This window comes from Plectropomus leopardus, chromosome 12 (assembly GCF_026936395.1).
Source record: "Plectropomus leopardus strain MGB_pleo_1.0 chromosome 12, ASM2693639v1, whole genome shotgun sequence".
In the NCBI taxonomy this organism is placed as follows: Eukaryota; Metazoa; Chordata; class Actinopteri; order Perciformes; family Serranidae; genus Plectropomus; species Plectropomus leopardus.
The window spans coordinates 33,548,449-33,692,194 of NC_142187.1; the positions used below are offsets into that span (position 1 = coordinate 33,548,449).

Genomic DNA, 143,746 nt, shown 5'->3' on the forward strand with positions numbered 1-143,746 from the left:
AATTGTCATTATATATTACTGTTGTAGTTAAAGTGGGTTTTTTTTCACGTATTCATTATGACATCTATTATAGAAATGTGCATAAAACGTTTGGATCGGGTTAATTAAATTCCTCTTATATTTTCTCTTAATTTTTAGGTAAGAGAAAATTTAAGAGAAGTAAACTCCAGATGCACCAAACGTTCTTAACCATACAATTTTGCTCCCACCAAAATAATGAAGGTATACTGTTAAATAAACTTAAACAAAGTAAATGTGATTTCAGAGAAATGTTTTTAAGTATTAAAAGTAAACTGCACATGCAAAAATGTTTTAATACATTTAATAAATCAAAAATATTTTTTTAAAAATTAAAAGGCAAAGCAGCAAGTCCTCATACACATAGTTTATATGAAAAGCTGGAATCATGAGATGTTTTTTTTTTTCATAAAAAATGACTATTTCCACCGGTTTAAAGATTACAAAAATAGTTGCCAATTAATTTTCTAAAAAAGTGACTAAAAGTTTCAGCTAGACTTAAATATTTCTGTACACAAAAATCTTAATTTGTAAAGGAGTTATATAATAATAGTACTGGAAGTAAAACATGCAATATTTCGGGAGCAGAAGTGGCATGAGATCAAAATACTTAAGTAAATGAATAAATGTACTAAGTTACATTCCAGCACTACTCAGCAAATGGACACACAGTAACTGAAATTACAGTAATTTGGATTAATGCACCAAGTATAGAAGTATTTCTGCCCTGAACTTTAATGATTCATTTATCATAATTACTCTGAAACATTATCTTAATTTGAATAAATGATATTCATGCATTCTTTAAATATTCCTCTAATGTGAAACTTATTTTTTCTTACGCAGAAAGATGTTTTTCTCTTATCTTGGTCTGAGCGCTCTTGACCACTCCTAAAATTTTTTTACCTAAGCAGAAATAATAAAACACTGGTGAATCCCAAAAATTAATAGGTACTAACAAAATAAAAACAAACTGGATACGAGCAAAATTAAGAGAAAATGTGTTCCTATATCATTTCTTGCATGATGCAGACACAACACGTTAAGAAAGCTTTTTTTATTTAATCATTTAAAAGAATAGATGTGTATTTTTTCTATATTTTCCACAATGTTGCTTCAGATTTTTTTAAAAATTGGGAATAAGTCTACAAAAAGTCCATAATCTGCGGTTTTGAAAAACCTTTACACTGATACGTTTGGAATGAAGTACAGGTGACACGAGCAGCTCCAGGAAACGCTCCTGCTATCCTAACACGGCGAGCAGCCGGCGAGCTGCTCACCAGCCGCGTGTCGGCGTCCACTTCCCCAGCAGGCGGCCCTCAGAGTGCACATGGTACACGGGATGCATCGCTGCAGCTGCACACGACTGTAAAAACGAACAGAAAAACGAGTAAGTAAGTAAGACGAGAAATAGAAGCAGCACAGAATTAATCTCTGCAGCACCAACAAATGTGATAACATAAACGTGACACAAATCTGCAGCTTTTAATCTAATAATCCCAGAAATATAACACATTTCTCAAATGCATTAAAGCAGTCGCCTACACGAAATAACCTGCAAATGTCCAGAGAAGACATCTATACGACATCCAGAAAAGACATCTATGCAACGTCCAGAAAAGACATCTATACAATGTCCAGAAAAGACACCTATACAACGTCCAGAAAAGACATCTTTACGCCCAGAAAAGACATCTATATGTTGTCCAGAAAAGACATATTTACATCGTCCAGAAAAGACATCTATATGATGTCTAGAAAAGACATCTATATTACGTCCAGAAAAGACATCTTAACGTCGTCCAGAAAATACATCTAAACTACGTCCAGAAAAGACATATTTACGTTGTCCAGAAAAGTCATTTATACGACGTCCAGAAGAGACATCTATATGACGTCCATAAGACACATCTATACGTTGTCCAGAAAAGACATCTATACTCTGGACATTTGCAGGAAATTTCATATTATGTTTGTAGAATCCAACTGCTATAACGTTTGTGGGATTATTACATTAAAAGCTGCAGATTTGTGGTACGTTTGTGGTTTATTACGTTTGTGGTTTATTACGTTTGCGGTTTATTACGTTTGCGGTTTATTACGTTTGCAGTTTATTGCGTTTGCAGGTGTCACAGTGCTCCACATTTATCTGGACTCACGTGGTAGGGGATGAGTGTGAGCAGAGAGCCCAGCGGGTATTTACTGTAGTCCAGCGGTCCTGAGAGGGGCTCCACTCTGCCGTGCTCCTGGGTCATCGACAACAACCTGAAGCGAAACGTATTTATCAGATCTTCAGTCACTCTGACGTTCAGCACTGAGAGTAGAGCAGAGAGCAGAGAGCTTTACTTGAGGTTTGGGTGTCCTTCAATCACAGCAGATCCAGAGGGAAGTTTTCCAGCTCCGTCCAGACTGAGAGCAGAAACGAGTTTAAAGACAATGTGAAAACAATAAAGAGCTGCAAAGATGATATAAAAACATCAACAGTGTAGTACTTAGTTTAAAAAAAGTGGCATTTGCTCTAGTTGGTGAGCAGCTCGAATGGGTTTCAATGGTTTTTTGGTTTTTTACACTTAACAGTACGAATGAAACAATTCAGTTTCCACCAAGTATTTTAGATTAACTGCAGGAGCTGAGCTGGTAATTCCAAGATTAAACAAAAATACATAATCTCGCCAAAATTATTAAAAGAATGAAGAATGAAAAGCGTGTAAAAATGCACCAAACAGCCAATAAGGATTAATAATCTTCTTTAAGTAGCTAAAGCTATTAAATAAATGTATTGGGGTAAATAACATTATTTTTGCCACTAAATGTAGCAGAGTATTAGCAAAAAGTTGCATAAAATGGAAACACTCAAGTAAATACCAACTACCTCAAAAGTCCACTTAAGCACAGTCCTTGAACAAAATGTGCAAATACCTTAAACATTTGTTTGGCACAGAGCTTATTTTCTGTGATAATCCAAAAATCCCGTAGGCTTTTTGACAAGGGAACAAGGGTGAAGCTGACTTCCAGGTTGGCTTAGGAAAACAGAAAACGTCATCCCCACAACCCTTAAATAAACACGAAGGTACCTGAGTCCAGCCCATCCACAGTCGATCAGGAGCTGGTTCCTGTGAGGACAGTGTCCGATGACTCTCGTCAAAACCCTCACAGCCACGTCCTCCAGACTGCATGAGCCAATCACAGACTGCTGCACGTCTACAAGACAGCAGACGAAACAGCAGCATCATCACCGCTGAATGTGAGACTCTTTCAATACACAAACTTCAATCAAAAAACACCATTAACAAACTAGTGCACTGATACAAATGCAGATTCACATACACACCGTAGAAGACGTAGTTTCCAGGATGCACCTCGCTGAGCCGCGCCATGTCTTTAACTGGGTGACTACAGGAAGGGGTGGAGCCGATGCTGGACTTACAGGTGATGCCAGCAGCCTTCAGTCTGAAAACAAACCCAGAGAAGTCTGTGGTGAGTCCATCTAGACAGCAGTTCACGAGAAATAAATGTAACGTTTTATTTACTTAAAGCTGCATTAACTCAATTTTAGGCCACCTGGGTGCAGTAAAACAAGCTGCAAACAGTGGACGTTTGTGTCAAATTTGAGAAGAATTCCCTCATGGTCTTCTTGGGATATCATCTTCACAAAAATGAGACGAATGTTAAGTCACAGTGACCACTGACCACGAAGAATAATCAGTTCAATCCTGAGTCCAAAAGAACGTTTTTTGCACATTTGAAGAAATGCCCTCAAGGTTTTCTTAGATTTAGTGTTCACAAGATTGAGACAGAAGAGGTCACAGTGACCTTGACTTTTGACTTTCAATCACCAAAATTACATCAATTCATCACTAAGTGCATATGGACATTTGTGCCAAATTTGGAGAAATTCCTTTACAGCTTTCCTGAGATATCACGTTTATAAGAATGAGATGGATGCAAGATCATAGCGACCTCTAACCACCACTTCATTATAAAGTCCAAGTGGATGTTTTTGCCAAATTTGAAGAAGGTTCTTTTGAGAAAACAAGTTAACAAGAATGAGAAGGATGCAACGTCACAATGACCTTTACCTCGGACGTTTTAACTAAATTTAAAGAAACTCTCTTAAGGTTCTCTTGAGATATTGTGTTCACAAGAATGACATGGATGCAAGGTCACATTGGCATTGACCTTCGACAACCAAATTATAATTATTTCATTCAAGGGTCCAGGTGAGCGTTTGTGCCAAATTAAAAAAATTCACTCAAGAGTCTATTGAGATTACAAAACGAGAATGAGAAGGATGCAAGGTGACATGGTGACTTTGATCTTTGACCACCAAAATCTTACCAGTTCATCTATGAGTCCAAGTGAACGTTTGTGCCAAATTTAAAGAAATTCTCTTATGGTTTTCTTAAGATATCATGTTTACGAGATTGAGACAGAAGAGGTCACAGTGACCTTGACTTTTGACAACCAAAACCAAATCAGTTCATTATTGAGTCCAAGTGGACATTTGCGCCAAAATTTAGAGAAATTCCCTCAGAGTTTTCTTGAGATATCACATTTATAAGAATGAAAAAGATGCAAGATCATAGCGACAATGACCTCTGACCACCAGAATATAATTAGTTCATCACTGAATCCAAAGGACGTTTGTGCAAAATTGAAAGACATTTTGTCATGGTTTACCAGAATGAGAAAGAAGAGGTCATGAAAATAAATTCTTATGAGTACTCATTGAGTCCAAGTAGAAATTTGTGCCAAATTTGAAGAAATTCCTTCACTGCGTTTTTGAGATATTGCAATCACGAGTACATATATACATATGTATGGATGGACAGACAAAAATAAATTAATTGTGCCTGAGAAAATGTTGCACGTATGTTGCATAATTGTCTTTAGCAGTTTGCATGTAACATCGTTGGCCCCTGGTGGTCTTATTTTTTTGGCGTACTTTTCCATGAACTGCAGGGTGAAGTCGGTGGTTTCCTTGGCGACGGCCTGTATCTGCTCCACTCCTCTGCAGTTGTAGCTGTTCCCACAGTGAGCGTACACTCCTGTCAGCTCCACGCCCTCCGTCCCGGCGACGGCCTGAGCCAATCGGAGCGCCCCAGGCTCTGAGTGCGGGACCCCGGCTAAAAGAGCAAAACAGAAGATCGGCAGTCACATGACGTCCACAGCTCAGCCGCCGCCGATGATGAGCTGCGTGTTTACCTCGCCCGTTGCCACAGTCGAGCTTGAGCCAGACGTGCCAAAGCCGACCGTCCCTGAGCGGTCTCTTTTTGAGCTGCTCCAGAGCGTCAGGATGATCTAATAAAACCTGGAAGAGATCCAGCCGCTCTGACAGAGCTGCACAGCGCTCAACCTACGAACACAAACACACAGGTTAGCGTCACTGGTATTTCGATAATATTTGAGAGAGGACACCAAAGAAATGCTTTTAGTTGTTTTATTGCTTCAATCATTATTTGTGTTTTACCTCGAAAACCATGTGTCTGAATTAATTTGTCCTAAATTCACCCCTGAGAAATTAAAATGTGAAATTTCTTTGTTTACAATTTTGAAAAGCTGAATTTGATTTTTTTCAGTGTTGACTAATAAAAATCTAATTTTTAAAATGAAAAAAAAAAATAGTTTGAGCTAAAATTTGAGTGGTAAAATTTAGATCTAAAAATTCAAGTTGGATCATGTGACTAACAGGTTATGCTCTGAGAGGCAGGAAGGTTTGTGCATTCAGGCTTTATTTTGTTGCACCGTTGTTGCCATTTGAAAATTCTCAATTTTGCGACACTTAAGAGGTTTTTTTTTTCAAAAGGCAAAAAAAGACTTACAGACTCACCGTCTGATGGAGAGCTGTGTTGCTCACATAGTCACTACGACTTTTGTGCAAGTTTTCTTTAAATTTTTTTAAATTCTATTTATGACAACACACAAGATCTACCATATTACCAACACATCACAAACCATCAATGTGCCACAAAATGAGTAAAAAATAAATTATTAAAAAAAAAGTTAAAAAAAAAACCAAAAACTGAACAAATAAAACCAACCAAACAAAAAAAGCTATTTTTTTTGCCTTTTGACTATTTACTCACCTTTGGTTCAGCACCTGCTCCATGTTTGAGCTGGATGTGCGTGCATTTTTTTGCTTTCGTTTTTTAATGTTGTCATCTTTTCAGTATAATAATATGATGCTACACAATCAAGACGGTCAAATATAGAACTGGTGTTTTTAGTGTGTGAGTTAAGAGGACCTTATCGAAGGGAAGAGAGTACGCGTAGAGGATGTCATCATATCCGTGGTCGGCATAGAAACAGGCCTCTGCCAGTGTGGAAACCACGATAGACCTCCGTGACCCGCCCGTCATTATGTCTCCACACTCACTGGACATCAACACGAAAACACACCACGCATCAGAGACACGGACATTAGACAGATTGTATGAATGTAATAGGTGTGTAGGTGTGTGTGTGTGTGTGTGTGTGTGTGTGTGTGTGTGTGTGCGTGCATGTGTTCATACAGGGTTTTGTGGGTCTTCATGTGCGGCCGAAGCTGGACCCCCAAATTCTGACAGCGTTCGATCATCTTCTGGGCATTTCTCTTCACTTTGTCCACATCCACCACCAGAGCAGGGGTACACAGGGCGGAGAGGGGCTCTCCCTCCATACTGGAAACACTGGGATACACACACACACACACACACACACACACACACACACACACACTTCTCATGCAATTAAATTCTCGTGTATGACTGGCTTCAGCTCAGTGACTCTTTTCTCATGATAACAAACATACAGTCAGTGGTGGAAGAAGCTCAGTACATTTACTGACAAATATAAACTATCCCTTTAAAATATAATCTTTAGGGAGCTTTCCCAAGCAGACAACAGATTTTTTAAGCCGTGAAATAAGATAAGATAAGATACAGGATAAATAAAGCAAAAAAACCTCAACATTAACAGTATAAACAAGACACAAAACAGTTAAAAAAATGCTTACACCAGTGGCACATGGATAATTGCACATTGTGATAAATTGCACGTTATAATAATAAAATGGCATGTTGTGATAACGAAATTGCACAGGTCATCAAATACTAATTTGTAACATTAAACTACTTTACTCAGAGTTCAGACAAGATAAATAAATCGATACAGCATGATACTATTATATTTTTGCATGCGTGCAGCGATGCACTTACACCTGTGTTGTTTTTATTTTTTTCATTCAATAAATTATTTATGTTAAAAATACAAATTCAATTTTTGGTAGCCTTATGGAAGAATTTTTTCTCAGTCATATAGATAAAATTTACTGCAATAAAAATGACTAAACCCTTTGAAACCTGAGTAAACTGACTGGATTTCTTTCAAAAATTTGGATATAAGTCAATGAGCGACTTAGAAAGAAATGACCCAAAATTAAGCAAGAAATTAGTCAAAAGTTGCAAGAAAATACCCTTTATACATATATACTGTACAACCAGCACTGCTCTCACTGGACTTGTAATTGAAGTGCAAATTTTCACTGGTGCACTTCCCTCCTTCTATATTTTTTAAACTGCACCTTGTGTTTTTTTTGTTATATTGCACCTTTTTAACACTTTTTTGCTATTTATATTGCTCTTTAGCTGCCTATCCTGAACACTCTCGGCTGCTGTAACAATCCAGATTTCCTCTCTGTGGGGTTAATAAAGGATTATCTTATTATGCATACATATGTACATACATATACATATATAGATACACACACACACATACATGTGTGTATATATATATAGTTTTTGTTTTCTTCTCTTGTTATTTCTCTTTTACCATCACTATTCACGCTAATCAAAAACTGTCTATTGTGATTGAATGCAAAGGCTGTTCACCTGCACAAGACTCTGTCCTGAAACACCTTGTTTTTGTTAATAATCTTCTAAAATAGAGAGAAAAACAAAAAAAAAACCCAAATCCTCGCCGCTAAATGCCTCTCAGTCTCCCTAAATAAACGAATGAAAAGCTGCGTATTTACCGTAAAGTCACGGAGGTTAGGTTAAAAAAGCAAAGTAAAAGTGGTTAAATTTGAGATTTGGTGGCGATTTACCTTAAAACTCCTGAGAAAAGTCCCGAAGTGAAATCCTGAGAGTTTGAGCCATGAACGGCCCAAACCTGCGTCCTTCCTTATTTACCTCCGTCACGTGATCGCAGCCTTCCCAAACACGTGATACACATGAATTAACCCTTTAAAACCTGAAGCTTCATCATTTAACTTTAAAAACCTTTAAAACACGATATTAATTTGAAAACAGACATTCAGCAACTTGGCATAAAACTGCCAATTGCAAAAACTTATTATCCAATAAGAGAAATGCCTACAAATTACCTAAAATATATATAGAGAGAAAATCATTAGAACATTTTATATATATTAAAAAAAGGAAAATGACCAGAAGTTATATTTAAAAATACGTTATGATATATTTGAAATTAGGTTAAAGAAAAATGATATTTATTATTATCATTTCTATTTGTTTATTTTTAAATGTGGCACTTTTTCCAGGTTATTTCCTATTCATGACACTTTACTTTTTTGTGCTAATTTTCACTTCTTTTTTTTTTTTTCCTTTTTTTACTTTTTACAAATATCTTGCTAATACTTGGGTCATTTCTCTTTGCTCATTGCAAGTACCAAAGTCTGTGCAGTTTGGCAGCACATCGTGTTTATGTGATGTGCAGACCTTTGAACTTTGAGCTGCTGACTACAGCAAAATGTTTGTGTAAAAAACACAAAAAAGTTAAAAATAAATAAATAAAAGAAAAAAAACAAGAAACTACCTGAAAAATTACTAAAACAAAAATAAAATTTAAAATGTTTAAAAAAAAAACAAAAAAAAACTCTGCTAAATCTAATGCTTACACCTATAAGTTATTTCACATTTTCTAATGGTTCTTTCTGGGTTTTTCATTTTAAGCTATTTTTTAGGTAATTTTCTTGACACTTTGTTTTTTGCAATTTGCAGATCAATTTGTGTCATATTGTCCTTTTTTCTCCATGTCGTGGATGTTTTCACAGCTAAGGTACAAATTTTGTTCGAACAATAAAGTTAAAAGGGGTTCCTTTGTATAAGCATCAGTAGAGGCAAACACAACAGGTGAACAAACATTTTTAAAAAAATCATCCAATGACATAAATATTAGCATCAAAATATACTTAAAATACCAAAAGTATTAGTACTCATTTTACAGAATGGCATATCCAAATAAATACATATTTTATTATTGGCTCATTATTATTAAAGCAGTAAATCACTTTAGATGATGCAGGTGAATGTGGAGCTAAATTTTACTGCTTTATATACTGTTGGGTAGTTTAAAATCTATAATAATAAATCATATTTTATGAGTTGATTTGGCATTCTGAATTATATTTAATGTCAATTATACAAATCTGCAAGACATTTAATAACTAAAGCTGTCATGTGCAGTGAAAAGTAAACAGAATTACATAATGTGATAGATTAGTCTGAATATACTGTTGAATTTGTTGCTGGGTGTTTGTACAGCAGAGGGAGACAAACACACTGATTTCACCTCCATGTTATTGATAAAAAAAATGGGATTTGAGATAATTTGGGAGAAAATTACAATACAGTACAATAACAATTATTGATAATACATAATAAAAGGATAAAATGTAATATATATGTTTGTTTGTTTTCTTTACATCTTTTCATCAGTAAAATCTTTGCTGAGAGCCACTTCCTTCCTGTTAGTTATTTTAGCCTTTGAAGCTTGAGCAAATTGGCGTGATCAGACCTTTGTAAAAAAGTATAGGAAAATAATCCGTTTTCTCTGGCTTTTTAAAAATAAATTGAATCAAGCAACTGTAATGCAACTAACCCTTTAGAAACCAGAGCCAATTGTCTTGATTTCTGTCAAAAACATTGGAAGAAGGCAATGGACAATGAAAGAAGAAATTACCCAAAAATGATCAAGAAATTAGTAAAAAGTACAAAAAGAAGAAAAAGTGAAATGAACAAATAACCAAAAAACATAAACAACCAGAAAGTAAAAACAAACAAAAAGGCTAAAGAAGACTCAGAAAAAGTGCTTAAAATTATAATTCTGTAACATAATTTTAGACGAGTAATTATTACATTTTTCCCTATCTTTAAAAAAAATAAATAAATAATTTTAATTAATTTTTCTTGCAGTTCGTGGAGTATTTCTTACCAAGTTGTTCACTGCATTTTTGTCCCATGTTTTTGAAAGAAATCACACCAACTTGCTGTGTTCAAAGGTTTAAATATTTGGGAAAGTTATCCAAAAGCAGCACAAGTAAAGTGATGTTTTAAAGGGTTAATTACAAAATGCATGTCACTAAAAAAACATACTAACACACATTTTATATTATGATATCTTGCAAACACAAAAGACAGCGCTGGGGTCACCACATTAGGCTTTATTTGGACTTCATGTTTACAGATTTTGTTTTTTTTGTGTTTGTCTGTGTATTTAACTACAGCAAATGTGCGATTCTCTGAGTGCCCGGGCATTAAAGTGGATTTTTTTACGCCCTGGAGAAGATATGTGTTGTTTTTTTTAATCCCCTGAACAAACTACAGTAATTACAGCATAACATGATGTAAAAATAAAAAGTTTTGGAACCACTCAGATGGCTTTGTCCTTTATTTCGACTTTAGCACCTTTATGTAACTTTGTGTAAACAGACTGTGAGCGAGACAAAAAGAGAGAGATTTCTTCTGCAAACTGAAAAACAATACAAAATAAAAACTAAATAAAGCGTACAATTATTTCCGTACACATTCAATAATCATACACCTCTCCTCTGCTGTGGGATGTTTCTGACTGTCTTTTGGTTGGAGGTTGCTGACCATAGATCTAGAATGAATAGAAGTTAGAAATGGTATTGCGTGTCTACGTGTTTGTGCGTCAGCTGATGGATTGTTTTTCTAAATTTACCTTCACCTGTGAGAACAGGATACGCCTCAGTGCCTTACACCCAGTAACGATAATGACCACAGAGGTTTGCTGACGGCTCTGTGTGTGTGTTTTTACGCTTCTTGTCACTCTATGGGTTCTAATGCTGTGGTGCAGAGCGGCACAGTTCCTCACTAGCATATCCAGCGGATGAAGCGCTCAAAGAACGCCGCGTTGTTCAGCATGGAGTAGTCGCTTCCTCTGAAGATGGCGGAGGAGTCTCCTAGCGACACCTTCCGCAGCACCTCTTCGTCTGTCTCCGTTCCCATGGCGATCACCGTGGGGACACCCTCGGCTCGCCTCATGGAGGTCACGCCCTCGTCCAGCTGGTCGAGGCTCGTGATGCCGTCAGTGATGAACACGAAGGCCAGCTCAGCGTTGCGACGAGACAAACGATCTCCCGTCTACAAAAAAAGAGGAAACGTTAAAGAGGGACTGTTCTTTATTTATCAGAGGAGAGGACATTTTTCCTCAACCCTCTCTTCACCATAAATTAGTTATTAGATTAAAAAAACAACCTTTAAAGTGTGAAAGTTAAAAATTAAACCAAATCTTGGAGTAGAAAAAAGTGCTGGTTGGTACGTGGAAACTTTTTATTTTTGGAAAAAATGATACATAAAATAAACTGATTTGGATGAAAAGTCATTTTATAAGCTGTTTTTTTGTCTTTTGGGAAGGAAGTGTTTGTTTTACATGTGTCCAAGTACCGTCAGAAATGTGAAAATCCAACCAATTTCGATTTTAAAGTTTCTTGCTATGATAAATGGTATATTATTTTTTTACTTTTAAAAGTACTTGTATGTCCCATCACTTGTTTGAATCCTGTTGTCATTTAAATAAACCGTTTCACTGGGTTCAGGGTTTTCCAGTTAGGCAGAGCTTATTCACATTGTTTACTAGAAAATATGTTTTATTATTGAGTATTCATAATTAAACTTTAAATGATGAAATTTTAAGTAATTTTATATTCACTAACTTCTAAAATCGAATCACAAACTTTTGAGATCCAACATAACTAACTTCTTGATTCAACATACATTTATTATAGGCAAAGTTTGCAATTTAAAACATATTATATTATCTTTTAAAACATTAAAAACTTCAAAAACTACTTCACGGGAAATGAAACACCAAGAAAATGGAGGTTTTATGGTGCATGTGCTAACGGAGATTTCACTGCAGCACAGGTGCATGGTTTTTTTTCACTGCAGCACAGGAAGTCACGCCCAGATCTTACTGAGCATGTGCTAACGGAGGTTCGTATGTCTGCAGCTTGGCAGTCCAAAACAAGCACAAGTGTTTTTAAATACCTGAGGTTTCACCATGTTGTTGACAGCATGGATGATGGCGCTGCCCAGAAAAGAGGAGGAGTCCAGGTAGGTGGTCGCCGCCAGCGCGTTAGAGATCAGCGTGAGGTTGTGTGTGAGCTGGAACTCCACCTGCTGCTCTGAAGGTGTGCCGTACTGCAGCAGAGCGAAACGCGCATTCCTCTCGTCCTTCGGGCCGCTGGCCAGGGTGAGGCGGCGAGCCACGTTCTCGATAAACTCTTTGGCTCTGCGGTGGTTCTCCAGGCCCATCCTCTCCGAACCGTCCAGCAGGAACACCACATCCACCGGCCGCTGAACGCAGCTAGCCACTGCAGGCTCTGGAGGAGACACACACACACACAAACACAAACACACACACACACACACTCACAAGTTTTAAATCAAACACGGTCTCAGAGAGCTGCAGCTGGAACACAGATGCTCCGAGGTAAAAGCCAGCAAAAATACACCGTAAAATAATATTCTTTCATAAATGCTATTTCAAGCTGATTTCGTCTAAAACAGTGATACTCAACTTACAGCCAGCGGGACAAATCTGGCCCCTGATAGGGTGTCGGGCGTTGGGTGCTCCCCCCCAACCATTTTCTAATTCACAATAAAAACAAGGTGATGCACACTGGGAATTGATTTTGTACTTTCAGTATACATAAGGCGGCAGAGTGCATGAAACAACATCAGAATAGAGCTCGCTGATCAAAAAAGTGCCAGTGGAGTCCTAGAAATGTCCTAAAATCCTCGACACTTTGTAATATCCTTAAAATGTGCCAAAATCCTAAAAAGATTCAAAAGTAAGAGAAAGATCCCCGAAACCTAGAAACTTCTGAAAATCTCCTTGAAATCTCTCAAAACCCCAGAAATGTCCTAAAATCCAAGACATGCCCTAAAATCCTAGAAATGTCCCAAAATCCTATATATGTCCTAAAATCCTCAAAACGTCCTAAAATCCTAGCAATGTACTGAATTCCTTCAAAACTCTTAAATCTCACAAATGTCATAAAATCCTCAAAAGATCCAAGCAAAGTCCTAAAATCCTTGAAAACTCTTAAAATCCTAAAAATGTCCCAGTAACATGTATTGGCCTGCTGCGACTGGCCCCTTGGCCTCCTGTCGTTTTGAAAAAGTGGCCTCCGGGCAAAGCGAGTTGAGTATCTCTGCTCTAAACCTCATATGAGCAGAAATCACTTTTTTTTCAGTTTGCTCTATGAGTTTATTCTCTTGAGATTTAAAAAACGTGAATACATTTCACAGCAAAGTTCACATCAGCAAGTTTCAGTCACAGAGCTGCACATTTGGTTAAAGCCGCTCTGTAGTCATTTTCCTCTAGTCATCATACAAGCCAAGCCACATGCAAAAAAAAACCATGCACCAATCAAGGGCATAACATACAATGTTTCCTTCATCGCCAATGCCAAGTCAATTAACCAAACATCCACATACACCAACGCCTGACTCATACAGTACACTGTGACATGTATAAACCCAGATATTTTCCACATGTCACGGCCTTTTCACCAGCATGACTCATTCACAGAAGAAAAAGTAAAGGCCGTAACCATGGATATGTGCAAAACAGCAAAAAAAAATGTCATCAGAGTGATTCAGCGAGCTCGTGATTCACAGTGGAAATGAGGCCTCATCAAAGAGCCTCTGTACGCCAAACAGGAGCAACATGAATGGCTCTACAGACCAATCTGCATCCAACAAATGGACGACATCCGCTTTCCATGAGAACGGAAAACGCCGCTCCACTGAGGTGGAAGAAATGATATGTATCATATTTATAACAGACATAGTTTTCTGAGAGGCAGCTCCATGTACGTTAGAGGAATACTTCATTCGCAAAATGACCATTTATACATAATTAACGCAATGAATTTGCGATGAAAACTTAGCTTTTCTCACATGTCCCCTTGAGGAACAAAGAATCCAAAAAAGGCAAATGTTCTTAATAATTTGAAGTCATAGAGTGCTGCAGGGATGACGTTTTTTGTAGGAACATAAGTTAATGTTGCCCTGGTTCGCTTACCAAAAAGTCTATGGGATTTTTCCATTGGATTTCAGATTTCTGCAGAGAATAAGCTCAGTTGTTGTTTATGACAGAAAAAGAGAGAGTTGACTAGTTGCTCTGTAGACTATAAACAAACGTTGGTCAAAAACTTGTGTTGGGTGCTCATTGAAAACGGGAACCAACAGGATAAACAGGAAGGAAATCCTGGCACTCCAAAAATGTTGTGCTCGCCATCAATGTTGCTGCTAGCGTTTGGTCGGATGGCTGTAAGCATTTGAACTTAAAACAAATGGAGATCGCTGCTGTGCGGATTTTGGCTCCAAATGAAGTCACCAGCGCAAGATGGCATCTGGAATATTTGGCTTCATTTTTGTCCGGATGATGTAAACGGATTTGTGTCGTCCATCTTTATATACAGTCTACGGTCCAATCACACACTCTTGCCCAGGGACGCCACTTGGCTGTGCATGAGGCTGTATATACTGAGGTGCTGTTAACGTTTTAATGAGATGCATGTTTTTTGGAAGTACTGAGTATACGACCGGATAATTCAGACTCGGGTTGTACTGGACAAGTTGTTTGAGAGTTTGCAAACAAACATTTTGATAAAGTTTTGTTACTGTTAAACATGGACCACGTCTACGTGAATTGATGAAAAATGTTTGCTTTCTTTAGATTCTTTGTTCACCGTGGAGGCATGCGATAAAAGCACATCATTTCCTGAAGAATTCAAAGTATCGTGCAGAGAGAGTGAAATATTCCATCATTTTAGAACTGTTCTATGAGGAGTGGGAGCATCACATTTTGAATTTTGACCACATAGTTGTACATAAGGCTGCTCTGAAATGCGGACAGGGGCAGCTTCATATCATGCAATCCTTTTGCATCAGCCCAAGGGTATATTGCACTCGTAGAGTTTTGAAAAAATGCCCACACTTTGAATAAAATCTACTCTACGTCCAGCGGTAAGCTTATGAGTTATTGGCGTCCATAATGGCGAGGTAGCATGGTTAGCATATTAGCATTAGCAGAGTCCTATGGCTTTCTCTGGGTCTCCCATAATGTCTCCATAGACATATTTGAAGGAGTCGATGAACAGCTGGGTCCACTGCTGCCTGTCCTCCCCCTGGGCGAGTTTGGCTCTCTGGGCTGTGTACGCCATGGTTGCAACGCCAACCCCGTACTGCTGCTCGCTCAGGCTGTTCAGCAGGCTGGTCACACCCTCCAAAGAGGTGGGGACCACTGAGGGGTTGCCTTCCTCTGACAGTGGCTTCCAGGGGAGGGGGGCTTGCCCCGCTGAGACGCCCCCTCCTGAAACAAGTGGGCGGAATAACAGTGTGGGCGGGGTCCCACAGATACGACGCATCAACACAGCCAGCAAAGAGCCGCAGCTACACCGAGCTGCACTAGACTGCAAGTTTGACCTTGTTTGTTGGTGTAAATTAAATGACTCACAGCAAAGGAAGTAAAAATGATACAACTGTTAAAAAAACAACAACACACACTGACCTTAATTTAAGCCACAACATGTCAGTCGCTCAACATAGCGCAAAGGCGTCAATATGCTCCAAACAAACTAGACATCAGTGTTGTCATAACACGTCGCCTGAAGGCTAAAATGTTTATACCTGTTTGGAATAAACGGTGGCTGAAACGTTTTGAACAAACTGCACATTCAAAACGCTGTGCAAATTCAAAAAATACATGTGCATTAATGTAAAACACAAATGCAAAATGCAATAGTCACAACAGAAATACAAAATGCAGAAGTCATAACACAAACGCAAAAGCTGCAACATAAATGCAAAATGCAAATGCTGCAAAACAAACACAAAAGCTACAACACTAATGCAAAAGCTACAAAACAAATGCACAAATCTACAAATGCAAAAACTATAACAAATGCAAAAGCTGCAACATAAATGCAAAATGCAAAAGCTACAACAGAAATGCAAAAACTGCAAAATAAATGCAAAATGCCAAGCTACACATGCAAAGCTACAACACAAGTACAGAGATGCAAGGCACGTTAAAGTGCACAAAAGTTTGGCGCAGTGCTCTACTCAATGGTATTCATAATGTTGGATTCGGCTGGACACAAAATAGTGATGAAAGAAGCTGTGTGAAGAAGGACAACAGACAAAACATTCTCCCGAAATCCAGCGCTTTTTCAGATGCTGTTTGCCTATTTGGCAAATACTTCATTTGAAGCATATTCACGCCTAAAAGGGGTAGTTCTGTTTTTTTTGCTTATATGCTTATAACGTGGGTTTAAATGCTGAAAATCTTAGAGGAGTAGACAATAAGTGATAAAAAATGTTTAAAATCTTACCTGATTTACAGGGGAGATCAGGGCATACGATGACAGGATCTACAGCAAAGATGAAGACAGAATGTCAGAGAAAAATACCTTTCTATATCAGCTTTATAATCCAGCTTTATAATCCACTAGATGAATTTAGGGGTGGGCGATATATCGAATATACTCGATGTATCAATTCTTGTTCCATGTGTGATATATAAAATGACTTTATTGTGAACAAGTATAAATTGTTGCGTTGTTTTTAGTAGCCATAGGTGTTTTGGTTCTCTTGCTCTCTTCTATGGCTCTCTGTCTCTTACAGACACACACACAAAACAGGGCGTTTGCAGAGCCTCAGACAGTGACCATTTAGTCACATTTTGTGACCATGGAGCACTACTGCGATTTGCAAATACTATAAATATATGAACTGGAGAGCTGTTTTGTTGCCCGCTCACAGTGAATAAAGGCACTGATATTGATATCTGTTCAACTGTCTGCTAACGCTAACATCCAACTGTTGAACAGACGCTTGGAGTCCGCAGCAAAACCATCGACACATCGGGTCTGAGACGAGCCAGGTCCTTCAAACTAAAAGCACCATAGGTCCCCCTTTGATTTATTTAATTATAACAATACTTAAAAAAAACATCATAATAAAAGTACTTTAACTTCCTTGTAACCCTATTTTATTAAATGTTATTATAACAGTTGTGTATTCAACTTCACTGTATAACAGTAGCTACTTTATTTAACTATATTATAACTGCAGATCATTCAATAATGTTGCATTTTAGTAGTTAACATTAGTTTAAAGGACATATCGAGATATATATCATGTGTTGCGATATAACCTTAAAATATTACAATATTATTTTAAAGCCATATCACAGAGCCCTAGTTGCACTGCACATCATGTGTGCTCCTGTAGTGAGTCTACCTGGGCAGAGCACCGTCTCAATCTTGTCGATGAACTCATCGGCCACCAGGTCTGCAAAGCGCTTCATGCCCAGCACCCGGCCGTCCTTCTGGCAGGCGATGCTCTTCAAACTCTCATTCTCCTCAGCCTGGTCGAACATGTCTCCGATACCGATGGCACTCACATCGACGGACTCTCTGCTCACACAAAAACAAGCAATGAGATGGAACGGTTTTCTTCCCCACAAGTGCTAAATCTCACGGTGCAGCCACAGCGTCAGCCACCTGCAGAGGTAGGTGAGCAAGGAGTCGTCATCTCTGGGGTCGAAGCGTCCGTCTGTGATGACGACGACGTTGACGGTGGCTTTGGCTCTGCGGCTTTCCTTGATCAGGTTGTCGTAAGCGTACTTGAGAGCAGATGGAGTCCAGGTTCCTCCAGCGATCCACTCCAGGCGCTTCACTGCATCCTGAGCAGCGGAGAGGTCAGCATGTGAGAGACGTGTGTGTGGCACATGGGTTCATACAGACAGGGGCGGGTCAAATTCCAACACTTTCAAGTACGTTTTTTCAAGCACTCACTATATTCAAGGATGAAATTGTTTTCTCCACAAAAATCTGTTGCAAGAAAATTGTGCAAATTTGTAAATGCATGCCTCCAGGGCTGAAAATCAATTAGTATCAACTAGTCAACTGCTGCTTCTTTACTGCCGAATCAAAGCGCAAAACTCGTGCTACGGGCTGACGCTGCTCTGGTGATTTTCAGGCTAGCGAAATATCCCGGCGTCAACTTTTTGCTGGTGTTTACCAACTGACTGGTGCTCATATAGCATTAGTAAATAATTGTGACTGTGCTTTGCTCTCTAGTTGAAAACATTTATATGTTTCATAAAATAATTTATCCTCAATTATATTCAAGTAGTTTTTCAAGGACCAATTAAAAAAAAAAAGTCAGGGTGATGAATTCATGTACCTTAAGCACCTCAAGCACCTTGTGCAAACCCTGATGATGTGAGGTCAGAACCGAGGAAGTTGCCTCAGTTTTTACAAAGGTGCTCCTACATGAGGTAAGCTTACTGTGGCTATTTTGAAGACTTCGGCTGATTTTGTGAAAAATAATCGCAGTCATGGTTGCGCACTATATGAGGGAATATCAGCCATTGTAGCCGTTTGACTAACTGGTGTGTTTTTTTTCTATAATAATGGAGGTCAATGCTACAGAGAAATAAGCAGTATGAAGCTTGACTGCACAAACAGGACTTTGTTGTTGAAGAAAAATATAAAATATAAAATATCTCCAGCCTTATTCTTTAAGATGCTGTGTATGATTGATAAAAGTTGGAAAAACAGTGAGACACATGACTCCCATCTGCTCTAAGTTTGCAGACAGCACATCAGCCCAAATTAATTAAGAAACATCTGGACTAATAAAGAAAAAGACAAAACAACAGTCTGTGCTACACCCTAAAAATACACTTCAAAGCAGTCTGCACACGTGTTTGTGTCTGAAACCTTGAATGCAGCCAGTGAGTCGATCTTGGGGTCGTTGAGCCGGATGGACTGGAAGGTTCCGTTGTGACTGTACTGAACAACGCCCACCCTCGTTCCTGGGAGCACACCAAAAAACATGTTTAAACCAGCTTCTCAGCCATCTTTTTAAGTGTATTTTGTTGTTATTGCACAGACTAATAGAGTGCTGTAGGGTGGACGTTATTTTTTGTGGAAGTTAGCGTCACCCTGGTTCCCTCATCAAAAAGCCTGTGGGATTTTTCCATTAGATTTCGGGTGATTGCAGAAAATAAGCTCAGTGACAAACAAATGTTTGTGATGATTATTTGTTCAGCAAGATTATCTTCACAAATTAACTCCACTTTCAGAATTTGGAAGCCTAAATGCCATCACCACAAGTAAGAAGCTAACGTTAAAAAACAACTGCCTTACATTTCGCATGATTTAACATCGCCACCAAAACCAGGCCGAAAAGCTTTGTTCAGCGTGATGTCCTGTAGTCTCATTTAACCACCTTTTTTGACTTTTTGAAACCTGTTTGCTCATCTGAATGCAGCAAAAGAAAACTAATAATGATCTAGATTTTGGAAGGTTGACTCTTGGATCACTTTTCTTCAGACGCTTTTCAAAGTATTAAAACATTTGAAGCCTGAATGAATGGGTTTGATTTCTCCTTCAAAAACATGCTCATTGCTCCAGAGTCTAATGAGCAACTTTGCTAGAAATGTCCATCAAATTGCAAGCTTTTGTAGATTTAATAAAATATTTTTTAAAAAGTTAGGGGGAAAATATCCTGGAAAACTTTCACAATCATTGTTATTTTTAAGCACCATCTTCTAGGTCATTTCAGTTTTTCTTTCATTCATAACTTCTGTGGTAATTTTAAAAAAACATTTTACTAATTTATTGCAATTTTTTTGTAATTTCCTCTTAAGAAGCTCATCGCCTTCTTCTCGTGTTATAAAAAGAATCTAATTTGCTCAGGTTTCAGAGTGTTATCAAAACTACCTCTGTGAATCGTTCCTGCAGCACTCTGTTCTGCAGTCATTTAAGAGGAGAGCAAACGTGTGCATGAACAGCTGAATGTCTACCTGTGTCTGACTGGGGGTCTTTGGCGAGGGATCCCAGTCTGTTGATGGTGTTGATGACAAAGTTCTTCTCCAGGGTGAAGTTAGTCAGACCCACAGACTCTGAGCTGTCGATCACAAACACGATGTCCACGGCTCCGCAGCGTTTCTCACAGTCTGCAGACAAAAACACAAACTGTGACGATCCGACGGCCTCTTAGAGCGTGCTCGGATCACGAATGCAAAGACGGCAGTGAGTAAACTCACCACAGCAGCCGCACGTTTCCCTGATGTAGTTCATAACATCACATTCCTGCAGGAAAAAAACAAATTACATGATTATATCCATCATGTTTGATGATAAAACAGAGGTTTGACGAAATGTTCTTCCCTCAGATTACAGCAAGATAAAATCACCAAGAAATGGTCAAGAAGTGGAACCACCAAAGGCCACCAACATCCACTTTGGTTAAACAAACTTGAGTGAAACTTTAAGTATTTAGTAGCACACTTACACCCTAGATGGACATATTAATGAAAACATGTTATGGACCGCAGACTATGACCTCGCCGGCTAGACTGATCTGATTCTGTACGGAAAGAAAACATATGTTTTGTGACTATAGCTGATCTATCGATGTACATTTATTTTATTTTTCTTTCATTTTATCTTATTTATTTACTCATTTATTATTTTAATAGTTTACTCATTTCTTTCATTTGTCTAATTATACCCTTTTTCTGTATTATCTTTTAAATGTTTGTCGATTGTAAAATGTTAATAATAAACATAACATGAAGACATAATTGAAAGAAAAAAAAAAGCAAAGTTCAAGACTTTACATGAGAAACCTGTGCATAATGTGAATATTAACACTCCTCCCACTTGCTCTGCGATGTATATAGTTTTGTTTGGTACCAACAATAAATGTCTGTAAAACACGGCAACTAGGGAAGGCAGTCGAATTTTCATTTTGAAATTTTTATGTCTTTCTGTGTAAAAAATTGGATTTTGATTGAAAATATCCTTCACATTATACACTGTCTTGATTCATTAATATACTTTTTAAAATGTATCTGTCCTTGTGTGCGTCTTCTTCTTTACCTGCTAACTTGTCTTTTGGCTTGTACTTTTATTTATTACCTTTAAATTCTTGCATTTTGCTGTGATTTATTATCCCCAAAACAGGCTTGAAGTAAAGTTTTATTTTATGGTAAATCTCCTCGCTGCCAATAACTATATATATATATATATATATATATATATATATATATATATATATATATATATATATATATTTAAAAAAATAAATTGAAGTCCTTACAGTGAGGCCGGGGTCTCCCTCGGGTCCAGGATCTCCCTGAAGAGAAAGACAATACATAAAATCACATCTTGCCTCTTAACTTTGTTCAGTTTGGGATTTCTAGCAGATAACACTAACAGAAAGCAAACATGTAAAAACAGCAGCTTCGGTTGGCATTTCTTCGCTGGATGCAGCTCCCTTTATCGTAGGAAAACACCTGTATTTGTTTGTTTTCCCAGTGTGGTCTTTGTACACTTACATCACGCCCAAGATCTCCTCTTGGTCCTCGTAGACCGGGTTCACCCTGAGATCCTGGATCACCCTGTTGGAAAAACAAAAATTAGCATCTTGAATCTTTTGCTCCTGTAACAGCACACACCAAACTACAATGAGGTACTCACTGCTTCTCCTGGAGTTCCTTTATCTCCTGGTTCGCCCTTCTGACCGCAGTCTCCTCTGCTGCCACGAGGTCCAGGGTTGCCTGGGTCTCCTCTCTCACCCTGAACGTCAGCGGGGGAAACTTTTGTCAGCCCGGTGTGTCACTACATCTGGCCAATGTAAAGAGAAAAGCTCGTATACGTTACCGATGGTCCTCTTGGTCCAGGATAACTAAAACCAGGTCTTCCAGGGTCTCCCTGAACAGAGACAAAAGAGACAGTTTAGACAAACTGCAGCTGGCACCTAACCACCGATGCCGTTACCGTGATGTCATCAAAAGCACATGGTGGGATGATGCACAACAGCACGGACTGTCACGATTAGACAAAAAAAGTCACGGATAGTTTGGTTTAGGCAAAAGAGGCACATGGTGAGGTGTAGAAAACAAACAAACCCACACACATCCACACGGGTGGGACTAATCTGCCTCCCCAACCAATAAGCACCTATAAGCGCCCTTAAAATACGTGGTTACCGGGGTGGTTATTTCCTGACCCTGTCCTACCCTGTTCCCTGCGCCCGCACTCTCAAGTGATGCCGCCTGTGGGCGTTGCATGTGGATGCATCCGTTGCCATCAGGCCGTCCGCCAGTGCATGATAAGAACGCAATCGGTTCTGTCGCCGCATGTTTTCATCTGACGCTGTCCAGCAGCGCTCCAGTTGCACATGGAAGGTTGCTTTTGGCGTCACTCTCGTACGTCGAAAGCACTGACCATTTTTTAGTGCCATGAAATTCTTATTATTAACAGGCATTCAGGGTATTTAAAAGAGTCTGATTTACCTCCAAGCAGGTATAAAGATGTCATATCTAATCTTGCTGGTGGATATTAAAGTCCGTGCCATCAGCAGAGAGCGCATCAGAAACCGATATGTTTAAATATGTTTAAAAAGAGTGACGAACGGCTTATCGGCTGATGCAGACTGCTTTTACACTCACAAACGCTCACTGACGGTCCAACACTGGTGTGTCAGGGCTTAAATATGTGTATAGACACGAATTCACCATATTCTCCATGACTTCTCTACACTTTTAGGTAATTGTATTTCCTTATGTAGAGAAATCTGGGTGTGGCTTTTTATATAATGTATAAAGTATCAAACAAATTTAAAAAAAATCAAGCAAAGGATCTGAAAGCTGAGTCCAAATCAAAAAGAGCTTTGATCCCAACATGCATCTGATAAATTACACCGTTCGCTCCTTATATAGTCTCAGAAGTATAAATTTGACTTTACACAGACACAGAGACACATACCTTTGGTCCAGGTGGTCCAGGTTCTCCTCTTGGTCCGGCATCACCGGGGTCACCTCTGGTGCCCTACAAAACAAACAGAGTTCATGTAAATGAAATCAGGTAACATAAGTTTTTCAATATGATTCCCAACTGAGACCCTTAACCTACATTTTTTCCAGCCTCTCCTGGGGCCCCCGGTGGTCCTCTGGGGCCCGGCAGCCCGTTGTCTCCCTGTTCAGAGGAGAAAAAGTTGACTGCAGGTGCAAAAGAAAGTCTTTATGGTGTTCAGATAAACATTTACACATTATAAAGATAATACGGCTCCTCTCACCTTCGCTCCTGGCTGTCCGATTTCACCTGCGAGTCCTCTTGTGCCCTCAGGTCCCATTTCACCCTGAAACATAAAATCAGCTCTGAGACCCCCTCGTGATGGAAAAATGCACCAATTAGCTCGGGGCAGCAAAAGAAAAGTATAAAGAGTTAAATGCATCTAACTGTGAAGAACAATGGCATGCATTTAATGTTATGTTCAGGGGCCACATAATTCTGGGGGCCGCTGCTGACCTGCGGGCCACACTTTGAGGCACTGGGTGCATTCACATGGACATGAATAACCTGTTTATGATCCGGTTTTTGAAGAAACCTGTTTGTGTTTTTGAGCATTTAACCCTCTGAAACATGGGAAAATTGGCTTCATTTATTTCAAAAACATGGGAAGAAACTCAAGAAACTCAAGAAAAAATGAGTGAAGAAATTAGTAAAAAAAAACACAAAACAAAATAATTCCCTGAAAAAAAAGCCAAAAAGGGGAAAGTTGAAAAAAAAAGAAAAAAGGAAATGACCTGGCTAAAAATGCTTTAAAAGTAAGTAATAATTCTATTTTAAGTAATTTTCTGAATTTAATAATGTCTTGCAATTTGTGAGAAATTTCCTGCCAAGTTGTCTATTGCCTTGTTTTTCCAAAAGAAACTGCATCAATTTGCTCGGGGTTCAAAGATTTAAATACTTGTGAAAGGCGTCTGAATGCAGCACAAGAAAAGTAAAGGCAATCAAACTTTCAAGGAGTTAAACAACATATTCCCTTTATGACAACCCGAATATGCAAGCTGGCATACTCTGACAGAAATTGGGATGAATACACAGAATATGAATAACTTAATTTCTCTGTGTTCATGTAAACTGTATCCCAAATATGATCATAACCAGGATAAGCCTCATAAACAGGCTGTTCACGCACATGTAACCATTTGATTTGAGCTCATGCAAAAAGTTCACAGTACAGAAATGTTTTCACACTTTGGCGACTTTGTGCATTCACTCATACCTTGTCTCCCTTAAGTCCATCCGGCCCTTGAGCACCTTTTGGCCCGTAATCTCCTCTTCTCCCCTAAAAAAAAGGGAACAATCAGAATAGACAAAATGCAGGCAAACCGTGATGGAGAACATCAAGTTTTGTGTGAATCAGATGTTCTTACATCCCCTCCCCTAGGTCCTGGCTTTCCAGGCACTCCCTGAAAAAAACAACACACAGGTGAGCTATATGATGCATACGACAAGTGTGCATGTATTTCTGCTCACAACGATGAGTCTTACTGGGTTTCCTTTCAGTCCAGGGTCACCAGGTGATCCAGGACTTCCCCTCTCTCCCTGTGGAGGAAACACCAGAGTTTAACCTTTCACCTTCGACATTCCTCAAACTATTTAACATGACGTCAGGTCTTATATCTGTCCCAGCCAGGGTCTTTACAGCTCACAGCAAGAGGAATTTTAAACTTTTTTCAATGCTGCTCAGTAAAAATTAAATAGCAATTTCACTATGGCAAAAAGTTGAGGTGAAAAATTGAAAGAAAAGAAAAAACTGACACTAATTACTCAGGTTTAGGGAGCTTTTTTTAATCACCTTTTAAAAAACTTTAATATCAAAAATGACTTTTGGGTGACAGCACTGTATTTTTTTGTGAAATCTTTTTTTTTTTTAAAGTCAGCTATTTTTTGAAGATTTAACAAGGCAGTTTCAGTAAGAAAAAATCACAAAATATTACCCTCTTATATCCTAGCTTTTTTTAAGACTTATGAATGCAACAATGCAATTTCAGTAAAAAAAAAAATCCTAAAATCTTACCTTCTATGTTTTAGTACTTTTAAGACTTATTGCAAATTAATTTATGACATTTCAAGAATAATTAAGGCCTAATTTTTAAGATTGGTTAATTCAACACCTTTTAAGACTTTAAGCCATCCCATCCAGCTTACCTTCGGTCCAGGCTCTCCAGGTGGGCCAGAGAGTCCAGGTCTTCCAGGGCGACCGGGATCACCCTGAAGGTAAGACACAAGCACACACACACAGGAAGTCAGCAGAGTTTAACCACAGGTCGGATGACTCATGGATTGTGATTTAAAGGTCCAATGTATAAGATTTAAGGGGATTTAATGGCAAAAATTGAATAAAAAATAACAAGTACGTTTTCTACAGTGTGTAATCACCTGAAAATAATCATTGTTGTGTTGAGCCAACAACATACCTTTTCTCCGTCAGTTCCAGGGGGACCACGTTCACCGACATCTCCGGGGTGACCGTCAGCACCCTAAAAAGCATCAAACGCACACCATAAATAGGTAAAAACACAACAAAATATGAATGCACTGATACTTTTGAATTGTGCTAAATGTCGTACTCTGTCGCCTGGGTCTCCTTTGCAGCCGGGGGCGCCGATCCGTCCGATTTTACCCTGATGGGAAAAATATTAAAATTAAATCTTCACTCAAAAATCAGACATCCATTGTTTCTTTTGGGGAATTCTCTTTTCATTGGTTTATGTAAAAAAAAAAAAAAAAAGCTAAAGAAAACCGAGAGCTAATAAATACACAAACAGATACATAAATGAAATTAAAAGATAAATAAATCAATGAAAAGAAATAAATAAATAAAAGAAAAGAAAAAGAAAAATAGGTGGGAAAACAGGAAAAAGGGGGGTATTAAATAAAAAATGAAAATAAAAAGATAAAAATGAATATATAAATGTTATTTATGTTGTTATATATATATATAAATGAAATAAAAAGATAAATACATCAATAAAGAAAAAAATTAAGAATAAATTGGTGGGAAAAAGAAAAAAGGGGGAATTAAATAAAAAAAACTATAAAATAAAGTAAGAGTAGAAAATAAGTAGAGAGACAAAAAAAAACCATTCTGTAGACAAGGGTTTTGGATCAAAACATATACACGTAGACAATGGGTGGCTACTAGTTGCACTACTATGTGTTTGTGATACTTCACACAAAGTCAGGTCTGATACTTGAAACATACCAACATCTACTATTGCAAATGTTCAAAATAAAATCTGTTACAGTAAATCAGTAATGATTTTTTGTTGAATTTTTGTTTCCCAAAACATACAAAAAAACCTGCTCCTCAATTTCAGCCTTAAACAGCACACACCTTCTGTCCGTCTGTCCCATTACGTCCAAAAAGACCCGCCACGCCCTAACGACAGAGAAAAGAGAAGATTAGAGGAGAAAGCATGATCACCTTACAAAATAAATGGTAATTAATAGATTTGGTTAGGTAATAAATAATATATGGAAAAATAAAAACCTACCTTTTTTCCCATGGTTCCGATCTCTCCCTGTGGGCAGACAGAAGATCATTTTATGTACATTCTCATTTGTATAGATTTCACTATCATTCATCTACAAACTCAGTCATTCACGCAAAATTTTAAGTAATTCATGAATGAACTTGATGTCTCACCTTATCGCCTCTCAAACCTGGTTCTCCCTACAGAGGAGAAAAAGGGAAAAGAAAAATCGTTTAAAACTTTGCTGTATGGTGAATAGTGAACGATGGGCAGGTGGATGTTCAGCGTCTTACTTTGGAACCGGGCTGACCGATGGGACCCTCGATACCGGGGTCTCCTGGGCGACCTCTTTGTCCTTTTGGACCTGGGTCTCCGTTGTCTCCTTTAGCGCCCTGCAGAGTTAAAAGGGGAAAATATGTGTGAGGATGAAAGTGTGCAAATTCTGTAAGTGTGTGTATGGCCTACATGCACATAGTGGGGACCGTAGAAAAGTATTTTTCCAGTGAGGACATCTTGGCCGGTCCTCACTTCTTCAAAGGACCATTTGAGGGTTGACACTTGGTTTTAGGGTTCAGCTTACAATTAGGGTTGGGTTGGGGTTAGGCATTTAGTTGTGATGGTTAAGGTTAGGGTAAGGGGCTAAAGAATGCATTAAGTCAATCAGAGTCCTCACAAAGATGTAAGTACAAGGATGTGTGTGTGTGGGTATATGTTCTTGTGCATGCTAGTGGGGACAAAAAATTTTTGCAGCAGATTGAGGACATTTTTTTTTTTGAGGACATGCCCTCACTTCTTCAAAGGACTGTTTGAGTGTTAACACAATTGAGGTAAGGGTTGGGGTTAGGCATTAAGTGGTGATGGTTAAGGTTAGGGTAAGGGGCTAGGGAATGCATTATATCAATCAGAGTCCTCACAAAGTCATAAGTAAAAGGATGTGTGTGTGTGTGTGTGTTTGTGTGTGTGTGTGTATGAAGCTTACCTTTTGTCCTCTGTGGCCTTTTGGACCAGAGGGCCCTGGTGTCTCCCGACAGGACACTTTGTAACACTGCAGGAAATCACGTCAAACATTGAGTGTTGATGCAGCGTGAAACATTAACGTTAATGAGCGTAGGTTGTGAGTGCGTTCTTACCTCTACGTACGCCAAATGTTTCTGTGAAGACAAAAGAAAGAAGGTGTGAGCACATAAGGCGTTGGTCGTGTTTTATGTTTCTGTGTGTGTGTGTGTGTGTGCGTTTGTGTGTTTTACCATCGTCTTGATGATGCGGTCGATGGTGGGCGTGTGTATCGTGGCTCTGCCCGAGCTCAGATCCACAGCCATGAAATCCCTCCTGTAGACCGTCGCCGGAGAGTTGGCGATCTCCCTCAGTGCTGTTTCTTCAATGTTCTTTGATGCTGCCGCCACGACAAACATCCGGATGCCCTCGTCGCGAGCCTTCTCTGCTGCCACTTTGATGCCCCCGCACGGGTTTCCAGTCACGTGGCCGTCAGTGATGATCACGGCGAATCGGCGAGCGTTGCGGCTTGAGGGTGAGCGCAGTATTTCCTGGGTCATGTTGGTGATGGCGCAATCGGTGTAGGTACCCTTACCCAGGTAACGGATTCTCCTGACGGCCTGGAATAGGGAGGGTAAAAATATGACATAAGTACCAATAAATTAATGATTACATGTATAAATGACTAATTAAATAAACACAGAATCAAATAACACAATAGTAACAAAATAACACAAAAGTAATTTTATTCTATTAAATGTGCTTATGTATCAATAGTAAAAGTACAAGTAATGCTGTTACTGAAATTTTAAAAAAGTATTGTTTTCTTTTTTCTTTATTTTCTGTCCTTTTTATTTTGTTCTTTATTTCTATTGTCTGTTGCCTGCCGAGGGACTGCGGATGTAAATTAGCAGCCCTGCTCACCCCTGAATATGTACTTTGTATTTTATACTGATGTTCATTAATAAGCATTGTCCCTTTTAAATAAATTAATTAAACATTAAAAGAAGCTGTCAGAAATATGAGAATTATGAAATTTATTTCTTTGCAACATGTAAATCCCCTTAAAAATGGAGCATACATTCCACATGAAAAAAACAAGGTCTTTTTTTTTTTTACAAATTAAGGGATTCAAAGAATAAAATTTGGAGTTTTTCCTCCCTTCCTCTCCTACGTTGTAGTAAGTAACAAAGATGTGTATGGGAAATATAGTGAAGTAAAAGGGAAAGTACAGAAATATTAAAAACTCAGAACAGATACTCAAAATATTATTGCTTTGTTATATCATACCACAGGTTTTACCCATATCTCTCACCCCTGTTTTAGATATGGTCAAGTTGAGGGCACTTTCTTTTATTGTATCTGGCAGCGTAGTAAACTACAAGACTTTTGGCATCTGTGATGCTTTATCCACAATCCATGGAGTTACTTTTCCACTGGATCTCGAGGTTTGCCTTCTGGGCAACCTCGTAAATCCTATATCAGACAGCTACTCAATCAAGCTTACAGAAATCCTACTGGCTGCTGCCAAAAAGTAGATTGTCAGATCTCCTTCTGCCTGTTGGATTTATTTTATCGTCTATTATTTTTGGGGCATTTGAATAACAAAAAAGGTATATTTCTAGTGTAAATTTGTGAAAGTGAGGTTTGTATAAAATAGAATGTGCACTGTGATATGTGAATTTATGGTGCTTTCCGTATCTATAGTGTATAGTGGTTTTATAATGTTGAAAATTAAATATTTCAATAACATTGTAGGTCTCTAAGTTAAAGCAAACTCGGAACAAGAGTCAAAAATTGGATATAGCTACACACGTGCAAAACATCAGTCTCATAAGCTGTATGAGAACTATGTTAAATTGCATAATCCCCATAAAATAAAATTCAGTTGAATAAGTGGAGAATGTCCCATTTTATATGACTGAATGATTGTTTGCATGATTTCTCTATTATTACCTCACTAGTCATATAATGGACTATACTATTATGCTTAATGCCTTCCTGTCTCTTATACCTTTTTTTCTTCTTTCTTTGTATTTTTTGTGATTAATTTTATTAGTTACACTCATATTTTAATTTCAAAGTGGCAATTTATTTCATTTCATGTTATTTTTTAGGCATTTATTATGTAAAATGGGTGTTTCTCTGCTGTCAGTTTGTGACTGTGGTTTTGGACATAATAAACCAAATGAAATACTCAAAAAAAAAAAACTTCAACTTGATGCATTTTGGCTGTGTAGGAATCTCTGTGTGTGTTGGAGCATGCGTGCGTCACTCACTGTGATAAAATCGTTTACGGGTCCAATGCGGCTGATCACTTCCTGTCTCTGGGAGAAGTGCAGTCCACCGATGTTCCAGTTGATCCGCACAACACCTCTGAATTCCTCATCCTTCAAACGCTGCGCGAACTGCTCGGTGAATGACTACAATGACACAACACAGTAAACAACAACATTACTGATACAGCCCACTGCCGGGTTGATGACTCTGTCAAACTGAACAAATTTTGGGATGACTGCGGATAAACGGCAAACCTTGATGCTGTCCACCAGCGCACCAGGGGGCGGCTCCTGCAGGGCGATGGTCTCAGATGTGTCGATGGTGAAATACACGTCTATGGGACAATCATTCTTCTCTAGAGACACTAAAAAAACAAAAATCATGCCAAGTCTTGTCAATATGTCAATGGAAAATCCAAAAACATTTAATTTATTATGCTGATCCCTAAAACTGAGCCTAAAACTGTTATTTGAAAGAGGGGAGGGGACTGGTAAAAAAGAAAGGGGGAGGTATGTCAAATATTTTTTTAAGCACTTATCTTTTTATTGTGACTCGAAGGGACGGACATACAACTTTTTATTTTTATGGAAAACATGGAGGTTTACTAATTATACCTTGTATTATAGCCTGAACTACAAAAACAGATATCATTGTTGATTTTCAAATTTATAATGATCCTTGAACACATGTGCAAAGCATGCTTCCATTAGAAAAAAACCCAAATTATCCAAATAAATAATAATAATAATAATAATAATAATAATAATAATAATAAAAAAATGGACAATATTTCCTTTTAAAGTTTTAACTTTTAAACTTCAAAGGTTAAGTTTTTAAAAATCTAATAACAAATTGATCACTTATGTAAGCTTAAAGAAAATACATGTAGCTTCAGGGAGAGTCAAAAAACAAACAAACAAAAACAAAACACAAAGTCACAGCCGTCCACCCCCCTCCTCTGATGACATATTAACATGACATGTTATTTCGGCTGTGAGGTAAAACGGCTTTATGGGACTCACTGGTGCACTCTGACGGCTGGCCGTGAGTCAGAGCTCCGAAAAGAAGACAGAGCGCGAAGACCTCTAACCCCAACATCTTCCTCTCCTCCTGTCTACACAAAAACACACAACTGGGTCAACAAAATGCTTAATTAATTTCTCATTTTATCTCTCAAAATCAGTTATCTAAAAAGAGAACTTGTGGAAAAGACAAAACATTCAGGAAAATTTGCAGAACAGAAAGACGTACATGACAAATTTTAAAGCCTAAATCAAGAAACAGCACAGTGAAATTTTTTAAAAAACCTGCATAATTAAAGCTTTTTTTAACCAGCTGTGGAATATCACCAAGTACTTTTACTCAAGGACTGAACTTAAGTACATATTTGAGGCACTTGTACTTTATTGGAGTGTTTTCTTTTCATGCCTGTTTATATTTTCACACCACTGCATTTCAGAGGGAAATATTCTACTTTTTACTTCACTACATTTATGTGAGACCAAGATTTTTGCATAAAAACACTTTATAAAATTTGCTTAGTTATATTCTGAATTACTAAACAGTTTAACAGGTACAGTTGAAATGAATATATAATTAATCAATTAAAAAATTGGAAAAGAACAATGAACTCTCAATAAACATTAAATCGATTCTATTTTTTAAAAAAAGTTGTTTATTGCCTTTTGATTTGTTTTAAGTGTTTCTGTATTGGGTACTTTTACTGATTATACTTCTTACTTTTACTTAAGTAGCACTCTCAAAGCAGAACCTTAACTTCTAACAGAGTATTTTTCACAGTATGGTATCAATACTTTTACTTAAGTAAAGGATCTGAATACTTCATCCATCACCACCTTTTTTTGGCCAACAATATATTTGTTTTATGTCTCATTTTATTTCTCAAAATCAAAATAGCAAAAATGAAACACATTAAAAAGACAATAATAAATAAATACAGAAAAAACTCTGAAATATAAAGAAATATGTGATACATTTATAACCTAAATCAAGACTCAACACTGTGTTTTATGAAATTATTTTAAATTAACCTGCCTAATAACAGCCTTTTACTTTGCTGTAGCCCAATACAGCAGAATTTTCTTATTATTCCACGTTTTATGATTTTTTTTGTCATGTAGTGAGCAGTAGTTAAATGCCAAAGTAATTAAGAAAATGATTTCTTTTCATCTAGATTCTGCATCAGGTATCAGTTTAAGCTTTATGACGAATAGTCTGCTGTTGCCAAGGGGAACGAAATGGCTGCCAAAGTTATGTAATAGATCTGAAAGAATCAGGGGTTGAACATGGATTTCCCCTCTATTTAAAAAAAAAGTTTCATTGTATTAAGTCAGTTAACAATACAATGAAACAAATGAACAGTTACATTTCAGTTTAAATAGATATGAACATATACACAGCAGCAAATGATGAGAGTAACATAAATTAAAATAAAATAAACACAAAGCATACCAGTGTTTAGTGTAAATAAAGAGAGTATCATTTAAATTGTCTTAATATACAGCTCCATTTCTTTCTTTCTCTCTTTTTCTCTCAAACTCAGATCAAACTTTAAACTTTTTAAAACTAGGCAGCACTGATAAAATATAAACTGATATTGTGATACTGTTTTGCCAATTTCTCACCTAAAATATTTTCTGATATTTTAAGGTACTGTTTGCTGAGACGTTGTGAACAGGAAGTGGGCGACATACTGTTTCCTGTGTTGTAAAAATGAAATTTGAAAAAACTGAGATCAAAATGTAAAGCTAAGCAGCGCTGATTAAGTAAAAACCAAAATCAGGTTACTGTGTTGCCCATTTCTTGCCTAAGATGTTTTTAGACACATTTTTTAGCTTATAGTTTAACTGTAATTTCAAATTGTTTGTTACCAGCCGGCTGAGTTTTTTCTTTTAACTGTTGACTTTTTTCTTTATTGACAAAATAAACATCTGCTAAACATCAGGTAAATAGTTACAGCGCATGTTAACAAAAATCAAATATTAAAAACATATGAATATTATAAATGACTGTTAAAAGATGATTACATAAAAATAAACAAAGAAACAGACAAAAATATAAATAAATAAAAAGATGAAAAGGGATACAAGCATATGTTAAAATAAAGTATATTCAGTCAGAGGGTTTGGGAAACAATTGCATAATTTTCCAAAAGTCTGACGCATTTTTTATTTGCTTGATGTTTTTTTAATAAAAAGGGAAATTAGTGATCTGTGAAGAGCCTTTAGCTCTATGAGAAAATATACAATTTTGAGGAAAAGACTTAGAGAATTTCTACTTGTGAATTGTCATAATAATAAATAGTATCCCTGAATTTAAAAGATGAAACTGAATTAGATTTTTTAAAGAAGTGAGATTCCAAAGTCCAAATCTGTCAAAAGTCTTTTCAATGCCACTTTTTTTTTGTAAACAGCCAAATGTGCATTATGCCACCCATGATGGTGGGTGACATAATGCATGTTTGCCACATGGAGCATTTATTAATCCATTGTGGTGCAGTGCATTCTGGTAGTTGTAGTGTCACAGCCCCTTGTTACGTATTTTCTCTGACCATGTCGCACCAATTTCAGTTTCCATCCACTGATTAGACATCCCAGTTTTATGATAAAATTATATTTCCAACAGTGACAAACGTATCTAACATGCTGCCAAACTTCACCTTATAATCAATAAAAGTTAAATCAGATCCACGAAATACCTACAGGTTTCACTGTTTCACCAAATGAAACCTTTGAGTCCAAGGCAAAAAAAAAGGAACTAATTATTTCGTCTAAACTTAGCACTTCCTCTCAAGTCGAGGAAAAATGTAACTTTGGGTGGTGACAGAAAACGAACAGATGCAGGACACATTTGCAGCAGAGAGCAAGCTGCTGACTGAATTTATGAGTCACATTTTAGTTTTAAACCTCAAGATTTCACAAAGCCTCAGTCTGCTGCCCTCCAGAGGCTTTCCCTTTAATCGCAGCTGTCGAGGCTGAATTAAAGCTGTGGTTGGTAGCTTTTATACAATAGCTTTCTGTCATGTTTGCTGAAGCTGTAATTATATCCACACAGTATCACATGAAACAGATAATATGTGAAAAAAAAACAAAACAATTCCTCTGACTCCTTTTGATTCTAATAATGGCATTTGCGAGAATTAGGGGTCGACAGATTGGCCAATTATTGAGGCCCATATTTGGCCTAATATATGTATCAGTGTTTTATTTTAGTGATCACCAATAAAATTAATGAATGAAAAAGTGTGCGGATTAAACTCAACCAACAGCAGGGAGTGCAGCCTGCAAGACATGCAGAGAAAGTTTCAGCATGGGAGGAACTTTTATTTTGTAAAACCTCTGGGAGCTATTTTTATTTATTAATTTTTTATTCAAATTTTCAGTTGCAGGAAACTGGCTTAAAGTTTGATTAAACATGTACTAAAAGAATTTAAACAAATTTTTGTGTTTGAGTTTGATATATCCTAAATTCGACAGAAATATTTTCATTTTTATTGTAATTGCATACCGTTTCCGAATATCGTTTTTTGGTCTCATTAAGTACTAATAATTGGTATCGGTATTGGCCCTGAAAAATCAATATCGGTCGACCCCCTTGTAAGAAGCACGTCAACGAAAACAACCAATGACAGAAGAGGAGTCTATAATGCAGACGTCAATCATGTCGATCTCTCCGTGATCTGCTGTCAAACTAATCAGCGCTGATCAAATATGAATAATGAAAGATTATGATGCTACATTACCTATTTCTTTCCTAAAATGTTTGCTGAAACATGTTTTAGTGTACTGTTTAGCAGGAAAATGAGAAAGATTTAGACCTTGCCGTCATGATGGAAACAGTCGACGAAAAGTACGAACAGCTGGAAATTTTCCCAATTTACAGCCTGAGATCTCGCACACTGCTGTTGCTCAGGTATATTATCCTTACGGTTCCTCTGGACCTTCATTAAAAGTAAGCTATTTGACACTTCTTTTTTTCAAAATTGATTATAAATAGATAGATTAAATCGTTTGTACCATCTCTTAAATTATACTTAAAATGTAAAAAAATAAAATATTTAATATTATTTTAAAGCAGTACAAAAATTTCTAAATAAAGTGGAGTAAAGTATGATTTATTATTATGGATTAAGGTACACAGCTGTACAGAAAAATGTTTAAATTAGCTGCGCCTTTACCAGCTGCAACATTAATGCAATAAAGAAATAAATGCATCAATAATTCCAAAATATATTATTCTGATACGGGCCATTCTGCATAATTAGTACATTTACTTTTTGTACTTCAAGTATTTTTTGATGCCAATACTTTCAGGGAAGAAGGCAATGAGCATAAAAAGAAAAAAAGACCCCAAAATTTGCAAGTAATTAGTAAAAAAGTACAAGAAAACTTATTTTTTTAAAAATTGTAAAAAAAAGAATTAAAAAAGGAAATAACCCACAAACAGAATTTAAAGAATTATAATAATTCTGTAACAAAAAAAATTGTAATCATGATAATTAGCTATAAATATAGTTTTACCAAGTTTTTTTCCTTTTTCCTCCTCAAGACATTTTCCCCTAGCTTTTTCTAAGTTTACTCATTTTTTTACAGTTCGTGGAACAAGTTGCTCGATGCCTTTTTTGTGTTTTTAGTTCAAAGGTTTAAATATTTGTGAAAGGCGTCTGAAAGCAGCACAAGAAAAGAGATATTGCTCCAGGTTTTAAAGAGTTAAGTAATAATGGAATGCACAGCTTTTATTTGTGACAGAGTATTTTTCTACTGTAGTACTGAGATATGAGTACTTCACCACTGGAAAAGCTTCACATGAATTCTGAGAAGACTGACAACAATGACGGAGCTGCTGGGCACGTTCCACAAAAACAAAAACAAAACTGATGAAGTTGCCATAAACCAACCAGCAGACACGCACTTGAGGCCTTCAGGGCCCCTGAGACTTGGGGCCAGAGACAGAGCCCACTTTGCCTGATTAAAACTCAAACCCTGCAGGCTGTGGGAGCAGAGGCCTCTGGAGGGCAGATGACTGGTAGCAACACGTCAGCCGAGCCTACGGCTGGTCTGGAGTCTGCCTTCAGCAGAGGTGGAATAAAAAAATCGATACAGCATCGTATCGTGGCAATATCGTATCGATATACGGATGCAAAATATTGATTTTTTTGTTATTTAAACTTTTACTATTGCAAATACAAATAAAACTTTTGATTGCCTCTTAGAATAAAAACATCAATTCATTTTTTACTAGATGCATTTTGCTGCGATAACAAATGACTGAAGTCAGCTGAAGAGGCTGAAAACTTTATCGTATTAGATAACATAGATGCTGACAAAGCTTTTTCTTCATGGGCATAATTTGCAGTTGAAAAGTGGTCCTAAATCGCCATATATCACAGTAAGTTATTGCAGAATTTAGCATATCGCAACACGTTTAAAATCACAATAATATTGTAGCGGCTGCAGGAAACAAAGCGAAATCGCTCAGAGGCTGAGGCCTGGTCTATTGTGTGACACAACAACAAAAAAAGATTTGCTAAGATCCAAAAATGTGTTAAATAAATGCATTAACATAAAGGATTCAACCTATTATCCTACTAACCTGATGTAGGTGATTAGCAAATATTCATATGGATTATGAATGTCACCGCTCATATCCATGTGACCCAACTCTGCCAATAACCTCATTCATGAAAATGATTAAAGATAAAATAAAAAAATACAAACAAAAAAAGATGTAACATGTAACTGCCTGTCTTGGCCAGGTCACTCTTAAAAGGGAGATTTTAATCTCCACAGGTTTTTCTGGTTAGATAAAGATTAAATAAATAAATAAATATAAACCATTCACAATATTATTAACCCTGAGAAAATTGGCTTGATTTATTCAAAAAAATAGGAAGAAGGGAAAGAGTAAGTTACATATAACAAGTTGTGTATCTTTGAAAACACAACTTTTTTTTTCAAGTTTCAGCAGTTAAAATACTTGTGAAAGGCGTCTGAATGCAGAACAAGAAAACGGATGTTGATCCAGGTGCTTAAGGGTTAATCACACTTTCTTAGTAATTCATGGCTCCTTTAAATGTTATATTGTGACTTTAGCATCGTGATAATATCGTATGGCAGGGCCTCTGGTGATTCCCACCCCTTTATGACAGTCTACAGTGATGGTCAACTGATGCGTTTTACACTTAAAAAAAATCTGCATCCAATTAAGTAACAAACAAGACAAACTTCTTCTTTTAAAACATTCATTATATCATTTTCAGTGCAAATAAATGCCACTACAAGCAGAGCAATTTGCCTTGAAATTAACTTTTTTAAAAGTTTTAAAAAATTGAATATAATATGAAGTTAAATAATGTCACACCTGATTGCATCTTTTAAAAAAGTCAATATACACTGAAGAAAACAACATTTTTAGAGACATGATTTAAGGCCTTTGCACAGCAAAGGACAGCCGCGCGCTTTGCTGTGGCTCCCTCTGGCGGACTGACAGCTGTGAGTCGCTCCTGCAGATGTTCCCACTCCTCTCCCCCACTGTACATGGGAGTGAGTGGGAGTCAGTATTGCTTTTCACCTGTGCACAGGTAAATACGACGCAAAAAACATGCAGAGATAACAGCACGACCGATGGAGCCAATGTTCTATTTACTTTGGCTGTTTTTTTTTCTTGGGCGATTCGGCGGAGTTGCGTATTCAAAGTTTGGTTTGGCTGAGAAAAATCCCTTATTCCTGATGATGCGATGAAGTTTGGAGACATGCAAAGACCCACGGACAGAGAGACTGACAGAAAGACAGGCAGAGACACACAGGAGTAAAGAAGGAGGCAGGCAGAGGGAGAGAGAGATTTGCACATTGTTGCGCGTAAAACTTACCCAAACTCTTTCCGACTACTTAAAAACTTTGTGCGCAGCTGTTCCTCTGTTGATTACCTCCTCATGTCAGCAGGAGGGAAAAACGAGAAAGTAAAGGGTGACACGGGAGGTAGAAAATGGGAAATAAAGCCCTGGATGCGCGTTTACTTCCCGCAGAAGAGCCGTCCGTTCGCTCTCCTGTCCCGGTCCAGCCTCAGCGACCAGCCCTGATCCCTCCTCCCCGTTGCGCGCACGGCGCGCCCCCAGTGCCCGCCGCTGTCCGCTTGGAGGCGCCATAGCTCCGCAGGAACCCGTGTGAGCGCGCGCGCGTGCACCCGCATGTATTAATGCCATGAGTCAGTAAAAGAAGATGCCAAAGCGCAGCTGGAGTTTGCAGCAGATTGCCTTTAACTCCACAAAGAGACTGTAATGCCAGTTTAGTATCAGAGCAGCGATGTCGATTTAATGGATGTGGCCCTCAGCGGAACACATGGCAACCCTGCGGACACCGAGCTCTCATGTCCCTGAGACAGGACATTCAGGAGCTTCTCACAGTTAATCTCACACATGTGGTGAGCCAGTTTGAAATAGAACAGGATAAAGAGCAGACTTAACCCCCCCCATTTACACACACACACACACACACACACACACACACACACACACACACACACACACACACACACACACACACACAAACGGACCTCTTTTGTGTCTGGTGATCTGGTTGCAATTAGTAGGCAGAGTGAGAGGAGTTTATACTCGATATAAACACTAACAGACTATCCGCGAGTCTGCTCACCATGTTTATACGCATGTCAGTGCCTCAGCTGCCTGTTTGCCTATTTGTGCATGTTGGCGTGTTGGTGGTCCGCCTGTTACAGGACTCACCATGTATGTGCACATCTGCAAACACACTTACATCCACTCTGCATGTAAAGCACATTTCTTGTCATTTTATTGTTTCAGATCGCATGTTGGCCCAGGGCCGGCCCCAGACTTTTGCGGGCCCTAATCAGGATTCAATTTGTGGTCCCCCCCTCAGTGTAACACCTTTCAAGGCACTAATCAAACTTGTTTATTGTTTATCTTAGTTTAAGCACAAATGATGTACAAATAATGATGTAAAGACTTAAGTGAGACCTATTAGCAGCAACATTATATTTAAGGGGATAGTTAAGAGTCTTTAAAGTAGGATTGTTTGAGGTATTTATCCATAATCACCAGGCGGGTTTCCATTAACCCTTAAATTGCACAAAACGAAATTGCAAATACAAAATACGCCTAATGGCAACATGTCAGTATCAAAAAAAAAACTCGCAAAAGAGTTTTTACGCTTGCATGAGGTGGTATTTCAGGCAATTTTAAAAAGACATATCTTGCAAAATTGCAACGGAAACTTTTTCTTTTTTTTTTGGTTTTCCAGGTCACATGATGATATGGCTATGTGCCGCAGGAACTACAAGAGCTGTTATTGTATCACATAACTCTGAGAAAGTTGAGTGGATCATCCGGAAGTTTTGAATCCACAAGTCCAAAATCTTGGACTATTACACCCCAGAAATCCCTCATATGCGGCCGCTCCTACGTATAAGGGGCTCGCCTTTCCATTAGCCCTCCATAAGACGCCTACGTCACCTTGGATTGGAAATAATGTAACCAGTGTGGTGGCTGCAGTATAAATAACGCTGCTAATGTTTTGAACATCCATCGCCATGTTTCTTGGAGTGTTATCACCAGAGAAGTCACAAAACGTCACTCAGTGGAAATGTCAATATCGCTTAAGTTTTGCAGAAGCCTGTAATGGAAACCCACCTACTGATGCCAAAAGCCACCTTTCGGGGCAGTACGATATGCCGCCGGGCAGAATCTCATGTGGCTGTATGATACGCCGACAGGCTATTTTTTTGGCCATGTGTTGTTAAGATGCTCATTAACTTCTCCCAGTATTTTTGAAAGAAATCAAACCAGTTTGCTCAAGTTTCAAAGGGTTAATCCTATGAAAGCATGTTTTGTCACCACAGAATTCTGGGAATGTTTGTTTTGTATGTGACTGTAAACTAACCAACCTAAATTGTGCTTTTTTTCTGTCTCTGATTTTATTTTGTCACTGTTTGTTGGCAAAAATGGCACAAAATGTTGACAGTTTATGTTTTGGAAGTTCAGTTTTTATTCGGTTAATGTCTCATGCTTATTAAAAAATCTTTTACAGACCTAACAAACTCGAACTGAGCTCGGCCGGCTCTGTTTTGGCTGCTGTGTGTATCAGAGTGTCCAGTTCGCTTGAATTCTGTGATGTGGCCTGCAGAGCTGCCAATGCGTTAAACAGCAACACCGCCGCTAATGTCTTATCCAGGCCGGGACACGGGAGGCGATGTCGGGAAGAGGGTTTTACATCCAAGTGCACATCCGCTACACGAGAGGCTATCGGTGCAGAGAGGGAGATGAAGGGGGTCGTTTGGGTCAGCTGAGTCTGGCAGGTGAAAGAGACTGAAGACGGATTAAAGTCTGATCAGACCTGGTCAGTCACTAGACGCTGCCTCTGCTGGACGTCCAAAAACATGTTTTTACAAGTTTTGACTTGTTGGTCCCTCATGCTGTTTAATCTTTTGAAACCTAGATTGTCATCAGTTTTCGTGCACTGTGTTCAAACGCCTTTCACAAGCTTTTTAACCCTTTGAAACCTGATAAAATTTGTTTGATTTCTTTGAAAAAAATTGGGAAAAAAGGCACTGGAACGCACATCCCACAAATTTCAAGAAATTACAATAAATTAGTTGCAAAAAAGGGGAAGGAAGTAAGAAAAATATTTTTTTTAAAAGGGAAAAATGTCGAAAAAAAATTATTACCAATAATTTTTTATTTAAAATCCTCTTACAGAAAAAAGAATAAAAACACATTTAAAAATAATAATTTTCAGCACTTTCGGGGTCTTTTTTTAACTCTTTGAAGCCTAAGAAAATTGATTTGATTTCTTTGAGAAAAAAAACCTGGGGAAAAAAAGGCAATGACCACCTTGGCAAGAAATGTCCCATAAATTTCAAGAAATTAGTAAAAGGTGACTTGAGACTGAAAAATATTAAAAAAACTGGGGAAAAATTTCCAAAAACTATTTTTTATAATTACTTCTGGTTTTTTTTTTAATTAATTTTGAATTTGGAATTATGTTACAGAAAAAAATAATTAATACATATTTTTAAAATAATTTTCAGCACATTTTCAGGTAATTTTTTTTTTTTTACTTTTTTTTCTAATTTTTAGGTAATTATCTTCTAACTTTTCAAATTTTTATTTTATTTTATTTAAAAAATCTAAATTTTGGGCCAATTAAACCAATTTTCCCATGTTTCACAGGGTTCATTTAACTTTATGCTGTGATCAGTCTCGAGGTGGTCGGAGGTGAAACAGCAGAGTGCAGAGAAAAAGAGGAGGAAGAGGAGGAAGAGGAGGGCAGCTGCTGGCCAGAGTTATTACCCTCTGAAGCTGTTCTCTCTCTGTCTTGGCCTGAGAAGAGTTTTTCCTTAAAAAGAGAAGGAGTGAAGCAGTGTGTGTGTGTGTGTGTGTGTGTGTGTGTGTGTGTGTGTGTGTGTGTGTGTGTGTGTGTGTGTGTGTGTGTGAGATGGAGAGGGGGGGTTCTGGTCTCTCTTAAAAAGTGTGACTCATAGAATCGGAATGACCTCCCTCCCAAATAAGAGTAAACCAGTCTCTCTCTCTCTGTTCCCTCTCTTCTTTTCTCTCTCTCCCTCTCTCTCTCTCTCTCTCTCTCACACACACACACACACACACACACACACACACACACTCTTTAATTTTTTCTTTCTTTATTTCTTTCACATGGACTGAAAGAGCGCTTCAGTCTGGGGGGATTTCTGTATAATCAGTTCCAAAATCAAAAACAGCTCTCCCAGCACTGCAGCAGCTTTTTCAGCTCTCGCTGTTCCACGGAAAACACACACGCACACACACACACACACACACACACACACACACACACACACACACACACACACACACACACACACACACACACACACACACACACACACACACACACACACACACACACACACACACACACACACACACACACACACACACACGTTGATTCACTTTGTATGCAGAAATGTACAAAGACAAGAACAGCATGAAAACAAAGCATGTGCACACAATTGCACAAATCCACATCTGCACACGTCCATGCTATCTGCAGCAGAGACGACTGTGTAAGGGAGCGATTCCTGCACGTTTTTCACTGCAGCTCCCGAATCTGAAAAGCTGCAGAATAAACAAAAAGGAAATTGCATTCAACTTATGATAAGCTAACATTCACTCCTCTTTCCCTTTCTCCTCTCTCTTTTCTGGAAGCTATCCCCCTCCTTTCCTCCAGATGTGCTTTCTGCTCAGACAAAGCAGCTGGGAGTCGTTACCTCAGTGCATCACACACACACACACACACACACATATACACACACACAAGGTCGTGCACACAACATGAACACATAGAGTACATGTGTTATGTCACTACCAGCGAAATTTGGTGGAGAAAAGGTTGTGTCCAGGTCTGAGAGTAAGAGTGAGCGGTCTAATCGACTTCAGAGGAGACGAGGGAGGAAGCTGGTCTCAGAAAAACTTCACAAGAGCCAAGACAAATTTCTGGGGAACAGTCCCACAGACACACACACACACACACACACACACACACACACACACACACACACACAGATGCATACATGCACACATGCTGTAAATCATGCACAGAAAAATGCATCACCATGCAAGTGGGCACACCCATGCACACAAACAGAAAAACAAACATAAACACAAACACACACACACACACACACACACACACACACACACACACACACACACACACCGAGGCTCTGTGGAATGCGCCGATAAACGCAGTTTTGGCTCTAAATCTCCGAAAATGACCTAGACAGGAAGAGATGTATCAAACAAGGCAAACATACAGTGCATGTACATGCACCCGCACACACACACACACACACACACACACACACACACACACACACACACACACACACAGAGACACACACACACACATACACACAGACACACACACACACATACACACAGAGCAGATCAAAACAGTGTTTCAAAATCAGCACCACAGAAGAAAAATGTTCGGAAAATAAGTCAAACTGAGGCAGTTCCACTGAAATTCTGCCGCAGTCTGAGTGTGAACGTTTCATTTAAAACATGTGCGACACGTTGAAGTTTTCCCGGTTCTGCAGAATTTCTGCAAAAGACTCGAATCGCATGAAATGGACTCGAGTCAGATTTGAGTCACAAATTTGATGACTTTAGACTTGATGACATCAGAAAAGACTTCCAACTTGACAACTTGACTTGGACTTTAACCCTTTGAAACCTTTGCAAAAATGTCTGAATTTAGATGGAGGCGAAAAATTAGGTTTTTGGGGTTTTTTTGAGAGAAAGACACACACACACACACACACACACACACACACACACACACACACACACACACACACACACACACTGGATAACCCTTTAAAACCCAGAGTGACATCACTTTCTTGTGCTGAAATTAATATTTCACAAATTGCAATAAATAAATAAATCATAACATAATGGAAAAATGTCTCTGTAATAAGAAAAAAAGAAGCCAGGACATAACTACATTTCTAATAATCAGAATTGCATATTTAAAACTATGTTGCAAAATTATTAAAATTTTTAAGGACATTTTCCAGGTCATTTCCTTGTTCTTTTATCTTTTTTTTTTTTTTACAAAAAATATATCTTTTAGTAATTTTCAGATTTTTTTTTGTACTTTCACTAATTTCTTTCTAATTAATTGCATATTGAGAATTAAGTTAAAGAATTATTAAAATTATTAAGCATTTTTCTCAGCCATTTCCTTGTTTTTATCACTTAAAAATAGTTTTACTAATTTTCAGATCATTTTCTTTTATTTTCACTAACTTCTTTCTAATTAATTGCAAACTGAAAATTATTTTATAAAATTATCAAAATTATTAAGCTTTTTTTCCAGGTCATTTCCTTGTTTTTTTTGTAGTTGTTTTTTTTAACTTTAAAAAATATTTTTACTTATTATCAAATAATTTTCTTGAACTTTAACTCATTTTTTTTCAAATTTTAGGGTCATTTCTTCTTTTGTTGTTCATTGCCTTCGTCTTTTTTCTCTGTTGGTTTTTTAAATATAGAAATCTAAAGTTTAGGACTTGACTTGGACTTTTCAGTCTCGACTTGGGACTTGACTCTGATTCGAGTGCTAAGACTTGAGGCTTACTTGTGATTTGGTCCGACGCCTGTTTTCTGCACATCCAGAGGTGAGGGGAAGACGTTTGTGGTGACACACCTGTGAGGAGGAAGTCTCTCTTCTCTCGACCGTCTTCATCAGGGGGATCGGAGGTCAGCGCTGCAGCCGCGAGAGATTTGTTGTTATTTAGCATCGTTCAGAACCCAATTATATCCCAAACAAACAAAAAGATAGAAAACATTTTTTGTATTTTTATAACTTAATTTGCAATTTCAATATGTGCAGTTTAGGGATGAATGGAAACCTGCATGAAGCTACACTGTATGATGTTTCAGACAAATTCTTTCAATCAATAGCCCACTATAACGGTATATAACGGGATCTCAAATCAATTATGTCATTATATCAGGAAAACTCAATTTTGTCATCCCGAGTTTAAGAAAATTATCCTGTTATTTGGGAAAATGCAAAAAAGAGAGAAAATGATGTAAAGCAGCTTAGAGCTTCCGTAGTTTTCTGCACACTCGGAGCTGACGAGAGGATTGTTGCAGTGATAAACCTCCGAGGAGGAATCTGTTTTTCTGCTGACCCTCTTCATCAGAGCCATCAGAGGTCGCAGGAGCCAAAGAGAGTTTCAGCTGGAGGGCGCCTCAGCAGGTAGATACTCGCTGAGGGTTCGACTTGTGACTTGTATTTAGGCGTCTCTGCCTATTAAACCGTCGCTGCTGCATCCAGTACTTAAATAATAAATCAGCTGCAGCCGCGGCCTTCACTCGGGGTCATTACAACACTTTACCCGCCGCTGGGATCAGAGGACGTGAGGTCAGCACTGAAGGTCGGCGCTGAAGGTCAGAAGGTGATGAGGTGACGGCGGTGTGAACACGTCCTCACGTTCGTGTGTTATTAACAGTTTAAATGCCAGCGTCAGCAGAGACTTTGCTCTCGAGCTGAAGATCAGGAGTTGAACTGACGGGTCGTTTGAGGTAACTGCGGCAACCAAAAATAGTCTGAGGGACTGTTCCTTATTTTTCAGAAGAGGGGTGGATGGGGTGTGACTTTTTTTCTAGTTATTTGTTTTTTAATCCTCCCAAAAGCTACAAACAATTTTCCTTAAGCCTCCTGAGAGCCCTGGGACAATGCATAATGCAGCTGTTAAATTTTAAAAACTTTTATGTTTGAAAGTTAAAATTTAAAGGAAAAATCAAATGAAGTTGAAAAAAAAGCCTTGGGTTTTCACTCTTGTTGTACTTGCTGGTTAGTTTGTGCAAACAGTTTATTTTTGCCAAAATTATAAATGAGACTCGTAGATTAAAGTGATCCTGATGAAATATCAGTACTTTAGTGAAAGCCTGGATTTAAAATCCCTTTTTTGTGTTGCATTTGGATGCCTTTTATTAAACACTTTTAACCCTAAGACAATTGGTTTATTTAAAAAATGTGGTACAAAAGGCAATAAGCAACTTGGCAAGTCATGTCCTAAAAATTGCAAGGAATTAGTAGATTTGGTAAATTATTATTTTTTTATTTAAGGCTTGAAAAAAATACTATATAAATAATAATCATAATAATTTATTAAAAATTGTGTTTCAAAATTATTTTGATTTTTAGGCTGTTTTCTTGTTTGTTTTATTTACTTTTATATTTTTAATTCATTAATTTAATTAATGCTAAATTTCATGTAATCTGCTTGTACTTTTCAAAAATTTCTTGTTAATTTTTGGATGATTTCCTCTTGACTTGCTCATTGTCATTTTCTAATGTTTGTGAAAGTTTGCCCACATTTCAAAGGGTTAAGCTCAGATTTGATTATGTTGTTGTTGTTTTTTTATTTCAATTTTTTCAGTCTCTGGTTGTGATAAATGAAGAAAACACATTTTATTTAAACATCGGCGGTAAAATAAATACAATATACAGCCATTTTTATTTTTAATCAGGATACTTTTTTGTGGACGCAGAAACGGAGAAATGGATTAAAAAATAACAACAACTTGTATTAAAAGACATTTTGAGTTTACATGAGATTTTTTTTGTTTTAATGAATCTTTAACCTTTTGAAACCTGGCATAACATTAGGTTTATTGTGCTACTTTCAGATGCTTTTACAAGTATTTAACCCTTTGAACCCTGAGCAAATTTGTGCAATTTATTTATTTTTTTAAAAAAAACATGGGGGGGGTAAAGGCAATGAGCAACTTGATAATAAATCTTCCACAAATAGCGAGAAATTATTTTAAAAAGCTAGGGTCAAATGTCAAAGGGAAAACAAAAAAATGCTAGGAAAAAAACTATATTATAATTATATATTTCAAAATTATGTTACAGAATTTGTAGAATTTGTATGCAGGGTTTTTCTTTCGGATATTTTTTTTCAATTATTTTACTTTCATTTCTCCTTAAAATGTTTTTCAGGTAATTTTGTTTGCACTTTTGATTAATTTCTTGCAATTTTTTTCATCATGACTCAAATTCTTCTTAATTTCTGAACTATCTCCGGAAAATACTATGTCAAAAACCTCTTAAAATAAATATTGTGTGAATCAATATAATGCATTATATTCTGCTTGTATCATTAGAAATACATTTCCCTTGTTCATTTCCTGTTGACGCTCAGATCCACTGTCCATTCCAATATATGCATATTTTTGAAATAAATCCTCAGTAAAAGCAGTTTTTTGACATGTATGAGTAATAAAACATCTCATGTTTACTTCAAACACAGTTTTAAGACTACAAATGTACTTAAACAACATGATTTAAAGGGTTAAACTCACCTTGCTCTTCTTCCTTTCCTCATGGCTGTCCCTGCTTGTTCAAATTAGTCCACTTTAGATGATGTGGAGCGCTCTGATTGGCTCACAGACGTCTCATCTAATATGATGGTGGATTTAGGTGAAGTCAGGTGACAGTGATCGTAGATCTGGACCTCATAGAAAAGATCTGAACCTGTCGGTGAAGTTAGAGGATTTTAGGAAGTTTTCTGTTTTAGCTGCAGGTAAACAGTCAGAGAGCAAAAAAGGGCAAAATGCAGCATTTCAGATTCAAATGTAAACAGTAAACAGTAAACAGTAAACAGTAAACAGTAAACAGTAAACAGTAAACAGCGAGCAGTGCATGAGAGAGAGTTTTGGCCCAGATATCAGCCGGCTACGTTGGATCTCCCGAAATATCGGCTGCTGCCCCGAGGCTGTGTCGCCGTCAGACGATAGCACAGAGATGACGATGATGAAGTTGAGCAAACAACAACAATCATTTCCGAGTAAACAGCTGGAAATTGATTTTAATTACGGAGATATGTGAAACTATTAAACTTGTTTATCTCTGTGGCGGTTTTTAGCTGTAATGCTTACAGACATGTAGTTAACCCTTTAGGGGCTGCTTTAATATCACACAAACTTGTATCGCTCTGCACGCAAAACGCACTTTTGAAAGTAAAGCTTCAAAAAAATTATTATAAACCAACATCAGTCCTAATTATAAATGTCAAATATTCATTAATTTCGGGAATTTTAACCCTTTAAATGCCAGGTTTTTGTCATCATGCCAATATGTTTTTAGATGAGTTTTTCTTTTTCTTTTTTATAAGTATTATAATTTTTAAGCGCTTTTTCCAGGTCCTCTCCTTTATTTAATCTTTTTCCCAGGTAATTTTCTTGTACTTTCTTTACTAAATTCTTGCTCATTTTTAGGTCATTTCTTTTGTTGCTCATTACCTTCTACAATAAAACTACACATTAATATGATCGTCTACTTTCATTGAGTTCAGTTTTTGACCAACGTCAGTTTTAATCTTAAATATCAAATATCCATTGCTGTTCAGAATTTTAACCCTTTCAATGGCAGGTTTTTGTCATGATGCAAATATGTTTTAGATGAAAAATCAATTTAATTTGAATTACAGTTTTTGAAGCACTTTTCCCAGGTCCTTTCATTTATTATTTTTTAAAATTATATATATTTGTTTTTTAAAATTTTTTTTAAGGTAATTTTCTTGTACTTTTTTTTACTTAATTCTTGCTCATTTTTAGGTCATTTCTTTTGTTGCTTATTGCGTTCCTGTCCTATCTATCAAAGAGATCAAGCAAATTTGCAGAGGTTTGAGACGTGGGAGGATTCGATCTATCCTGGATTTGGAAGCCAAAGATTTGTGTGTGTGTGTGTGTGTGTGTGTGTGTGTGTGTGGACAAAATTGAGCAGAGACACTTTGGTGTAGCAACCTTTATTGAAGGAGCTCTTACAACACGACTGAGGTTTTGCGTCCTCAGGTAAAAATATCTTCTTTAACGACATGGGTAGAGACGGATACGCTGAGACTAATAGCACCACAGATAATATCAACAGCACAGCGACGCGGAGCCGCTGACGACAGCCGAACTGAAGGTGTGGAAATGTAAAGGTACAAACCGTCTTCTGCGTGCGTGTGTGTGTGCGTGTGTGAGTCACATTAAGTTTCTTTTCCAGCCTTCAAACCTGACAGATGTTTTCCTACCTCACTGATGAAGCACGAAGGTGTGTGTGTGTGTGTGTGTGTGTGTGTGTGTGGCCAAAGATGAACAGCTTTGTGTCATTTGAACCAGTGACCTGAGCACAACTGTTTATAGAACAATCGCCTGAGGCTGCACATAAAAAAAAAACACCTCTACATACGTGTAATTGATGTGCTGTCACACACACACACACACACACACACACACAGACACACACACACACACAGACAGACAGACAGACACACACTCGGGCAGAGTCACACATGTTGAGTCCAGCTGTCACGTCCTCATTAGTACCAGGTGAAGTGCTGACGGGTTTGTTTGCCTGATGTCATTTCCTGTTTCGAACAGAACTTTCAAGTGATGTCGGGTGAGTTTTCACAGAGTTTGGGAGAAACTTTTGAACTGACCTTTTAATTTCGCTTTAAAGGGGCGCAGCCCAAAATAAAGCTGACTGGCCAATCATGAGCCAGCTGTCTTTATTAAAGGGAAAATTCCCAAACTTTTATATCGATCTCCACTCAGTGTTAACGGTGACGGTGCTGTATAGAGAACGCTGAGTTTGCAGCTGTAAAGTCTGTCGCTCTTCCTGCATCCAGTGACGACGTTTGACGTGATAGAGACTTCGTTTACACGCACGCTGAGGGGCTGTTTACACGGAAACGACTCCTGCATCAAACTTTTGATGCGGTTTGGGGCCTAAAAACACTTGAAACTGTCTTTTGAAAGCATCACTCCGTCTGCCGCCGTGTAAACAGGCGATGATCCTGCGGCCAAACTTCACGCTCACGTGTGCTCTTCTTCTGTGGTGTGTCATTACAATTTTATAGCGCCCCTACTGGCCTGGCTTGCATACTACAACGTTTTTGGCCGTTTTTGCGGAACACAGATTTTTTTAAAAGTGGAAAGAAAAAACGTTTCCATTTCTAGTAAAGCTGTTCTCGTCTTAATGTGGCCTAATATTCGACTATTACTCCAGTTACGACTGTGTCTGAATTTGAATTCGCTCATGTGCACAACATATTCCACTTTGATAATCTGAATTAGGCTTTTTTCCAAGTTTAGTGCTTTCTGATCACGAAATGTGGCATATCGTGGTATTATTGGGTGTTAAAAGCATTCTTTGGACACATTTGGAATATGTTGGGGTTTTTATTGCAGTTTGTACGTCGCACATCCATTTCTAAACATAGGGGAGCGACGAGAAGCAAAAAACGGAAATATTTTGTGCACGTGAAGGTTGTCAGTGACGTAGTTTCACCTTCAGGTAGCTAGGCGGCGTGCTGCAGATGACCCTCAAAAATAAAAAGTCTTCGTTCTATTTGCTCATTTTGCAAACTAGCTTTGTTTCCAACTGCAGAAAAGGCTGTGCAATGCATCATGGTACATGTAGGCACAGAATACTCAGCTTTTTTGCGCAGTACAGCAGGCGCTAAAGGATTTATTGCTTCAGCAGACTACAATTACCATAAACACTGACTGGATTTCTGCATAAAAAGCTGCAGATTTCTCCTCAAGTAAAACAAGCACGTGTCACAGAATTTGTATGTATTTTTTTGGTTTTCTTACGTCACAAAACACAAACCCGACACCACTTGAAAGAGTCGTAAGAGCTAAAAAGATGAGTCCACATTAAACCCTAAAAACAAATTCTTCAGAAGACGGGAGCTTCAGTCCTGGAGAGACAACAGATCAGCTCACATGATGAGAGTCGAGGGTCCAGAGCGGCCGAAAGTGATGCAGAATACCTGAGTGCAAATCAGCCCAATGTTTTTAAACGCTGTGGTGATCGCTGGCGGCTCTCCAGGACTGAAGCAACGCCTTCGAAAGAGGGACTTTTTTTACTCTGAACGTTGCTTGCCAGGCAGTAATTCCTCACAGTTGTGTGCTGTCACAAAGAGCTCTAAATCTCCAAAAAAGGTTTAGGTTAGCACCATGACTTAGTCGAATGGTCCCAGTAGAGGAGGTGGAAAACTGCACAGATGGAGATATTCTGCCTCGGCTGCTCAGCTCAGGGTAAAAAAAAAGTCCCTGTGGAATTGAAGACATTTCCGTTTGTCTGCCACACAATCATTTGTCGTTTTGTGACATTTCTCTCTTTTTTTTCTTTAAAGAATTCGAACACAGTGTTTGGTAAATGAGTGAATATTCATATTGGGACTAAAAATCTAAAGCGTGTTGCTGTTCAGGGCATGGACACCCTGCGGGAGACGGTTTGGTGGAAGACGCCGCGGAGCAGGGAGGCGTAGTCTGGGACGCGGAACAGGTGGCGCTGGGCGTAGGTGATATCCTCCGGCCGCCCCCGGCTCACCAGCGTGCGCAGGTTGGCCTCGTTGACTTGGCTGCCGACGGCGATGACGAACAGCTCCACTTTGGCGTCCGCCACCTCAGCGACGCGCTTCTCCAGCTGCGGCAGGGTGATGGCTTGAGACCGGCCGTCAGAGAACAGCACCAGCTTCTTCTTTGCTCCCGCGGCGTCCCCACGGCCGCCGCTGCGTAAACTCTTAACGGCGAATTCCATGGCCTCCAACACGTTGGTGCCCTCGTTCTGGAAGGCGGCCTGTCGGGTCTGATCCACCAGCAGGGTGAGGTTGGTCGTTAGGTCCTGCTCCATGCGGGCGTCTCGGCTGTACTGGCCCAGACCGACTCTGACGTTGGCTCGGCCCTCTTTTGGGGCGGTCAGGAAACGGTCGGCCAGACGCTCGACAAAGATTTTGCTCGTTTCGAAGTTCTTCTGGCCCACGCTGGCCGAGCTGTCCATCATCATCAAAATATTGGCGCTTTCAGTGAAAGAGACTGAAACACACACACAGAAAATATCGGATCAACAGCTGTTTCCAGCATCACTTTTCTTTTGCAAACGTATTTTAAACCTTTGAACTCTGAGAAAACGGGTTTCATTTCCTTTAAAAAGATTTTAAAAAAGGCAATGATAAACTTTGTAAGAAATGATACATACATACATACATTTAGAAATATATATTTTTTAAGAAAACTTGGAAAAGGTGTCCGTAAAACTACTTTTTTAAATCATCCATATTTTATATTAAAAATTATGTTACATGATGATTGTTGTTTTAAGTACTTTTCCAAGTCAATCTTGTTTGTTTTTTTCTGTTACATGTTTTTTTCTACTGTGTCATTGGCTATCATAAAAGGCACTATATAAAGCTAAGATATTATTATTAAAACTTTCCTTTTTAACCCATTTTTACAGATTTACAGATTTTGTGCTTTTTTAAAAAAACGAATTTCTTGCTAAATTTTGGGTCATTTCTTCTTAAGATGCCCACTTCCCACATTTTTGAAAGAAATGTAGCCAATTTGCTCAGGTTTCAAAGGGTTAATGAGTAATGAGAGCAACAAAGACACACAACTAATTATTTTTTTAATTCACTCGTACATTTTACATTATTATTAAAGACTGAATGTGAAAAAACAGATAAAATGTGACTATAGATATGAATTATGGTAAACAGCAGTAAGATAATAAACATTTGACACAATGAACCAAATGTAAACTATCATTACTGAAAAAGAAAAACAGACTTACTGGGACATTTGTAGTCTGGGCATCTCTTTTCTGAGTGAGAGAAGAACAAAGGGTTAATAAATCAGTTTATTTGGGGTTGGAAGCAGTGTTCATTTCAGCAGCTGTTTGGGATTTTAAAAAAAATGCTTAGAAATTTAAGTCAATTCAGGTGATTGTAAAATAAAAAAACATACTTATTATATAATGTAGTCTACACACTGGACTTTAAGAAACACAATAATAACTTAATTTCAGCCTGAATTCTTTCTAAATCTGCAACATGTTAGTCTGGAGCTTTAAACTGGGCTCACAGCTCGGGTTAATCGCTCACTTTGCTCCGGTGTGAGTGTTTTTGCAGGCTAGCGAAACATCCAGGCACCGACTATTTCCTGGTGTTTACCAACTGACCGATCTCGTGCTACTCATACGAACATTTTAGCTCCATCTTGTCTCATCGGTAAAAACCAAATATACATTTTGTCACAGTTTTTACTTTTAAAGATCATTTTTTTAGCTCATTAATGTCTCATCTCTGAAAGGAAAAATAGTCATTGATGAATATTTTTCGTCGTAGTTTTTGAAACCAAAATTAACACTAGTTGGTACAGAATATTTACTTGATTGAAACAGTGTGTGTGTGTGTGTGTGTGTGTGTGTGTGTGTGTGTGTGTGTGTGTGTGTGTGTGTGTGTGTGTACCTAGGCAGATTCTGGATGTGAGGTTCTGCAGGAAAGTGTCCTCGAGCAGCACGGCATAGTTGTCCAGCACGATGGAAAAACCTGGTTTGGGATCGCTCTTACAAACCAGCTCTCCCAGCTGCTCCTGGTTGGGCTCGCGGCCGGAGTAGTCCTTCACTCCCAAACCGCCCACCTGCGCCGCAGGAGAAGAGACTTTCAGATTAAAAAATACTTGTTTTTCAGTTTTGGTTTTTATAGTTTCCTTCAAACACGAGAAACAGCAATATTACAACTTTTACATAAACTTAATCACTTAATCCCAAGAATGACAAAAAAGACTATAATAATTAAAATAAATATAAATACAACTGAATAAGTTGAAACATTAAAACAGCAGACAGTACATTTTGAAAAAGCACCTACATAATTATGTACAAATTTAGAAAAAGACGGGTTACATTACTGAGAAGAAAAAATATACCAATATTACTACTACATATAATAAATAAATAAATAAATAAATAACAATTTTAAAAAATACCCCCCCCCCAAAAATGAAATAATAAAAATAAATAAATAAAAATATTTCAGTTTTATATGTGGCAGGAATGATTGCCTTTGCCACATTCAGGAGTTTTTTACTCACCCGGAGGTCTTTACCGCAGAGAACGTTGAGGGGAACTTTGTCCCTGATGATATCTGAACGTCCGTCTGTGAGAACGAGCACGACTTTGTTCTCATGCGTCATCAGTTTGATCGTGTTGGACAGAGCGAATTCAAGGGCCTCGCCTGTGTACGTGGCCTCGGCCAGCCAGTGCAACTCTCTCACTTTTCTGTAAACACACACAAATCAAATCGAAGACTTTTTAGGAAAATAAATGACATAAACAAAACACTCCAACATATGCAAATACTGCCGCTTTGCCACAAATGCCAGGATTGATATGCATTTCATTTTCCAGTGGAGTTAAATGAGTCTGCATTGTATTTTTTTTGTGACAAACTGTAGTATTAAAGTTGTGTTTGATGTTATATGTTTCTCTAGTTATATTCATGTTTGCTGAAAATGTATCTGAAAGTTAAATAAAATCCCAAATCTGAAAACTTTATCTACAGAACCAGAGTTTGTGAACAAAATATTATACAAATGTCACATGTTGAGTATAAAGTATCAAGTAAATACACAAATACGCAGCTAAAGGTGCCTCTGTTTGGGGATATTTGATGCTCAGATTCCTGACTAAAGTGCAGTATTTGGTGATTTGGGAGTGAGAACTGGCTGTCCTTCCTTGAATAAAATAAAATCAGATCAACTCACTGCTTGAATTCATTGAGGGTGGCAGCGTGGGTGCCCAGGCGAACAACTTCTTGGGCTTTGGATCCACTGTACTGGACCACGCTGAGCCCGGACTCATTACCTGCAAACTGGAAGAGAAGCATTTCATGGTGAGTGTGTGTTTTGGTTTGTGTGTGTTATGTCTGCAAGCATGTGTTTTCCTCTGTCAACATTTCTGCGTCCCACCCATCCTGACTAATTATATCCACACTGGGAGAGGAGAGTCATTGGAGAGACATAAAAGCAAGCTGCAAAACCCAAGACAATATTTTTTCATTCACACTCTCTATTTTGAGGTTTTGTTCTCAGTGCAGCTTTTCCCTAACATTTCCTAAGAGTTTTGGGGGGTAATTTTGAATTAACAACACAATCCACAAAGGTCAAATACTGGCCGTCTCACAGAGGCTGTGCAGACATGGATGAATATGAAACACAGTGGAGTCAGAGTGAATTCAGACGTTACCTTGAGCTGCTGGTCTTTGGTCAGTCTGTCTATGACTGTGATGATAAAGTCTTTAGCGAGAGCAAAGTTTGAGTCTCCGATACTCTCGGAGCTGTCCACGATGAACGCCAGGTCCATAGGCGCGCACTTACACTCTGGAGACAAACATTCACAAACCACAAAGAGTCAAAACCATCGAACTTTGTAACATCACGATGACGAGGAATGTGTTTGAGCACAAACTTACCACAACAAGCTGCGACCAAATTCAGAGAGGATGCAAAGAAGAGAAAGAATATTAATTAAAAGGATACTTTGCAGATTTTCAGTCAGCGTATTATCTTAACAGTGGGAGCAGAATGTGTAAATGAACTACGTAAAACTTTATTTCTCGGCTTGTTTTCGTACAGGCAACTCGCAGCAGCAGCGGATTAGGAGGTAATATTTCCCTGGGCGCAGACATGCAAAAGGGCCCACCACATATTTTTGTTGTTGTTTTGTGTCTTTTTGGGGTCATTTTGTGTCTGTAGTGTCGTTGCATCTCTCTGTAGTCATTTTATATCTCTTTGTATATTTCTGTGACTTTTTTTGGTCATTTTTTGTCTCTTTGTAATCCTTTTGTATCTCTTTTTTCTGTGTTTCTGTGTGTCTCTCTTGGTTATTTTTGTAGTTCCTTTGGGTGTCTTCGTCTTTGTTTTTTTGTCTCAGGGTCACTTTGTGTCTCTGAAGTATACACTTGTTTTGTGTCTTTGTAGCGGTTTTGTGTCTCTTTGAGGTATATTTGTCTCTTTTGTCTTTCTGGTAATTTTGTCTCTTTGTTGTCATTTTGTGTGTCTTTGCAGTTCCTTTGTATGTCTTTTTTGGTCATTTTGTGTCTCTTTGTAATTCACCGTTGTCGTTTTGTGCCTCTTTAAAGTCAATTTGTGTCTCCAAGAGGTGTATTTGTGTCTGTTTTAGTCGTGTTGCGTCTCTTTGTAGTCATTATGTGTCTTGTTGTTTTCTTGTGAGTCTTTCTTGTTGTTTTGTGTCTCTTTCGAGGTAGATTTGTGTTTCTTTGTATTCAATTTGTGTCCCTTTGGAGTGATTTTTTGTCTTTTTTTGGTCATGTTGTGTCACTTTGTAGTTGTTTTGTGTCTCTTTGTAGTTCCTTTGTATGTTTTTGTGGTCATTTTGAGTCTCATCCTGGTTGGTAAGTGTAAATTTGCACACAGACATTTTGCAGGTGAAGCCCTCGGGGCCCCTGACTCTTGCCCTATAGGCCCACTCCATGACCAGCGGCAGCATTTACTGGTCTGGTGCATCGCACTGCTTTCTTCTAGTTGTTTTCTACCTCTTGAGCAAAACTGAATGCCACAGCCTTTTTTTTGACTAATCCTGCACCAAATTCACAAGCACTAGTGACTTTTTGCTGCATAAACAGCCCAGTTTTCTAACTATCTTCCCAGCAATCAGATCCCTCTTTAATTGTTCAGGAAAAACAAAACATAACCTGTGTAACCTTCACATTCTTCAGGCTTCTTTTTGCTTATCGGCGATTAACATGGAGTACATGCATGTTCATTTCTGTGCGTGTGTCTTTCAGCGTGCACATATGTTGAGCGTTTAACTTACAGCAGAGCTTCATGATGATATCCAGAATTTCACATTCCTGAAGAGAGAGAGGTGGAGCGCACGTTACAGCACAGCAACGCACTGTTAAAATCACATTATGTAACTGCATGTAGACGAGACGGTTTCATGCTGCTCCGGCAGAAAAATAAAACATGACAATGGTGATATTTTACTCCCAGGACTGGTCGGTGGGAGGCTGAGGGTTTTTTTTTTGTTGAGGAAATTGAATGTGTGGCTTTGGACTGAACATACAGTATCGGTTTCAGAGTCAAAGCCAGTGCAGCCCCGAGGAGGAATTAAGTCTGTCATGCTTAGCCGAACGGTCCTGTGGCGAAAATGAGGGCGAGGGTTCAGATTTAATGGACTGATTGCAGTTTTTTTTAGATACTCACATCAGTTCCTGGTGGTCCAGGAGGCCCAGGAGGTCCCTGAAAAGGAAGAAAGAAGGAGTGAGAAAAGAAGATAGTGGGACTGAATGATTCATCTTCTTGATAGATGTTTATCTGTTCAAAAAAAAAAAAAAATCTGGCCAGACTAAAGTTTATCTGGTCTGACTTCAAGATGACAGAGCAAATCCTGGAAGATTTTCTATTTCAACCGGAATTTTTTAAAAAAAGAAAAAAAGGTGATTCTTTGGAAAAACCATTACTGCAAACCAGAATCCCTCAGTCACTGAAAAACCACATCCACACCCACACATTTGTGTGCGCTGCTATCTCTCTGCAACAACATGTGGATCTTCCAAAAAAGTTTGTTGCCACAGCATTTAGTTTTTTTCGCCTGGCTGCAGAAAAAAAACATCTGTTTTGTTTTAACAGACATTAAACTCAGTTTAACGGCATTCTTCTCTGTGACAAAGACGCCAGCGTAGCTTGCATGTGTGCACACAGGCAAACACACACACACACACACACACACAAGAGAACGAAAGAGAGACGGACGTTAATTGTAGTTGTGAGAAACTGTCCCGAGAACACATGACGCAAACTGTTTGTACAGAAAAATGAAGCGGAGACACAAGCCAGAGGTGAGGGCAGGAGGGAGGAGGAGGAGAGACTGAATGTAGGGAAAGTGTGAGAGTTTGAGGACTCTGAGAACATGTCTTCATGCTCAGCGTTATATTTAGATCCAAACTTTCTTCATCTTTTCAAACGATCCAATACCACAAGCGTTCCCTCGCCAGTTGGTGAGGGGGAATTACATTATCTTTCCAACGAACTGCGATGCAAACTGAGGGATGCCATTTTTTTATGTTTTTGAATGTGGTTTGATGTTGAGTGGTGAGAACAGCGAACCACAGCTCGGTTACTGGACGTCTGTGAGATCTGCAGAGACCTCTGCTTAAAGATAAAGAAACACACAACACTGAGGTTTAATTTGCTCTTGTAAGCCCACTTTACTAAAAGTCTGGTGATAATCTGTATTTCAATATTTAGTGTCAACAAATCCCCAAAGACCAGCTGTGAGAACTTATCAATTAAATTAATTAGAGTCCGTGTAAAGTGAATTCAGAGATTTGTTTCAAAACACAATATAAATGTTGGAAACTGATTGTTGAAAACATGTTACAGAGGCCTTTTACTGTATGGTACTGATGTGGAGTTAGACGGTTGGCTCATCATGTTCCTGTTTTAAATTTTTTTGGCGGGCCTAAGACCATAGCTCGATGACTCACTGGAGCTACACTCAGCATAACCCCACCCCTGATAATGTAGCAGTATAAAAATGAGAAGCATCATTAGCATAGCCCCGTGATTGGGCGTGGCCTCCGCTCCTCCAGCGGACATGCCCCCCAGCGTTTCAGATCAGAGAATACTGAGCATTTTTTCATTCAAATTTGGTCAGGTATTAGTAACGAATCTTTCTCTGATGTGACAAACGCAGAACACATTTTAATAATCACTTTATATGAACTTTAAAATCTAAACTTTAAAACATTTCATAATCGGTTAGTGATGTTTATGTTATGATGCACAGCATGCATCATACTTTATATCATACTTGTCATTGCATAACTTGCACTAGTTTTTATCTGTAGTGTTTACAGCTATTTATTTATTGCAGCTTACTGCATTTATTGCACTCATGTCTTCTCAGGTTACTAGTCTAATTTAATGGGTACAGTTACTTCCTTTTATCTTATTTTACTCATAGTTTTAAGTTATTTTGATTTTAGTACTCGACGTGCCTCACTACTTGCCCTTCAGGGAGGAATAAAGTGTTTTGAATTAAACTGAACTGAATTGAACTGAATTGAACTGAATTGAACTGAATGTGCTGTGGAAAAATCTCCTTCAGGAATTTGCAAATCCCAGGATAGCGAAGGAACGACTCGCCCTCCTCTCCCTACGATTCAATCATTGCCTTGATTGGTTGGATTGGATTATTTTGAAATCTCCTCTAAACTACAATAAACTACAAAAATATGAAATGATTAAATGAGCTACAGGTGCACATAGAGTAGCCTTACAATAAGGTTACAGAAACTACTCTTATAATAAAGTTTAATAAAGTACTGTTACAGTAAAGTTAAATAAAGTGTTGTAATTAATCTAAGCAGAACTCACGGTGCTTTTATTTTGAAGGACCCATCTCGTCTTGAGCCAAGTGTTGATGTTTTTGCCGTGGTTGCAAAACGTGTAAGTATCATAAATGTTTATTTGCCACAGAGCTTATTTTCTGCACTTTTCCAAAATCAAAACTGAAAATCTTAATGTTTTTTTTCTGGGGAGGCAGAGTCGCTAACTTCTGCATCGGCCTGCAGACAAAACGTCATCCCTGGAGCGCTCCATGACCCTAAAACTATGTCTGAAAGTGAGAGAATGTCAATGGCTTAAGAAAGAGGGGTCAGTGTCTTAACTTGCATACACATGCACACAAACCGACAACACACACCCTCACACACACACACACACACACAAACACACAAACACACACACACACACACACACACACAGCTCATGCCGCGGCTCCGTGGTATTCTTACCGGGTTGCCCTCGGGTCCTCTGTGACCTTTGGCCCCTGGAGGTCCATCAGGTCCTGGTTGGTCGTTCTGTGAAAAGAGAAAATTAAAGGAGATTAAGATAGAGGTTCATAAATGTATCTAGTTTCTTTCTTTTTTTTTTTTGTAAATGTATCTTTGGGAGTGAACGAGTCACCATCACTACAGTGATGTCTCCCTATAATATGCACACATTTGAATGCAAGCTGTCCTAAAAAGTACAATTTCTGCTTTTCCGTTTTTTCCATTATGTTTCCATTATGTGATGAGGATGTCTAACAGTTCGGAGGAAACCAGCTGCTCCAAAAGTCATGCAAACTTTAACTTTGCACAAAAGAACAATTTGCACGTCTATTTCAACACAGGTGCACAAAAAATGTTTCTTTTTAATGGAAATGTTTAATAATTTCCTTGTTACTGAAAAAATTCGCTCACGCTTCAACGATTGCATTCCCAGTGAGCGGAGTGTGAAATCAAATGAGCATATTCCAAAAAAATGTGAAGCAGTAGCACATCCCAAATTTCCAAGTAAAGGAGGACAAAATACTCATATTTCACATCACAATAAAACTACGCTTACACGTTTCGGCACAGAAGATTCAGGGATTTGGAGCATTTTTCTGTTTCTTTATAATATCATTGGTAACAACGTTATTTTATAACATGAGTTGCTGACTTGACGTCATAAATACATAAACATGGCGAGCAAAAGTCAATTTTTGGTCATGGTACCGAATTTTTAGTTAGTAATTCACGTATTAAATATCAAGTTTTGATCACAAGCAAACAGTGATATGGTAATGTTAACTGCTGTCCAGATAGAGTGACCTTAAATATAAAAAAGATTATATATAAAAATCTAAATAAACTGCAAACAACTATCAGCCTCTTGTTTAAACGCTCTTAGCATTAAAATGCAGCCCATCGTCTTTGTAGCTTCCATGTCGTTCCCACTTTACGACCTCAACACACATGATCAAAACGAAGTCTGAAAAACTATAAAAAACTTATATTTGTAATACAAGACATGTTTTGGGATTATTACAAACATTTTCTAAACAAAAGCTAAAACAACAGTTGTTCTTGTTTTATAACTTTTCCAGGAATTTCATGACGGTGGGAAACCCGCCTGTAAGTTAAATTTTAAAAAGCAGTAGACGTTCTCAAAAAGCTAAATGATGATGAGCCTAATCACATGTGCCTGTCTGGCATTTCTAAAAAGCTTCGGTATTTCTCACAGGACATGTCTCATATATTTTACAAATGGAATCGATACTTCAAAACAAAGGAAGAGTCAGTCTGCGAAAAGCCTCTGAATCCAGTTCAGATCTTAATTGAGGCCAGGTCTGGTCCTGTATGTCTCTCTATCAGCCACAGCAGCTGCAGGGAGAAAGCGAGCAGCCAGAGCGGCCAAAGCCCCGGCAGCTGCCGCTCTCTGACCCTCCGCTGATCGCTGTGAGATTAGGACCCAGACTCTAAAAGTGTGGAGAAAAAAGAGCTTAAACACTGTAAATCAATTTAGGGAAAATGACTCCATGTTCCCACAGACACCGTTACGCACTTTAAAGACATGTGGGCATCTTGGCATAACAAAGGCTGCAGACAGCTGCAGAGAATTACAAACTGACGCAAAATTGCAAATTAAAAGCGGATGCCACGCATCATGGAGTTATGTAACGTCTTTCAAAATGGCTTTCAAACACGTGCAGATTCGAGGCTAACCGCTGGTTAAAGAACCTGTTTACGAGGGGTGGATGCAGCATTGTATCGCCACGATTTGCACCGCAATATTGTAATGTTGTTCGAAATCAGTCTTGATCTCGAGACACTTTCAGATGATCTCCATCTCATCTCAGAATCGAAAATATTTTGGCTCGATGTTGTCTCGGCCGCGGACGGAGCGGACTCCAGATTGTAGAACGATGTGGATGATGCACGAAGATTAAGTTGGTTATTTACATATTAAACTTTTATATTAGCTTGTTATAAAAACAAAAACAAACTTTTTGTCGAGATAAACTGTAGATTTATAAAATTTATCAAAAATAAAATAAAAAACATTTTAGTGCAAGGATATTGTAACTTAATTTTCTTTATGTGTCTATTTTTTTGCTGATAACTGTGAAACTGTAAGATGACACATGCTTTGTATTGTGAAGGTGTCTTATTATGGGATGGGCCAGACTAGAAATAAAAGAAATAAAAACTAAGTAACTAACTGACTATGTTATCCAAATACTCAGCATAGTGAAAAATGTTTAAAATCACAATAATATTGTATCGTGACTTAAGTATTGTGATAATATTGAATCACGGGACCTCTGGTGATACATACTCCAACTTATGTACAATATTGAACCCTTTTATAAGCTTTATTCTTTTTAAAAACAGCGTGTATTTTTCCACCAAAAACTGATGCTGTAAATGTTTCGTCTTCACAGAGTCGATCTCCCCTTCAATTATGTTTTATTAGCAGTCACATGAAAACGTATTTATAGCTCAGCATGCCAGAAAAAATGAGATGAAATGAGGAAGAAGGTCACAAATCATCATAATAATAATCACAATAAATCATTTGTGATGTTTGATCTCAACTGGAAGCCAACTCAAAGCATCGAATCTGAACTGCTGTTACACAAAAACCCACCGAACGTGGACAGAGAGAAAGACATGGTAATAATGTCAACCACCTGGCCTCTAACACACACACACACACACACACACACACACACACACACAGTTGCTGTTAGCCGTGAATAAGAACACACACGCACGCACACACACGTCCAGATATACACACACGTGGTTCAAATTACTGCACATTCTTAACTTCAAACACTCTGATGTTGAGAACATGGGCCATATCCTCCACTCAAACACACACACACACACACACACACACACACACACACACACACACACACACACACACACACACACACACACACACACACACACCCCGACCTTGAGTGACGACACAGCCAGATGTGACCGTTTGTCGTACCTCGCTGAATGTGTCTATATTATCGTTCCACAGTGTGTTAGGTAACAAGGTAAAAAGGTGAAGGAGTCAGAAGGTCTGTTTCCACCTTCATCTCTCTGACACCCTCCCGTCCGCCCCCCCTGGGCCCTGGGCCCCCTGCCCTGCCCCCCTGCCCCGGTCGAGCCCTCTGGCCAGAGAAAGTCCAGGCATCGACGTACATGCCTGCACAGTGTCGAAAGTATTCAAACAATTTAAATTAGAAGACCCGTCGCTCAAAAATCACAGTGAGGCCGGTGGCTTCAAACGTTCTTCGCCAGTCTGACGTCTCAGGATTTCAATTCGAAATTGGTGACCGTTTCTTCCGACGTGTCGTCCAAAACAGTGAGCAGCCGAATGTAAAACTTGTGGAAACAAACAAGTCACTGTTCAGAGGAGAACAGATAAAATGGCCTGTTAAAAAGAGAAAAAGAGCTGGATGTGTGCCTCCGTGGAAGACTGGAATGTGATGGATTCGGTTTTTTTCCACTGAGACAAAATTTTCATTGTGTATTTTTAGCAGTTAGTCATAGTCGGACCAACCAACAGTAGCAGAGAAGGTTGGTGATATTTTGACATTTTTTGGATAGATTCTTATTTGCTTTCATGCTGAGAGTTAACCCTTTGAAACCTGGATTAATATCACTTTTTTGTGATGCATTTGGACGCCTTTTCTTTTAACCCTAAGAAAATTGATTTCTCTCAAAAATATGGGTTAAAAAAGGCAATGAGCAAATTGCAAGAAATTAGTAGATTTGGAACATTATTTTTAAAAAGCTTGAAAATTATGTGATGAGAGCTATATAAATAATTATTATATATTTTCCTTCAAAATTACTACATTTTTAAGCATTTTTAGAGTCTGTTTCCTTGATTTGTTTTTTTACTTTTACTGTTTTTTCTTTTATTTCTTTTTCTTTTTTTTGCTAATTTTCAGGTAATCTACTCGGACTTTTCACTAATTTCTTACTTATCTTTATCTTATCTTATGTTTAGGTCATTTCTACTTGAGTTGCCCATTGATTTTTTCTGATGTTTTTGAAAGAAATTAGTCAATTTTGCAAAGATTTCGAAGAGTCAAATGAAAATATTGGAACCACAGGGCTGGTTAGCTTAGCCTAGCACTAAAACTGGAACGATGGGAGACAGCTAGTCTGGCTCTGCCCGGCAGAACTCACCAGGCCTCATGCAAGAAACTCTACGAACACATTTTCTCTTATCTTTGCTTGTATCTATGATTTGTTTTTTTGTTAGGACACGCTGATTTTTGGGATTCACCAATGTTTTCTTATTTTTGTTCTTCCCTTAAGAGATAATCTTACAAGTGACCGAGAGTATTCTTACCGAGAAGAAAACAAAAAAACCAGGTTTACAGATTTAACGCAGGCAGAGAATCGCTCACTGAGGTTATGAGATGTTTCCTGTCGGCTGCCGTAACCACTTAACGACCAGCAGAAAACGGAAAAGCCAAACACAGAGGCGACACGGTGAATTATACTTGAAGGGCGAGCAGGCGTCTAATCCCGCTCCGTGCTACAAAACCACGAGTTCTTGATGAGTGGTAAACTGATCCGACACTGTAAATCCAGAGTTTACAACGTGTGACTGAAGGACCGAGGTCAGGGTGCGCCGACGCACGGACCAAAGTACAAACACGTGCAGAAATGTTTACGCCACGAAACATGAACCTTAGAAATGCAATAATTTTAATGTAAACACAACCAACTGAAACCGACAGAGGTTAACGTGTTAAAACGGGCACGCTATGTGGACACGGGTGATCACATATGTACAGTTGCTACGCATGCGCACGCACGCACACACACACACACACACACACACACACACACACACACACACACACACACACACAAAGAATGATGCAGCCTCTTCATCGTTTCTGCTCATTTCCTCGTATCCTTGACAACGACATATACACAGCTGCATCAGCTCAGAGCCCTCCTCCCCAAAGACAGACAGACACACACACACACACACACACACACACACACACACACACACACACACACACACACACACACACACACACACACACACACACACACACACACACACACACACACAGAAAGCATTTCCAGCTGCTGAACAGAAGGAGAGTGTGAGAGCGAAATGGATCGACTTTGGAAAATAAGAGTAAACAATGCGAGGGGCTTACGAAGAAAACCCAAAATGAAAGACAGAAATTAAAAGAAGAAACTTGTTATTATGTATTATTACAAGTGTTAAAAGAGACCAGAGAAATAAAGAAATATGTAAATGCAGACCAGGGAGCGAGACATGTGACTCACATCCTGTCAGCGCGCTCTGCCAAAGAAGGGATTTAAGAAGAAATAAAATGAGATCAAGAGCGAGCAGCAAAAAGGAGCAAAGTAAGACTTACATCAGGGCCTGAATCTCCGATGTCTCCGTCATCGCCTTTGGGTCCAGGAGTTCCCTTACCACCCTGAAGGTCACGTAACAAAAGCCAGAGAGGTCAAGAGGGCACATGAGCGTGAAATATGACTTCACACTGTTGGCAGTCGAGCATGATTCTCATGTAGAAACAGGCAGACCAATTTAATTTAACTTTATTTAAAGGAGAAATTCACCTGCAAAATGACAGTTTGCCTATCAGTTAGTCACCCTGTTACACTGAATTTGTTTGGAAAACTGTTGTTTCTTGCACGAACTGAAGTCACACGAGTCTGTGACTAAAAACAGCTAAACTGTATCAAAACGTCTGTTTACAAACTCTCAGACAACACATGCAATATAATAAAGTCATAAACTCCTATTTGTCACAATTTTTTTGACACTTTTTTATGAGTTGGTATTTTAAATTGCGCCGTTTGAGGGTTAATGGAAACCCGCCTACTGATACAGAAAGAGAAACTAAACACTGATCTCACATAATCAGGATGGTTTTACCAGGCTACCAGTATCAACAATAACCACACAAAATAGTCAAAAATGACTTTATTTAAGGAAAAATCTCCGGCCTCCTTCATGCTGCCAAACTTTGCCTGGGAAAATGTAAACAGAGGCTCTTCTGGTCTGCGTGTTGAAGTTGTGTCATCTGATTTGGCAGAGAATCTAACCGGAGGAGCGACACTAAAAATAACTATAATAGTCAAATCTTCTCCCTGAAGGTCTCATTTGCTCATGTGGTTCATACAGAGACATCAGTATAAAAATGAAACTGTTTCATAACTACTTAAAAACCTGTTCTAGTTGCTTTGTATATATTGTGTAAGTCCATAACATTCATCCATAATATCTCGGTGTCAAAGCCTCTGGAAACGTGCTGAAATAGTACGAATGCACATAGATTTTTGTAGATACTTAACGAGACACTCTACTTTAATATATGAGTGAAAATAAATCTTCCCAAACTATTAAACAGCTCATTTTGAGGTTAACAGCATTTCTCCAGACTGTGTGGGCAGGTGCCGTTTTATTGACGCCTCCTTGGAAACCACCTTTGTCAGCTGTCTCTGGTCTCCATGACGACAGCCATGGAGCAAAGCAGAGTCTGCGTGGTGCAGCTCTGCCTGTTCCAGCCCTCTGACTCTGGCTGCGCTCGTAAATCCACTGACGCTCTGCACTAAAACGAGAGAGCTGCTGTCTGAAGCCTCAGAGCGTTTTTTTTTTCTCCGTGAATTAACAAATGAAATTGTTTCTGATGTTTAGAGCCGATAACGTGACGGGACGCGTACGATAAACTTTATTTCTGATGGCTTGTGTTCTGCAGACCGACATGTTTGATTTCATGAATTTGAGTTTTTGGGAAGTTTGCTGCGAGAGATTATTGGTGATTTTATAAGATGACAAACCAAACAAACACAAAAAGACACATCCAGCATCCCGGGACATGGTCTCTTTGTGTGTGTGTGTGTTTGTTTTTGTTTTGTATGTTTTTTGACGTGTTGTTGTCTGTGGTTGTGATGGACTCCGACTGTTATTGTTGTTGCTGATGTTATGTTTTATGTGTTGTGTCCCCTATTGTTTCCAAAATAAAAAAACAACAAAAAACAAAACCCTGAATGGTTAAGTTAATAACGAATTCACTCTTATCAGCGCGTTGCTGCTCGTTCTCCTCAGACAGAGCGCCCAGAGGCGCTAGCACAAACACTGCATGCTGCACATACTGACATTACAATGTCTGGTAACGTTACATCTAAACTATTGAAAGTTAAATTATATCAACAGCTGACTCTGAATTTTTGAACGTCTTTATCCATATTACGTGATATGGATCGGGGATAACTGCGCCCACATCAGCCCAGCTTCAGGAAACTATAAAACTAAAGTACTTTTATTGACTATAATGTCTGATGATTTTCTATGCTTTTCATCATGCAAGTAAGACCCTAAATTACATGTTAAGAAAGTTTTGGGTGATTTTTAACGAGTAAGATCTAAAAAAAGGTGAAGCGGTATTTTGTTATCGTGCAGACCTGAAATAACAGACCAGCCCGACTCTGACAACTTTAAAATCAAAGCTAAAATGTTCCTTTTTTTATAATGTCTACTCCACACACTAACTTCTTTTAAAGATGGATTTTATATCATTATAAATAATGTTTTTATGTTTGCATCTCTTGTCTGCACTTTTGCTATTACTAATATTGATTTTTATTTTAAAAAATTATTTAGTGATTAATTTTACCTTTTATATCTTACTTTTTTTTATTTTTTTATTGTAAATTTTTATTCTTTATCTTTTTTTTTTATATATTTTATTGCTCTGTAAAACACTTTGAATTACCCTGCTGTATGAAATGTGCTATAAAATAAAACTGCCTTGCCTTAATTTGGGTTCCCAGAGGCTTTAAACACAAATCAGCCCAAAATCTGATTTCTCAGAGAAAACCAAGTTAAAAAAGAGATTTGAAAGATAACTTACAGGCTCCCCCGGGTCTCCACGTTGCCCAGGATAACCCTAAAAAAAGACAAATGTTCAGAATAAACACAGTTACACAGGGCTCAGTGTGTCAAACATGACGTGCATTAACACTCACCTGGAAACCATGACAGCCTGCAGTGCCATTTCCTGCAACACCATCTTCCCCCTGAAATTACGAGAGAAAAACACACTCACAGATCCATGTGACACACAGACCTCGTGACAGCCAATATGATGGATGGCACACATGTGTCTCCCCCCCGTCCCTCTCTCTGTCTCCCACGCTCACCCTCTCCCCCATCAGGCCTCTGTCTCCCGGAGCTCCTTTGATTCCTCTCGGTCCTTTTGGTCCCTGGCGGATGAAATGAAATAACGAGATTAAAAACACATGAAATGTCACATGTGTTTGCTGAAAACATTTGGAAGTTGCCAAGATATTGTTTGTGAACAAAAAAATCAAACGGTTTATGTAACGATCATTTATTACAATCTGCTGCAGGTTTTTGTTGGCCGACTGCCCTGATCGTGTGCTAATGTGTGTTATATACATGATTCATGATAACATCAGCTTTCTGATTGCAGTACAGTAAACTGCGCGTTTTATGGCTTTTGGAGTTGAATCGGTGTTGTTGCAGTTGGAGCTGTAAAGTTGAAGCCGGAGGCTTAAAAATCTTAAATGAATACTCTGATGTTTTTTATGTTCCTTTTTTAATGTAAAGCACATTGGGTTTCTTTGTAATGAAATGTGCTCTAAAAATACAGCTGCCCTGCCTCACTTAACCCCCTCAAATGACCATTTTTATGTCAGTTACGGACCCCGTGTTACAGTGAATTCATGAGGAAAACTTTGTTTTTCTCATTTGCCTCCAACGTGAACAGGAAATCCCAAAACAGAGAAAATTCTTGATGATTTGAAGTCAGCAAAACCATATTAAAACATCTGTTTACGAACTCTCACACAACATCATTACTGAAGCTCGCCGAAGACGCCGAAACACACTGAAGAATCAGTTGTTTTTTAATCAAGTTCTACTTCCAATTTTAAATAAAGGTGTTACTTTCTTCTTCAAGACATTTTCTTCTACTTTGTTTACGCCCTTCACCAAAGAGCACCATCTTTTTTGTACTATTAATAGTTTTAAGAAGCTCTCCTGTTCTGTGACTTTTTATTAATATAATAATATGTGTTATTCTGAAATGACAGTAACAAACCTAATTTATATAGCACCTTTTGTACAAGAAATGCAGCACAAAGTGCTTTATAATAAGGGCTTTATATGCACTGAGTGCCTCACTATGGGCCACTCCACATACTTTTAATTTTGTTACTCAAGTCTTTCTTCTTTAAAGTAAAAGATATGACTACTTCTTCCACTGTTGGATCTAATTAATAATGACCCAACAACCCACATTACAAACTCCTGATTGGTGCATGGAAGTATGTGACATCACTTTTTCCCAACTAAGCCCCACCCACATGAAACACGTGGTCAAATAAAAACACAAATACAAAAACTTTTCATGAGAAATAATCAGAGCATGTGTGTTCATGTATTGCTGATGGTGCAAATCTTATTGAATAAATATGTTTGGGTTTATATGTATGTTAACATATAATACATTTGTGTGTGTGTGTGTGTGTGTTGGACTCACTTCTGGTCCAGGTGGACCCTCGTCTCCTCTGTATCCAGGAGACCCGGCTCTGCCAGGCTCGCCCTGGAAAACAACACCATTAATGACACAATTAAAACACTTCTCTGGAAACAACCACACAAAGCACACCTAAAAACACCTGGCAACGGGCTTTGACAACATTTTGAACAAACACAACACAGAAACAAAGTCCTGATGCAGGTTTGGCCATTTTTAACAGTTTTTTAATTGCTTGCATTCTTATTCTTACTCTGAAATAAATTCACTGCTGCACTTTCTTATAACTTTTGCGCACCATTTTTTGAAAGTTAAAGAAGATATTTTCATTTTGACAAAATTTAAGACATTTACTCTCTAATATTGATGCAGTTAAAGGTGCAAATTGATGCATAAAAATTCACCAGAATACAGGAAATCAAGTGTATTTCTAGCAGAGAAACTCCAACCGATCATTTCATACTCTTTTACGACATCCCATTCTGAATCCATAGGCATTAATATGGAGTTGCTCCTCCCCTTGCAGCTAAAACAGCTTCCACTCTCCTGGGAAGGCTTTCTACAAGATTTTGGAGTAAGTCTGTGGAATTTTTTGCCCATTCATCCAGATTTGATACACCTGTGGCAAAAGGACTGAATGAAACACCTGAATTTAGTGATTAAGAGTTGTGTCCCAATACTTTTGTCCATATAGTGTATGTGCCCCCCATTAATGTTAAGCCTTGACAGCAGCGATCAGATAGACTTATGTATATCAGCGCAGTAGATCTTTAGTTTTTGCATGGTGATGCGTTTGTTTGCATGTCTGTCTAAGCACCATGTTTTTTTAAATAAAGATATGACAATAGTTATTGTCAGCAGTCAACAACTACAGCTCCCATGAGTCTTTAGCACAGACAAACTGTTTAAATCTGACAGTTGATGACTTGTGTCAAACTAAAGACTTACTATGGGGCTGAAAATGTGTTTTTTTTACTGCCCTCTCTGGTTGGCAGTTTTAACGACAGCTGGACCACACCAGCAGTCAAAGGTCCAAATGAACCGCACCCAACAGTGACGTCACCCGAGCGCCACTCAGGAATGTGACTTTCCAGATTTATCGGGAATTCCGGATATATGTGACCTTTGTGAATCATGGAAATCCATAAAGCCAGGGCGTGAGCTGCACGAGTGAGACAATCTGAGGACATTTATAGGCTGCACTGTGGGTAACCTGGCAGTAAGAGTGTGCAGCATTGTTTGGAGTAAATGTATTTAATGTTTAAATTGCACAGATAAGTGAAACTATATAGTTACCTGTGCCTAAAGCCCCAGCAGGTTGGTTAATGTCGGTTAACGGTCGGCACAAAGACCGGCCGTGCGAGGACACGGTTAAGTGCTGAAGTTTGCTTTGCACAAAGTGCAAACAGTACTCCTTCCAAACCTCCAAAGCTGTCAGATTTACACACCGTATCGTGTCCATTTTACACCAAATTTATAGAAATGGAAAACAAGGCGTTGTTGTAGTTAATAGAAGGAGTTAAGTTTTGGTTTGGCGCTAATTCCTCGCAAACAACAGCTGCGCCCAGCTGCTGCGTGCAGCACCTCAGTCCTGTCCTGAAGTCACACTGTTGAAATGGAACAAATCACTTTGGACGAAGATGTAAACAGAAAAGTTTTAGAGTTCCAGGAGGCCATTTATTGAAAACTTTCGCTCAAGGTTTACTGTTTGCCCCATTTCCAGAGTCTGCTGATCTGGACTAAAGCAGAACCAGATCCATCTATGGCCTGAAAGCACAGAGTCGAAATTTTATTTTTATATACAACCCAGATTCCAAAACATCTGGGACATCATGTAAAACGTAGGTGAAAACCGAATGCAAAGATTTGTAAATTCTTTTCAAAGCACAGTGGGGGAAATACGTAACCAACACGTACAATTTTTCATTGAAACATATTTCAAATGCAGCTTTTCATGTGAAATTCAGAGCAGACATTCATATTAACCTAATAAATCTGCACTGATAAAAGAAACTGGAACATTTCCATGTGTAAAAATGATATGCAATAAAGTGGAATGACAAAGGAAAAACTTATTGAACACTGGAAAATTATCAATAGTTTGAAAAGCATTTTTCTGCATTTTCCAGTTTCAAGATGCTTCTGGTATGAAGAAACTAATCTTCAGATGGGATTTTTGGCCCTTTTTCCACACGGATGGTCTTTAAATCATGAAGATTTTTGGGTGCACTCCTGTCAATCTTGGGAAAGAATTTCACTTTCAAGAGATCAACAATTATTGTCCTCAGTTCCCAAATGCTTGTTGTAAAAGAAAAGGTGATGTAAGAAAGTGGTAAACATGCTTCAGTCCAAACTTTTTAAAATGTGTTGCAAACATCAAATTCAGGCTCAGATACACTGCATATTGACCAGTGATGCACAATAATGATTCCACCGATATGATAAACCGATAATTTCCTCCTACATCTCCTCTGCCAAGGGCCGCCCTGGACAGTATATTTCCTGCTTGTTCACTGATGATCTAAATAAGTCGCTAAATGTATCTCCTGTTGCGTTTTTTAAAACAACGCCGCTGAGAGGGTCCGAAAAGCCGCTAAATAGCGATTAAGTTGGCACGTTAGTAGTCCTCTCCTCCGTCACCCTGATCACCCTGAAATCGTACTTAGTCACATTTCTTAAAGCTGGACTAACACACCTAGATAATGCGGTTGAGGGTCAATTTAGTTTTTCATGTTGACGCTGTAACCGGACCTGAACTGGCTCAGGCGTTCTGTGTTTGCTCACGGCACTGGGCTTTAACCCGGAAGTCAAACAGCATAAAAAAACACACAGAAAAAGCCAGATGACATAACCAGACAAAGGTAGGAGTACTTTAAAAATGTACAGCACCAAAAAGTTACCCATGTTTTCACCTTTCAACATGCAGTCCATTTGCAGCTTGCTAACATGTCTGGTGTGTGACACAAAAGGTCAACCAGAGGAAGGTCCGATAGCAACTAGCTGAAAGGGGGCATGTCTCCACCTTTGGCAGGAGTCGGACAAATTTCTGCCAATCTGTGCAAGTAAACGTACTGAGTGTTATGTGCTGTTCAGTTCTGTATAGTAACACACTATGGTTTGTTTAATAAATGCAAATGATGTGATGCACATTACTGCATGCACAGTTTTTCCCTGAGTGTGTGAGGTCGGCCCAGCATGTCAGTTATTCCACGTTTTCTGTACTATTCGGTTATTTACTGTTCATTCAGCTCTGATGAGGAGAGGAGGGGAAAAGCAGCAGAAAAGCACAAAAGAGCCATTGAAAGTTCTGACATCACGAAGGTTACCACAACTAACGCTTGTAACGTATTATTATTATTACACTGCCTGGTGCCTTATTAAGAAAACCATATTGAGGCTTTGGCTCAGCCGGACGGAGAGAAGAACTGAGTCAGAGGGGAAAGAGTGAGTGTCGATGTTCCCGGGAGGAGAACAGAAGACTGAGAGAGGGGAGACGGAGGAGTGGGCAGCAGCCAGGTTCGCCTCTGTTTAAGCTCCTGCCCAAATGCACGCCCCCGCAGCATGAAATATTGATGCACAAGTGCTCACATGTGCACGCGCTCCTCCCCGACTGGAAAGAAAAGGATGCTGCCAGAGAAAAGTGGGTGGTTCATACTCCTGAAAGTCTACACAACAGGCTAACGAACAGTGGTACAGTAGCTGTGTGTGTGTGTGTGTGTGTGTGTGTGTGTGTGTGTGTGTGTGTGTGTGTGTGATTGTGTTTGTCTCACAGGGTCTCCGTTGGGGCCAGTTGAGCCCTCCCTCCCCTGCTCTCCACGGGGTCCTGGCTCCCCCTGGCAAGGAAAAGAACAAAAGTATGAAGCTAAAGACGTTCAAGACAGTAACAATAGACAAGTGAAGCAGACAGAGCCAAGTTTTAAACAAAGTTAGAGCAGCAGGACAAACTTTATGAAAACAGTAATCCAGTGATGCTCAAGTTACGGCCCGCAGGCCAAATCCGGCCCCCTGATAGGGTGGTCCACAATTTTCTATTTATAATTTTTTAAAAAGCGATTTACACTGGGAATTGTTATTGTACTTTTAGTATACATAAGGTGCAGGGTAGAGAGAAATGTCCTAAACTCCTAGACATGTCCTAAAATCCTAGAAACGTCCTAAAATTTGAAAAGTTTGCTAAAATCCTACAAGCATCCTAAAATCTGAGAAATGTCCTAAAATCTTAGAAACCTCAAGTCCTAGACACGTTTAAAATCCTAGAAATGTCCTAAAATCTAACAAATGTCCTAAAATCCGAGCAACATCCTGAAATCTGAGAAACATCCTAAAATCCTACAATTGTCCCAACATCCTAGAAATGTCCTAAAATCCAAGAAACGTCCCAAAATCTTCAAAACATCCTGAAGTCCCAGAAATGTTCTAAAATCTTAGAAACCTACTTAAGTCCCAGCAGACATGTTTAGAAGTCAAGAAATGTCCAAAAATCTGAGAAATGTCCTAAAATCTAACAAATGTCCTAAAATCCGAGCAACATCCTGAATTCTGAGAAACATCCTAAAATCCTACAATTGTCCCAACATCCTAGAAATGTCCTAAAATACAAGAAACATCCCACAATCTTCAAAACATCCTAAAGTCTGAGAAATGTTTTAAAATCTGAAAATGTTCTAAAATCCTAGAAACGTACTTAAGTCCCAGCAGACATGTTTAAAAGCCAAGAAATGTCCTAAATTCAGAGAAACATCCTGAAATCCTCAAAGCATCCTAAAGTCCTAAAAACATCCTAAAGTCCTAAAAACATCCTAAAATCCTAGAAATGTTGTTAAATTTAAAAACATGTATGTGACTGCTGCCACCGGCCTCAGGTCATGTGGCAAAAGTGGCTTTTAGCCAAAGCGGGTCGAGTATCCCTGCAGTATTACATTACGGTCGGTGCGGTTGCAGCTGACTCAACAGCCAAACAGAATTTCCCATGAATTTCTGAGGAGGAGGTGCTGAAATGAGACAGACCCTGAGGGACTCCTCTTCATCATCCTTATCATCACTCACCGGCTCTCCTCTCGGTCCTCTGTTTCCGCGGGATCCTTGCTCGCCCTTCTCTCCGATCTTTCCCTGCAAAGGGTTTGAAAAAGGTCAACACAGACTCCCGCAGCTGCCGCACGCATTTATTAAAAGTCAGTATTGATCGTATTTACTCCTTCGCCGGGATTTCCATCCTGTCCTGGTGGGCCCTGAAACACACACACACACAAAGCAGGATGTTAGACAGGCTGTTAGAGATCGCAGAGTTTCTGGTGTAGTCAGAGGCTTCGTCGCTTACATCATCACCGCGCTCTCCTTTGTCCCCGTTGTTTCCGCGAGGGCCCCGCTCACCCTGTCACAACACAGATACAAAACATGAGTCATATTTCCTGCTTCGCGTGATACACATGATCTGTCATCGTTCTGTTTGCGCTGATTTACCTGAGGTCCCAGTGGGCCGTAGTTTCCAGGCCTTCCAGGAAGGCCGTCTGTCCCAGGATCTCCCTAAAACAAGCACGAGTTATTACAAAACACGGTTAAACGACTTGAAATCTTCAGGAGAATAAGTGTTTTTATCATATCTGTGTGCTGCACCAGGGGCAGCTGCCAAAAGCAGCCACGTGTGGACTGATAACAGGTGAGGTGTTACTATCAGTGTGTGTGCTTGAATGTTTATGTGTATATTTACTGAAAAACATATAAATAAAATGTTGTTGTTTTTTTAAAGTAGTCATGTATGTTGTTTGTCATTTATGTTCTGTCAGTGTCGGAGATGCCTTCATCAGGGCGAGGTTTAGTCTCCCCAAAGGTAGCCCTCATAGATACATATTGTTTTTGTTACTGGTTTGTTAAACATGCTATAACCCCGGATGTCATGTCAATGTGTCTTCTGTTTTCTTTTTCTGTGATTTATGGTGATAATGGAGGAGAAATTAATCTAATGTTGTCTTAATGTATCGTATGTATTTGTGTTGGACTACTGTCTGCAAGGCAAATAGCCCCTCCGGGACATTAAAGGTCCCATATCATGCTCATTTTTCAGGTTCATGCTAATATTTTGGGTTTCTACTAGAACATGCTTGCATACTTTAATGTTAAAAAATACATTATTTTCCTCATACTGTCTGCTTGAATTTGCCCTCTGGCTGAAACGCTCTGTTTCAGCGCCTGTCTCTTTAAGTCCCCCTCCACTGAAAAAGCCCAGTCTGCTCTGATCGGTCCCAGTCGCTCTCTGCGCTCTGCAGTCATTGCACCTGTGACTACATGACTGTAACTACACTGTAGCAGCACTTTCTACCTTTCTATTGTATATTTGTGACATCACAACTTCACAAAAGTCCCAATGGCTTGTTTTATGTCACATTTTCCGTATATGTTGTGAGCATTTTTCTGTAGACTGAACATTCAGATACTTTCACAGTATTTGTATAACTCATGTACCTGCTTTATAGTGAAAAGAATTACATCGAAATCTGACTTTTTTTTACAATATGGGAGCTTTAAAGTTCTTGAATCTTACTTTTCCTCCCTTCAGTCCATAAGAACCTGGGTCTCCCTTTGGTCCCGGCTTTCCCTGCAGACCCTGGAAGCAGAAAACACAGAGACAATCTCAGTACATGATCACAAGCAGCTGAAGCCACAACACTCAATCTCTGAGCCCGTCGTGCATGCGTGTGGATTTATACATGTGTGTTTTGTTTACAACGTGACTATATGGCTTCATTTAAACAATGTGACAGCAGAGAATGTAAACGCAGCGGTGATTGAGAGCCGAGGGCCTCAGTCTGCCTCAGACGCAGGCAACTGATGTTGGTCAGGGCCGCACCGGGGGTGGCATTCCTAAATATGCAACTGTGGCTAATGGCTAATGTGTAAACAATGTGGCTGAGCCTCAGGCAGATACGGAAATGGCCTGTTTGAGCATGTGTGTCTGTTCAAGAGTGAGATAAAGGGATAGTTCAGATTTTTTCAAGTGGGGTTGTTTGAGGGACTTTTCCATAATCAGTTGGCACGCCCCCATTTTGGAGAAGCACACAGGAGTACTGCTACAGACGCCAAGAAATGTACTGCTGTGGACGGGGGCGGCAGCAAATGTAGTTTAGCCACTAAAGCGGCCACTATTTTGAGAATATTTTTATTGCCTTACCTTGCAGCCGAAAAGCCTTTTCAAGATTTGTTTTATTGTCATTTCTCCGTGTTTGCATGCACAGAATGAAATGAAATACTGTTTCTCACCAGCTCCTTTTAGAGCATTTAAAGAGACAGTTTTGTACGTTAAGAAAGCAGTAATAAATATTCCAAAAACACACAAAATGCAAAATCCAAAAAGACACAAAATTGAACAGCAAGCCAACAAACATTTAAAACGACGGAAATAACCTTCCAAACCAGTAGATGGCGGTTGTCTGCAATCATTCAAATAGGAAAGACTGCAAGCCCCCAGGAAGTGCGCCAGACGTTGATGCAAAATTTACATAGTGGCCGAAAGTGGAATTACACCTTTCGAGTCGGTCATGTGATGCAGACTGGCCCAGAAAGACTTCAGGCATCAGGAAATGACAAATCAGTAAATAATTGTTTGTGAGTGTCAAAATCCCCTCGAAACTTCTTTTATCTGTTGTCTCTTCAACAAACGGCTGAAGTGAGACCCAAACAGCTGACCTGCAGCGTAAAACAGTGTGTGGCACAGTTGCACTTATGTATAGGAATACAGAGTTTCAACAGTTGAGAAAACGTAACCGTTAAAATATTCAAAATATAGCACACATTTAAACTGATATTAATTTTTTTTTAGGTGGCCAAGAAGACATTTTGCTGCTGCCTCATCCACAGCAGTATGCTGTTTAGCCTTCATGTCGGTACTCGTTTCTGTTTCTCCAAATCTACTGTAGGTAATGCACTGGCTTTGGATGAATACCCCATAAAACCCCACTTAAAAAAACTATCCCTTTAAGACACCAAAAAAGAAACTGTGTGTCCTAACATCTGTGTATTTGCAATCCTTGAACCTGATGTCATCGTCAGAGTGTGTTAACGTCTGGTGATTGGTTACCATCTGGTTGTGATTCAAACTGTTTGTAATATGTGACACAAGTGTGAGCGGAGTCAAGGCCAAAAAGTAAGACCCCAACAGTGGGATTATTCTGAGATTAAGATATATGACTCACATCTGATCCGGGAGATCCTTTACAGCCGGGAAGACCGGCGTAACCATCTTCACCCTGAAGAGGAAAACCAGAGACACAGTATCTTCAAACAACTTTATCAAAATCAACAACAGAAACGCAGCCAGATATCCACAGCTGTTATGTTTGGATGTTCGTGTCTGTAACTAACCTTGCGTCCATCAGTTCCATCATTTCCTCTATGACCTTTGTCTCCCTGGGAATCAGCGAGACAAAATAAAAAGAGAATAATTTAGCTTTCAGAGCGACTGCAGAGAGGACAGCATCCATCTGAAGATCAGCTGTCAGGTAGAGCTCACCTTGTAGCCTTTGTGTCCTCTTTCACCCTGCAGGAAACACGCACAGCATCAGTCCGATATGAATTATACAACACAGATATCCTGGAACATTTACTGAATCGTGTTTTTGTGTTTTGACAGTACCTTTTCTCCTCTGCCTCCACGGTCTCCCTGCAAACAGACATGAAAAATGATCAGAACAACTGCACAATTAAAATACCTCAGGTTCACAAATGATTCCTCCCATGAAATTCCTGTTTTTCAGTTTGTATCTCAGTCCTGAACATTTATATTTGATGTGATTTGATGTTAAAAAAAGAAAACAGATAAATTATTATACAAACAAGCAGACAGAAAAAAAATACTTACGATGAAAAACACAGAGAAAATATATAGTCAAACACATGACGACTTGGTTTACATATTAAACTAAAAGAAGTGAGAAGAAATACAAACTTATTAAATCCCACCCACAGTTTTAAAGATTTCTACCCAACGCTGGCATACAAGACATAGTGATGAGTGAGGCGCTTGCAATTGGTAATGAATCTCGCTGCACCACGATAAACGTTTCTTTTTGGGTCAAATGGAAATGGCAACAGGTATTTATTATTTCAGCCATCTGCTGTTAATCAGAACGATAATTTTTATGACCTGTCTTGCCCGATCCACGATGCCCACAGATGTAACTGTAATCTGTAGCTGCAGACAAACCCTCCAACAAAGCAGGACTGGACTGCAAATGACCTATCGCTAAGTCTCGCCCTCCAACGCCACGATCACTTCACATTTCGAGCAGCTACACAATGCACTCGGAAATTTTGATTTTCCTGAGGTTTTATTTAAATTTATGCAGTTATAGCTTAAAAAATGGTCAAACTAGGTGCATGGGGTAAATGCAACACTGATTGGAGGTATCCTGAGAGGCTAGAAAATGGAGTTTATTTTATCCCGTTCCCTAAACCTCACATAGACAGAGCACCATGTTTCCTTTGGATTAAGCTCTGATAAAGATAAACAAACAAGGATGTCTACATTTGTTCCAAGTTAAAGCAGCATAGTGTTCACAAAATCTGCTGCAAAGTACATATAACGTCATATATTTTGTCGGCAACATCACGTATAACATCACCTTGCAGCAAACTTTGCTAAGTAAAGTTAGCTTAAGTAAGCTAACACATAAGAAGCTAATGCTACCAAGCCATAATGTTAGCGGCTGTTAGCTTAAGTAAGCTAACAGCTGCTAACATTATGTTATTTGTTCAAGTTAGGATTTTTGTTATTTGACAATTGAGCATCAGTGTTCAGTGTAGCAAAAGGCTGTGGTTAAAGTCCATCCAAGTGAAAACCATTAACTTAGCTGTAAAGTTACAAGGAAAGCGAAGGCTGGTGAATGCTAACACATGGCAAAGTGACGACCCTTTTGATGGCTCGTGTGAAATAATGGACTATCTTATGAACAACAGGCAAAACACCAAATAATGAGCCACACAGCATGTGCCTATAAAATTAAGTGCACTCTACCTTCATTCCACTGTAACCAACGGGACCAGGATCTCCAACGCTGCCCTGTATCACAGAAAGAGAAATATTACATCAGAAAAACTCAAAAATCAGGCCTGCATGACAAATCCAAAGACATGTAATGGTGTCCTTTTGCACGTGTTCGTAGTTGGGGTGGACGATGGTAGATGTCACCTACTATGTCACCGACATCTCCTTTCTCTCCTGGCATTCCTGGTCTTCCTGTTTCTCCCTGTACAAAAGGTAAAAAATACGAGATAAAGTAAAGTTCTGTATATTTGTGCATTTTCCTTACAACCATCTTTGGTGCAACTGAATGCATTTGGTATTTTTATAATTTATCATCATACCTTGGCCCCAAAATCTCCATCTTTTCCTGGAGGTCCTCCTGGAGCCTGCAGACAAAATGACAATAAAAGTGAAAACACTGCTCAAAAAACAAAGTCGAAGGAGAATTTATGTTGGCAATCAGATAATAAATGGCGTACTTACGTGGCAGTCAAAAGAGCAACACTGGAAAAAAAAGAAAAGAAAGATTATGAACACGTTGAAGCAGGAAAAGTGTCTCTATATATGCAGACGATTAGTGACTGTTCTTGATCAATTTAAGAAGATATGACTCTGTGTTTTATGGTCTGATCAAAAGTACCTTAACCAAAACCTCCGTCCAGCACATTATAGATAAAGGAAATCCTTAATTTTGTCAAACTGAAAAAAATTTGCTGCACTCCCTGAGGACATTTTTCATGATGTGGATGTGAATGACTGACCGTGTATTTTAGTAACATTTAGCTATAATGTGACCAAGAACTGTTATGTTATGTTTTAGTATTTAATGTTATCTTTATCATCATACACATGTATTTACATGTTTTTTGTATTTTTATTATTATTTTTTTAAACTCTTGGTCTGTGCGCTGGTTTGGTTTGTAGTATTTGTCCTTGGTTTTGCACTATTTTATTCACTACTGTATATTAATATTACTGTGTTTCCTATTTGTCCTATTTAAAAAATCTCGATGAACAGATTGTGGGAGGAAAAAGTAACTTAGTTGTCGAACGACAGATGAGCTGGGTAATATGCAATATTGAATTATAGAATAAATGTAATTGTTATATGTAATACTTACTGAAAAAAAGATATTGAATAAAATTACAGCTGCTGATCCAAATGTTGCTGATTACAAAGAGGAATATTTTTATTTTGATAAAAAGTTTATATTTAAACAATGATATCTATTCTGTTGCTTTGCATCTTTTCGTATCGCAGGAATATCTTCTTTTGGCATATTTGTGGACAACATAGCTCAGCAAAGCTGGTCAATACAAATCTGAGTGCGACACCATCTAACTGCTGTGATTTTGTTGTACAAAAAAGAAGTTCAGTTTCCTGTAGCCGTCCTGCCTGACCGCTCCTTGTTTCCTGAGTTCCTGAGAGTTTACACAGCAGTGGAGAGCAACAGCAACAAGACGAAATACTGAGACATTCCTCGCTACATTTTTTAAAGATTAACTGCACTTAATAAACAACTCTAGTAGCCAAAAAGAAAGAAGCTCTTTTTCGTGGAAAAATCCTGGTTTGTAAACATTTTTAAACCATGCCTCCTCGCTAGAATAATTTGTCTGAATTCAAGCTGCATCAGCAAAAACTCGCCATAAACAGTTTTACTGATGTTGATGTTTCAGTTTATACAAACACTTTTTAGCCGCATTGTCCAGCAGCTCTAAAAATCCCTTCTTTCGGATCTGCAGTACACTTACTGGATGTGCGATCATTTACTACGTACCTACAGGTTTGGGCAGTAGTGGATAACATGCGATTGAAATTAGATAACACATGAGATCACATGAAAAACCATAATTAGGCCAGATTACATTTGAAAAAATGTCAAATTGGATTAGCTACTTTGACAGGGATTTCTTGATGATATTTTAGATGAAGTCTTTATGAAATCACAAAAAATAAATAAATAAAGTAGAATAAAATGACATTAGAATAATAATAATAACTATCATTCCTGACGCTGGTGTTATTTTGCTGAATATGCAAAGTAAGGCTCCATTATATGCAAAAAAAGTCACATTGTAATTATTTTGACAATTATTTGTTGCAGGTCAAATATGTGTTGCGGTTTTAGTAGGAATGGTAAATTTTTGCATTTAATTTTCTCAGCAGAAAAAAATATAAAAGTATGACAATGGTATTTTTGCTTGGGTCTGTACCAAATAAACATGTTTCATTACATCTGAAATATAACTCGTAGCATAATGCACAGTTTTTTATTCATAACCGTATGCTCTGATGCATCTACCTCATTCAAATTTTCGAAGCTCCTGCAATTCGGATATTGCTCTTGGCCATATTGCAGTTTTGATAATATTTCAAATAATTTAGTGCTGAAATGTTTGTAGCTGCAGCCACATTTTAGTATAAAGTGCAATATGTTTGTGTAAACATGTATGTGCAGAAAAAATCCTTTTAGAGATTTCTTACCGCATCCTTTGTCTCATTTGTCTGAAAGAAAATGAAAGAAAACAGACCGTTAGTTCAAAATCTAACTCCTGAGAGGAGAGGAGAGGAGAGGAGAGGAGAGGAGAGGAGGAGAGGAGAGGAGTAGAGGAGAGGAGAGGAGAGGAGAGGAGAGGAGAGGAGAGGAGAGGAGAGGAGAGGAGAGGAGAGGAGAGGAGAGGAGGAGAGGAGAGGAGGAGAGGAGAGGAGGTACATACGATCATGTCAATGATGGTTCGAATGGTTCCCATCTTGGTGGATCTGGAGTCGTCTGCAGCAGTGAAGTTCTGTCTGTAGCTCTGGTCCGTGGCGATGAGTGACAGTCTGGTGTCCTGGTGAAACAGAAAACACACAAACATCATCACCAAACACCTTAAAACATCACCTTCAGTATGTTTCCTGGTAAATACCTGCACGAGACGGAGTAAGAACAATGAATCTAAAAGATAATTTTGGTGATGTTTTGGGTTTATCGGACCCCAAATAGCTTCTGTCAGTGTTGTTGTTCATCCTCCTGATGTTGGACACAACAAATATCATCTACAGTTAGATTTACATTCAAAACAAAAGGTTTGATGAATTAAAAATGACTGGATTAAGAGAGAGAGAAAACACACAGCTGCAGAAATCTGCACGTGAAATAATCCGAAATGTGCGAACCATTACTCTCACTGAGAAACTGGTTGAGAAAAAATAAGTTTTCAAAATAACATTTATTCCTTTCATTCTGGGGTAAGGATTGGGTTCACGTGTCTAATTGTGGGGAATTTATTATGCTCATTAAGGTCTTTAAGAAAAAGTACTAGTGTGTGTGTGTGTGTGTGTGTGTGTGTGTGTGTGTGTGTGTGTGTGTGTGTGTGTGTGTGTGTGTGTGTTGTACCTCCTGATCAGGTGAGATGGCGACGGCGAACACTTTGACTCCATGTTGCCTGGCTTCGTTGGCGGCCTCCTGCACGCCTCCACACGGCTCTTTGTAACCAGTGATAGGATGACCGTCAGTCACGACCACGATGTACTTGTTCTCGTGGTAGTGGGAGCCCCTGCAGCAGGCGGACACACGAACACACGTGATGTCACTCTTCTTTTACCTGATCCACTAAAGTGTGTTTTTGTGTGTTATTATTACCCGACGAGCAGCTCGGCGAGGCCACTCTTGATGGCACAGTCAGTGTAGGTGCCCTTTCCGATGTAGTCGATGGCCCTGATTTTGGCCTTCAGGGCCGAGCGGCCGGTCCGCATGTCGGTCAGCTCTTGGACAAGTTTGACATCGTCACTGTAGTGCAGAGCGCCTGAGTTCCACGTCAGCGTGCGGTCACATCGGTGGCGCCTGGATGAATACAGGTGTTAGGCAGAGAAATCTAAAAGTAAAACTATCAAGCAAACGTGATGTTAACATGCGACATGGTACAGACAGGCAGTGGTGGAATGTAACTACGCACATTTACTCAAATGCTTTACTTAAATTAATAATAATGAAGATTTTCATTAATGTCTGTTTCGCTTTGAAACCTGAGTGAATTGGGTTTATTTTCTTTTTTTAAAACATGAGAAAAAAAAAGAAAATGATCAACTTGGCAAGAAATGTCCCACAAATTATGAGAAAATAGTAAAAGGTGACAAGAAAACGGCCTGAAAATGTGTTTTTGCCAAGGGGGGAGGATTATTAGACAATTACAGAAAATAACTGAATAAAAGGAGAAAATGTCCAGAAAATTATATTTATGGTTATTATAATATATTTAAAACTTTGCTATTATAGTTATTTTCTTGTTTGTTTTTGATTTTAACTTTTCAGTTTTTTATTCCTTTGTTTTCAGCTAATTTTCTTGTAACTTTTTACTCATTTCTTTTAAATTTTTGAGCCACGTCTTGTTAAATTGCCAATTGAGTAGCTCAGATTTCAAAGGGTTAAGTCACTATCAATCACTGAATGAGGCAATAAAACGGTGATTGACCCTCTGGCCCATCGATGAAAGTTCTTCATTTGAATTCTTATAAATGTTATAAGCTTACATCACACAGACACTGTTTGGATCTCTTTGGAGTGAAATTCAGAAAACACACCTGCAATACCATTTACTGCCACAGGTGTCGCCAAAGACAACAAAACGTACAAAACAGCTTTGAGATTGTAACTTTAAAGGAATACTTCATACGAAAAAAATTTACATTTTTGTATCAGTTACTTAATTCATAATAATAACTTTTTCCTCACATGCTTCAACAGTAAACGGAGAATCAAAAAACAAAACAAAAGAGAGAATAATCTTCTTGAATTGAAGTCACCGGGGTCCACGTTTAACAACAGCAAAAAAACGTCTATATGCAAACTCACATACAACTCCTATAATATAATTCAGGTCTCAGTTATCCAGTCGTATGATCAGTACTTCCCAAAAACAAACATTTTTGCAAAAAGTTACAATATAAAACCCTCGGCAAACTACCTGCAGGTGGAGGTTCAACTGCAGAGTTCAACTGCACGTGCGAGCCTGGTACGCTATTCAGCCGTGCTGTTCGTGCTGACGTGTTTCAAATCCTAACGTTTTAGTAAAAATGTTGTGTTTGGGGAGTACTGAGCACACGATTGCATAAATGATACTTAGATTAAACTGCAGAAGTTGTGTGGGAGTTTGTAAACAAACGTTTTGATACAGTTTTGCTGCTGTTGAAGTCAAACCCATCGTGAGTTCAACTTATAATGAACGTTTGTTTTGTTTTTGGTTTTTTTTTTGATTCTGCATTCACTGTGAAGGCATACTAGAACAACAAAATCTTTAAAAAAAATTCATGGTAACACTTCTTGACTAACTGATTTATAAATGGTCAATTTGTGGGTGAAGTACTCCTATAAATACAGCTTTGTGGTCACTCTACTTTGAGTATTTCTATTTTATGCTACTTAACACTTTGACTCAGAGACTCAGAGGCAAATATTTTAAATTTTATCAGACAGCTTCATTTAGAAATTATTATGCAGGATTGATTTTTCGCACAAAACCTGCGTTGGCCAAATAAAATATGATGCATTAGTTCACATCAAACTAACCAAAAGGAAATGAAGTAGTTGAATCAATATAATAATAAAGTATCGTCATATTAGGACACCTACAGGGACAATTCAGCTGCATCAAGAAAACCTTTTTTGCAGGTAAAAATCTGTACTTTTACTTAAAAAGTAATTTAACGCCGGCCTGAAAAACAGTGTTTCATTGCCGTCTGTGGTTAAAAGTTTGAATGAGTGATGGGCGTGGCTTGATGTTGTGATGTCACTGCGTCCCAGAGTACACCACTACATCCATGCTACAAGGTGAAAAGTTAAGAGACTCTTAATGTAGGACTTTTACTTGTTACGAAGTATCTTTCCGCTGTGCTATTACTCTTCCACCACTGCAGACACATGTACATGTGTTTGTTAAAGTGTGTGTGTGTGTGTTTCTTACAATTCCTTGAGTTCATCTATGAAGTTATTGGTGAATGTTTTGATCTGGTCGATATAAAAGTTGGGAGGTTTCTGTCTGAGGGCGACACTCTCAGATGTATCCAGTACAAAGAAAAGGTCAACTGGACAGTCTGCTCACAAAACAAAACAAAACAAAACAAAACAAAACAAACAAACAAAGATGGCTGTCAGCAAATATCATCCATTCAACAAACATAAAACTTACAAAATCCAGGGATTAGTTAGTGAAAAATGCATTGAGCATCCATCCATCAATTCAGGTGATGTCAGCACAGGTATCATCTCTGCAGCACTGGAGGCCTGCATGCAGCTGATGTACCTTCACACAGGTAGACAGGTGCAGGCCCATAACATGGTAAACTGCATATAGACAAGTACTTTAACTGCAGCACAGCACCTCAGCATGAAAGCAGGCCTGATGTAGCATCATCTGCTTTAATTATTGTCCCAGTGTATCACTTTGGCATCCACAGCACTGTTATTTATCAGCCTGCTGCTCACACAGCACTCACTGTTCAAGCCCAGTAAGACAACCATGGGACCACACAAGGCCCAGCTCACGGTGGGCTAGGCTACTGTCACACTCTGATCTTACTTTCAGTTGTTTTTGCATGCGCGCTGCTGATTTTAGGGCTCACACTTGGGAGAATTATGCAACCCAGAGACACTGAACAGCTGGTCTACTAGCTCTTGCAGCAAACATCACTTCAGTATAAGACATTGGACATTTAACTCCAGCAACAAAACGCCACAAACAACAAATAAAATCACAGTTTCTTGGAAAATATAAGAAATTTTCTGCAAACTTACCCGCAAACCTGCCTATCTGCTGGTCCTGCGCTCCGGCCAGAAGAACGCACAGCAGCGCGAGGAGACCTCTGAGAGTCTCCATGGCTAAACTGCAGAAAGACTAATAATTAAAAAAACACACACACATACAACACCCCCAAAATCAAAACTAACTCCGAACCACTCCGGCACCCCCAAGCCCGGCACCTCTAACTCGATTCGGCAAACTTTTGGTGATCCAGCCGCAGTTTGTCCGAGGCGAGACACAGAGCGCGCAGAGGAGGACCAGAGCGCACGGAGAGGGAGGAGGAGGAGGAGGAGGAGAAGGGAGGAGGAGTTCACGCGCTTTCTGTGAAGGCGATGATTTAGACTGGAGCGCGCACGGGCCTAAAAAGTTTACACAAAATCCCAGATATGCCTGCTTCCTTAAAAGGGTCCACAGGGACTTGGATACAAAAGAATAAACAAAAATCCTGCTGACTGAAGAAGACTACACAATTTTTTTTCTGTGCAGGAAAGAAAGTGCATGCACAAACTGATCTATGGGTGTATTTTAATGAAATTTATAGAAAGTTTTGCAGCTTTTCTTCTCACTTGTGCATGTACATGAGAGCTTACATGTGCACAAAGAAACCAAGAGCTGTGAATAGATGCACACTGGAGTAATTTCAACAAACTTAATGGAAAGCAGCTGACACATCTTGGAAGCATTTTCGTATTCTTTCTGTAGAAGTTTCCCATTTCCGTGGAAGATGGGGGTGGGTGGGGTTTGACTACATCTGGTTCACTTGGCCTGACCTGAACATAAAAAGCAGGAGGATGGAGAAGAAGAAGAAGAAGAGGGGGAGGAGGTGGTGGGGAGTTCATTTTTCCTAAGAAGTGGGAAGAGACACAGTGCCATCTAGTGCTCCATGTGGGCAGATCTTGGAGTTGACTTTGGAAAGAGTTTTGGGGTGCAGTGAGGCACTTCATGGAAGGAGGCAGAGAGGTGGGGGCGTGGAGTGAACATTTGGCAAGGTGTTGATGGGGGTGGATGTTGCATGGTTGCTGTGGACATGTGTGTGTGTGTGTGTGTGTGTGTGTGTGTGTGTGTGTGTGTGTGTGTGTGTGTGTGTGTGTGTGTGCAAAGTGTGGGAGTGCAGGGAAGGAAGGACTGGCCTGGACTCAGAGTTTCCACTGAGATCACTGTTTCAGGGAGAAAAAGCTGCGTGGAGAAAGGAGGGAGGGCAGGAGAGGAGAGAAGAGGAGAAGAGGAGGGGACATCTGGTAATGATCTGAGTTTATTAGCGAGCTCTCATAGTAAATCTGCTGGGTTTTTTGGCAGCTGTGTGTAAATTGTGATGAATGCATTTTGATGTCTCAATACCAGCCTTCATCAGGGGATACATGAAATCATTAGCCAAGCATGTAGGAGTGTTTTCGGCTTTAAGGCTTAAATTGGGCAATTTTATTTGAAAGAAAGCATCTCCTCTGAGACTCTTTACTCGAGGTGGGACCAGGTCATTGTTTTGCAAGTACGGTAAATACCAAGTCTTTGCACTCAAGTCCCAGTTTACAGTGCTGCAGACCCGGTTCTAGACTGCTGTTTTTGTACTGTAAGTATACATAAGTAGCAGAGGGCATAAAACTGCATCAAAATAGAGCTTGTTCATCAAAAAAGTGCCAATGGAGGATCTCCCAAAACCCTCCAGAGATCCTTGCTAGGCCCTAAAGTCCTAGGAATGTCCAAAAATCTTCAAAATGTCCTAAAATCCTAGAATTTTTTTCTAAATCCCAGAAATGTCCCGAAATCCTTGAAACATCCTAAAATTCCAGAAATGCCCTTAAATTCTTGAAACATCCTAAAATCTTAAAAATTTCATAAAATCCTGGAAACGTGGGGTTGCTACAACTGGCCCCTGGACTCCTGTCATTTTGCCAAAGTGGCCCCTGAGCAAAAAATAAATAAATAAAAAGTTGAGTAATCTTGTAAAAAAAAAAAAAAAAAAAAGTACAAAAAAATAACCTTAATATTTGCAGAAAAAAACCAACCCCCAAAGCCCCCCCAAAACACAAACAAAAAAAATGAGCAAGCATAAGAAAAAGAGGAAATGACTTGAAAAATTGCTTACATATTATAATAATTCTTTAAAAATAATTCAAAATCTATAGTTTTTCCCAGGAATTTAAACAATAATACATTTCTTTGCAATTTGTTTTGGTTTTTTTTCCAACTTGCTCACTGCCTTTTCTCATGTTTGTGAAAGAAATCAAAGTTTTCTCAGGTTTCAAATACTTAAATACTTGTGAAAGGCATCTTCGTGCAGCACAAGAAAAGTGATGTCAATCCAGGTTTCAAAAGGTTAAAGTCTTTCATGTCTTTGTTGAGTCTAAAGTCATCAAATTTATGACTGGACCTCTGCTTTTTACAGTCCTGAAACTGGCATTTGGGACTGCCTTCACCTAATTACCTCATTAGGGAGTCATTATGTTTCAGCCTGAGGAAACAACACAAACAAACAAACATGTCCTCAAAAAGGTCACGATAAACCTTCACAACATGTAGAGATAACACACATACTTCCTAAAGCCCAGCGGCTCTGCGTTATGTCTTGGGCACAGCCTGTTGGCAGACAGGATGCAGCACGAGTTTCCACAGGATCCCGACGCTCAGCGGAGAAGATTAGCAGCATTTCTGAGTCAGAGAGAAAGACAGAAGAGTTTCTGAGTGCAGCCCGTGTCTCCAGCCCAAGTTTTTTCTTTGAACAGCTTGAGGTTTTTAACATCTTGAAACATTTAACACACCACCACATTCATCTCTGGGGTTGATCTCTCTGCGAACGGCATTGATTTGAGTTTGTTTTAGACTCAGAAGCTACTATGCATAACTGACCACGGATGAGATGCAACAAGAACGAAACAAGGGCGCTCTTTTCCAGCGAAAACATGAAAGTCAGCACTGCACATGTGGAAGAGATTAATCACAATGTTCCTGTTAGATGTAACGCAAAAGTTCATCTGCCCGGGTTTAAGGCCTGGGAACACTGGTGGTCCAGATTAAGACTTAAAATCCCCTTTCAATAATGTGAAAAAAATAGGAATAGACTGTGTTCACAAAATTCCTTTTAAAATAATTTTGATAAATCATTGGACCAATTTAATTTTCACTAGTGAACTTAAATACATTAGTTCATATTCATAATTATGGTTATTAAGCAAGTAACACTCACTGTAAAATTACGTTGAAATAATGTGGAAAAAGTAAATTGCAATAACTTAATTTTAAGAGCAATTAATTGTGTTCATAATTATAGTAATTCAGTATATAAAACTTTAAAATTCCTTTGAAAAAAAACATGCAATAAAATGATTTTATGAGGCATCATCAGTGGTTATTATTACAGTAATTAAATATTTTATATGCTTAATTACAATAATTATAAAATTATTTTAATACAACTTTTTTTCACATTTCAAAAGGAATTTTTACATTTTATACATTTAATTACCATAATTATTAACATAATTGATTCCTCTTAAAATTATGTACTTGTGTCATTTTTTTCACATTATTTATAAAACATTTATAAAATGTAAAAATTCCTTTGAAATGTGGAAGAAAGTTGTAATAAAATAATTTTATAATTATTGTAATTAAGCATATAAAATATGTAATTACCATAATTATTAACATAATTGATTCCTCTTAAAATTATGTAATTGTGAGTCATTTTTTTCACATTATTTTAAAGGAATTTTAAAGTGTTAATTTTTACTGTTTCCTTAACTGGAGTGACACCATGCAAACATGACAAAAAGTGAAGAATTTCAGCCAAAACTCCTTCAGATACTGCAGGGCGCCACTCAAAACATCAGGAAATTACAATCTCCAATCAAGATCCGGAACCACGCCAAAGTTAATGACAGGAAATGGGCCAAACTTCCTCTGCATCGGTACCTTATCAATCTCCGCAGACATCTTCTGAATCGTCTCCAGTTGCTCCAAAAAGCTGAAAACACTCGATTAATTCTGGTGTTAGTTTCAATATCTGTGCTCAGCATAATGCAGGTAGAGGAAAATGGAAACATTGGTCACTTACCGCCCTCTACTGAAACCTCCCTGAAGTTTACTTTCTGAGAGCTCATCCAGATGTTTCCCTGTTAAATAAATTACAACATGCACAAACTATAACCAAGGGAATTTAATTTGAAATTCACAAATTTTGCAAACCAAAGCTGGGGAGGGGGTGGGGGGGAGGGGTATAAAAGGCCTTTGGGAATAAAGTGATGTCATGTTGAAACAAAACTTTGCACTCTCACAATATTTGTCTGTCGGCATATTTACAGATTTCAATCACTATCGAGGCCTTTCCAAAAATATATTCTCACCAATATTACAGCTTCTGGACAACATCTCATCGAAATAATGTCCAGAATAACATCCAAACGTATCCATGCTTCAGAAACGATGTACAAATAAAAAAAGCTCAAGGGAAAGCCTGGTGGGGAATGAGAACGAGCTTGTGCTGATGTTAAAGAATAGTTCCACATTTTGTAAAACAGACTTATTCATGTTCACGTTGAGTTAAGGCCTTTGCAGAAAAAGTCTGTTGGGATTTTTAGCCCAAAATTGTCGAATGTTTAAAAACAAACACGTCGCAATGACATTTCCACAATGGCTCCAAAACGTTCGCCTGTCGTTTATGTTTTTGGAGCAGGTTTGATTTTCTGTGTTTTTTTCTGCATCCGTCGAAAAGCCTTTGGGGAGTTTTTTTGACCACGAAGTAAAAATGTAGATAACATGTAAATAATATAATACTTTTAACAGGTGGGATAGTCCACTCTTTTGTCTCACACTGCAGATTTTTGCTTCACCGCAATAAAACGCAGCAGACTCAGCGTGCAAGATTTCTGTGTGTAACGATATTTAACAAATGAAGGACCGAAAAAATACATAAAAAATTTACAGCACTAAACCGGGAGTCAGTCGTTCGGCCAGTGGAAGTTACCCGCTCGGGCACACTCGTGTCTCTGGAGCGCAGGACTCAGGGAAATAGAAAAGAAACGGAAGTGAGGGAAGAAAACAAATGAGTTCGAGTCAAGAGCGAGTGAGATGAAAACAAACATTTTACATTAGGTAAGTTTCTTTTCTTTTAGCCATTGAGCTCTTTAGAGCTCTTTTGTAATTGCGTTTTGTTGCTGGTGCACGATGGATTTTTGTTCTTCTGACATCAGATTGTGTCTTTACGATGCTAACTGACTGACTAAAATCTGTCTTTTTGCTTTTCCGGATTCCGTTTTTGTACGACAAACAGAAACACCCTCTTTTCTATGGAGAGTTATTTCTATTATCGGCTGGTTGCTGTAGCTTTGCAATCTCTTCAGGAGCAACTTTTAGTCCGAGACACAAACTACGTGAAGCATTTCAGCACCTCTAGTCGTGGGATGTGTGCCTGGCTATAAAGCTAACCTTTGCGACACGCCTCTTTCTTCCAGCTTATTAACAGACAGAAACAAATCAAATAAGTCCATTTCCCAAAATGTTGAACTATTCCTTTAAATGTTTACATCCTTGAAAATTTGCTAGTGTGACTACATTTACTTTACAGCAAAGAGGAAACTGTGTCTTTCATTTCAAAGCAACTGTACAGCATCCTTCTCTCACTCTTCAGTCCTTCGTGTATTGCTTAGTTTAGTTGGTCCTTTGCAGTTGTAGCAGCCTGACTGCTGACTGCAGTGTGTCAGTGTGTGTGTGCGTGCGTGTGTGTGTAAAATCACTCAGTTCATGTTGTGGCTCTTCAGGTGCCTCCTCAGGTGGTTCAGACAGGTGTAGGTCTTGGGACAGAGCTGGCAGTGATATGGTCTCACCCCTGAGTGGTTCAGCATGTGCTGCTTCAGCACGCTTCCGTCTGAGAAGGCTTTCCCACACTGAGAGCACACGTACGGCCGCTCGCCCGTGTGCACGCGCATGTGAACCGTCACCTTGTGCGCCATCGTGAAACCTTTGCCGCACACGGTGCACTTGAAAGGCCTTTCTCCTGTGTGGGTGAGCCTGTGGGTGCGCATTGCGCCCATCTGGGAGAAAGCCTTTCCACAGTCTGGGCAAACGTGCGGCTTCTCTCCGGTGTGAACTCTGGTGTGGCTCCTCAGGCCTCCTGCTGTGGAGAAACACTGCGAGCAGTGAGTGCACTGGTAAGGCCGCTCTCCGGTGTGAGTGCGCATGTGCTGCTTCAGGTCGTAGCGGTTCCTGAAGCCGCGGCCGCAGACGAGACAGCTCTCCGGTCTGTCGTCGTTGTGGCGCAGCTCGTGGTTGGCCAGGCATTTTTCAGACAGGAAGCACTTGCCACATTCCTGACACTGATACGGTTTCTCATGGTCGACTCTCTGATGGTACTTGAGCTCGCTGATGCCGGGGAACGTCTCGTCGCAGTATCTGCACCTGAAGCGATGGTTGGGGCTGTAGGGAAGCTGGTGTTCGCTCATCTGGTGGTTCCTCAGCAGGTGGGCCATCTTGAAGGTCTTTCCGCAGTGAGAGCACTCGTATTTCGTCAGCAGCTGGACGCACTGATGTCTCATACGCTCGTGCAGAGACCTGAACTGACACCCACACTTGGTACAAATGTGGGAGGCGTTTTTACACTTTCTCTTCCTGTGTCTGGAGAGGTGAGCTTCTGTGCGGAAAGCTTTTCCACACTGGGAGCATTTGTAAGGCTTCACGGCAGTGTGGAACCTCTGGTGCTCCAGAAACTCAAAGCGATACTTAAAGCTCCTTCCACACAGTGGACAATTATGCGTGACTCGTCCTCTCGGGTAGACGGCTTTCACAGAGCTTTTTCTGGAGGACATGGATGCAGAGGAGGTACGATGAACGGAGCCACTCCTCCTATGTTTCCCTCCGCTCATTAACTTGGCGGTCTCCATTTCGCCGACCTCTTCGTGCCGCTGCTGATGTTTGCTCAGACACTTGGAGGAGATAAAGCTCTTCCCACACTGCTTACACTGATAAGGCTTTTCATGATCTACCTGCTGATGGTACTTCAAGTCGCCGATTCCTGAAAAACCCACCCCACAATGACTGCACTTGAACAGGCGGCTTTGGACATGAGTCAGCACGTGTTCTTTTAAGCTGCTCGACTTTTGAAAACTCTTCCCGCAGTGCCCGCAGTCGTAGTTACGGCCCCGTTTTGGGCAGTGGTGTCTGAATTTGTCCAGTGAGGTTGGAAAACTGTTCCCACATTTAATGCACAGATACGCAGCATTTTTGCATTTGCGCAGCCTGTGACCGGCCAGCAGCGTGGCGGTTCTGAACGCTCTCCCACACTCGGAGCAGTTGTAAGGCTGTAGCCCGCTGTGGACTCTCTGGTGCTCGATGAGGACGGAGTGATGCTTGAAGCATTTGTCACACTCGGGACATTTGTGCATCCCTGACTGCTGTCTCCTGCGTGGAGATGACGGGATATTATCGGTCCTTTTTGGGGATTCGGGGAAGTCTGTTGAAGTGGAAGGATTCGTAGACAGCTCTTCATCAAACATGACAATCTGAGGAACGTCGTTATTTTCATCGTCACAAGCGCTCGGGTGGGAAGCGATGGCGACTTCCAGCGACGGAGGAAGAGACAGAGACGGGATGAGAAGATCGTCTGACTGAAACGGAGCTGCAGGGAAAACGAGAAAAAGTGTTGATACAACAGTCAAGATGTTCCAGATGATTATTCAGTCAAGATGCAGGACCAGACACTTTCTTAGGAGTCGACAAATATTGTATTTTTAGGGCTGATACTAATTATTAGTTACTAGTAGACCGATAACTGATATTTGGAACTAACTGATATGCATTTACATTAAAAATGAAAATATTTCCGTCAATTTTGAGAATTTGGAGTATAGCAAACACTGTTAATAAAGTCAAGTGAAAATTTTAACAAAAAATAAATAAATAAAAATAGCACCCTGAGGTTTTACAAAGTAAAAGTTCCTCCTGCTGTCACTTTTTTTTATACTTTTTAATCAATTAATTGATCAGCGATCATTAAAATAAAATGCCAATACAAATAATCGGCAAAAGACAAATTATCAGTCCCGATGATTTGTTGACCCCTATCAGTTTGTGAACAGATTTCAATATAGTTCTGCAGTTGTAAAACAGTCTTTTTCACAATATTAACACAGAGTGAATAATTTATATACAAAAAAAAATCATTATATGGGCGAAGCATTTAAGATTATTTTTGTAAAGCCCTCACATTACAGGACCATTTGAGCAAATCTCCTCAGGTTTGCATCAGTAAAACCCCACAGCTGCTGGGAGTGGAGAATAAGACCCAAAATCTGCACAGTTATTCTCTAGTGTGTGGCCAGTGTAATACGCTGTAGGACTGATTTGTGGCAAATGTAAATCGTGCACATACCAACACTGCTTTTAGCCAACTTCCCGTGGCACTGTTTACTCTGGAGAAGAAATTTAAGGTCATCTCCGTTTGAGACACACTGCATGCACTCCTCCAGCACAGAGGGGGCGGCACTGATCCAGGATGCAGTCTGTACAAGAGACGCACAAAAAGAAAAGACATTTTGAATTTCAAGTTCAAAGGTCTCTAATTTGTGAACTTTATTATCTAATCTCTCAGAAATCCTCTTTGCACCTGTTTGAAATCTGGTATTGGCAGCAGCTCCTCCAGCCTGCTGAAGAATTCACAAACCAGAGTCTCCAGAGCGGTGTCGAAGTCTGGGCCGTACTCCACTGGAAACACGTTCTGCCAGACCAAAGATATAACGAAATAACACCTTCAGCACATGGCAGGAAATATCTACCTTTAGCTCAACCCTTTAACAGGCACTGTAACTGCACATTTGATTTTTTTTTTTTCCCATCTGAACCCAGTTTCATTCTATACACTTTTTTATCCAATGCATTTTAGTATTTTATTCTATTTAACTTTATTCTATTATATTTACTATATGTTTTTTCTTCCATACATTTTGTTTATTGTTTATTTTTATATTTATTTTGTTTGTTTATTCTATGAAGTTACTTTTTTCCTGATTTTTTAAAAAATAAAAATCATAAATATTATACAGATTTTTTTTTACTGTATTTATTTTTATTTGCACCTATTTATTTTTGTTTATTAACTTCTGTATGTTTATTATATTAATTTTACTAATTATACTTGGAAAATGTTTTGTTTTTTGTTAACATTTTCTCTGGTCTATGATGTTGTATAATTTTTAGCAAAAGCATTTCTCAGTATGTCTGTTAACAGGTTACAGTTTAACTTATGATTTTGTTTGGTAAAACCATGATAAAGAAATGGGTTCTTACCATTTAAGTTTTAGCAGACAGATATTTTGAGCACCATACAAACTAAACTGAATCTTACCTTGAGAAAGTGCTCTCTGCCATCCGTGTCTTCAATGAGGCCTTGAACCAGCTTCATGAAGTTCGCCTCTGGTGCCTCAATTACAGGATCACTGGTCTGAGTTACAAAACAAAACACCAGTCAGATGATTATTTAGAGGCAAATGAAACGTGACGGACGTACATAACAACAAATTAGACTGCACAATTTTTCCATTATTGTTTTATCTAGTTATTTGTTAAGTATTTTTGCATTTAATGTTTATTTTTTGTGCTGTGTTATTATGTTTTTATTTGTACTCTTGTATTTTATCACTATGAAAAGCATCTTTGAGTTCCCTAAAAAGCGCTCTATAAATAAAATGTATTGCTGTTATTATTGGTAAAATGTCCAAAAAAATAAAAAAAAATGCACATAATTTCCCAGAGCCTAAAAGAGGTCTTAGAATTGTTTGATTAACAATCAAAAAGTCACTGAAAAGTCGTTTGACGTGAGACCAGCACAATCAAATATCAAAATAGCTGCAGATTCATTTTCTGCTGATCAATTAGTGGATTAATTAAAATAATCATTTAGTTCTTCAACCGATCAATAAAAAAACTCACCTCCTCAATGCAGGAAGTTCGGATTCGGTTGAGATGACTCTCGACAGCCTTGAGATCTTCAGGGTGTTCAGATCGCAACAGCTCAAGAGTTGTCTGGAGGACAAAATAATTCATTCAGTTCATTTTAATTATGGCTGCAGCTGACGATTATTATTATTATTTTGTCAATAAAACGTCAGAAACTAGTGAAACATGCCCCGTGTAATTTCCCTGAGCTCGAGTTGACATCTTTACATGATGTGTTTTATAAGACCAATAATCCAAAACCCAAAACTGTTCAGTGTGTCATCACGCATGACAAAGAAAAACATCAATTTCTCACATTTAGGAAGCATGAAAACAGGAAATATTAAGCTTTTTTGCTTAAAAAATTACTAAAACAATTACTGGTTATCAAAATAATTTGCAAATAATGTTCAGCCTACTGACGTATCTATTAATTGACAAATCACTGCAGCCTTAGTTTCTATGATACCATTTTCCTGAGTCTCCAACTTTAAGGTTTCTGCACATTTTCATGAACAAAATCTGAAAACTTCTCCATGACTTTTCAAGGACTTTTTTTGTCCTTCTTGTCTGGTGATTTTTTAAACATATCAGACTCACACTCTATACAATAATAATTTCAGCGAGTGCGCACACATGAAGAGAGAAATCGAATGCAGAGAGAAAATGGAGAAATGTCGATGAAAACCGTGTCACGAGGTATTTCAGAGCCACGATACAAATTTAGCTCCAGAAATCTAATTTGCTGATCTATTACATTATGTTGGAGGTATCTCTGGAAGATTACTTTAATAATTTCATTACACACAACAATACTTCATGACATTTCCAAAACTCTCAGTATTTATTCATAAATAATGGATCTACACATTTCAAAGCACTTACCCTCGCTCTCAGGCCCAGTGAGAGCAGCCTCCCTTCTCTTTTACTCATCAGTTCAGGCACTGCATCTGTTACCATGGACACAAACTCCTCCAGCTTCCCATAGTGCTTTATGTTGCGCTGGCGAACCACTTCCCACATCACTGCCGACATCAGCCGGAGCGGTGGGACCAGGAGAGCCAACGAGGACAGAGGGACGCTGAATTCTTCAGAGAGAGATTAGACAGCGTCAATCAATGTTACATCCAAGAGGCCGCTTATAATCTGTTAGGATTTGATGAATGATTGGATTTAACGTCACATGCAAATAGTCATTCATACGTCTTATATGAGCACTTATAAGCAGAAGTGGAAACAAATCATGGTTTTGCAAGTAACAAGTAAGTCTCAAGTCGCCAGTCAAGTCCCGAGTCTCAACCTCTGAGTTTGTGGTCCTAAACATGTCATAATGTGATAAATTATTACATTAACAAAAAAAATCCTCAATGCTTTTTAAAGTTTTTCGTTTTTGTTAAAACAAGTTTGTTGGAAGTTTTTGCGTCTCTGTCGCAGATTTTTTTAAACCACACATTTTGCAGGCTGCAATTCATTTTTAAAGACCACCATGTAGTTTTCATATGCAAATGAAATTATCTTTGGTATCTTTTTTTAAAACACTTTTTTATTAAAATGCACAAAAAATATGTATAAAAATCAATGTCGCTGCTAATCACTGACATATCCTAGGCTGTGATAACTAAAAAAATCTTGTTAGCATGAAGTGTATTGAAAATAATTCAATTTTTAAATCTAAAACAGTAGCATCATAACAAAAACCTGGCATTTAAAGGACTAACATTCTGAAAATTAATAATTATTGATATTAAAAAGGATCAGGATGAAAAAAGAGCTCAATGAAGGTAGTAAATATAATTAATGTATAATATTTTTTTAAGCTTGACTTCATGTTCAATATTAAAGCAGGCCCTTAGGGTTAATGTATTAACATTTAGCATTTTAATGCAGCACACACACACATTTTGATCTTTGGGCTCAGGGGAGGGTATCAAGTATTTTTAAGTCAAAATGTTCAAGACAAAGTGACGTTATCGGTGTTTAAATCCAAGTTGAGTTGCAAGTTTTTTTTTATTTTGACAAGTTAAGTCTGAAGTCAGCAAATCATGCGACTCTAGTCCACGTCATGTATTTAGGGGAATAGATCACAGTGCTTATTGGAGACTGGAAATGCATTTTTTAATCAGTGCAGCATCTCACTGTAAAGCCACTTTATCCACACATGTATATTAAATGTCTCTTGCATCCATCCCTCTGATGCAGCACACAGCTGAAGCACCGGGGATGAGCACTTTCATCCAGCTCTAACCACTCAATGCATGTGTGTACTTACATCCTAAAATAATTAAACTCGCATATTAATTCAATGTGTTTAAAGTGACAAAGGAGGTAACGTTTAGTGCTGAGCAGCCAAAAAATGAACAGTTTACGCTCGCAAACAGCTAACTACTAGCTAGTCACTATTTCAAATTAAACCGGGTCTCACCATCAGTCAAAAGGAGCGTTTCTTGCATAAAAAACCCTTTAAACGTATAAAAACGTTTTAAACACGCTCCAGTTTGTGCCCGAGGCTAATTACCGGCTAGCGTTACCAGACTGGCCGCACGGCCGCTGGTGTTGCCTGGAAAAACCGGCTTATTGTTGGGAAAAACATTTCTTGTTCCAGGGATTAGTCGAGGCCTGTTGAGCCCCGGCTAATCCTTCGCGTTAGCTATCCGGCTAACCACACTGGCGATAAACACACAATTTTACCGAGCTTCACAAGCTAATACATACCCGTGTCGTTCATTTTTGGGATTCTTTAATAACGACGAAAAGAAAAATCGCTACAGTGGAGTATCTTTCATACTTTCGGTTAGCGTGCTAGCTAACCGCATACGGGGCTTCAGGCGCCAACTTCTTCCTGAAACACGTTGTTCATTCTGGGGAACGTTGGCCCGGCCACTGGCAGTGTGGTACGTTCGTTTTGCTTTACGGGGCCGCCCGGATGAGGCGATTCCTATTCAGCGTACTATCAGAATGACATGCACCGCCCCTCCGGGCACACAAATAACTAAATCTTTAAAAGTGATGATTCGACTTAATAAACTGTGTTTTTTCCCTGTTTTTTTCGTGTTTTTAAAAACAAAAAAAATCAGATAATTTCAAGGTAAAAAAAATAAAAATACATTTTGTAATTGAACAGACTTTATGTTTATATTTATTTATTATTTTGTTTATTTATTATATCATTATTTTTTTGTGTAACATTCTTGTGCAATTTCCTAATGCTCTATATTTTACCATTTAGGGACTGAACTGTATTTATCACAGGAGGGAGGTGGGGCTGCTAATGTTGGAATCGTCCCTGCTGTGGGATTAATAGTCTTATCTGATCATTTCTGCAAGTAAGAAAATCTAGAAACCCCGCAATCAGGATTAAAGGAGTTTGGAGGGATAGTTCGTGTTTTTCTGGAGTTTGGTTGTATGATTTACTTATCCATAGTCAGTGTATTACATACAGTACACATCAGTCTTTATTGCCCCAGGTTAGTTAAACAGTACTGCTGTGGACATACAGCCTGTTTCTATAGCAAAGATATCAACAGCTTCATTTCGCCATTTTTGCTCTCATCACAACCACCAGACTCCATGGACAAAAACAGTAATTTAACATCTCTAAACATGGGAGCTACTGGACTGAACGGTGCCATAATCAGTAAATTTATTTGTGTTATTGTGTAACTTTGGTGTTCTGAACCAACCCTTTTAAATGCCAAAGTCACACAAAATCACAATAAAACAAACTAATTTAGGCAGCGGTAGACCATTAGCTCCTGTGTTCAGCGATGTTAAATCACTGTTTTTCTCAGTTGAGTCTGGCTGTCTGGCTTCTCCAAACTGGGGGCCAGCTGACTGACATCTACTGTTTGTAGTATAGATAAGTACATCTGTACAAAACTCTCTGCCGAGGAGTCACCGTCATGCAGCTGCGAAACGCGGGACTCTTGGTGGATGTAGAAGGAGCTCTGCAGGTGTCTGAGGCTCCGTTATCAACTTTTTTCCCAACTCGAATACTGTCGCTGCATTTCCCTCCTGCTGTTTGTTCGGCCTTGCTGCTGTCCTGAATGTTTGTGTCCTCCTCAGATGGACATCCTCCATCCTGTGTCTCCATATCTCCTACATCCGGAGCGTAAATCCCCTCAGATTCTCTTTGGTTGTGATTTTTTTGCGTGTTAGTTTCTGCATCTTTGGCGTTGGTCTCTCGCAGTGAAGGAGGGAGAGATAATAATGAGAAAAGCTGCAGCTCTGAGGGAGAGGGCGCTGCTAGAAAAGAGAAAAGTGAGAGAATTACTCATCTGCATGACCAGCTTTGTCCAAAACACAAAGATATCAGTTTAGTTATGGCAGTTTAATAATTTGTTTTGGTCCTTGTTAACAATTTTCCAAGACGAATGTACACATCAAGACAGGAAGTTAAAAAGGAATAACAACACAACAACAAAAAAAGGAAAACAAACAACGACAAAAAAATTACATAGATGTAAAATCGAAGGATTAATGAGAATATTCCCAGGAGTAACTCATTTTAAGACAATGTAAATGTTATAAAAAAAATTATAAAACAACAAAAGATTCTGAAACAAAGTAATAACATAATATAATAATAATACTCTAGATTATCGGCCAAAAATTGTATTTACGGAATTATAGGTATAACGTCATAAGTCCCATTATTGGGCCGATTATTATCGTGCATCCCTAGTTTTAATTCATTATCACAGCCTCTATTACATGATAAAAAAATAAAGATAAAAAAAATAATTTTGAAAAAAATAAAAATCCTCACAATTTCCAAGCTAAAATCAGCAAATGTTGCTGTAGAAATCTCTCTTATGATTCGACTCATCAGTTAACTGACAGATTGTTTTAGCACTAATATGCTCATTAAAAACTGGTCGGTATCTGAGGCAGAATGACTTACCACTGCTGTCCGTCTTGGTCATGTGAACACGGAGGGCGTCGCTTCTGAGCAGCACTTTGAGGTCGTCTGCTGTGGATTCAGCCTGCATGAAGTCTTCCAGCACAGAGGGAGCATCGCTGATCCACACTGCAGTCTGACACACAAACTGAATATTATTCTAACCCTTTAAAACTTCAAAATGATGGTCTGGAGGCGATGACCAACTTCATAGCAAATTACACAAAATTTAGCAAGAAAGGAGTAAAAAGTGCAAAAAAAAATTTACCTGGAAATTTGCACAAAAAAGTAGGAAATAAAGAAAAAAAGGAACTGACCTGAAAAAAGTGCTTAGAAAATTATTTTTTGTAAAATATTTTTAAATATGTAATGATGTTAAATAGAAATATAGTTTTCTGGGCATTTTTTTTTTTTTAGCTTTTTTAAAAATCTATTTTTTTTCTAAATCTACAAATTTGTCGCAATGTGCTCATTACCTTTTTCCCTTGTTTTTGAAAGAAATCAATCCAATTTTCTCAAAGTTTATGGGTTTAAATACTTGTGAAAGGTGTCTGAACGCAGCACAAGAACGCTGATGTTGATTAAAAGGTTTCAAAGGGTTAATAGACGGGAACCCAACAGCCCATCTCTGGAAACGCTTTGTAAGCTGCACATTTTGTGACATCAGTGTTTGTCCTCACCTGCTTGAAGTCTGGTATAAGCAGCAACGCCTCCAGTCTGGTGAAGAACTCACAAACCACCGTCTCCAGAGCGGCATCGAAGTCGGGCCCGTACTCCACAGGAAACACGCTCTGTGAAGCAGAAAATATCAGCACAAAGCTTGATGGGAAACTGACAAAAAAAAAACAAACTGCAAAACTAACAGTGAGGTGAGAGCAGAGACGCACCTCGAGGAAGTGCTCTCTGTCTTTTGGGTCGTCCAGGAGTCTTTGAACGAGACGCACAAAGTTGATTTCAAGAGCTTCATTTTCTTTATCAGAATCAGAATCAGAATCAGAAAAAGATTTATTGCCAGGTATAGTTAACACAATACGAGGAATTTGTTCTGGTGGGTTGGTGCAACATAAATATAGAAAAAGAAAACAGATAAGATAGATGATAAAAATATAAAATATAAAATATAAAAAGTATGAGTCTTACAGTGCAAAACAAAACAAGTAACACAAGTAACAGTGTAACAGTGCAAGAAACAGAACCATGGAATTAAAGTATATACAAGTTTATATGAACCTGTGGAGTCAAATATGCACACCTGAAATAATCACAGCGCTTCTTTAAGGGACATTTAATGTCCACGATTGAAGAGGTGACACACCTGCTCAGAGCTGGACGACAGCAGGCTGTTCATGTATGTTTTAACACCGCTGAGATCCTCTGACTGCTCAGAGCTCAACATCTGTAACATCATCTGGAAAAGACAATACCACTTATTTTCTCCGTAAAGATAGATTTAAAACTTTATTAATGACAGAATGAAAGTACAAAACTGAATAAACAGAAAAAAAATAACCAGCAACAGTTACATAAAGGCTGGGACAAATTTTCTGAAAAATGTATTGGTGATGTTGATGTGAGAGGAATTTGGTAGATTCTGGGAATAAATAAAGATAAAAAAAATTATGTTGTTTTCAGCATTGGTTTTCAGTAGGGGCTGGCTCAATTTGCGGCAGCGGCACCTAACTGTGGCACCTCGTGTGGCACCCCCAGATGCCGCAGCTAGGTGCCGCTAGCAGTCGCAGCAGATGCCACTGGTTGCCGAGACGTGCCGGGAGGTGCCAGTGCGTGTGCCGCGGTTTGGCAGTTTTTAATATAGCCTACTCACAAAATTAATATATTACAAGGTGACAAAATTATCTGCAGCAGCGGAAAAATCCGCCGAAAAGGGGACACGAGGATGATATCAGCTTCCTCTCATGTCTCTCCGCTGCGCGCACACACACACACACACACACACACACACACACACACACACACACACACACACACACACACACACACACACACACACACACAGCGGAGAGACAGTGGGATGAGAGGAAGCTGATATCATCCTCGTGGCACCGCGGCACACGCACTGGCACCTCGCGGCACCTCCTGGCAACCAGTGGCATCTGCTGCGACTGCTAGCGGCACCGAGCTGCGGCATCTGGGGCTGCCACACCAGGTGCCACAGTTAGGTGCCGCTGCCACAAATTGAGCTTGCTGTCTCTCCCTGTTTTATGTCTTAGACTCTCATTTTGTTTTTTACTTGTGTCATTGTTTTGTAAAATTAATTAAAAATAATTAATAATTAATAATAATAATAATTAAATTAAATTATTCCTAATGAGAAACTTTTATGAAATGCAAACCAGACCGACCTGAGGCAACAGATGCAGAAAAACACTGTTCCTCAGGGAAGTGGAAAACTTCGTTATAAACTAAATAAATATAATATAAACCAAACTGTTATGGCTTCTGTCGTTCGTTTTATATCTAAATAATATAAAATACCTCCAGTTTTGACTTATTTTGTCATTTGTTTGATAAGTCAAAGCTACAGAGTTGCTGTTAGCAGGCAAGCTAGCAACATCAAAACAAACCGAAATAACCCAAATAAAATGACGACGTTGCTCATTTTGTTCCCTCGAAGAGCTAAAATATTTCAGGAATATTTCCTAATTCATAAACTCTTCCTCCTGGTGTCACTAGATGTGAAAATAAGCTTCAAAGGTGAGCTAACAGGTACCTTCGCTGGTCGGGCAGCGACAGTAGCCATGGTCCAGTACCGCGTCCATGTTTGAAGCAGACGGCGGGTGGCGGTAAAGAAACCGGATGTCGACCGGGAAAACACAAGGCGAAGAAGAAGAGCCAGGAAGTTGTGATTTGTAAACAATCAGCGGGGCGGTGGATTAACTACAAGCTCATTTTCACAGTCAGTCGCCAGAAATGAATGATTTTTCTCTATTTATTAATTAATAAACACGCTTCAGTGTCAGTTCACCTGTCGAAGCTCTCCCGGGGAACACAATGGGTAACGTTTTTCTTGTTTTTCCAGGTTTATATCGGTTTGTTTTGATGTTAGCTTGCCTGCTAACAGCAACTTTTGACTTCTTAAACTTATAAACTTCATAATCAAACGTGGAAGTACTTTAGATATATCTAACATAAAGGTGGGAACGGAATATTAGTTCCCCAGTGAAGAAAAAAAAGATTATGAGAATAAAGTCATTATAACACGAGATTAACCTCACACTTTCAAGACAGTAAACGTCTTATTACTACAAGGATAAAATCGTAATTTTACGACAAAGAGTAGTAATATTAAGTGATTAATACGAGACTATAAGGTCACCCGATATCATTAATCTGCGACTTGGACATGAATAGTTTAGCTTGTTTTCGTCTTTATTATCACAAACTAATGCTTCACTGAGGTGACAGGGAGGCCAACACTCAACACATTTATCGCTCATCTTTAAAAAGTCTAAAAAAAATCTGGAAACATAAAATTAGGATTGTTTTTCGTTTTCTGACAGTGCAGCATAAAATGTATTTATATCCGTTTATTCATTTAATTTACCAAATTCCTCTCACATCAACATCACCAATACATTTTTCAGAAAATTTGTCCCAGACTTTATGTAACTGTTGCTGGTTATTTTTTTCTGTTTATTCAGTTTTGTACTTTCATTCTGAATGTCATTAAAAAAGTTTTAAATCTATCTTTACTAATGATCTGTCTTTACTTAAGATGTAGGAACCCTGCAGTCAGGAGATTGTGGCGTAGAAACTTTTATATTTATAGCGTGTCGGCACATTTTAAGTCACCTGCTCCCCCTGCAGAGGGCCCCCTGCCCCTGTCCTCGCTGAGGCTCCTGGTTCCGCCTCTGCGGCTGATGACGGCTGTGATGTGGGAGGTGGTTCGTCTGAGGAACGTGATGCATTATGGGAAAGTGGAGGCGTTTGTGTCCTTGGTGTCTGAAGCCGTCCCTGACATCCTGACAGACAGACAGATGAGGCTGCTCACTCTGGGCTTAAGAGCAAAGGTCAGAGACACAGACGGGCCATAAGTCAACACACTGATGCACTGATTATATATTATATATTATATATTATATATTATATATTTGTGTCGTATTGTCTTTTCCAGATGATGTTACAGATGTTGAGCTCTGAGCAGTCAGAGGATCTCAGCGGTGTTAAAACATACATGAACAGCCTGCTGTCGTCCAGCTCTGAGCAGGTGTGTCACCTCTTCAATCGTGGACATTAAATGTCCCTTAAAGAAGCGCTGTGATTATTTCAGGTGTGCATATTTGACTCCACAGGTTCATAAAGAAAATGAAGCTCTTGAAATCAACTTTGTGCGTCTCGTTCAAAGACTCCTGGACGACCCAAAAGACAGAGAGCACTTCCTCGAGGTGCGTCTCTGCTCTCACCTCACTGTTAGTTTTGCAGTTTGTTTTTTTTTTGTCAGTTTCCCATCAAGCTTTGTGCTGATATTTTCTGCTTCACAGAGCGTGTTTCCTGTGGAGTACGGGCCCGACTTCGATGCCGCTCTGGAGACGGTGGTTTGTGAGTTCTTCACCAGACTGGAGGCGTTGCTGCTTATACCAGACTTCAAGCAGGTGAGGACAAACACTGATGTCACAAAATGTGCAGCTTACAAAGCGTTTCCAGAGATGGGCTGTTGGGTTCCAGTCTATTAACCCTTTGAAACCTTTTAATCAACATCAGCGTTCTTGTGCTGCGTTCAGACACCTTTCACAAGTATTTAAACCCATAAACTTTGAGAAAATTGGATTGATTTCTTTCAAAAACAAGGGAAAAAGGTAATGAGCATATTGCAACAAATTTGTAGATTTAGAAAAAAAATAGATTTTTAAAAAAGCTAAAAAAAAAAATGCCCAGAAAACTATATTTCTATTTAACATCATTACATATTTAAAAATATTTTACAAAAAATAATTTTCTAAGCACTTTTTTTTCTTTATTTCCCCCTTTTTTGTGCTAATTTCCAGGTAATTTTTTTTTTGCACTTTTTACTCCTTTCTTGCTAAATTTTGTGTAATTTGCTATGAAGTTGGTCATTGCCTCCAGACCATCATTTTGAAGTTTTAAAGGGTTAGAATAATATTCAGTTTGTGTGTCAGACTGCAGTGTGGATCAGCGATGCTCCCTCTGTGCTGGAAGACTTCATGCAGGCTGAATCCACAGCAGACGACCTCAAAGTGCTGCTCAGAAGCGACGCCCTCCGTGTTCACATGACCAAGACGGACAGCAGTGGTAAGTCATTCTGCCTCAGATACCGACCAGTTTTTAATGAGCATATTAGTGCTAAAACAATCTGTCAGTTAACTGATGAGTCGAATCATAAGAGAGATTTCTACAGCAACATTTGCTGATTTTAGCTTGTAAATTGTGACGATTTTCTGTTTTTTTCTAAATTTGTAGAGTAACAGGCTGTGATAATGAACTTAAACTATGTGGTTCAGTCTGAAAATTTAAAAAAATATATATAAAATGTGGTGGAAGACAAATTTCAAATTAGGGTATGATTATTATTTTGCATGAAATGTTTCAGAATTTTATTATTGTGTCCCTTTTTGTCTCTTTTTTTCTGTTTTTTTTTATTATAAAACATAGTAGCAAATTAGTTACTCGTGGGAATATTTTAAGTAAAAATGGCTGGTAGAATAAGCCTCCGTCTCAGTTTACATTGTTTCAGTATATGTATTTATTTATTTATTTATTTATTGCTTTTATTATAGTTTTATTTGAGGGTTTGTTTGTTTTGTTTTGTTTTTTAACTTTTTTTTACCTTCATGCGTTGATGTTATGTAGATTCATCTTGGAAAATTGTTAAGAGGGACCAAAGTAAAATACCATTATTAAATTGTTGGTCATGCAGATGAGTAATTCTCTCACTTTTCTCTTTTCTAGCAGCGCCCTCTCCCTCAGAGCTGCAGCTTTTCTCATCATTATCTCTCCCTCCTTCACTGCGAGAGACCAACGCCAAAGATGCAGAATCTAACACGCAAAATAACCACAACCAAAGAGAATCTGAGGGGATTTACGCTCCGGATGTAGGAGATATGGAGACACAGGATGGAGGATGTCCATCTGAGGAGGACACAAACATTCAGGACAGCAGCAAGGCCGAACAAAGAGCAGGAGGGAAATGCAGCGACAGTATTTCTGTTGGAGAAGAGGATGATGATGAGGCTTTGGACACCTGCAGAGCTCCTTCTACATCCACCAACAGTCCCGTGTTTCCCAGCTGCATGATGGTCTCTCCTCGGCAGAGAGTTGCACACAAATGCACTCAGTGTGGAAAGTGCTTCATTTACCGCTATGAGCTGCTGGAGCATCAGAGGCTGCACACCGGAGAAAACCCTTACAAGTGCTCTCAGTGCGGAAAGGCCTTCAGGACGACCTCTGAGATGTCGACTCACAGGCGGACTCAGTGCACAAAGGCAGCGTACGTCTGCATCAAATGTGGGAACAGCTTTCAGTCAATACAGGACAAATTCAGACACCAGTGTGGTCAAAGCGTCCAAAAGTTTGACTGTCCTCAGTGCGGAAAAAGCTTCAAGACAAAGTACTTGCTGGGTAAACACGAGCTGACACACGCTAAGAACCGCGTCTTCACGTGCAGACAGTGTGGCGAGGGTTACCCCACTATGAGCGAGCTGAGATCCCACCAGAAGACGCATCCTCCCGAGCTGTCCAACCAGTGCAGGCAGTGTGGGAAGTTTTACAGCTCCGCCGCCTGTTTGACAGCCCACGAGCTGCGCCACAAACAACAGAGGACGCACATTTGTAAACAGTGTGGCAAAGCTTTCATAAACAAGCACGACCTGACTCTTCACATGCGCAGTCACACCGGAGAGAGGCCGTTTCAGTGCACGTACTGCGGGAAACGTTTCTCCGTGTCAGGAAACCTGAACATACACGTCAGGATCCACACGGGGGAGAAACCGTATCTCTGCTCCGACTGCGGCAAGGCTTTTGTTTCAGCCGGCGAGCTGCAGATACACAGACGCAGCCACACGGGGGAGAAGCCGTACAAGTGCACCGTTTGCGGGAAGGGATTCACCATGGCGAGCAAAGTGACGGTTCACATGCGCGTTCACACCGGAGAGCGCCCTTACATCTGCTCTGAGTGTGGGAAAGGTTTTTCACGAGGCAGCGAGTTGAAGAAACACACCATGAACCACGCAGGTGTGCGACCGTACGCTTGTCACCTGTGTGCAAAGACCTACACCTGCCTCAACCACCTGAAGAGACACATAAAAACTCACAGCGTCGTGCAAAACCACACCGTCTAATTCATTTGATTATCCGCTGCTATTTAATCAAATCAATGCCATATTCATGCAACTACTGCAGAAACAGAGAGACAAAACTTCGCGAGGTGCACAGAGAAGGGAATCACATTAAAGGACATCGATGCAACAAGCCTGCACTGATTGTGTTGTTGACTATAAACTGTAATTAGTTTCATCCTCTGTTGCAAAATGTCTTAATTAATGGATCGACATCCGTTTACTCGTGCTGCATTCAGACGGTGTTCACAAACATTTTAACCTTTGAAACTTTAGGAATTAGTTTGATTTCTTTCAAAGACACGAAAAAAAACATAATGAGCAACCTGGCAAGAATTGTTGCAAAAATAAATGACTGAAGAGAGTCTTTGCACAGCTGAATGTGTGAGCGGTGCATCGGAGGAAGGTGCAGTTATAAACAAAGACACTCCCATTTACTGCTGACATATTTACTGAATGAATAAAACGTTGCTCTTTTTCATTCAGCAAATGTGTCAGCAGGAAGCAGGACAGTGTGCGGGAGTTTCTCTCTTTGTTTGCAAAAGAAATAAGTAAAAGGTGATGAGAAAATGATCAAAAAATAAGCTGGGATGGATTATTTGATATTATCAATACATAAATAAATAAATAAAGCAGAATAATATCCAGAAAAATATGTTAATAATTCTCTTAATTGTATATTAAGATTATTTTTCAGAATTAAAAAAGAAAAAATAGCGGTCTTTAGGGTCATTTTTCTTTGTTTATTACCTTTTTTTGCTTATTTTTCTGTAATTTTCCCCTAACTTTCACTGGTTTCTTGCTAATGTTTGGGCCATTTCTTGTTATGTTGCTCATCACCCTCCCGTGTTTTTTGAAAGAAATCAAGCCAAATTGCACATTTTAAAGTGTTAAGTTTTTTTTCTGAGGCCATTAAGACTCTAAGAAAAAACATACAAAATATTCCATGTAATTTCAGTGTGTTTGCTCATGATAATAAAAGCCTGAACTTGAATCCAACATTCTGCAGCGGTTTGAAAGTTTTCAGTTCAGTTGTAATAATTTTACAGTTTGTAGTTTTAATAAATATTTCTTGAAAACTACAGAGTGCTTTAGGGACGTTTGTCTGTAGGCCCAATCAGAAGTTCCCTCGTCAGAAAGCCTCTGGGATTTTTCCGTTGGATTTAGGGATTATTTACTTTGATGATTTGAGTCTAAACGCAGTTGTCAGCAGTAAAAAGCTGACGTTTGGCTGAAAACACCGCAGCTGCATGACTTAACGTTGCCAAGACAACGAGGCTGCAAACAAAACGCTGGAAAGTCTCATTCAGCCACTTGTTCGCAGTCGCCTTTTTCAAGACATTTAAAAGCTAAAAACAAAGTTCACGGTGGGAAGTAACTGACGCATTTGATGGCGTAGAAAAAAAAACGTTAACGTAAAATACCGTCTGACTTTTGCAGCGTTCATGTGACGTCAGAAGGTCGTAGTTTTTGTTCTTCACGTCGTAAAGTGGAAACGACGTGGAAACTACAAAGAAGACGGGCTGCATTTTAATGCTCGGATCGTTTCAACAAGATGATCGCAGTTTATTTATATTTTTAGATATTATTTTTGATACATTTTATATATTATATTTTCATATTTAATGTAGGACATATCCCAGGCTGCAATTATTACCCCCCTCCAAAAAAATTTACGTATTACGCTTAATTTTTTTTTTTTTTGGTGTTTTTATCTCATCTAAAAGCAGGGCATGGTTACAAAAATCTGGCGTTTAAAAGGTTAAAATTCTGGGTCATGATTTCTGGGACAGGACATTGCTGTTCACCTTTTTTTTTTGGCGCTTTGAGCACCGACTGCCATCTTTGCAGACATTTCTCCAAAACTCACACCGAAACAATCTGCGCTAAAAAACAGCAAAACACGTCAGGAAATATGTGACTTTGATGTGGAGGCGAACTGTCCCTTTAATGAGGACACTTCAGCTCCTGATTTCAGTGATAAATACAAGAAATTTAACCAACAGTTTTCGCACAGTCACGCTGTGAAGATGGAACTTAGTAAATCATAAAGTACCAAAGCTGCCACAAATGATCATAAATGCTCCATAAATGATCATAAATGCTCCATAAACGATCATAAATGATCATAAATGCTTCTGAATCAAAGGAAACTCACAGATCTGCAGCTCAAACCGTTGGAGGAATCCAGGTGAAGCTCTGTGTTCCCAAAGTCTCACAGGTGAGCTGATTACCTTCACTCTGAGGCCCCGCCCATCCAGGAAGCAGAAAGGGAGGGGAGGGGATTTTTTTTTTTTAGTCATTATTCATGTGTGGTATTTCCACTAAAGACAGAGCAAAGGGACTGTTCTTTATTTGTCAGAGAATGGCAGTGGCCGATTTTTTAAAATTTATTTTTTAATCTCCCCAGAGCTGCAAATATTTATTCTTAATTGCACAAAATCTTCGTCCCACGTAACCTGCTCAGGGATTATTGGATATTTGAGTCTAATGAAGATTTCTGTCTCTTCAGATTCTGGCTATAATAAATTGTGTAATTTTGGCAATTATTATTTTGGCAGGTTTGGAAGGCAGGTTGTTGTTGTTGTTGTTGTTGTTGTTGTCTTTTTTTATTTCCACACAAAAATTTAAAAGACAGAAAATTGGAAAAAATGCAAAAAAATTATAAAGAAAAACTGCCAAAAATGTTTTAAATCAGTAAATAGGATAAAATAAAGCTTTAAAATTTTTAATGAAAAAAACAAATCCTCAAGTATATAAAAAGCCATTTTTTTTCTTTAAAACTCAGTTGTAAATAATGTGCAACAATAAGATGCAATTCCATAATTTTATGAGGAATCAACTGTGTTCATAATTACGGTAATTCAGCAAATAATATACTTAATTACCATAATTACGAACACAGCTGATTCTTCATGTAATCATGTTATTGCAACTATTTTTTTTCACATTATTTAACAGGAATCTTAAATTGTGTTGAGTTGATCAGAGGATGTAAGATCCCTCCCTCATAAGTCCTTCAGCTTTAATCAGCATCACACTGAGAGGATGCAGCGTATTATCTTTACTGAAGACAAAATGTCCTGCAGTTTGACGCTGGAATAAAAAGTCCGGAGCTGCAGGTGAAGCTCGAGCTGTTTTTGAAGCTCGAGCTTCACCTGCAGCTGCACGAGCCTCCTGCTGGTGGCAGCGGACGCTTTCTGACGCAGTTCATCAGAAACAGAGGAACTCTGGGAAAAGTAATTAGATAGTGCCTCATCAGACCATCTGGGCAGCGTTAGCCACCATGACACCGAGTAAATCCCCGCCGTGCCTGCTGACGGACAGAAGGGCCCTCTTGTGCTCAAAAAGGCTGTTTCCTGTATTTTGGACTCTCAGCCCTTTTAGAGAGGCGAAGCTCCATTTTTACTAACTAACAGCCGAGCAGCAGCACGAGGCTGCAGCACAACATGCAACCAGCCAACACACAAGTGTGAGGTGTGACCCGCTGAATTTTAGAAAAAATGTCGATTAAACCTTTTTCATGACATCCTGATCACTTCCAGAATTAAATCGTCTTTAAATTCAGGCAAAGTGGAGGAAAACCGGTGAGCAGGCTGCTTACATTAAGATAACAAGGTCAACAAGTTTGATTGTTTTGTCACAGAAAAGTATTTCAATAAAAATGAACTATTTTACAATAAAAAAAACCTTTATGTGGGGCTCAAAAAGAAGAGTGAAGTGATACTTTACAGTGTGCTGCAGCTCTATAACAGCACGTGCTATTACAGCAAAACCAAAAGTACTTAAATAAAATTTAAAAAATAAAAATCAAAAATATTATTGGTAACTTCACTAAGAGGTGGGCTGTTTTTTGTTTTGTTAAATAATTAGTATCACTGTTGCCTGTCTGAATAATTTTTCAACATATACTTCTAATTTCTTTTTATTTTTAATTTTATTTTTTTAATCTCCTTCCCACTTTAATGCTAACAACAGAAAATGACGTGCTGTGCTGTATAATGTACAAAAAATACATTAAAACTATAAATAAGAATGAATTAAAAAAGTCTCCAAAAAACCTCAACTGCAGATATAAGTCGAAATAAAGAAAATTCATCAAAAGTTTGACTCACCACAATTTTGACTACTTTCAGTGATTTTTTTTTTAAAAAGCATACTTTAGTTTTTGTGACTTTTTTGGGCATAAATAGACCTCCACAAAAGCCACAAGTCGTACTTTCTGGTTCTTCTGGTAATTTTTCCCACTAATAAAGTCTTTAAATAATAACAAAAATAAAAAAACGAACTATTAGTACTGAATTTGAGAACTTAAACATATTTCACTTGGTTATTTCATTCCAGTGATGGAGAAATATAAAAATCATGTTGAAAATAAAATTATATTCCCATCTCCCATCTAAATGTTATTTGAATAAACGGCACACATCAAATATGCAATTCATCAAATGTCTCCAGTGTCAGAGTTTACATTATACGTGGACGATTTGATGCATTACGTTGACATTGCTGCGTTTTACCGTGTGCGGGTGCAGTTTGTAATTAGACATAGTGCCTTTTTAATCTTTTTAAAAATGTTTGCTCTCTCTGATGAAGCTTTAATCTCCGCCACATGTCCAAACGCTTAAAAATCAGATCAATTACCAAGTCACATTCAGTCAAGTCACATTTTTCCTGGCACTTTACGCGCAAACCCAAATTAAACTCAAAGTAAGCATCTGTCTATTATGAGGATGGATGGCAGAAGTATAGTGTTTGTGTGTGTGTGTGTGTGTGTGTGTGTGTGTGTGTGTGTGTGTGGTAGTTGTGTTAATGCATGTACTGTATGTACGTGTGTGTTTGAGAGAGAGAGAGAAAGAGAGAGAGTGCGTGCATTTGTGTGTCTGTGAGTGTGTAATTAAAACAAGTGATTTTTTTTTACACACAGATTATCCCTCTATCCCAGCTGGTCAGAGTTGGATTTGACCACCCCGACAACCAGAGAGAGGAAATCTCTTTGGGGCTAAATCCAAATTGGCACCCTTGATGATTTTTTTCCAAACTGAAAATGTGGGAGTGCTCGACTCGGCACTGAAATCTTAACTTTAAATAAACAAACAAATAAATAAAACAATTCGCCGGTGTCTTTAAGAAGGCAAAATTACACGGGAATGTCAATAAAGGAAAAAAAAGAAAATTTCTTTGGTTTTATTACTTTTTTATGTACTAATTATTTTTGGATTTTCACGATTTTTAAGAAATAGTTAATCATGCAGCAGAATTACTGCGTGATATTTCTTTGCATCTCAAACATCACAGATGATTCAAGCTCTGTTATTTTACTGCATTTGTGGAGGCATTATGAATAAAAATCAAGCTTTAAAGGGCAATACACTCACAGGGACAGAGCGCCGTGGAGATGCAGAGGTTTGTGCACATCTGTCCTGCTTTTTTTTTTTAATACACATGGACTCAGAGAGAGAGGGGGGGAGAGAGAGGGAGAGATTTAACAGCGTCCGCCTTGTAATGAGGTCAAATCAGCTAACTGGTTCCTCATGTGAAAACAGAGCGACGCTGCAGTTTTGAATTTTGCTTTTCAGTACAGCAAAATAAATTCACAAACCAAATCTATATACCGAACTAAAATCTAACACTGCACTTTATATCTTTAAGGACTGCCCTTTATATTTTTGCACAGTTGATTTTTTGCAATTTTGAAATTATTTTTGTTAATTTATCTTAACCACCTTTTATAAATGTGCATGCACAGATGAAAGATATTTGTTTTGACTGTTTTTAGTGTCTTGAGGCCGATGCAACAACATTTCATTCTCTGTGTTTCTGTCCGCTGTCGAGTCTGAATGACAAAAAAAATAATCTTGAATCTTTTTGCTCCCATTTATAAAAAAAAATCTTAGATCTTTAACCCTTTGAAACCTGGATCAACATCGCTTCTCCTGTGGTGGACTCAGTCGCCTTTCATGAGAATTTAAACCTTCTAACACAAATGACTGAATTGGTTTTCCTTCTGCAAATTGCAATAAATTAGTAGATTTGGAAAATTATTAGTAAAAAAATCTAGAGAAAAATGTAAATTATAATAAATATATATTAAAAATATTTCACAGAATTAATATTTTAAGCACTTTTTTGCCATTTTTTTTCTTCTAATCTTTAAGAAATCTTCTGGTACTTTTTACTTTTTTGGCCAGTTTTTGGCATGTTGCTCAGTCTTCTTCCTTTGTAAGCTTTTTTTTTTTTTTTGTAAATTAAGCCAGGTTTCGGAGGGTTAACTTAAACCTGTGAAAAATTGTTGCAAAAACAAAAAGCTTAAATGACAACGATAACAAGCTTTGCTGTATTTTTCTGCATAATCCGAAACACGTCTCATCCTTCTGCTCTAACTGCACTGAGAGCTGGAAAACCCACAAACATGGCAAAGAGTTTTATTACCATTTAATAAAACAATCCATGAAATGATCGACCTAAATGCAATACAGACAATCAGGTTCTCAAGGAAAGTCTTTTATATAAAAATGAACACAGTATATTTATATAATCTGATCATCTCTTCTCGTGGCCGTCATGAGAGTCACTGAAACGGTCTTTCAATATAAATACATTACAAAAAAATAGGTAAAAATCAGCTTTACATACATTACACAGCCTCAAAGTACTTTACACGGTTAATTACAAAACGAGCTTCACGCTCTCCCGATCCATCAGATCAAATTAAACGGCCTAAAGAGATTCAGTGTGCGGACGACAAAATCAGGCACATAATTCAGGGAGTATTAGTACACGCAGCTCCTCTTTGTAACCAATACGCGTTGTGATGTCAACATTGATCAGAAATTGTAGTTTTTTTTCTACATCAGAGCTATTTTAGTACATTTCTTCATGTTGGTTTCTATATGTTGGTATTATCATCACAAGGAACTGTGCTTTTGTTCATGGATTTGTGTCACGACCTAAAAAACACCTGATGCTGTTTTAACCGGCGATAATATCTCGATCAGCACGTGCAGTAAGAAGCACCTCCCCTCAGTCAACGTGCACATAACACACAACTCATAAATAAATACATACACAAACCCCAAACTTTAGAATCATTATTTTTTTCTGGCTTTTAATAGGCAAGTTTCCATTAACCCTCAAATTGTTCAAATATAAAATATGCCAAATGGAAAAACGTCAATTTCGAAAAACAAAAAAATATGAGGTGGTATTGCAGGCAATTTGAAAAAGCCATATTTCTCAAAACTGCAGTGGAAACACCTTTTTAGTCTTTTCTAGGTCACATGATGCTGTGTCTCTGTGCTTGTCAGTAGGAACTGGCTCCCATGATGCAGCAGGAGCTACAGAGCTGTTATTGCATCACATAACTCAGAGAAAGCTGAGCGGATCATCCGCAGTTTTGAATCCACAATTCCTCTGTGAAATCGTGGACTACATCTCCCAGAAATCCCTCATACGTGGACGCTCCCACATAAGGGGCTCGCCTCCATCATGGCTGCATAACACGCCTACGTGGCCTTGGATTAGAAATAATGACGGCTGGTGCGGTGGCTGCAATAGAAACAAAGCTGCTAATGTTTTGAACATCCATCGCCATGGTTACTGCAATTTCCTGCAAAATCTGTAATGGCCTTTTAATTCATAGATTCTTCCTGGAATTCTTAAATGTTAAAGTAAAAGTTGGAAAAGGTTAGGAGCAGATGTTAGCTTTGGTTAAAACCCTGAACAGGAGCTTCGCAGCAGCTTCAGTCACGAATGAAAGTTCACTTCTGATGTCAACATCAGCTGGAAAAAAGCATAAAGTGAAGTAGCTTATTGTTTGGTACAAACTGTCTGCGGCTCTGTGCTCTCTTTTTTATTTTATTTCGCTGGTCTGTCGGTTCATGAGCTGTGCGGCGACAGTCTGCCGGCGTCTGAAAACCTCTGAGCACTTGTAGAGGAGAATTTATATCAGTATCAAAACTGCTGAAGAACGAAATCATTTCTATGTGTAGAAAATGTAACAAAAGCTGCAGTTTTCTCACAAAATTTTTTTTTCACATTAATTTTTTGTCCCAAACGCAGAGTATTAATTCCAGCTGCCTGAATCAAACTCTAACGTGCTGTTTTCTGTAAAAATGTTGCTCATGTTTTACACCAATTCCTGAAAACTGGGACAAATCATGTCCTACAAACAAAACAAAAAAAGAAAGAAAAACGCCTTATTATAACTCATCAATACACTAATTCTATAACTGAGGTAAAATATATATTTTTAAAGGACATATATGTATGAAATAAGTGATATATAAAATGTTTTGATCTGCTGTCATTAATGTGCCATTATTTCTGTGTGTGATTGGTGTAAATTATAAATATTTTTGTTTTAAAAATAATATTTTTAGATAAAATGTTTGGCAACTTGCTTTTTTTTGTAACAAACATAAAGCAAAATCACAAAACATTAGTTTTTTTTTTTCAGGCATAAAAGTGGTTTGCTGTTAGTGGTTGACCAATTAGCTGCACCAAATTTTTATTTGTCCCTTCAGCGTGTCTCCCGTCTACAAGTGCTCAGGAAGTTTATTTCAAATAAAAATAAAAATAAACATGATATAAACTAAAGTCAAATGCAGAACAATCATTTTGGTGAATGTAGCTCAGAGAAATGATGCACTTTGACAAAAAAGGTCCAAGAAGACACCTTGTGCCTTTTGCTAGTTGAACTTAATGGAAATTATAAATAAAAATGTATTATTCATATTTTTCCCGTCAGTGTTAACTGATGTGTTACAAAAAGTTCTGATCATGTGTTTTTTTTAAAGAGCCCCTAATGTGGCGAAAGGTGAGTTTTTTTTACCTTGTAGGTAAAAAATAAAAAAATGACATGAGGTGCTGCATAGTTTCAGAGTGACTGTAGGTGCACATTAACATCCATGTTTATTATGGGTACACGTAAAAATAGAGTGCATCATGTTTTTTCTCTCTTGACGTTATAAAATCATAATATAATCTACCAAATGTTAATTTTTAAGATGTTGTGAGGTCGTGACTGTGTAAAAAAACTGACTTATGGGTTGCATAATTTAAAGAAAGTTACTTAAAAATATTGCATATTCCTCGGCATCTACTGATAGATAAAAAATGTTCTTCGACCGTGAGTTATGTTGATCTATATTCTCCGCTGTAAACAAAACAAACAAAAAAACACATAAACGCTCCACGCGGCCGAGTCTCAAAGGAAAGTTTCCTCGTAGTTTTCACCAGGCTCCCCGAGCTCAGAGTCTCTGGATATCGACCTGACGGCCTCGGAGAGGTCGCTGGCTGCTCTGGTCACGCTGTCGTAGGACGGCGGCGAGGACATTAGAGCGTCCTCTGTTGTCTGCGCGATCTCCTCGCTGACGAGTCCGTAGTGCTGCATCATGGAGGCGATGAGCCCCTCGGTTTCCGGAGCGTTCTCCACATCCACCACGGTCTCGTAGTTGATCTGTCTGTAGAGGTACGACGCCTGCTTCATCTGCCGGCGCACCAGATGCCTCCTGTAACACCTCTGGATGATGATGGCGGACACCTCTTCCATTTTGCGGCGCAGCGTGGACGTGATGGGCTCGTGGGAAACCTTCGAGGGGTTCGTCATCATGAACTTCTCCTCCATCTGCTGCTTGAGGGCGTCCATCTCGCCCGACTCTCCCAGGACGCGCTTTGTGAAGGCAAACAGGATGTCCAGGCAGTGGATCCGGTCCCCGCTGACCATGGGGAGGTCCATGGAGATCAGCTTGATCCTGTTGGGCTTGGCGATGCGCAGCGGCTCCGACAAAGTGTCGGCGAAGATCGACAGCATGGAGAACTCGATGAACTGCGTGGCCTCGGAATCAAACTTCTCCCAAACCTCGTAAAACATCTCGAAGTCGTCCTCGCTCAGCGGCTCCGTGCTCTCCTCCGTGGCGACGCTGAAGTTCTCAAGAATGATCGCTATGTACATATTTACCACGATGAGGAAGGAAATGATGATGTAACTGACAAAGAAAGCGATGCCCACCGAGGCGCTGCCACAGTTCCCGCGCGTGTTGGTGCCCGTATTGACGAAGTGAAGGTCGCACTCCTCGGGGGAGCTGGCCATGATGGGGCTCAGGAGGTTGTCCCAGCCCGCCGAGGTGCTGATCTGAAAAAGGCAGATCATGCTGTTCCCAAAGGTCTCAAAGTTAAACATGTCGTCGATCCCGTCCTGTTTTTTCACGTAGGCAAAGTTCGCCATACCGAAGATTGCGTAGATGAACATGACGAGGAACAGCAGGAGGCCGATGTTGAACAGGGCCGGCATGGACATCATTAAGGCAAACAGTAGAGTCCTTATTCCTTTGGCTGCACGTATGAGTCGAAGTACGCGTCCAATCCTCGCCAGTCTGATGACTCGAAACAGGGTCGGAGACACAAAGTACTTCTCAATGATGTCTGCAAGAACAATCCCTGAGAAGACAGAGAAACACAGGATCTGAAATCCAGCTGCTGTTCTCGGCTGTTCTCACGAACGGTTTACACTTTCTAAAAATAATGCACAATAATTTACATATAATCAGTGTAATCGCCGCACCGCCTAAACGTCAGAGTCAAAGACAAATCCAAAAATGCTTTTCAGAACTTTTGGGGACAGAAGCTCCTTATTTCACACAGACGCCATCAAAAGGGTCACTGGCGACCCGTCAGTCAGAGAACTGATTTTAAAATCCCGCTGCTTGTCTATAAATCACTCTGAGACTCAGCGCCCAAATATATCTCTGACATGCTTGTGACATATGAACCTTCAGGGGCCCTCAGGAGATCAGGGGCCCTCAGGAGATCAGGGGCCGGTCTGCTGACCGTCTCAAGAGTCAGAGCTAAACATGGAGAAGCAGCGTTTTGTTTTAATGAAGTAAAAACCTGGAAAAACCTCCCAGATGACGTTCGATAAGCCGCGACTCTGAAAACTTTAAAGCCAAAGCTAAAAAACGTCCTTTTTTACACGGCCGACTCCACCCATGTTCGTTTTATAGCTTATTTCTTTTCCCTTTTATTGTAAATCTGTATCTTTTATATGTTTTTAATATTTGCGCTTTGTATCGCCCTGTTGTATGAAAAGTGCTGTACAAATAAAGTCTGACTGACTGAGCGTACGTCCCTCAGCGGACGCTAGTTAACGATTTTACTTACCAACAATAGAGAGAATTATCACCACGAAGTCAAAAATGTTCCACGCGACGGTGAAGAAATAACAGCGGAGGGCGAAGAGCTTGATCAGGCATTCGGTGGTGAAGATCACGATGAAGACCAGGTTGACCTTGTTGAGGATGGACTCCATGCGCTCCGACTGCTCGTCGGTCTCCACCATCATGGTCACCATGTTGACGATGATGAGCATCATGATCATGATGTCGAAGGCTTGCCTCGACACAAGGTCGAAGAAGAAGCCCTGGATGATATTCTGGGACGAGGAAACACCAACATATTATTATTAGTACGATATTATACAGAGCGTCGATATGCAGGATTACAGGTGACTGATGCAAAAATAAAACGCCTGAAAAATGTGCTTTATTTTACCGCAGGCCTCGGTATCGGCTTTTGGGGTTTTTTAGATCCTAATTTCTTCATAGCGTTGTAGTACTTCTTCTGTTCTTCAGTCATGAAGATGTCCTGTCCTCCTAAGTATAGACAGAAACACCGAACGTTATTTTAAACGTTGAAAGAATTATTTGGTTGCTGTTTCATACAAAGGAGGATTAGGGCCATTTTAAAAAATAAAAATAAAATAGACAAGGATAAGTCATATTGTTACGAGAGTAAAATGATAATTTCAGAAAAAACTCACAATATCACCAGATTAAACTTGTTAATGTAGGAAAAAAATTAAAAGTCATAAATTTATGAGAAAACAAATTCATATTACATGATTAATCACACAAATTTAATGGATAAAAGATGTAATATTACATGATTCAACTCGTAAATTCACAAGGAAAAAAAGATGTAATATTACGTGATTAAACTTGTAAATTTACGGGGAAAAAAGTCATAATATTAGGTCATTAAACATAAATTTCTGAGTAAAAAATATTGTAATAAATACATTTACTAGACAAGAGATTCATAATATTACATGATTAAACTTGTAAATTTACAAGAAAAATCTGTAATTTTATTTTATTAAACTTGCAAAAGTCATAATATTACAACATTTAAGTTGTAATTTTGCAATAAAAAAAGCTGTAATATTATGTGATTAAACTAATTTACGAGAAAAGAAATTTACTATTAGGTGATTAAACTTGTAATTTTATGTGAAAAAAAATCACAGAAAAAGACCAGAAAGTCAGGAAACATGGAATAAAAAATGGAGAATTTTAACCATACCAGACACCAGATGTTTTTAAAATTTTTTAGACTTTGTTGAATCATAATTTGAAGTAATTTCAGGTACATTTCAGGTACACTTGTAACAGTACTTCTACAATGTCATATTAGTACTTTTAATTAAGTAAATTTACAAGTTCAATTTAGTAATATTCTGACATTTTTCATGTAAATTTACAAGTTTAATCTTAAAATAGTACTAATAATATTTATTCTTTGAGATTCTGACTTTTTTCGCGTTACGACTTTTATCGTCATAATATTGTCTTTCTTGTTGAAATTATTATTATTTTTTTTAACAATGTCTAAACCTCCTTTGTAATTTCTTTCCAAACAGGATCAGTGAGTATTTCATACTTAATTTTGCCTTAAGAATGAAAAATGTAAACTATCTTAAATCCATAACTGTAATTCTGTGCGACCGACAGCGTTTTTAATACTCATCTTTCTTTTCTGCTGATTGAAATTGTCGATAATGACGCCGATGAAGAGGTTGAGGGTGAAGAAGGAGCCGAATATGATGAAGACGACAAAGTAGATGTACATGTAGAGGTTGATTTCTCTGATGGGTTGTTCCTCCACCTGAAACCAAACAGTTTTAGGAGTCAGCCGGTTACTGAAACGCGTTTCGGACGTAGACGCTGGAAGCAGATAGACATACTCACTCCTCTCGAATCAACTGCTGCGTGCATTATTTCCATCCATCCTTTAAATGTAGCCTATAACACAATAACACATCACGCAACAAAATGGCACAGTTAATCATCGACTTTATCTACATATGAATAAAACATTTTTAAATCTAATATTATGGTCACATTAAAGGAACATTACACCCCCTAAATGAGCATTTGCATTTAAAATACTCACTTATGTTGCATTTGAAGAGGAAAACTTTATTTTTTTAATTACTGGGGCATAATTGTATTGTAAATATTTGGATTGTAAATAAAGCTGGGACAGTTATTTACTTATTTCATTTGGGGGATGGTTGTGTGTGTGTACACTATTTGTACATACATTTGGGAATTTGCTGACATAATACATAAGTGTTAAAAAAGTGGTAGAGATGTATAAGTTTGACTTCTACCTACTCCTTTTTGGACGCCTCTGTACTTTCGTTTTGTTTGTTTGTTTGTTTATAATGTGTTTTATTGCTTTTTTTTGTTGTTTTCTCACCAGGGATCATTTTTGATGAACTGAAGTCACAGCGGACCGTGTTTAATTAAAAACAGCAAAACGATATCAAAACATCCGTTAAAAACCCGTTCAGTATAATCCATGTCTCGTTTATGTTATATGTTCTGTTTGCTGTGCACTTCTCTCTCTCCCTTTCTCTTTCCTATTAATTATTTTTAGTGTAATTTAATCATTTTAATTACATCTATTTCACGTCTGTTCAAGAGGAATCCCTCCTCAGTTGCTCTTCCTGAGGTTTCTACCATTTTTTCCCTAGTTACAGGTTTTTTGAGGGAGTTTTTCCTCGGTCGATGTGAGGGTCGTATGCTGTAAAGCTCTCTGAGGCAAACTGTTATTTGTGAAAATGTGTTTTTTAAATAAAATTGATTTTGTTTATCCAAACAGACAAACTGAAACTGAAAGTGAATTGTATTCATTTTACTTTCCTAAACTCAGCAGCTGCTGCTCCTTCTCTGCCATAATCATTGTGTTTGTTTGTGTTATTGTGTGACTTTGATGAATCCAAATTAACCATTTTAACCCTTTAAGGCCCGCTTTAATATGACACACTCATATCGCTCTGAGCAAAAATATGCGCTTTTCAGAATCAACCTTTAAAAAAATTTAGGTTTAAATTAATTTTTACTTTCATTGAATTTGTTTTTTAACCAACATCCGTCCTAATCATAAATATCAAATATGTACTGATTTTCAGAATTTTAACCCTTTAAATGACAGGTTTTTGTCATGATGCTTCTATGTTTTTAGATGGAAAAAAAATACAAAAATATAATTACTTTCAATATACTACAAGCTGAGTAGATTTTTTTTAAATTATCACAGCCTGGGATATGTCAATGATTTGCAGCAACATTGACTGTGACAGTGCACCTAGTGGAAACAGCATTTAATGAACAGATTTAGAAAATTATTTTTTTAAAAGCGGACAAATGTCTAGTGAAAAAACAACAACAGAGAAAACTAGGGAAAAATACATTTATAATTTAATAACATAATTCTAATTTTTTAAGCACTTTTTAATTCTATTTTTAATATACATATATATATATATTTACCAATTTTTCAGTAATTTTCTCACAGTCTTTTAATTTCTTGCTAAGTTTTGAGTTCTTTCATTAATCATGGCTTTCATCTCATTTTTCTTAGAAAGAAATCGAGTTTTCTCGGGTTTCAAAGGGTCAAAATTGTTTGTTGTGGATCTGCAGGCTAAACAACTATGACACAAAGGACATTTTCAAGGTGAGTATCAGTTCATAAAACTTAAAAATCAATCATCAATTATTAAAACTACCTTTGATTGTAGAAAAAAAGCTAATTTCCCTTTTGTGTGTTAGTTGCATGTGATTTTATTCCGAGTTGTCATAACTCAAAAAAGATACAAACTGTTTTTGTTGAGTTTTTGTTTTTAGAGTGAGTAATGGATACGCAAATATTCATATTGTGGGTGAAGCATTTCTTTAAATCCTGATGACTCAGCGTGATTCCTGAAATTAAAGCATGTTTGACAAGAAATATACGTAAGCAGTAAAACTCACCACTTGCAGAAGGGAAAGGTAACCAAGTCCCACGTTGTCGAAGTTGACCTTCACTTTGGTCCAGTAGAACTGCGTGTCGTTCATGGAGAGGCACTCGGACTTGTTGTTGACCAGAGCGACGCTGTGGATAAAACCCGTTCTGTTCACGCACTTCCCGAATTTGCCGGCGAACAGGTTGACCCCCATGATGCTGAAGATGAGCCAGAAGATGAGACACACGAGCAGCACGTTCATGATGGAGGGGATGGCGCCGATCAGAGCGTTCACCACCACCTGCGGAGCGACAGGTGAGTCGCAGGTTAGTCTCAGCGAGGTTCTCCATCGGCGTCATTACGTGAAGAGTCAGAGAGAGCGTTTTTGTTTACGTTTCTGTCCAACGTTTATGTATATCCCATATAAAGCCGAATCATTACTTATTACTTACTGAAATATTGTGCACGAATTTTGAGAATTGCAAAGTAGAACATACCAACAGACTTTTTTTTTTCCATCAGGATTATTTTAGTTTAAAGATTTAGATTATTTCTGTATTAGGCAAAAAGCAAATTACTAACAAAAATAATTTTCTTATCTTTTGTAGTTTAAAAATAATGAAAACGAGGAAGGAATGTGTCTTTACATTAATTTGTCTGAAGTTATTGTCAGGGATATTAGGTTTTTTGCAGATATCCTAAACTCATTTGGCCAATAATCAATACCAATATCGATGTATGCACCTTTATTCCAACCGAATTTAAGTGATCATCAAGTCTCCTCTGTGGTGGAATTAACATCATATTTTGCATCCTTTTATCGTGACGGCGCCAGCAGATGGACACATAAAGTACAACCTTTTTCCGTTCATGTAATATTGATTCATTGTGCAAAATGAGATAAATATTTCAGCTTTCGGTTGATGTTTGCACCTGTTGACTTTGTCAATAAAAAGAATAAATAAATGTATCTCTTTGTCATATCTGCAGATTTCAGCATGTTGGCTGATTCCGATGTTTCATTTTGAAGCCAATATCGGCTGATACCGATGACGTGCCGATGTTATCGTGCATTTCTAGTTATTGTGCCCAAAAAACGGCTTCAAGGGGGCGAAAATAACAACACTCCCTGTGACAAGAAACGATGCAATTCTAAAAATTCAGCCAAAACATTTATTTCTGGTCTCAACATCTCTGACATTTTTGTCAAAATTGAGTTATTCATATTTTCTTATTCTGTGACAACTTATTAACAGTATATAAAAAGTTTTTGTTTTTTAAGTTATATGCATTTTTGGACTTTGGTTCATATAAATGTTGTTATTTGGAAAATTTTAAAGTTCAATATCTTAAAACTGCTCAGAAAGCAGATAAAACCTCATAATTCTTTGGTGGCGACTTATCAGACAGAAAACTAAACAAACTAAAGTGAAAACCTCTCAGTGGGACAATTGTTTTATTATCACTGTTAATTTTTATTTTGTCTTATTTCACCAGTTTTGTCTTTTGGACATGAATTTTATTGTTATCACCCTTTTTTAGAATGACCTTTTTAATCGTTGATATATGCTGAACAGTGGATGTCAATAATAGAAAAATATGATCACAAAAAGGTGAGAACGTGCTCTCAGCAGAACAATGTGACATTAGTGTAAATTAGAAAAAGGTTTCTCACCCGCATGCCCTCAAATCTGGACAGAGCTCTGAGAGGTCTCAAAGCCCGCAGAGTCCTCAGAGACTTGATCGCAGCAAAGTCGGAGTATCCCAGTGAATTCGCCACCAGGCTTATCAAAGACACCTACATGAGGAACAGAGAGACGTGTGTGTACTGTGAGAACGCATTCAAATATCTACCTCAGGTCTTCATGTTTAAAGCTTTAACCCTGGAGAAAAAGTAGCAAAATCTTTTTTTTTTAATCTATAATACAGCAAGAACAAAAACTGCGATTAGAGCAATATCACATACATGGTCTTTCTTAAAAAATTCAGCCCAGAGGGCCAAAGAAAATGTTGGCATTATACGTTTCTGCAAACCATGAATATGTTACATTTGCCCATTAAATACATATCATATCGATGTTTCTAAAGTGACGTAAATGAGCTGACTTTGTCATCTGGAGGTGTACAGGATGTTGAGTTTCTATGCCTTTTTAACAGGAAAAGTGTTTTTTTTTTATTGAAATGTTGTCGCTTTTTCTGCTGGGATAGAGTCACAGAAAATGTTTGTTTTTTTATCGAAATATTGTCAATTTTCCATGCAGGGTAGTGTCACAAGAAGGGTTTTTTTTTTTTTTTATTTTAGCAAGAGATCATCGCTTTTCCTGCTGGGATATCCCAGATACATCGTCACTTTTCTAAGCGACATAGTGATACAAAAAGGTCATTGTTTATTTACCGAGACATCATCGATATTCCTGAATAGTGTCACGGAAAGTGGTTGTTTTTATTGAAATATTGTCACTTTTCCATGTAGGATAGTCTCACAAAGGGTGTTCCTGCTGGGATATCCCAGACACACTTTTCTGGCTGGATAGTTGCATAACCAAGGCATAGTGTCACGGAAAATAGTTGTTTTTTACAGAGACGGTCCCGTCTCCTGCTGAGGAAGTGGCACAAAAGTGGTTGTTTTTCACTGAGACGTCGTCTCTTTTCCTCCTGGGACAGTAAAACAACATCATCGCCTTTCCTGCCAAGATAGTGTCACAAAAACTGATTGCTTTTTACCAGGAAAATGTTGCTTTTCCTGCTGGGATGGCACAATATGTAGTTGTTTTTTCAAGGTGGGATTGTAAAGTCAAAAAAATGATCTTGTCTTTACCATAACCAAGTGTTTTTGGTGCATAAACCTCACCACACGTTAATCATAGTGTCTGATTGCTGCATGCATATGTAGCATATCCATGGTTTGCAGAAATGTACAATGCAAACCTTTTTTTGGTAATTGTGCTGCAATTCTACGACTTTTGAAGACAAAAACATAATAAAAGAAAACATTTGAAGAGCCATATTTTCGAGTTTTTGCGTATTCTGGGACATTCCACAGTTAGGAACACGGTTATATAATGTTTGAGGTTTAGATTTGGTTTGTTTGTTGTGTAATCTTTTAGCAAATTTAGACTTCCACTCTATTCTACATCCAAAACGGACAAATGGTATTCCGCTGTTGAATGACCCGTGGATGACAGCTATGAATGAAAATGGCGTGATATAAATGAGAGAAATCCATGTCATGATTGATGACAAAACACAGACAAGTATGCACATATGGACAAAATGACATCCATGAATGCATACTCAGCTATATATGCATATAAAATATGTATATATATCAAATAGAGTGAGTTTTATAAAGAATTTATGTCTATCTTTGCCAAATTTGTCTCCCAATTTGCATCCAATTCATCCAATAAGTTCATTAAAAACAATTTAGGACTAATAAGGTCCCAATGGTCTGAATTTCTTTATAAAAGTCTATTTGTGTTTGTCCAATATATCTAAAGAAGATACTTAAAATTTATTCTTGGGACAAGAGAAGTGTTTGGCTCCAAGAAAAAAAGTGCAGACGCAAAAATACAAAAACACTGTAAAAGAAAGTAAGGTGGTAGTTTTCAGAACAGACATAACAAATAACACATGAATTAGACACGACAGTTTAGACATGAGCTCAACCGGTGCATTTCTGAATCGACTAAAAATGTCTGTTTTATATACATTTTTACAGGTTTAATATTGTGTGTAAAGTAAATCTTCTGTAGATAAACCTGAGAGTAAATGGCACTGCATTTGTTCTTGATATAAAAGCCAAAGTCCCGAAGAAACCGATTCAAAAACGAGCAAAAGACATTTTTTATGAGAAAGTGCGTTTGGAAACAAGACCTTGGCTTTTGATATCATAACAGAAAGCACTTACGAGTGAAGAAACACAGAAGCATTTGTGATGCGGATGTAAAGTTTCCAATCCCAGAGCCCATACTCACCTGCGACCTGCTAACTACAACTTACCCTAACAATAGAGCGGTCTGTGGAAATCTGTGTAACAGCAGGTGAAATCACAGGAAGTCAAGTCAGGCCTCGGGCTGCACGCCGCGGGCACTTTGGATGACCACTACAGAGCCACATCCAATTCACCCAACATGAAGTGTAACACGACTCCCCTCAGTGGAGCACTGCTTTTAATTTGTCTGCTAAAATCCTGGCGTCAAAGCAAACGTAAAATTGTACAATATAACAGCGATTAAGTGTGTGATTTATCGGTCTGTTTCCAGTAAATTGATACAGGTCGTAAAAAAGTTGTGCAGTTTGCTTTTAAAGGTCCAGTATGTAGAATTTAGGAGCATATAATGTACAATATAATAAGTACGTTTCTTTGGTGTGTAATCACCTGAAAATAAGTGTTTTTGTTACCTTAAAATGGGCCGTTAATATCTTGGGTTGACCCGTGTGGCGAGTGGTTTGGCTTGTTAGGAAATATTTTGTGCAGATGATTAGCAGTGTTTTGAGTGAGTTATTAATAACTAACAGAAACACAAGGCGGGTTTCCGTTTAGCCTCAAATTGTGAATATTAAATACGCCTTGCATGAGCTGATATATCAGGTGATTCGAAAAAGGTATATTTCGCAGAACTATTTTTTTTAGTCTTTTCTAGGTCACATGATGCTGTGTCTGTGTGTTTGTCAGTAGGAACTGGCTCCCTCATGATGCAGCAGGAGCCACAAGAGCTGTTATTGCATCACATAACTCTGAGAAAGTTGAGCGGATCATCCGCATCCGGATCATCCGCAGTTACTCGGTGCAAACGCAGTCATCTCGCAGTTGTGTTTTATCAACATTTTTGAAAATATCTTGTAAATATCTAATCGTTTTGCGCAAATTTGTAAAGGAACCCCGCCTAGCGAAAAAGTGAAAAAACCTCACCTCGTGAGCGTAATAACTTTTTTGCGATAAATGACTTTCTGCGAAACTTACGTGTTTCCATTAGGCGTATTTCATATTCTTAAGTTCAATTTGCACAGTTTGAGGGTTGATGGAAACCTGACTACTGATTAACACGTTTACGAGTCGGTTGGGGCACACTGGCTCTCATAACGGCACATTTTATATAAAGAAAGTGTAACTGCTTTATTTGGTGTTTTTACCGGTTTCAATCACTGAGTAGAGACCTCTGCGGATAATGTGACTCCCATAAAAATCTTCTGAATATCTGGATGTTAAGTTATTAAAAGAAAAGGTGAGCACACATCTGCAGGTACTCGGCCAGCAGCCTGTCTCCAACAGGCCAAACAGCTTTGGAGAAACACTGATTTGTAACATTTAACTGCTTTTATTTATTTTAAGGTCAATCACCTGATCTGTTTGTGGATGATTCAGCTCCTGATAAAAAAAAAACTCCTGAACTATGAACACAGCTGTTTGAAATCTGCAATCCTCACTGCTAGACTCCACTAAAACCTCCTAAATTTGACACATTGGACCTTTAAATAAAAGTAACTGATGGTGCACTGTTTCAAACCATGAAGGCAGCCAGTTGTCGTAAAGCATATATGAAAGTATGTCAAGTGCTTTCCTGTAAACAATGTGACACTCACCAAACTGTAAATCCCACAAACATGACAAGCAACATTCAGCTACAATGAGAGGGGGTTACTGAATCCTCAAAATGTGATTTTCAATCACCAGCTCCCTTATGTGTGGTGCAACGAAAACAAAACGTTCGCTTACATCCACGATGAGAAAGTCGAGCCAGCACCAGTAGTTGGTGAAATATTTCTTGAAGCCGTATGCAATCCACTTGAGGAACATCTCCAGCACAAAGATGTAGGAGAAGACTTTGTCGGCGTACTCCAGCACCACCTTCACCACTTTCCTCTTCTCAATGTAGATATCTTCAAACGCCTGCAGGAGAAAACACAAAAACAATTCATTGTGATGCGATTGAGATCTATACATAACAAAAACAACACAAAAAACATTTTAATAGCATTATGCAACTGACATTCCTGTCTTTAAAAAGCTGTACTGGGCTGAGTTTTAAAACTAGTGATGATATTAGTATCAAGTAAAACTAGACAACCTGAGGAATCCAGTCATCCAAGCTCCTCAGGAAGGAAGGCTTAAGTAAGGCTACATTTTGGCGACAGAAAACAGCATGACCACAAAATATCTGACTGAAAATGGGTTCTGTGGGTACCCATGAGTCTCTCCTTTACAGACTTCATGCGAGAACCACGCAGTTTTTTGCTGTCATTTGATTCCTCATCAAGACAAACTGGCAAGAATTGCTTTACCCCGTGAATATGGACTTTGAAATCCCAAAAAATTGAAGTGAAAACATGTTTAAAAAACAAGAAATTAAATGGAATTAACTGGTGTAATTCCATTACCGTACCAGAGCCCCGCTGCTGAGCAGGATCATGAAGATGATGAACGTCTCAAACCAGCTGTGCTCCACAATCTGGTAGCAGGTCTTCCTCAGCCTACACCAGGCCTGGCCCAGGCCGCGGCTGGTGTCGATCTCACAGCACTGACAGTGCCTCATGCACACTGGCAAAAAAACAACACACATAGCAATACATTAACGAGATATTAGACTGTACAAAGAACTTAACGTGGATGCTGTAAAAGCTTAAATCATACTCTACATAAATCATTTTTAACATGTTTTAAATTCTCACAATCTGGGAAGCATTCCTCTGGCTCCAAACTCCCGTCATCCAACAAGGATAGGTTGTCCATCTCCTCTCCAGGCTTCCTCAGATCCACCGTGCTGCCCTCTGACAGGCTGACCTGCTCCTGAGTAATGAGAATTCACACTGTTAGCTACAAATTTAATAATAATAACCCAAAGACACTTTTTAAAAGTCAAAAAACAACATAAACTAGAATACATAAAAAAAATACACAATAAAATACACCCAACATTAAAGTTCATATGACATTATTCGCACATTGATAATAATAATAACCAGAAAAAAGAAAAAAAACAAAACAAAACTTTATTTATACAGCACCTTTAAAAACAATGTTGACAAAGTTCATTAAGCCAAACAGTCCTATTGAACACAAGGGAGAAGTACCTACGGTAGATTAGGATTAAAATTAGAACCAGAGGACACATAATGCAAGATGCAGGATGCATAATGTCAATTTAAAATAATACAAAGAAATAGAGCAAAAAAAACAATAGAAACAATTAAAGCAACTAAACCACAAATAAAAGGAAATACGAGACATAAAACATAAATTAAAAAAAATAAAATAAGTAAAAAAGAGAAAAAAAATAAAAAGATGATGGGTTTTGGGAAGTAATTTTGAAATAAGTCATTGATTCTGTGAGTCTTATCGTCTCGGGCAAGTCTGGCCCTGATGGCAAAAACATGGTCACCTTTAGATTTAAGCCTCGACTTTGGAACGGACAGAAGGGCCCCGGCTGAACTGGCTCATATGGAGCAGTCTGACATTTATAGCACAGAATATTTATAGCACAGAATATGTGGTCATATATACAAAATTCGAACAAGTTTTAAGCCAAACAGAGCAGCTTTGTGTTCAGCACAGATTCATCCCATCAAAGCGAGCTCACCTAGATGCTCCGCCTTTCCTTTCAATCTCCTTTGAGCCTTAATACAATTTTGATGAGATTTCCACGTGTTGTTACAGCAACATATTTAACATGATTTATAGGACAGAGGTGCAGATTCAATCCTATAAACTGGTACAGAGTCTAATCCAGCATTAAAGAGCATCTGTGGGACCCGAAGACAAGATTACCGGAGTTAGACCTTAAAGACAGCGCAGAAAGAATATGCACTTAAAAAGGGGCTGTTGTGTTTTGGGTTTCTACTAGAATAAGATTACATGTTTTAGACGTCAAAAAGCGCTTTATTTTCCTCAGACTGTCTGAGGAAGGCAAATAAAAGCAAACAAAGGCTCCGCGACAGAGGATATTGAAACAGAAGATGCATCCTCCAGTTTCAGGAAGTATGGCGGCATACGAGCTTCCTTAAGTCAGAAAGAAATAAAGGCGAGAAGATAACAGAAAAGACAAAAAAACATCTGCAAAAATCACAAGAGGGTGTTGAACTACACAAAGAGTACAACTAACATGACGCAACATGAGAGCCGGCATCATGGTGAGGCGCTCCGGTCAGCCCCACCTACACACGTTACTCCTTAACGACAACTACACGGCCAAACCACACTGACAAGCGCACGTGTAAGAGATGACCAGCTTAGATCTTCAAACTCGCCCTCTCTGCTTCCCCTCAAGCAAAAGCCACCAAAGACAGTCGCTGAGGACTGAGCTCAAATTGAAAGGAATTAAACATTTGGACCTTAAAGCAATATTTGCATCTGGAACACTGGTTTTCAAGCCTGTCTTCAATTAGCTAAGAAATACTGGACAAATAACAAGTATATACCAACACTGTGACATAACAGGTGGTCATAATGCTCCACCCAGTTGCAAGTCACCATGAAGAAGAGGAAGAAGAAGAGGAAGAAGAAGAAGAAGAAGAAGAAGAAGAAAGAGAAGAAGAAAAAAGAAGAAAAAGCAGACAAAGAAAAATAAAAGCTTGTGGAGCTGCTCCGTTCATTAGAAGAATTAAGGGGATATGAATTTCACTTAATCCTCAGAGTGCAGATCGTACTCTGGGCACAGATGGAGCAGTAGAATACCAGACACAGTGAAAGTGGAACTCAACCATTGATTTAGCTGTTTCGAAACATTCCCTCGCCTCTGCAGCAGCTGCTTCTCTTATCCAACACTGGCAGCCAAGATTAAATGCTTTCGTAACATTAGCATGTTGCTACATGTAGCAGTGTACTTGCAGACAGGAAATGACTTTTTCCTGTTTAAAATCACCAATAAAAGCTATTCTAGCAACACAACCAGACATGTTATAGTAAGGTAATGATCCAAAACAAGGGGAAATTAACAACAATCTGGACAGCAAAGATACTTGTTTCCCTGACATTAGCATGTAGCCACATGTAGCAGTGTACTTGCAGACAGGAAATGACTGTGTACAGCGGCACTTTCTCCTGTTAAAAATCCCCAATACCACTTATGCACATAACACAAACACACTTTTCTCAGCAGAAATATGATCCATAATAGAGGAGAAATTCACAATATGAGCAACCAAAACATTTGGTTTTCCTGAAATAAGCATGTGCATAGCAAAATAATGGCAGGGCATAGCGGCAATTTCTCTTAAAAAATCAACTCTAAAAGCTTGTAAAAACAAGCGGGCATGTTCCAACAGGGCTATGATCCAAAAACATTAAAAATAACAATATCAGCAACCATGATTACATGTTTCTCTGATATTAGCATGTAGCTACATGTAGCAATGCATTTGCAGCCTGGGAATAATACCCTATCGCAACCTTTCCCCCGTGAAAAATCACCAATAAATACATGTAAACACAACCAGTCATATTACAGCAAGATTAAATAACTGAAAAAAAAAACATGGAGAAATAAACATGGAGAGCCAAGATTACATGTTTCTCTGATGTTAGCATGTAGCTACATGCAGCATTGTACTTGCAGCTAGGGAATGACCACATATAGCATCATTTATCCCTTTAAAAATCACAAATAAAGCTAATAAACACAACTAGGCATGTTCCAGCAGCAATAAGATCAGGAATTGTGGAGAAATTAACAACATCAGCAACCAAGATGACATGTTTCCTGATGTTAGCATGTAGCTACATGTAGCATTGTAATTGCCGCCTGGGAATGACTGCGTATTGCACCCTCTAAAACAATAACTGGAGCACACACACAAGCTCTGTTTTTCAAACTGACCTGCTAATGTGTAAAGACGTAACACTTTATTCATAACTATTTCTTAATAACCACAATACCATTTTTCGTGTGTATTCAAAGCTCTACACATGTAAAACGTATCCTTCTTTACAGCCGAGCAGCTGCTGATGCCCAGTTAAGCTGATGGAGGACTGTTTTTTTTTCATTTCCATTTTCCCTGATGCCTAATTCTGATGTGGTGTGGAGCGGAGCACGGCAGGGGAAACAGGAAGAGAGAGCGCCAGACTGCAGCCCGCTCAGCTCAGCCTGGCCCTGCCTGGCTCCGCTCAGATGTGTCACTTTAATCTGCTCTGCAGAGCCTGGCTCCACATCTGGCCTGCTGCTGTCGGCCTGCCAGAGAGGACAGGAGCGACACACCCTCCACCTCAACAAACCCCCGACCTACAGGGCAGCGAGAGACAGAGGAGTCCAGGAGAAACGGGACGGTGTATGAGAGGAACAAACAGAGGGATTAACCCATTGAAACCTGGGCAAATTGGCTTATTTCTTTCAAAAACATGGGAAGAAGGTAATGAGCAATGAAAGAAGAGAGGACCCAAAAAATTGCCCTGAAATGACTAGAAAAGCACAAGAAAATTACCTGAAAATAAAATAACCAAAAAAGAAAGTAAAAAACAAACAACAACGACAAAATGGCCTGCAAAAAGTGCTTAAAATTTTTTAATTGTTTTGTAATAATAGGAAATCCAAAAAAATGATGCTGATAATGTACAGTATGTTGTCAAAAAGTTAACCAAAATGTCATACTATAGTGTGCTGTCAAAAATCTGACCAAAGCGCCATACTATTGTATAATATTATTAATAATAATAATAATAATCATCTTCATAATAATAAATATTTTTTAAAATGTACTTATTTCTTCCACTTGTGAAACATTTCTTACAAAGTTGCTCTCTGCCTTTTTTTTGTAACCGTGTTTTGAACGACATTGCACCAATGCGCTCTGATGTTAAAGGTTTAAATACTTGTGAAAGGCATCTGAAAGAAGAAAACTAAGGTCACTCCCTTGACTTAGATTTATTGGATCCAAACAAAAATTAACACTAATTCTCTCAGCCAGTCAAATAGCTTCTCTCATATTTAAAGGTTTACTATGCAGGATTTTCCTAAAAACAATACATGGACTCAAAAAAAGTAGAAAAAGTAGTAATCCCTCATTACTTGTGACCCACTAGAAGTGTGTGGTGGTGGTTTTGTCAGCAGAGACTCTGCCCTCTGCCTGAACCCAAGTAAGTAATTATATTGAGCGATACAGTTATTTTTGCCGTTAATTAGATAAGAGGATTGATAAATATGCAATTAATACCAGCTGCTAGTTAGCTTAGCTTTGTGCAAAGACCGGAAACACAAGGAAACAGCTCAACTGGCCTTGACAAACAAGCAACAACATCCACCTGCCAGCAACTCTGCACAACTCTCAATGCTCTCAATGTAAAATTATATTTATAGGCACAGACATTTAGATTTACACCAGTAAGAAAATCACAGGTGTTACTGATGACATTTAATGATAAATGGACCTGCATTTGCCTTTTTTAGTCTTCCAAACACTCAAAATACTTTTACCCAATGCGCCACATTCACCCTTTCACACACTGGCCTGTTGCAGAGCCACCTGGAGCAATCTGGGGTTCAGCATCTTCCCCAAAAAATACTTTGACATGCAAACCACCATCATCTTTTACCTCCTGGACCATAACCACCCCAAACTCACAAAACTGGGTATTCCCAGGTGCTCTCCCATCCAAGCATTGGTCAATGTTCAGGGTGGTATGGCCGTAAGCCGGTCGGGGACAGTAGGCAGGTTCCCATCAACACTTAAATTGCACAAATTGAAACTACGAGTGTAAAATGCGCCTAATGGAAACACGTCAATATATATATATATATATATATATATATATATATATATATATATATATATATATATATATATATATATATATGCTTGCATGGTATTTCCGGCGATTTGGAAAAGCCATATTTCTCAAAACTGCGATGGAAACTCTGGTCTTTTCTAGGTCACATGATGCTACATCTATGTGCTTGTCAGTAGGAACTGGCTCCCTCGTGATGCAGCAGGAGCTACAAGAGCTGTTATTGCATCACATAACTCTGAGAAAGTTGAGCGGATCATCCGGAAGTTTTGAATCCACAATTCCTCTGTAAAATCGTGGACTATCAGCTCCCAGAAATCCCTTATACGTGGCCGCTCCCACGTATAAGGGGTTCGCCTTTCCATCATGGCTCCATAACACGCCTATTCAGCCTTGGGTTGGAAATAATGACGGCTAGTGCTCTGGCTGCAATAGAAACAAACCTGCTGATGGTTTCATCATCATCATCCATCGCCATGGTTACTGGGATGTTATCACCAGAGGAGAAGCCTCATTTTGAAAATATTGCTTACATTTCATGCAAATCTGAAATGGAAACCTGCCTAGTGAGCCAGCATTAACAGTACCCTGAGTCCAAAGCAGCTAAATGAAATTCAGCTACATTTATTTTTTTACCTTTCCACCTGTGCATGCTGTGCATGTCAAAATGTCTCTGTGAAAAGGGACTAGTGTGAGACTTTTTCTTTCCATCAAGCGCAAACCCGAAAATCTCTGACCCACTTGCTTGCCTCTCTATCTAACAGAGATTCACAGTTTATAAGGTGGCCTCTGCCACTGGTCACAGCCCCAGTTCCACAAAAGATGGGACGCTGCGTAAAATGTAAATAAAAAGAAAACACAATAATTTGCATATCTGTTTTGTCACATATATTCAGTTGAAAAAAATACAAAGATGAGATGTTTAATGTTGAAAATGATGAACAAAAACCCTGTTTGGAACATTTTGCAAGTAACAGGTTCACTGCACAGATTAAAGTATCAAAAATGGGTGAAAAACATAATCGACCATCGTACGCTGAAGAACTTTACTGAGACTTTATTCAGAGTATTGACAGGTGTGATAAATACACAAGTCAACATTATCAGCATCATTTTTCTTTTTTCTATTTTTTTCCAGAGTGTATCAAGAACATATTATCTGAAGTGAGCAAAATACAAAAAGGATTACAATAATTACAAAAAATATCTACCACATCAAATTGATTTTTTGATTGTTTTTTTGATGTTTTGTAAATATTGTCATGCTTTCTGTATTTTGCTCACTTCAGACAATTGAAAAATAAAAAAAGGTTGTTGATTATTACTCGTATGACTTGTATTTTATCACACCTGTGAATACTCGTATTTTCACTGAACGAACCTAAAGAAGCTACAGGCGAAACGCATTGCTTGCTTTAAATAAAGTCATAGTTTAGTTGTGTAGTGGTCGATTTTGGTTTTCACTTTAAACGTTCCTGCTACCAACCAGCACCTGATGATCACACTGGCTGTGCACGGGGAGTTGTGTTCATTGTTATCAATAATAGGTATGAAAGGGGCATTCAAGAAAGGCTTAGTTGCTCACAAGCAGGACTGTCACTTTGTGGAAAAACTGTGCACACAAACGGTACAACACTTGAGGAACAACTTTTCATAATGCGCAGTTTCAAAGAATTTATAGATTTCAAGATATGCAATCCATAATATCATCGAAAGATTGAAGGAATCCGGAGAAATCTCTGAAGGTGAGGAGCAAAACTGAAAACCAACACTGAATGGCCGTAACCTTTGACCCCTGAGGCTGCACAGCATTAAAAGCTAACATGATTGTATTAAGGATATTATGAAATAGGATCAGGAACACTTTGGAAACCCATTGTTAGTAAACACAGTTAAATGCTGCATCTACTAATTAAGCTACATTACATGAGAGTGTGGTTTAAGCCAAATGAGCATGACAGTGATGCAGTCAGGATCGAGGCACTGCCGAGGTCTGCAAGCACCACTGAAGATTACAATGCATCCAAATGTATTCACGTTTTAGGGCAATCAGCTCCCAAAATAACAAGCTTTTTGCGACTGTTATCTCCGTTATCTCATGCAAATTTGAGCAAATTCTAACTGTCTTGTGGACCGATCAGATTGCTTGGTCAGAACTACTTGTTGTATAGAGTAGGTTCAGACTCTAACATGCAAAGTAAAAGCTGTTTATCAGCAACAATCAGAAACTTCTCTGAGCCTGAGCTCATCTCAGATGGACTGATACACAGTGGAAAAGTGTGCTGTGGTCAGATGAGTCCATATTTCAAATTGTTTTTGAAAATCGTGTACATTGTGTCCTCCAGACTAAATAAATAAAAAAGAGGACCCTCCAGATTGTTAACAGCCCAAAGTACAAAGTATCTATTATGGTATGGAGGTGTGTTTGTGGCCATGGCATCATGGGTAACTTCTGTGAAGGCACCATGAATGTTGAAAGGTTCACACAGGTTTTGGAGCAACATATGCTGCCATCCAGATGATGTCTTGATCAGGGACGTCCCCGCTTATTCCAGCGAGACAATGAGACACATTCTGCATGTTTTCCAACAGCGTGGTTTTTTAGTAAAAGAGTTCAGGTACTAGACTGACCTGCCTGCAGTCCAGACCTGTCTGCCACTGAACGCATGGTGTATTATAAAGCACATAATCCACCAACCCTGGACTGTTGAGAAACTTCAGTGGTATATCAAAGAAGAATGAGAAAAAGTTTTAAAACATTTACTGCATGATGTTAAAAATAAAGGGGATGTAATGCAGTGTTTTTTTTTTGGTTTGAACATTTAATATCTTGTCTCTGGGATTGTATTCAATCAAATATAGGTCAAAAATGATTTGAAAATCATCGTATTCTGTTTTTATTTATTGTACACAGCATCTCAACAATCTTTTTTGGAATTGGGCTGTACAAAGAAAATCCCAGTTTTTACATTTTTCCTTGCAGTAATTTTCCTGCAAGTGTTCTTTGATTTAAAGCGACATGCGATTGGCGAACTACTGCAGCAGATACAACCTAAACAGTATTTGATGTGGTAAAGTGAAGTATGGTGTATTTGACGGAGTTGAAAATTCAGCGTGCCGAGATTATGGCGTACTACACGGCTGCAATGTCTAGTGGCATTTTATGTAATTCAATGCTTCAATTCACCTGATGGGTATCGAAGAAAGTAAAAAGAAATGTATTGAATGAATTACTCTATTGATATCGATATTAGACTGATGTTGGTATTGGTGTGGCCATTTTTAAAAACAATACCCAGCCCTAAATAGCAGCAGCAGGGATTTCCTACCAGCTGGTGGATAATACCATCTAAAGACCACTGCCAAAGTAAACCATGAGGGTTCAGGTTTAGTGTAAACAAACACATCTGGAGGTGAAAAACTCACCGGTTTGTTGTCTTCATCCTCCGATGACTCAGAAATCTCCTCCTCCTCCAGAAACTCCACGTCCGACTCCCCGGGCGCGATGGGAACGATGACAGTCAGGTTGGGGTTTGTCATGTAGCTGTCCTCCTCTGGTATGATGTACTTCTCTCCGTAGCTTCCAAAAATCCCACCATTGCATTCCACATGATTTCCAACCAGCTTGATGTCCTGACCTGCTTCTTTGTCCTTTTCCTTTTGCCGCTTCAGGCCGTGGTTGTAGAGGTCCATGATTTTCGTGGTGAGCCAAGATACGCCGTTGTGAATGCGAGCAATGGCGATCTGGATGTTGTTCAAATCGCCATCTTCGTCTGGAGCGGAGAGGTTGTCGGAGCTGAAGGAGCTGAGCAGCAGGGCCAGAAAAAGATTCAGCACCTGTTGATGAATAAATATTATTTTTTTATAGCCTGGATGTGTCACCAAATGCCGTATTTACACTGTGCATATGTCAACATTTATGTTTCTTGACTAATCAGAGCCCAGTTTAGCTTGTAAGCTAAAGGATAAGTGCACCTACTGCATGACATGACCTCTCACATATTTTGTCAACACTGGAAAATCCTGCATTGTAAACTCGGGAGGATATGGCACATATGGCTTCAGCTGCTTTCGGCTTCACTGAACTCAAGTTTCCAAGCATCCAACTCCCAAGTAATCTGTCTACTAGCTTAGAGAGCAGCAGCATCAAGCACATCCCTGCACAGTACCGTGTGTGTGTGTGTGTGTGTGTGTGTACTGCCTGTGTGCATATGTGATGTGCACAGTTGGTAAGGATCATCTTTAGCCACTGAGCCAGCCAGAGATGGGGAGCATGAGCAGATGATTAGTGATGAATGCCCTCCGACCTTCTCGCCCCTAAGCATCCTGGATAATCCCTTGGATAAACAGCTTTCCCACGATTCATGTGCAGTGGAGGTTTCTGTCCATTAAACTATAAGAAGCACTGTTGTGATCTGGTCTTTGCCCGAACAAGACAACAGGATCACTGAGGGTTTCTGTATCCAACTGTGAAACAAGAGAGACCGCTTCATGCTCTCTGAGTGTTTAATCTTTTATCAGAGAGGGTATTTAACCCTTTCAAACATAGGAAAAATGGCTGGATTTCTTTTGAAATATAGTAAAAAGGCAATGAAAAATTTAGGAAGACATGACCCCAAAATTAACAATAAATTTATAAAAATGCAAGAAAATTACCCGGAACTTCATAAAAAATGGCTCCATTTCTTTTTAAACGTGGGAAGAAGGCAATGAGAAATTTAAGAAGATATGACCCAAAAATGAACAATAAATTATTAAAAATGCAAGAAAATTACCTGGTACTTCAGACAAAAAATGGAAAGTTAAAAAATAGAAAAACTAACTAACTAAATCTGATCACAATAGCTCGATTTCTTTTAAAACTTGGGAAGAAGGTTATTAGCAACTTAAGAGGATATGAAAAATTAATAATAAATTAGTAAAAATGCAAGAAAATTACCCAGAACAAAAATTAAATCGCACAATGAGAGAATTACCTGAAACTTAGCGGAAAAAATGGAAATTAAAAAACAAACAAACAAGAAAGTTACTTGGCAAAAGTGCTTAAAAAACTGAAATGGCTCAATTTCTTTTTAAACATGTGAATCAGGCTATGAGAAACTTAAGAAGAAATGACCCAAAAATGATCAATAAATTAGTAAAAATGCAAGAAAACTATCTGGAACTTTGGACAAAAAATAGAAAGTTTAAAAATAAAAAAAACAAGGAAACTTCTTGAAAAAGTGTTTAAAAATAACATATAATATAATATCTATCTATTTCTCTCTACGCCTATCTCTCTATCAGACTGTGTCAGCCAGACCGAATAAAATCTTTAATTTTAATATTCTTATCAGAAGTTTTGCCCTTATTCATATTCAGGGATTTTTTTTAAATTCTGGGTGTGTTAAGTGTCCTGGCCAGACCCCAACATAAACATAAATTAGCAGTATTTATTTTGCAATGCACAAAAAGAAAAAAATGTGCTGCCTGCTCGTGGATTTTCCACGTCACGCTGACATTAGAATATCATACAAGGAAAATATGAGCATCATCTGCACCACAATCAATTCAGTTGTGTCACATAACTGTTTTTAAACCCTGTCATGCTTTTTAAAAAGTGGAGCGAGGCTTTGAGTGTGGAGGCCTGTTGGACACGGCTCAAACACCTGTTCCCAGCATGCCCTCTGTTCCCTCTGCCATTAAATGCTAGTTTGTTCCTCATTTAATCCCACACTCGGAAATGTATCTGTCTGTCAGGAGGGTTTTAAAATCTCTTTGGTCTAAAATATTTGTTACTCTTTGCCTGGATGATGATGACTGACTGTTTTTCATGCAAATCTATCGATGGGGCTATTTGAATAAAAAAATTCTCTACATGCACGACAAACGAGCAAATGTTAACACGTTTTCAAATGAATGATACTAAAGAAAAGTAATTAAACAAGAGCAGCTGAACTTGGTGACATTAAACCACTCAGTGGGTCAAATACTGAGTTTGGAGTATATGATAACAATTAATCGACGATCAATTAATAGGCCATTAAGTATTTTATCAAACATGTGTAGTTAATTCAATTAATCAACAAACAATGAAATGCTTTCAAAATATATCCAATATGTTGTAGTGAGCTATAAAAAGTAAAAACATTTGTTATTGTCTGAAATAAGCAAAACATTTATGTTTTTTCATTAATATTACACATTAATCGATTAAGGAAAGTACTTGAAATTTGAAACCCTAGTTTGGAGCATTGATGCCCAATAATGATTATTCAACTTGAATTGTACAAAAATAATGCTGAAAATAATGTTGTGTTTGAGTTATAGAGGAACTATAGAGAGGAACATTCCCCAAACTGTCAGGAAGCAGCAGCTACAGAACCGTCCCTAAGTAACAGCTCTGCTGTGATCTCTGCAGATTCACATGTTGTTCTGCTTGTTGTTGGAAGGAATCAAACATCAGATATCAGTTTATTCTTTCAGCAGAACCGAGCTGGAAACTCACTACACCTGAACTCAAACCACGTCCAGCGTGTCCTCTCATCATGTCCTCTCATCATGTCCTCTCATCATGTCCTCTCATCATGTCCCCGTCACACACACACAGAGCAGAAGGAGGGAGGGGAGAGACGGCGGCCACTTACACCGGTGTTCAGCGGTTACGGTGAGCAGCGAGCACGGTGATAAATGACTATCAGGACGGACAATCGGAGACACTGACAGAGACACCGGCGGATAATGAGAGCGGAGCGGACAATCAGAGACCGACAGACACAACGGCGGACAATGAGAGCAGAGTGGACAATCGGAGACACCGGCGGACAATGAGAGTGGAGCGGACAATCTGAGACACGATAACGATACTGCTTTCCGTGGATTGTTTCCGTGTAAAAGTGGCCTTTGACCCCTGTCATCTTTGGAGCCAAGCGTGACCATTTCTGGACAAGAGGTTGGAGCTGTGGAGGAGCGAGGGGTGGATCTGACCGAGAAGCCGAGGACACTATCAGACCAGATAAATGCTGTCTGCGCTTCTGGATTTTATTTCCTCTGTTCTCATCAACGTTAGCTTACAGGACACAGCTGGACAACAGATCACCATATGGGTGGACCAGCAAATAAACATATCTTTGCTATGGCACCGAGTGACAGCAGTTGTGTACAAACAGAGCTGTTGTACAGATTATTTTTTCACAGAAACAGCTGCACGTATTAATGTAAACAGTGTTTCATCCTGTGTGAAAGTCGGTACCTGCTGCAGAGGCTGGACGGACAGCGAGAACACTCTGTGGCCTTGGCTGATCCTTTGTACAGTACTTAGGTCACAATTTCACCCATAAGGCTTAATTCATTAGCAGTGGATAAAACATTCAGCCCTGTTGGACATGGGGCCGCGGTAAAGCCGCTGCGAGCGGACAGTGTGTCTGTTGACGCTCCAGTTTGCACGACAGCATGTGCACATAATACATATCTTACTTAGGAGGGAGAACAGATGGTTTATACTATGTCGTCCAGACATGATCTGCTTTGAAGCCTGCTAATGCTAATCTGCAAGACAGTTAGCATGATGCTGTGACACAACTGTGTTCTCAGTGACCAGCGTGACCAGCATATGTTCAAGACGACTGGAGAAAACCAGCACAGACCACTGCGGTTTCTGAATTCGGAAATTATATCACGGCAAGGCACCAAGAGCCGTTTGAGGATGTCCCGTCCTCATAATATGGAATCACTGACCCTCATTGGTGCGACGTAATCCCTGATTACTCATGACATCATCATTTGGATTACAGTTGGTTGCATTGGCGTGCAATTGAATTTCTCTCTAAGCAGACTTCCTGTTATCACATACTTAAATGACTACTTCACCCCCAAAATGATCATTTGTATATATACTACTTTCCTGTTGCGTTAATTTCATGAAGAGGTTTTTCTCATATGATGCCACAGAGAACACAGAATCAAAAAAAAAAAAAGAAAATTCTGGATGATTTGAAGTCATCTTGATACACATTTAACAACAGCTAAACTATACCAAAGTATTTGTTTACAAACTTTTATACAACTCTTGGAGCCTTTTCCAAAAGGGAACTGAAGCTAGAGTGAAACTTATCTATAGCTCACTCTAAATCCAGACTGCACTGAGAAAAATAATGATTTTACCTCACTGAACACAAGAGCTGCTGGTCTGCCACTGCCTCAATCAGGAGTTTTTTACGTTATATAGTGAGTTCTGTCCATCAAAACTAACCAAAGATGCCAAAATCACACAAACTAACAAACTGATGGAGGCAGCAGACGACCAGCAGCTCTCTGTAGTCCAGGCATGTCAAACCGGTCCACAGGGGGGCCGGTGTGGCTGCAGGTTTTGTTTCCAACCAAGTAGCAGCACACCAGACTTGACTCATTTAATCAACTGATCTCCGTCTTCAGACAGTTGATTGGTCAAACTGTGTGCTCTTGGTTGGTTGGCACAAAAACCTGCAGCCACACCGGCCCCCCTGTGGACCAGTTTGACATGCCTGCTGTAGTCACTGATGTAAAATGACTGTTTTTGTAAATGGAGTCTGGCTTTGAAGAGAGCATAGAGAGCGTATGACTGAATAAATGACACTTGTATTATTCTGCACGAATAAAATAAATGTTTTGATACAGCTTTGATGTTGTTCAAGCAGCACCTTTGACTTCAATTCATCAAGAATTTTCTTCCTCTTTTGGATTCTTCATTCATAATGGCGGCATGCAAGGAAAATTCACTAAAATTCAAGATAAACTGAGTGAGTTATTGACTTTCAAACAGTCATTTACAGGGTGAAATGTTCATTTAAGATTGATGATATTCTGTATTCATGTTATTGTCAACAAATCCAATAAAAAACAAAACTAACAATGTTGTTGTCTGTCTTTCAGTACTCTCTCAGCCTGTCTCTGGTTCTCAGCCCCCAAAACATGTAATTGCTCAGAAATCTAAACTTTCACTTAAATAACAGCACACTGTGGTTTTTGGCAAACATTGGTACATTTGCTTGAGGTCAATCTTTAGTTGTAGATTCTGTTGCCATCAAGTATTTCTTTTAGTATTGATAAACTACAGTTCCCATGTTTATCCTAATGAAGGGCAGATGTAATGCAATGATGCCACTAATTAAGTTGCTGTTTTTGGACAATAATGCAGGTCTACAACACAGAGGGATTAGATATATCAGATTTTGGCTACAGAGTCAGTACCTGTTAGTGTAAAATTAGATTTATTTTTGTGAATACTTACTTTGTAGATTACCTTCTTGGATTTACAAGGTACAAGGGAGTTT

The 143,746-nt window shown here is 38.7% G+C and overlaps 7 protein-coding genes across 14 annotated transcripts in view; 1 reads left to right on the forward strand and 6 right to left on the reverse strand.

The window, feature by feature from the left end:
• Positions 1-1,060: 1,060 nt before the first annotated feature.
• On the reverse strand, positions 1,061-8,221 carry LOC121951629 (D-serine dehydratase). The gene is made up of 10 exons (XM_042498023.2): positions 8,102-8,221; positions 6,531-6,686; positions 6,264-6,393; positions 5,224-5,374; positions 4,964-5,144; positions 3,350-3,468; positions 3,093-3,219; positions 2,365-2,427; positions 2,178-2,283; positions 1,061-1,384 (listed from the first exon to the last, which is right to left on the reverse strand). The coding sequence occupies exons 2-10, from the start codon at positions 6,674-6,676 to the stop codon at positions 1,295-1,297; spliced, it is 1,113 nt and encodes a 370-aa protein (XP_042353957.2). The 5' UTR covers positions 6,677-6,686; positions 8,102-8,221; the 3' UTR covers positions 1,061-1,294.
• A 2,218-nt stretch (positions 8,222-10,439) lies between these two features.
• On the reverse strand, positions 10,440-44,232 carry col6a2 (collagen, type VI, alpha 2). Of its 4 annotated transcripts, none has more exons than XM_088085890.1 (32): positions 44,124-44,232; positions 30,978-31,069; positions 30,210-30,319; positions 29,955-30,098; positions 27,930-28,295; positions 27,813-27,833; positions 27,662-27,727; positions 26,976-27,074; positions 26,856-26,882; positions 26,704-26,730; positions 26,544-26,588; positions 25,777-25,830; positions 25,624-25,686; positions 25,355-25,417; positions 24,695-24,748; positions 24,577-24,612; positions 24,426-24,488; positions 23,433-23,495; positions 23,270-23,332; positions 23,123-23,185; positions 22,016-22,066; positions 21,833-21,931; positions 21,691-21,753; positions 21,453-21,488; positions 20,395-20,440; positions 20,152-20,304; positions 19,064-19,158; positions 17,840-18,021; positions 17,577-17,752; positions 16,667-16,705; positions 12,309-12,643; positions 10,440-11,402 (listed from the first exon to the last, which is right to left on the reverse strand). In XM_088085890.1, the coding sequence occupies exons 2-32, from the start codon at positions 31,051-31,053 to the stop codon at positions 11,133-11,135; spliced, it is 3,048 nt and encodes a 1,015-aa protein (XP_087942016.1). In that variant the 5' UTR covers positions 31,054-31,069; positions 44,124-44,232; the 3' UTR covers positions 10,440-11,132. The 4 variants fall into 4 exon arrangements, with proteins under 4 accessions (XP_087942016.1, XP_087942015.1, XP_087942014.1 ...); XM_088085889.1 differs by lacking the exon at positions 44,124-44,232 and adding an exon at positions 37,844-38,043 and having other exon boundaries at positions 30,978-31,065; XM_088085888.1 differs by lacking the exon at positions 44,124-44,232 and adding an exon at positions 37,844-38,043.
• Positions 44,233-48,293: 4,061 nt separating this feature from the next.
• On the reverse strand, positions 48,294-85,808 carry col6a1 (collagen, type VI, alpha 1). Its single transcript, XM_088085892.1, has 35 exons — positions 85,539-85,808; positions 84,709-84,838; positions 82,392-82,592; positions 82,146-82,305; positions 81,484-81,597; positions 81,251-81,271; positions 79,249-79,269; positions 79,107-79,151; positions 78,935-78,988; positions 78,757-78,801; positions 77,377-77,403; positions 77,254-77,280; positions 77,106-77,150; positions 76,937-76,990; positions 75,289-75,351; positions 74,211-74,273; positions 74,068-74,121; positions 73,943-73,978; positions 73,797-73,859; positions 72,521-72,583; positions 68,754-68,816; positions 67,390-67,452; positions 67,216-67,266; positions 67,101-67,136; positions 64,596-64,658; positions 59,161-59,226; positions 56,567-56,602; positions 56,175-56,211; positions 54,811-54,819; positions 54,585-54,718; positions 54,104-54,210; positions 53,432-53,618; positions 52,807-52,978; positions 52,131-52,160; positions 48,294-51,373 (listed from the first exon to the last, which is right to left on the reverse strand). Exons 1-35 carry the CDS (start codon positions 85,618-85,620, stop codon positions 50,763-50,765), a joined length of 3,033 nt encoding a protein of 1,010 aa, XP_087942018.1. The 5' UTR covers positions 85,621-85,808; the 3' UTR covers positions 48,294-50,762.
• Positions 85,809-89,683: 3,875 nt separating this feature from the next.
• Positions 89,684-109,960, reverse strand: LOC121951299 (uncharacterized). 3 transcript variants are annotated; one of them, XM_042497565.2, is made up of 7 exons: positions 109,832-109,960; positions 96,352-96,554; positions 95,461-95,553; positions 94,877-94,972; positions 94,139-94,249; positions 93,905-94,034; positions 89,684-93,151 (listed from the first exon to the last, which is right to left on the reverse strand). In XM_042497565.2, the coding sequence occupies exons 2-7, from the start codon at positions 96,499-96,501 to the stop codon at positions 91,275-91,277; spliced, it is 2,457 nt and encodes an 818-aa protein (XP_042353499.2). In that variant the 5' UTR covers positions 96,502-96,554; positions 109,832-109,960; the 3' UTR covers positions 89,684-91,274. The 3 variants fall into 3 exon arrangements, with proteins under 3 accessions (XP_042353499.2, XP_042353497.2, XP_087942019.1); XM_042497563.2 differs by lacking the exon at positions 109,832-109,960 and adding an exon at positions 98,179-98,438; XM_088085893.1 differs by lacking the exon at positions 109,832-109,960 and adding an exon at positions 97,889-98,139.
• On the reverse strand, positions 98,590-103,140 carry LOC121951181 (uncharacterized). Its single transcript, XM_088085009.1, has 5 exons — positions 103,092-103,140; positions 101,251-101,333; positions 101,044-101,154; positions 100,367-100,499; positions 98,590-99,708 (listed from the first exon to the last, which is right to left on the reverse strand). The coding sequence occupies exons 1-5, from the start codon at positions 103,138-103,140 to the stop codon at positions 99,305-99,307; spliced, it is 780 nt and encodes a 259-aa protein (XP_087941135.1). The 3' UTR covers positions 98,590-99,304.
• Positions 103,197-108,672, forward strand: LOC121951300 (uncharacterized). Of its 2 annotated transcripts, none has more exons than XM_042497567.2 (7): positions 103,197-103,376; positions 104,189-104,391; positions 104,496-104,588; positions 104,674-104,766; positions 104,863-104,973; positions 105,499-105,631; positions 106,292-108,672. In XM_042497567.2, exons 1-7 carry the CDS (start codon positions 103,373-103,375, stop codon positions 107,674-107,676), a joined length of 2,022 nt encoding a protein of 673 aa, XP_042353501.2. In that variant the 5' UTR covers positions 103,197-103,372; the 3' UTR covers positions 107,677-108,672. The 2 variants fall into 2 exon arrangements, with proteins under 2 accessions (XP_042353501.2, XP_042353500.2); XM_042497566.2 differs by having other exon boundaries at positions 103,199-103,376; positions 106,289-108,672.
• Positions 109,961-114,084: 4,124 nt separating the features above from the next.
• The window catches only part of LOC121951180 (sodium channel protein type 2 subunit alpha-like), a 61,927-nt gene continuing 32,265 nt past the window's right edge, over positions 114,085-143,746 (reverse strand). The window contains exons 17-28 of one of the 2 annotated variants that reach the window (XM_088085894.1): positions 137,883-138,293; positions 129,413-129,530; positions 129,127-129,281; positions 128,460-128,633; positions 126,743-126,769; positions 124,416-124,538; positions 122,769-123,041; positions 120,699-120,752; positions 120,478-120,615; positions 119,224-119,328; positions 118,834-119,104; positions 114,085-118,113 (exon numbers count right to left, since the gene is read on the reverse strand). In XM_088085894.1, the coding sequence (XP_087942020.1) occupies positions 116,882-118,113; positions 118,834-119,104; positions 119,224-119,328; positions 120,478-120,615; positions 120,699-120,752; positions 122,769-123,041; positions 124,416-124,538; positions 126,743-126,769; positions 128,460-128,633; positions 129,127-129,281; positions 129,413-129,530; positions 137,883-138,293 (3,081 nt within the window). In that variant the 3' untranslated portion in view covers positions 114,085-116,881. The remainder of the gene's footprint in view (positions 118,114-118,833; positions 119,105-119,223; positions 119,329-120,477; positions 120,616-120,698; positions 120,753-122,768; positions 123,042-124,415; positions 124,539-126,742; positions 126,770-128,459; positions 128,634-129,126; positions 129,282-129,412; positions 129,531-137,882; positions 138,294-143,746) is intronic. The other variant, XM_088085895.1, reaches the window with a different exon arrangement.

Excerpts from the sequence above, each read along its gene's own strand:
- LOC121951629 (XM_042498023.2), bottom strand. The coding sequence starts at position 6,676 with ATGGAGGGAGAGCCCCTCTCCGCCCTGTGTACCCCTGCTCTGGTGGTG. Across the intron at positions 5,375-6,263 it reads ACTCTCTTCCCTTCGATAAG|GTTGAGCGCTGTGCAGCTCT; the intron begins GTCCTCTTAACT and ends TTGTGTTCGTAG. Across the intron at positions 1,385-2,177 it reads TCACACTCATCCCCTACCAC|TCGTGTGCAGCTGCAGCGAT; the intron begins GTGAGTCCAGAT and ends TCGTTTTTACAG.
- col6a2 (XM_088085890.1), bottom strand. The coding sequence starts at position 31,053 with ATGTTGGGGTTAGAGGTCTTCGCGCTCTGTCTTCTTTTCGGAGCTCTG. Across the intron at positions 21,489-21,690 it reads GAGGAGATCTTGGGCGTGAT|GGAGATCCTGGACCCGAGGG; the intron begins GTAAGTGTACAA and ends CTTTCTCTTCAG. Across the intron at positions 16,706-17,576 it reads TGAGACGGTGCTCTGCCCAG|ATCCTGTCATCGTATGCCCT; the intron begins GTAGACTCACTA and ends TCTTTGCTGTAG.
- LOC121951299 (XM_088085893.1), bottom strand. The coding sequence starts at position 97,916 with ATGCAAGAAACGCTCCTTTTGACTGATG. Across the intron at positions 94,250-94,876 it reads GCAGAGAGCACTTTCTCAAG|AACGTGTTTCCAGTGGAGTA; the intron begins GTAAGATTCAGT and ends TTGGTCTGGCAG. Across the intron at positions 93,152-93,904 it reads GTTGGCTAAAAGCAGTGTTG|CTCCGTTTCAGTCAGACGAT; the intron begins GTATGTGCACGA and ends TTTTCCCTGCAG.
- LOC121951181 (XM_088085009.1), bottom strand. The coding sequence starts at position 103,140 with ATGGACGCGGTACTGGACCATGGCTACTGTCGCTGCCCGACCAGCGAA. Across the intron at positions 100,500-101,043 it reads TTATACCAGACTTCAAGCAG|ACTGCAGTGTGGATCAGCGA; the intron begins GTGAGGACAAAC and ends TTTGTGTGTCAG. Across the intron at positions 99,709-100,366 it reads GACCAAGACGGACAGCAGTG|CAGCGCCCTCTCCCTCAGAG; the intron begins GTAAGTCATTCT and ends TCTCTTTTCTAG.
- LOC121951300 (XM_042497566.2), top strand. Across the intron at positions 104,392-104,495 it reads CTCTGGGCTTAAGAGCAAAG|ATGATGTTACAGATGTTGAG; the intron begins GTCAGAGACACA and ends TGTCTTTTCCAG. Across the intron at positions 104,974-105,498 it reads TTATACCAGACTTCAAGCAG|ACTGCAGTGTGGATCAGCGA; the intron begins GTGAGGACAAAC and ends TTTGTGTGTCAG.
- col6a1 (XM_088085892.1), bottom strand. The coding sequence starts at position 85,620 with ATGGAGACTCTCAGAGGTCTCCTCGCGCTGCTGTGCGTTCTTCTGGCC. Across the intron at positions 78,989-79,106 it reads ATGGAGATTTTGGGGCCAAG|GGAGAAACAGGAAGACCAGG; the intron begins GTATGATGATAA and ends CCTTTTGTACAG. Across the intron at positions 52,979-53,431 it reads TCTGCGGTAAAGACCTCCGG|GTGGGCGGTTTGGGAGTGAA; the intron begins GTGAGTAAAAAA and ends CCTGCGGCGCAG.